Source organism: Atractosteus spatula, chromosome 12 (assembly GCF_055471065.1).
Source record: "Atractosteus spatula isolate fAtrSpa1 chromosome 12, fAtrSpa1.hap1, whole genome shotgun sequence".
Taxonomy (NCBI): domain Eukaryota; kingdom Metazoa; phylum Chordata; class Actinopteri; order Semionotiformes; family Lepisosteidae; genus Atractosteus; species Atractosteus spatula.
Window position 1 is genome coordinate 23,127,049 of NC_142717.1, and position 144,179 is coordinate 23,271,227.

General features: G+C 41.6%; 4 protein-coding genes and 5 non-coding genes across 14 annotated transcripts; 6 read left to right on the top strand and 3 right to left on the bottom strand.

Moving 5' to 3' along the window:
• Positions 1–1,128: 1,128 nt before the first annotated feature.
• ino80c (INO80 complex subunit C) lies at positions 1,129–24,379 on the top strand. Of its 5 annotated transcripts, none has more exons than XR_016093864.1 (6): positions 1,130–1,453; positions 4,527–4,637; positions 10,414–10,525; positions 13,164–13,231; positions 14,485–15,301; positions 15,529–15,583. XR_016093864.1 is itself a non-coding variant. In XM_088929550.1 (6 exons), exons 1-5 carry the CDS (start codon positions 1,217–1,219, stop codon positions 21,511–21,513), a joined length of 669 nt encoding a protein of 222 aa, XP_088785676.1. In that variant the 5' UTR covers positions 1,130–1,216; the 3' UTR covers positions 21,514–21,547; positions 23,607–23,689. The 5 variants fall into 5 exon arrangements, 4 of the variants coding, with proteins under 4 accessions (XP_088785677.1, XP_088785676.1, XP_088785678.1 ...); XM_088929550.1 differs by lacking the exons at positions 14,485–15,301; positions 15,529–15,583 and adding exons at positions 21,373–21,547; positions 23,607–23,689; XM_088929551.1 differs by having other exon boundaries at positions 1,129–1,453; positions 14,485–16,327.
• Positions 24,380–27,022: 2,643 nt separating this feature from the next.
• Positions 27,023–27,095, top strand: trnat-ugu (transfer RNA threonine (anticodon UGU)). The gene has a single exon. It is a non-coding gene; the product is annotated as a tRNA-Thr (tRNA).
• A 656-nt stretch (positions 27,096–27,751) lies between these two features.
• On the top strand, positions 27,752–27,824 carry trnat-ugu (transfer RNA threonine (anticodon UGU)). The gene has a single exon. It is a non-coding gene; the product is annotated as a tRNA-Thr (tRNA).
• Positions 27,825–30,847: 3,023 nt separating this feature from the next.
• trnat-ugu (transfer RNA threonine (anticodon UGU)) lies at positions 30,848–30,920 on the top strand. The gene has a single exon. It is a non-coding gene; the product is annotated as a tRNA-Thr (tRNA).
• Positions 30,921–36,471: 5,551 nt separating this feature from the next.
• Positions 36,472–52,930, top strand: glipr2l (GLI pathogenesis-related 2, like). Its single transcript, XM_088928843.1, has 5 exons — positions 36,472–36,761; positions 43,937–44,045; positions 44,931–45,034; positions 45,864–45,941; positions 51,313–52,930. The coding sequence occupies exons 1-5, from the start codon at positions 36,749–36,751 to the stop codon at positions 51,471–51,473; spliced, it is 465 nt and encodes a 154-aa protein (XP_088784969.1). The 5' UTR covers positions 36,472–36,748; the 3' UTR covers positions 51,474–52,930.
• A 27,338-nt stretch (positions 52,931–80,268) lies between these two features.
• alg2 (ALG2 alpha-1,3/1,6-mannosyltransferase) lies at positions 80,269–84,489 on the bottom strand. 2 transcript variants are annotated; one of them, XM_088929210.1, is made up of 3 exons: positions 84,351–84,489; positions 82,612–82,886; positions 80,269–81,591 (listed from the first exon to the last, which is right to left on the bottom strand). In XM_088929210.1, the coding sequence occupies exons 2-3, from the start codon at positions 82,678–82,680 to the stop codon at positions 80,692–80,694; spliced, it is 969 nt and encodes a 322-aa protein (XP_088785336.1). In that variant the 5' UTR covers positions 82,681–82,886; positions 84,351–84,489; the 3' UTR covers positions 80,269–80,691. The 2 variants fall into 2 exon arrangements, with proteins under 2 accessions (XP_088785336.1, XP_088785335.1); XM_088929209.1 differs by having other exon boundaries at positions 82,612–82,915.
• Positions 84,490–84,893: 404 nt separating this feature from the next.
• On the top strand, positions 84,894–90,803 carry sec61b (SEC61 translocon subunit beta). The gene is made up of 4 exons (XM_088928844.1): positions 84,894–85,028; positions 86,123–86,220; positions 86,924–87,028; positions 90,411–90,803. Exons 1-4 carry the CDS (start codon positions 85,026–85,028, stop codon positions 90,496–90,498), a joined length of 294 nt encoding a protein of 97 aa, XP_088784970.1. The 5' UTR covers positions 84,894–85,025; the 3' UTR covers positions 90,499–90,803.
• A 4,742-nt stretch (positions 90,804–95,545) lies between these two features.
• trnat-ugu (transfer RNA threonine (anticodon UGU)) lies at positions 95,546–95,618 on the bottom strand. Its single transcript has one exon. It is a non-coding gene; the product is annotated as a tRNA-Thr (tRNA).
• A 784-nt stretch (positions 95,619–96,402) lies between these two features.
• Positions 96,403–96,475, bottom strand: trnat-ugu (transfer RNA threonine (anticodon UGU)). The gene has a single exon. It is a non-coding gene; the product is annotated as a tRNA-Thr (tRNA).
• Between the last annotated feature and the right edge of the window lie 47,704 nt (positions 96,476–144,179).

Below are 144,179 nucleotides of genomic sequence, written 5' to 3' on the forward strand. Positions count from 1 at the left end.
AAAAAGCATAATGTAGTCTTGCAAGGTATATAAGCACCTTCTTATGGATATGGTATTCATTAAGCAGGTGAACACCTATAAATCCTGTTTTTACACTGAATAAAAAGACATGACTATTTTCTGTTATTTTCTAAGTAATATTTAACCAGCATACAAACAAGTTTTTTTTGAGGACTGTGGATCAAGATGTCCTTTTAAATTTCCCTAGGAGGTCAGTATTGTTCCAGCCTTGAGGATCAGGGCTGTTTTGATTGGAGTTTCAGTACACACCACAAAGTGCCCCTCTTGTGAGAACTAATAGCCTTGGTAAAAGAATATATTATTCAACTTTTGACTCTCTGACAATCGTAAATTTTGCATGTTCTAATGCACCATCATGAATAATTAATTTCTTTTCAAAAATATCAAGAAGCAGATTGTCTGTTTCCTGAGTGCTTTGCAAAAGTTAATTGCCTCTAAAGTTATTCTACGGCATCAGCTAATTGTTCACTTTTGTCAAGCATAATGGAAAACGTGATTTTAAAAATTTATCTTTGTTCAGTCCAGGCTAGCCTTTTCTCCATGTGAATGCATGGGATGAGCTAAAGCAGCAAAAAATCAATCATCAAAACAGAATAAAAGGGATTCATCGGAAGATTAAATAGAAGTGGCCATATTCATGGAAAGAAATTAATATAAATTTACATAGCAGATGCAAGTCCCAAACGAGAAGCCATAAAAGCATAAGCACTATGAAGTTGGTGAGGGTCAGGAATAATTTATTAGCCTATATCTTCACACCAGAGCAGAAAGGTGTATTAAATTGAAAAAAGTAAGTGAAATATTTTATACAAAGTTTAGACATAAAAACGTTTTCTGTTTGATGCTTAAGGTACGCAATAAAAATATATTATGGCGTACACTTTAACGCTTCTCTTAATAATAACTGTGTGCAACTTCCAAAATTGTTCATGACAATTTGTTTTCCAATGAAAACAAAAGAACTTGCGTAAAAAAAAACAACCGCGTCGGAAAATGTAATAAGGGAAAAAACTATTTCCACGCTTTGCAACGGCTTCGCTCAGGAGGACGTCTCTCTCATATGACGTTTCCTTGTTGTTGGTTTTTTTTCTCAGCATTTCCGCTTCCGGGTTAGTTTAAAAAAATTCTCTGTAGCGGGTATGGATTAGTAGGTTAGAATTCTGTAGGTTAATTGTGAATAATATTTTATTAGCTAATGGATGAAATGTCTTCCCCGGTCCCAGCTGTAGTCTCTCTGTTACCGACAGAGGTAGCTGCTTCTACCTCTCCGAGTCCCAGCGCCACAAAAGGCCAAGCGCCCACTCCTGCGTCCCAGGCCCGGTGTAAGAAGCGGCCGCTCAGTCCTGCTACTAGTCTCGGCCCGACCTCGGCCAGCAACAGCAAGAAGAAGAAACTGTCGTTCACCTCTCCCGCCGCGCAGTCTCAGCCACAGGTACCCTATTTCGGAAGGCTAATAAAGGCGAACTCCAGTACTCTAATGTTGTAGTTATTTTAATTTTATCCTGTTCTGATGTCTGTCTTGCTTTTCCTGGGATGGGCTGCTGTAACGCCTCAATCAATAAAGTCTTATCAAAACCTAAAGCGTCTGTTTCTGTAGCGGTATGAACTGGTGCGACTAATAACTAAAACCGTACGTGTTCAGTTATTCTGCCAGCAGAGCAGACTGAAGAGGCTGTGATGTAAAATATAGAGCAGTAGTGACTAATTGGGCACACATCCGCTAATAACCTGTCATTAGTGAAACGTTTTTTTTCCAGACTTTTACTTTTAAATCTTTACAGCAGGGAAAGCAGTTGGTCTTCGTCACCACCAGCGTCGCTAAACTAAATTGTTAGCGCTTTTACCTGTTATTCACACAATCAGAAGAAACAGGCGTCATGACTAGTGAATTGCTCATAGATTGTATGCAGTTGACTAGTTGCGACTTATGTTTAGAAATTGCTTAATTTATTTATCCGTATATCTATTTTCTGACTACTTCATCCTTGATGTATTTGTAAGTTAGTCGATTGTTGTGACATTTGTGATTTGAAATAGAGAATGATACTTTTCCCTATCGATTGGTATAGGCTAACCTACCCTGTAATTTTATTTAAGACGGATTTATTCTTTGTTGGGTATGTTTTTGAAAAGGCAAGGTAGCCAATTATAGTTTGGTTCTAGTTGGATGCTTGTTGGATTTTCAGAAAGAGGGACAAGTAAAGGTTTATTCCATGCTGCAGAGAAACGACAACCTTTTGGCTATAGAGCCTTCTTCGGGTGTCTCTTTTCTTTTCGGCATGGAATAAACCTTTACTTGTTCCGTTGCATGCTGACGCAGCTACCTGCGTGAACTTTTTCAGAAAGAGTTCTTTGATGTTCTTAAAGAATTCGCTGATCAGTTTTGGCCAGGCTTCAGAACCTCAGTAGTGATCCTTGCCAAGTAAGTGAAGTAGCAACGCAGCTCATAATGATGTCTGCTGTAGCTACTGCCGTCTGTGACATCCTTAGCACAGTTGGGCCGCCACAACGCAAGAAGTTCCATACTGCAAGCTCCGGACATCTACATCAAGCATCGGTAGTCAAGTAGAGATATAAGGTTGGGTTTTTTTATGTCGCAGGCCACTTCATTGTCTACTACACACTCAAAGGGATCATACTGGCTACATACAATGCTTGTCAGATGGCTAATTGAGTTTCAGGTATAGTGGCTGAAAATGCCACCAGCACATTGAAGGCAGTCAGCATATTCTCAAATTTGAACTCCAAGATGGCCAGAAAAACTAAGACAAGACTCTTGGTATTGAAGTACTGAGTCCATGGAAGAAATTGGATTATTTTCCTCCCAGTTGTAGCCTCCATTTCACTCTCAGTCTTCAGCTGGTTGTTCACGATGCCCTGGAGCCCCCTGGCACTTCAAGATGAGGTGTCCAGAATAGTATCTGATTGCCATAACTCCAATGCCACACGGCGGGGTAGCCAGCTGACAGTGCTGATATCTGTTCTGAACCTTTCTGTAGACATTGTATCTGAGCTTCATGCCCCTTGATTCTGAGTTTCAATCAGATTTGAAAACCATTGGAAGGCTCTGAGGGAAAACCTGGAGCCCTCTGAGGGAGTCACTGAGAATGTGCATGGACTCAACACAGTTTTGGCAATAATGCCCACTTGTGTCTAAGGTTTGTCCTGCTGTAGCACACATCAGTAAAACCAAAACAAGATGGTGGCAACTGTTCGGTCATCCTTGGAGGAAACACCTAATAGAGTTTGATGGAGCTGCAAGTTTGGATCCTTCTTTCAGATTTGAGTGGTGCAATGATGCGCAGCATGAAGAAAGGACTGTGTTCTCTTGTTTAGCCCATCTAGCCATCTGTACCCGTAGAAAGAAATTGTGGCAGTCAAAGTTCTCAGGCCTGAGTGGTGCAACCTAGGTAATCCAAAATGTGAAGCGTTAAGGATAATTAGGTGATCAGAATCAATGAATGATGACAATCTTTATAGCTGTGTGCAATACATGCTACAGTACAGCCTTGTCCGTGGTTTCTTTTCTTTTGGAATTCTTGGATTTGTACATGTGGCACTTGAATTGAATATATTGGTCTTAAAGAACTAGAATCGCAGTTAAAGGAAAGGTATGGAATTGCTCATTTGATCTGAATGGAAGAGATTAGAAGGAATTGAACTGGGGTTTAATTCACTCCAAATCTAAAATTGATTGTAAATGATTGTCACGATCACTTACATATACGGTCATGTCTTGACATCTGTGAATCTGTGACATTTGTGAATTTGCTTATCGCTTATCGCGATTTGGTCTGGCCAATGGATGAAGAGTGGAGTGGACTGAACTGAGCTGAAGGTCTTTAAGGGCAACTTTCAAATTAGCGGTTCAACAGACAAGGATCACAAGATGAATCTAGCTCGTGAGTGAGCCTCTCCCTGCCTCCCGCCCGAATACCCTCTACCCAGCATCTGCATCTCTATGTGGTCTTGTATTATAAAAAACACTACTGCTTGTGTTGGTGGTGTGGGGGAATGACAGGCTGGAGACGGCTTTACAGGCTCTCTGACAGTTTTATTGCCTGTTTCATTACAGTGGGCGTGCTAATCACAGAGGCAGAAAGTGAAAGTGCTGGCTGCATACAGAGGAACGATTCATGTATATTTAAGCTGATTACTATAAGTTTGTGAGCACTCATGTTTCTTTTAGTTGATCAGTGTTATTTAACTTAAAGCCGAAGCATCAGTACTTTAATGATCATATAGTAGGGAAAGGTTAAGTCTTTTAACCACACGTTCTACACTGTATACTGTAGTGCAAATCTGGCTAGTCATTATGGTTTTCTGCACTGATCCCTTATGAATGTCGAGACCCTACTGTGTACTACAAGGCATTAATTTTATAGTGAAACTGAAAGGCTCTTTTTGTCAATATGTCAGTTCTAGAGTATAGACCTGTGTAGTGTAAAGGACTTTGATCAGTATCATTTCAATGATTCTGAAGGTATTGCTTGTTTGCGTTGTAGGTAGTGACAGCAGATTCATCTGGAGAGAATAAATCTATGACCTCTGACTCAAGCACAGTGGCAGTGGAGTCCACAGTCAAGCCAGTGCCATTCAAAGACCAGAGCTTTGTGGTAAGTATCATCTGCCACTCATGGAAGACAGCCACAGCCACAGCCTCTTCATCCTACTGTCATTTTGTGACTACATTAGGATAACAATTCATTCTTTTCAACAATTAATTTTAAACCTTCATTTGCACATTGTAGCGCGTGACCTCCAAGTAGAAAACTGCCCAGTCTAAAAAATAATTTCAAATGAAAACCTAGAAATGTTTCTTGTAATATGCTCAGTTACAGCAGATCAAATGTTTTATGTTATATCATAATTTGACAGAGCAGAATGGAGAATCTGATTTCTGCATCTGTTATATCCATTGTATTTCAGCTTGTGTAAAACAGAAAGTGTCACTGAAACCTTAGCAGTTGTTGTCTGCTTTATTTATACACTAGTGGAAAGAGTATAATTTCCCTGAGAGTAGCTGGTATGCTGAGACATGTGCTCTGTAGTTAGGGGAACTGATTCTCCCGTGGGCTCTGTGCTGAGCTCTACTGACCTGTGAGAAACGAGATATCGGCAGTGGATATTGCAGAATCCTGTAACATGATAAATTTATCTTGAGCGCTTGCATGCTGTTCTGAATACATTTAATTACTATGCAAGGATTTGAGTAACCTGACTAAATGGATCAATTAGTAGAATTAATGACTAAAAGCCCCTTTGGAGACTGTCATAAAAGCCTCTTTTCCTCTGCTGGGGTATTATTGTCAATATACAGCCTTTTCTGTGTTGCAATGATCAATACAGTCTGCACATAACTACAATAGGAGGTAAAGGTCTTATGCCTCTAATTCCTAATTTAAGAAGAGGGATCATGATAGTCATGCAGAGCACGATCATTGTTCACAAAAGTCACAAAAACTAGATGGTTTTCAAAAATGACAGCAGAGGTTTTACAATATTGCAATAAGAATCTTGACTAAAGGGCTAAAATAACTTTAAGATTTGTGGTATGAAGTTTTATTGAGAGAAAGTGTTGCAAGTGGTATTTATCGTATTAAGTCTGAGGGTAGTTTCCGTTTATGGGGATGCAGCAGTATCATGTTGCTGTAATGAGCTGATGTGCATAGGGCCAAATTCCAGACATCAGAATTGATGATTAATATTGACTTGCCTTCAATGGGGGTTTTCTCAGAACTAGTTTTCAGAATTGACCTGGTTAGTGACAATACAGAACACATAGTAATTTGGTTCATTGATTTGAGTGAGATACCTAGGGTGTCATGTTCCTTGCCCAGGCAGCGGTTGCAGAGTATAATGAGTGGTAGATAATGTGGACATTGATGCCCAGGATTGTTTAATGAGAGCTTTGTTGTTATTTCATAAAAATGGCTTGGAGGCTCAGATCTAATTGGAGGTGAGGCATGACCCTCACTGAAATCACTGCGAATCTGCCAGAACCTGGGAGGTTGCAGGAGTCGCTTTTTTCCCAGGAGCAGATGGAACCTTGCCGGATCAGTTCCAATCCTGCCCCTGATGATAGTGAGCCTGTTATAATAATAATAATTAATAATTGCTTACACTTATATAGCGCTTTTCTGGACACTCCACTCAAAGCACTTTACAGGTAATGGGGACTCTCCTCCACCACCACCAATGTGCAGCATCCACCTGGATGATGCGACGGCAGCCATAGTGCACCAGTACACTCACCACACACCAGCTATCAGTGGGGAGGAGAGCAGAGTAATGAAGTCAGTTCATAGCGGGGGATTATTAGGAGGCCATGATTGGTAAGGGCCAATGGGAAATTTGGCCAGTTACACCCCTACTCTTTCCGAGAAACGCCCTGGGATTTTTAATGACCACAGAGAGTCAGGACCTCAGTTTTACGTCTCATCCAAAGGACAGCGCCTGTTTACAGTATAGTGTCCCCGTCCCTATACTGGGACATTAGGACCCACACAGACCGCAGGGTGAGCGCCCCCTGCTGGACTCACTAACACCTCTTCCAGCAGCAACCTTAGTTTTTCCCAGGAGGTCTCCCATCCAGGTACTGACCAGGCTCCCACCTGCTGAGCTTCAGTGGGCTGCCAGTTGTGAGTTGCAGGGTGATATGGCTGCTGGCTGTAGCGCACTACCTCTTGAGAAATCCCTTTGATAGTCATAGAGTGACATAACCCAAGCTCAGACACTCAATACCTGAATCCTAGAGTTCAGCCTGCACTCGGAACAAGTTCCTTCATTGGCTGAAACACTTGACACCAACTTCCGAACTGCCATGGCTAAAATATCTGGAAAGGGACTTCTCAGCTGGAGGGCATCGTTGGGTTTGCAGTGCGAAATGCACATACGTGATCATGCAATGATCTGTGCCTGCACGTTGTAGAGCTAGAAGAGTCTGCCAACATGCACAGATCATGTATATCTGTAACCCCTCTAAGCCAATGCAACATGCAGTATATCGTTGTTTTTGTTAATAAACCTAATAAAATCCATGTTTGAGCGGTGTATCATTAAAGTTGAGTTCTTTAATTACACACCCTTCAGATGTTTGCAGTCCAAAACCAATAGGAAGTTCCAGGCTTTGTACATACTGTACAGCTGGAAGCCTTCATCCTTTCAAAGTTTACAATGTCTGAATTGTATTAATACCAATGCTTTTTCAGTGATAAAGATAATTAAAATGAGTTAGGTCTTTATACTTGTTATAATAGGCCAGTCTGGATTAAAATGATCTTTCTGCCCTTTTTTCTATCTACTGTACAACGATTTAACTGCTGCAAGGCAGCAAGTTTCCGTCTTATTTCAAGTCCAGAGTAATCAAGGTGAAGGAGACGCCACCACATTCATTTCTTATCAAGTTAGAAATTAGAAGTTTATTTAATTGTCATACCTGTCATTGTCCGTTTTGTTCTTGGTATTCTGTTATGGGTTACACTTTTTCTCTCTTTGACTGTTCACGTTATTGTAGAGTATTAAATCTACCAGCTATGACCTTCAGCTGCTCTGAATAAATGGCAAACTAAGGTTGAGTCATTAAAAGTTATAAGGCTCAACCCTTTTCACCTGAATAGGATGTTTTACTGTGTTATACTGTTTGTGTGTTTTTCTATACCTGATTTGATCATATAAAGTGCACATTCATGTGTACTGTTTCAACTTTTTAGTTGAGAAGTCTCAACCTAAGCTCACTTTACAAATACAATAGATAGAAATATCTATTTTCTGTAATTGGTACTTGTCATCTATAATGTCCTCATGTGATTTATATTCAGTACCCTGCCTCCCCGAATGAGGCACATCGAACCTTTATTAAAGCTGATTAATTGCGTTGGATTATTCAAATGGGCTTGGTCACTTATGGCAGTTAAACTGACGACTGACTCTTGTGGACTGTGCAGTTACTCTTCATTATGCCTCTTAACGATTTCCCTAAAAAGATCAGATTTATTCTCGGTGACACCAGGACTTCTTGGAGAGCTATCTATTTATATGTCAACCTACTGAGGGGAGTGCAGTGACACTTTAATAAACCTCTTAGGGTATTGATTCAGATTACTGTGTGAAATGATGCGTTAAGTCACGTGGCAGTGATAATAGCAGTGCCTGGTGAGAGCATATTAATGGAAGTGGGCACAGCAGCACGCTCTGCTGCCGGTCTCTGAGCGGGCAGGTATGCATCAAAGGCAGGGGCATGCGTAACATACTGTAACTTCACGGGTCAGTGAGCATTTTCTGCTTGGTCTCTTAGCCATGTGCACTGCAAAGAAGGAAGTTTTAAAGATGAGCTCTTTCGAAAACTAAGATTTTGACATACGGCCACTGGTTAGTTTAAGCTCTGCCCCCCTCTGCAGACAGTACAGTGAGAGCTGAGAGAGAGAATGTGCTGTCAAGCAGCCATTTAGGATACATGACCAGACTCTGGAAGATAGCTGCTCCTCTCTTGTACAATGCATCTGCAAGTTATTTTATTAAAAGTAATTGCAAATTTTCTGGTATTTGCTTTTCAGGTGTTGATTATTTTTAATTAGGCCTTCTGTCACATTCCCCCGAGAGGAAATGTTGTTGTTTTTTTCATTGTCATCTCCCGTCGCTTCTCCCCGTACCAGTTTATTCCTCCATATCTTGTAATTGTAACTCCTCGGATATGACAGAACGCTAATAGACTTGCTGTGTTTTCTGAGGGAAGCTAATTAAACTTTCCTCCAATTGGTTCTTCTTTTTAATTGCATTACATGGCACAAACTGAAACAATATCTGTGCTTTACTGTGACATGACACTTCATGGGTGAAAAAACAAATAGTGTTGCACACCTCTGAGGATGTGGAGTCACTGGGGTGGTGAAACTGTTTTTAGAAAATTGCCCTGATTAAATACTAGTTGTAAAACAAATGAAAATCTGGTTGATAAATGGAAAATATTGGGGGACATTGCACACCGCAAAATACCAATTTTGTCCATGAACATCTAATTATACGAGTCATGGGAGATGTAATGTCCTCCCTGAAATTACTTTTTCAGATGTATTTTGGTGCCTTAAATATATATTGGCTCTGCACATATAGACAGTGCCAGTTCAGCCAGATGAACTTTTCAGTTTATTTGGTTATATCCAAAGTGAGCTACGCTGCAGTAGTAGGGTCCTGACATCGGCCAATTTAACATTCATGAATAACGTACTGTACAACAGCAACGCCCCACCCAGAATTTGAACCCACGATATTTCCATTGCGAGTCGATAGACCCGACCACAGCACCACACTGACACGATAATGTGTGGAAGGCAACGGAAAAAAAAGAGCATGCTAAAGGTTATGTCTAGACTGAGAAGGTGGAAACTATTATGAGAACAATTTATATCTTCCTTGCGAAACTCTTAGAACATCTCCAATTTCACATGATGGGTGTCGTCTGTCTTGAAATCACTGTGCAGCTGTTTTCTGTTCTTGTATCAGTGCTCATAAGATTAATTTGTGAAGCGCAGGGTAGAATTTGCCACTTTGACTGCAGCCCTAACATTTTTTGTCCTCTTTGGTTCCAGTAGCATTCCCACGCTACTATTAATCCCAGGGTGATTGGACACGGTGAACTAATTTGCTGTTCTGGTTGAAGTGATTGAAGAGCTCAGGCATATGAAGTTCTGCTTATTACGGCTGCCTGCAGGGTCCCTCGGAAAAAAAAGGTTTAGCTTTTCCTCATACGTGTCAGATTTCTTTGCAGCAAGCCAAAAAAAAACATTTTGGGAGAAAGGACATCACGTTCCTGTTTTGGACTTAATGGCCACTAAATATTCGGGGACTCAGTTAATACTGAAAAGGGGGAAAACGTTAGTGGTTTTGAAGAATTCCATGGGCCTGGTGTACATGCTAGGTTCAATCAAGCTGCAACAAAAGGGGCTTCAGAATCAATCAACTTAATGAACTGGGAAGACTGATTGAAAAATTTTCAGTTACTTCGTCTCCCCATAGTCGTACGTTTATGTGGCAGGAGGACTTGTTGTTCAGAACATAAAGCATAATGACTGCTTAACACATAGTTTGTACCTTATTGGTTTAGAAAATTAATTCCTAGTGTGAGTGGGCAATGCAATCCCTTTATATTTCCCTTATATTTACCATTTTTCAACCAGTTTATCCAGTACATGGAGCCTGTCCTGGCCTGTCCTGGTAAGCAATGGGTACAAGGCAGGATACAAGCCTGGATGGGACGCCAGTCCATCGCAGAGCACAATGTCACAACACACACACACACACACACACACACACACACACACACACACTCAGCCTTCCCAGCTCTGTGCTTCAGATTACATTACATTGCCAGCCTCACTCTCTCACTCTCTGCAGCACTCGGGTATCGGAGGCGCAGCGGCCGGAAAGAAGAACAGGACATGGAAGAACCTGAAGCAGATCCTGGCTGCCGAGAGGGCGTTGCCGTGGCAACTGAATGATCCAAACTGTGAGCCTTTTTTTCCTTGTTTTTGGAGCCTTCCTTTGACAAAGGTGACTGCAAACATCCGTAGGTGTTCAGATGAGCCACCGATATTCACGCCTTGTTCTTGATTTCATTTCGCCCTGGAGTCTAAAGACTTCGTTGGACTCAGTTGTCCACTTAGTCTTTATTATCACTGTTTCCAAAGTCTTCACTAATTAAGAATTGTTCAATAAGAACTGGTGGGCTGTAGCCCTCTAGGACCAAGAATGAATATCAATTTAAGTGAATAATGTGACAGTCTACTCCCTTTCATTTTCATTTTTTGTCACAGGCACAGAGTACAAAATGATCACAATACAAAAAATCAAATTTTTAAAAAAGCTCAGTTATGGGGCTTTTAGATTATGTGCCAATAAATCCAGCTGCGTCACACTGCCAGTAGTCTGTCACTTGGCTTGCTTTGGGTCTGCTCAGTAACTTGCAAGAAACTTGAACAGGAAATTTCTGAAAAAGCTTTTGCTTATACAGTGCAGTCTGTAAGTATTTGGACAGTGACACAATTTTTGTTGTTTTGGCTCTGTACTCCAGCACATTGGATTTGAAATGAAACAATGACTATGAGGGTAAAGTGCTGAATGTCAGCTTTAATTCGAGGGTATTTACGTCTGTATTGGGTGAACCATATAGGACTCACAGCCCTTTTTATACATAGTCCTCCCATTTTAGGGGACCAGAAGTAATTGGCTGCTCAGTTGTTTAATGGCCAGCTGTGTGTCGTTGCATTGTTAGTCATGCACAAGAGGGCTAACAAAAGGTCTAGAGTAATCTTGTGTGGCATATGCATCTGGAGTCTGTTACTGTTGTCTCTCAACATGAGGACCAAAGAAGTGGCAATGCCAGTAAAGCAGGCCATCATGAGGCTGAAAAATCAGAATAAATCAATCAGAGACATAGCAAAAACATTAGGTGTGTCAAAATCAACTGTTTGGTACCTTAAGAAGCAAGAACACACTGGTGAGCATAGCGATAGCAAACGACCTGGTAGACCACGGAAGACCACAGTAGTGGATGACCGGAGAATACTTTCAATTGCGAAGAAAAAACCCTTTTCGATCGTTGAAGAGATCAGGAACACTCTCCAGGATGTAGGCATAGATGTCTCAAAGACTACCATAAAGAGAAGAATGCCCCAGCGTAATCTCAGAGGGTTCACCACACCATGCAAACCACTGGTAAGCCTCAAAAACAGAAAGGCCAGGTTACCATTTGCTAAAAGTACATAAAAAAGCCTGTAGAGTTTTGGGACAAAGTCTTATGGACAGATGAGACTAAGATTAACCTGTACCAGAGTGATGTAAAAAAATAAAACTGCTCAAGATCCAAAGCATACCACCTCATCTGTGAAACTGGCTCAGTTGTCTTTATTGATGATGTTACTGCTGTCAGCAGCAGCAGGATGAATTCTGAAGTGTACAGAACCACCTTGTCTGCTCAGATCCAACCAATTGCCTCAAAACTCATTGGGCGGCGCTTCACCTTGCAGCAGGACAGTGACCCCAAACATACTGCTGAAACATCTATGGAGTTTTTCAGGGCCAAATAGTGGAATGTTCTTGACTGGCCAAGTCAATCACCCGGCCTGAATCCCACTGAGCATGCATTTCACTTACTCAAGACGAGACTGAAGGCAAAAAGCCCTCGAAACAAGCAGGAACTGAAAATGGCTGCATTACAGGCCTGGCAGAGCATCACCAGGGAAGATGCCCAACGTCTGGTGATGTCTATGGGTCGCAGACTTCAGGCAGTCATCGACTGCAAAGGATTTGCAACCAAGTACTAAACATGACAATTTTATTTAAGATTATGTTAATGTGTCCAATTACTTTTGGTCCCTTGAAATGGGGGGACTATGTATTAAAGGGGCTGTGATTCTTATATGGTTCACCCAATATAGACATAAATACCCTCGAATTAAGCTCTCTTGTGCATGACTAACGATGCAACGACACACAGCTGGCCCAGAAACAACTGAGCAGCCAATTACTTCTGGTCCCCTAAAATGGGAGGACTATGCATAAAAAGGGCTGTGAGTCCTATATGGTTCACCCAATACAGACGTAAACACCCTCGAATTAAAGCTGACATTCAGCACTTTAACCTCATAGTCATTGTTTCATTTCAAATCCAATGTGCTGGAGTACAGAGCCAAAACAACAAAAATTGTGTCACTGTCCAAATACTCACGGACTGCACTGTATATGCCAACCTGTGCAAACGTTGATTGTGTTCTGATTGCCAGTGCGGATGTTTCGTTTGCAGCTTGCAAATGTCTACAGCATTGAGCTGTTGTAAAATAAAAAAAATGTTTTTTTTAATTCATAAAGAAATCTGAAACATGTTTCTCTTTTACCTGAATTATTTCCCGAGGCAGTGCTCGTGTTTTTCCTAAATCTAATTAAGATTTTTCATACTAGAGATTATATCTGGAAAGATGGTTGGGTTCTGCCTAATGCCAGAGCTCATCCTCGAGATGCGTTTTTCAGCACTTTGGAAACAACATTCTTGTTGAGGAAATTGGTTTTTAAAATTTGCAAAGTTGTGACAGAACATTAAGTTTAGGTTTGACTTTGTCCTTTAAAAACTTGTTCTGCTTTCTTTCCAGACTGTAATATAGATGCCCCTCCTTCCTTCAAGCCAGCTAGGAAGTACTCTGATATTTCTGGACTCCCGGTGAGTCTCCATGCAGCCTTCGCGAGGAAAATAGAAGAAAGACTTTTGAGTGCAGAGCAGGGTTCTACCATGGCACTTCCTAGGAGTAGAATCATTTCAGTCAGACCCTACGAATCTGAGTTTGAGTTCTGCCTTTAATAGTAATAGTGCTAGTCATAAACCTCCTATGTGCTCAAGGCCTCATTATGGTAAGAAGTGGCAGAGAATTCTTAGCAGCGATCCATCTGGCTTTTTCTAATTTAACTTTAAGAAAAATCTGCAGAAGATGCACCAAAGCTCTCCATGAAGCCATATGCCAGCGCCTGCTAATTTGCAGCGACGTCAAATGATCAAGAAAATAATTATAATTTAAGCTAATGCCATTTGAAAAATGGAATCTCCAAAAATAGGTTTATTATATATTTTGTTGCAGGAATATTCATTGTACACAAAACATTTTTATGGTAATCTGTAAGCAACTCAAGGAAGGAACACATTTCAGTAGTACACAGTAAAAAAGACAGATTTCACTTCACTGTCCCAATTCTTATGCTTTTTACTGTAGGTGATATAGCAGGCTCAGTGTAAGTCTATGATCCTGGAATTCACTGTGGACCTACAGTGCAGTCCGAAAGTATTTGAAACAGGGGGACTATGAATAAAAAGAGCTGTGATTCCTATATGGTTCACCCAATATAGACATAAATACCCTTGAATTAAAACTGACATTCTGCACTTTAACCTCATAGTCATTGAATTATTTCAAATCCAATGTGCTGGAGTACAGAGCCTAAACAGCCAAAATTGTATCACTGTCCAAAAACTTATGGACTGTACTGTATATACAGGTGACAGTCTTTCAACCCAAAGAACTATAGGAAAGTATTTTTTCTAAGCAAACTCCAGTGAAGGGGGCCTCTCTGAGTGCAAATTGAGTCCTGTGACAGCCCGGGGAGCTGTAGCTGCAGTAGGAGGTTTTTACCAATTATAGACTCCAAATGTATGGAAACAAAATGACCAATTCACAACCTGTTCAATGTTAGTGCGGTGCTCTGTAAGATGTGCTTGTTTTCTTCTGTTACCTTTCTCCTCGATACTGAAACAGTGCCGCAGGGAATGAACGTAATATTTGCCAAGACGATTAAAATGGTGAACTATGATGAATGCATGTTCAAATTATTTAATATTAATTTTCTTGTAGATTAATTGTAGAGCTTGCCTCTAAATTAATTGACAGCCTTGTTAATAACTCCTTTGCTGCTTTGGCTTTGCAGGCAAATTACACTGACCCACAGACCAAGCTGAGGTTCAGCTCCACAGAGGAGTTCTCCTACCTTCGCATGTTGCCTACAGATGTAGTGACAGGGTACCTGGCCCTGCGCAAAGCCACCTGCATCGTGCCCTGAGTGGACAGGAGAGGGCCAGCATGTGGCAAGGAAGACCTCAGTACTGCTGTATGAGAGCTATGCAGCACACAATAAAGGATTACTGTTGGCATATGCCTGAAAGTGAAAAGAAGCTCAGTGCACACGCTGATTGTTGATTAAAGAATAATTTTGATTCGGTTTGAGCTGAAACAAGGAAGGCCTGCATGCATAAAGTATGCATGGATTTTGCCTCTCTGATCATGCTCGCATTCAAGCCCAGCACTTGAGTGAAATGAAGAGGCTTGTCCACTCAAAGCAGGCATAGGAGTACTGATATCTTCTGCAGCTTTAGTAGTGTGCTGACTGCATACCAGCACAGCACTCAACACACAGGGAGTGTGTGCACGCTGCAAGGCCTGATTTACTTTGGGCTTTTAGAGTTGTCTTATAGGCCCTCTATATCACTCATCCCCCAAAGTATTGCCCAGTTATGTAGAAGCGGAAATTGTAGGCATTTCCCTCCTTCAATCTCAAACCCGAGCACCCTGTTGAGACCGGTGCAGTTCTTATACCCCAAAATGTTTTGTTTTGCCTGTGTTGCTATACCGCTGCTTCCCTTGCTTTCTTCTTACCTGAGGGCTTTTGACGCTGGCCTGTTTGAAGTGGAAATATCAAGCCAGTGAGAATGTTGGGCAGCGTGCTGTGCTTGTCATCTACCAAATCGGTATGAATTTATCGTTATTACCTGTACACAACATATTCTCAAACACACACGGCACTTGCTTAAAAAAAGTATGACAGAATAGCCTGAAGTTTAGAATTCAGTTTTGATTGTTTTTTTATTCTGTGAATTTGAAGTCTTAACCGCAACTGCGGTGTGAAAGATGTTAATATGCAGTGATGCTTGAATGAAAGGTGCTTATTTATTATAAAGTGTTTCCTTGGTTTTAGGCAAGAAACTTGCAGAGCAAAACAGCTTATCTGGGGATGGCAGCTGGACTGGGAGACATGTAGAGCTTTGTGTGACCTTGGTGCTCACAGACTGGCTGACATTTCGGGGTGTACCTGCTGGATACCTGAAGCGAGAGATGCAAATTAGCATGCCATATGAAAAGGACAGATCTCTCTGTAACCTTATAATTTGTTTTGTATAGAGCAATGCCCCCAAATGTTTTAACTGGTAATTGGAAGCTGTTAGTACTCTCTACGTCTGTAAATTAATTATACATCGATTTCAACCCTGAATCATAAAGTTTAAAAAGGCAAGAAGAAACTGTGTGGGTGGAAAGTTTTCTGCCTTTGGAGAAAATGAAGTGTCTAAACCTGTTTCTTCAGATGCACTTTTCATGTACTGTGTGGGTGAAAATGTTTATTTTCTGGGTCACTTCAGACTGTGGTGTTGTCTAATTTTAACTGATGCTAATTTCACTTTAATAAGTAAAATCTTAAAAAAAGACCTGGAAGCCAAAGCACAATAAAAATGTTTGGAGCAGCAATCTGACATTACTGATGTGTGCATTAGACTTTAATTGTGCAGTTTCTTCTGTTTATCCAGGAAAAGGTAAACATTCTTTTACTGATGATTAAATCATTCCTCTAACAGAATGCCTTTTTTTAAGGTGTTTTTTTTTTCCATGGTGTACTGTTTCAAGCAGGATTGCGTAACATTAGAGGAGTGTTAATTTGATTGCCTCTTTTTTTGGAATGATCTCATTTATGCTAATTAAAGTCCTTCTTGTCACTTTCTTCCTGGAGACATTCTTTAATGTGAGTTATTTCTGCAAGGAAGATGTCTCGTTTTGCTTTGTTGTTTTAGGTTAATTGTAGTTTAAAGGTGCACTAATGTGACAGGGCAGGCTAACAGTCAGGCATAAAAGCTGGTGTTAAAATTGTTTTTAGCTCAAATGAATGAGCCTTGTAAAAATCTCTGCTTTAAGAAGTTTAGATTTGAATCCCAGGGTGAAACTGGAATACTGGCAGCACCATGGCACTCATTAATCTTGCACTTGGCAGGCTTAAGATAAGGAGGCTGGGTCCGTTTCTCCTGAGTGGAGTTACTGAGGGAAGAGCAGTGTGTGGGTGGTCTGGGTCTCAATTTAATAATCCAGCCAAGGCCGTTTCAGTTGAAGAAGCAGGGCTTTGACTAAAACAGTACCACTGTTGTACTGGGAAATGCAAAGCTACTGCATAATCCCACACTTCCCTTTTCACCCTCTTTATTTGTGTTAGATCCCATTATGCTTTAATCCTTGTAGAACAATCCCCACAACACAGTAAATGTAATGGGCTTTCCCTCATCTCGTTGCATTTTTTTCACGCAGTATCTTCCTACAGTCCTCACATAGTGCTGAATTAAAGTATTTTGTCTGCACCTCCCTTGCATATATACGTCTCGGCAGCACACCATGATCGTGTTGTGGTCAATACTTTCCGTTGTTGCTGCAACAACCCTGGTTCGAATCTAGGTTGCGGCAGGCGATGACAAGAGAGTCCAGCAGCTATATCTTCCTGCAACTCACAACCTGGATGGGAGACCTCCTGGGAAAGCTGAGGTTGCTGCTGGAAGAGGTATTAGTGGAACCAGTAGGGGGCGCTCACCCTGCGGTCTGTGTATGTCTTAATACCCCAGTATAGTGACAGAGACACTATATTGTAAAAAGGCGCTGTCCTTCAGATGTGACATAAAATTGAGGTCCTGACTCTGTGGTCATTAAAAATCCCAGGGCATTTCTTGAAAAGAGTTGGGTTGTGACCCCGGCATCCTGGCCAAATTTGCAATTGGCCCTTACCAATCATGGCCTCCTAATAATCTATGTACTGGCTTCATCACTCTGTTCTCCTCTCCACTGATAGCTGGTGTGTGGTGAATGTACTTGAGCACTATGGCTGCCGTCGCATCATCCAGGTGGAGCTGCACATTGGTGGTGGTAGTGGGATTCCCCATTACTTGTAAAGTGCTTTGAGTGTAGTGTCCAGAAAAGTGCTATATAAGTGTAAGGAATTCTTCTTATCATTATTATTAATAAAAATTGTTATAGACTTTTTTATTTCCTGTGAAGCATAGCACTGTAGTTGTGTCCCTAAAGTCCTTTGGAAATAATGGGGAGTGGCTTGATTTCTTAGTCTCATCATTTAAATGATTACTTGCTTCATCAGTCAAAATCAACAGCTTTTCCCTTATCTTTTCTCTGATGAGCTGGACCATAATTTCTGTGTTGCTGTTGATAATTTGTGTGAGTCGGAATAATGTCTGACGCAGGTAAGGATAGTTTTTACTAATTATTTTAAGCCATGTAGATGTTACTCCCTACAAAGGTGTGATATATCAGACCGCAAGCTTTTCTACAACAGAACTCTATTGGATAAGATGTTTATTTTAGTGATTGCACCATGTCAAAAACATGATTTGCATATACTCCTATAGTCTATAGAGTGAGCCACTTGAGACTTGAAAACTAAAACCCTGACACTGAAAGATAGCAAGGTTTATGTATTACCATCTTCTTCTAACCCTTGTTTCAGGTAAGTTATATAGTAGGCATCTTTGCATCCTTCAACTTTGGTCAAATATTTCTGAGAAGGAGCTGCAGAAGCTGTGTGTCTTGTTGAACAAACTGCATTAGCTACACTTGGTGATGCTGTACTTTGTTAATATTTCTCAGCAATGTCAGTCTTCACTTCTGACCTCCTGATCAGACCAGCTCCGACTCAAACACATGGAGCTGTAAGTTATCATGCAATTAGTCTCCAGTTGATGATGTTTGTCTGGGGCTCACTGCTCGAAGAGGCAGGTATCCTATAAGTTCAAATTGGGAATCAATATGAAATAGGCTGTTGTAGCGTGAGCTTCCAGAGGTGTCAGAGGAACTCTGTGAGGAATCAATACACCTCATCACTGAGGGGAAGAGAACTCCTTATTTTGTTGTTGCAGCAAAAGGGCTGTGATATAACCCACACCAGATAAGTTTCCTGCGATTATTTTTTATAGATCCTTTTTAACATTTTTATGGGAGTCCTACTGGATGTGAAGCAGCCCCCAAAACACTTTTGATGAAGAATGTTCATAGTAGTGTTTCCATTTTCCACACATGCTTGCTTTTCTGATTAATTTCATTCGAATTGAATATCCTGCATATTGGTCTTCATGCAACAATTTATAGAATTTCTCTGGAGTTGCCAGTTATTTTCACACTACCCTGTAACCTACATCCTACATGATTCACAGCGGGGGTCCTGTACAGCACCAAGCCATGAGGGAAGGACATAACACACGCGTGTTCTTGGATGTGCATCAAAATGGATTCTAGTAATACTCACGGTTGCTGTGCTCGTGTTTATATAACTACCCATTCTGACGCATTATAAAATGTTTAAACAGGAAAAAGAGTCCTCCCTTGAGCAGGACTGACATGTAGTCCCCCCAAACAGCAAATGTGGTGGAGAGGTCAGAAACTACTTATCTAATTACGCTCCACAGGACAGCTAAGACCAGCACCCAAAGTGTAATATAGCCTGGACACTCAGGTATCTCTCCTCCTGTTTTTAATAGTGCCAGGGAATATTTAATGATTGTATCAGCATCGTGCCTAATCATCCTTATGGTGCAAGAATCCTGTATTATAATCCCTTAGATAACCCCACTAGATTAGAGATTTTGGGAATTTCTGGGCCTTGAAGGGAATGTGCCTCTTAATGATCTTCCATGTATGGAATATGGTCCAGCACTAGCCGGCTCCAGCCTTGGTGTTTCTGAGATATGCCCAACTCAAGCTTCATGGGTGTGTGGCCACTGTGGTTGTCTTTTTTTCCCCTAATGCAATGGAAACTGCAGAGGGTTGTTTCCTAGAGTAAGTTACTAGTAATGCCCAACTGTGCAGGAGCCTATTTCACGCCAGTTTACTCAACCCTCTCTTACTCTGACCCTGGGGTGGCAAAGGCCTTGGCCCTAATCTGCAGGCTGTGGAAGAAGATCACTCCAGAATCCTCTTCCTCCAGGCTTTGTCCTAAGTGTTTTAAAATTGCATTTTTAACATTGAATGGTTATTTACTGTATGTGCACTGTAACTCTGCTCCCCAATAGAACATTAAGCATGCCAAAACTTGCTCTGCATCTCCAGATTATAGCAGGTAATGCTGTGTTCCTGTTAGATACAAAACATCTTTATCCGCATGAATTGGGCAGTTCTTCAAAACCAACAGGGACTGACAGCCAGCCAAACTGAGTAAATGTCAGCTCTAGCCCAGCTACTGCTGGGAATTGGAATTTGGCTTCGCTTTTCAATGAAACAAAAGTGATAGAAACGACAGCATTCTGGGTTATTAAGCTGGATCAATTGGGAGCAGTCAAACCTTTTTGCAGACTGTGTTGCAGCTCTTTGTTATATCCTGCTCAGCTTCACATTTTGTGCTGAAAGCTGTAATTACTTCCCAATAGTGTTTTCCTAGGAGGTGCGCATACAGCTTTAATTGCAGTAACACTGCCAAAAACTGGCATTGCTTTTCATAAAATATTAATTTCTTTAAAAATGCCTTCTTTAAAAAAAAAGAAGACTGCAGTTGGTTTAAAATTGTAAAAAAGTACCTTTCTAAACTCGCAATAAGATATTTAGTCAAGCTTAAGGAGTTCAAATGAACTGAACAGGTCCAAATAGCTGATATGTATTATTTAGTAGGAAGCAGCTGTCAGCCAGAGAAAAAAAGCGGTGAAGATCAAACACCAACTTACAGCTGCCGAATGTTCCTAACTGTGCAAAATATAGACTCGGGTCTGTGTTTACTTCAGGTGTGTAGAAAAACAGTGAACTGCAGTTACAGTACATACCTCGGTGTACTTTTTCTTCATCTGTCACAAGCCATTAATGGGAAATAAAACAATTGGTTTTCTTCCAGGAGTAAGCCTGTCACCTGAAAATAGTAATTATATCCCTAAATGAAGTACTCAAGTAATTAACAAACTCCTTAGTTGAAACGTAATCATGTTGTCTGATGATTGTCTTAATGGCTAATTTTCCTGTCCCAATTTTCATTCGTGCTATACATCTTTAAAAAGCCTTCCTATACTGCTGCTTATAATGTCAGCCACAACATATACCAGTTTGTCTCAAAGAGGTTTTTGTCTCATTTTGGTGTTTATAGCATTAAATAAATATTACACATTTCTTAATTAATAAAAGAACGATACCCCATTAGCAAATGATATTTAATAGAAATGGTCTTCACTGGAAAGAAAATTATCTTCACTGCCACTCACTAAAGAAAATAATTTGTTGCCTTTACAAACAAATAAGAAGTGGATTTATTCAGTGCCAGATTTCCCATTCCGATTAGGGCCTATGAAATTTTTAGGGCCTACAAAGGAGGGAAATACTAGTGACTAACGAAAAACGAGCTGAAACAACATGCTTGTGATCGACTCTAGGTGCTCCAAATCAATAATCATACGCTATCTAGCGGCTGTTCTTGACACTAGAAGTATCGAAGTGATGGTCGCTCGACTCACTCCAGCAATCAAGGGGTTTAGCATTAGAGTAGTTTAAAGTGCATCATGTCAATTGACGTAATTCAATTGGTGTTTACCCCTCTTTTTGCACATTTCGGAGTGAAAGTGCCTAGGACCTATGAACACCAAAATCCAGCCCTGGATTTACTCACCAAAATGTTAGGACTGTCCCCCAGATTTGTCATCTGGTTTAGTTTATATTGTGTTCATCTGATATTTATGTAATTCTGCTTTGTGCAGCTTTTCTGTCTGCCAGATAGCTTATTTGCTGACCTAGTGTCTGAACACAATTGCAGAAGCAGGACTACTGCGCACCAGGACAGATAGCCCACCACGAAGATTGTGAAACAGTGCCACCTGCTGGACATGAGAGGTCTTCCAATGTCTTCCACATTGTCTCACAATATTCCATACAATGCCAACTCCGCTGTCTTTAACACTCATATCTCTACGTGTCCCTTCAGAGAAGAAGTAAGTCTTCAATTCCTGTCTTTCCAATTCAGCATAAGGTAAAATAAATCCATGTGAATAAGATACATAATAATGATATTAAGAATCTGCAGATCAATCACCCATATTTAGCTGTTAATTCGGATAAAAAAGGCACTGATAAACATGTCCATCACAGAGTACAAACTCGTTTCTAAAAATATCATTATTGAACTGCTTTGATTTCTTCCAACATGTTAATGTCCCTTCAGGTGAAAAAGGCTGTGGTCTTTGTGATTTGTAATGGTAAGTTAATTGAAGACCTGCAGATTTGGGAGTGGATGATCTCTGACCAGCATGTTTTGCTTTTTGGAATTACTACGGAAATACGTAAACTGCCAGAAATTAATGACAATTCACATCCTGTTTTGTCTTCTGCACTGTGTAATTCTGATCTCTGTAATACTTACAAATGAACTCTCTGGAACATGTTACAGGCCTTGATTCTGATAAAAAAAGAGAAGTTGCGGTTTCTTGTTCTCTCTGGTTCAATGAGTGATGCACTCTGTCTTCTTTTATTTTGGAAAACATATAAAAGAAATCGTGACCAGTCCTAACTGACTTGTTTCTGCAGTTCATTGTCTACTAAATTGAACTGGTAGTGTGAAATTGGAAGAGCTGTTGTTAGCAGTAATGAAATGCCTGAGTAGTTTACCATGAAAATCAAATATAGCTGATCTCAGCTTACACTAGTAAGTAGCAGTTTTAACTAGTGTTAAAACTGCTGGTCCCTCACTGACATTGCAGAATTTGTTAGAACGTCTCTGTCATAGTTCACTGAGCTTTCTCCAATTGAAACTGCTAGAGGTATCTCAGAAATTGCTTTTTAGACTCCATTCCACTCCCATTCCATCCCTCAGTTACTCATTATGTGAATGGGTCACTTTGTTCTGGTTTATTGCCTATAACATTTACTTACTCTATCATTAATTCTGTGTTAAGAAAGCATAACTTGGAGCCATGCCTGTTGTGAAATTATAGGTCTATTTCTCATTTACCATATCTATTCAAGGTAGTGCAGAGCACTGTCATTTACAGCCGCAAGGTCACTTTACTAACCCACCCAATCATCCATTTTCTAATTTTCTTATCCAGTGCAGGGTCACAGGGGGAGCTCAAGCCTAACCCAGCAAGCAACAGACACAAGGAGGGATGGGATGCAAGTCCATTGGAGGGCACACACAGACATAGACATATACACACATATAGTTAGCCTACCAGTGTGTCTTTGGCCTGTGGGAGGAAACTGCAGCACCCAGAAGAAACCCGTGCAATCACAGGGAGAACATACAAACTCCAGGTAGACAGACAGCACCTCAGGAATTGAACCCAGAGCACCAGAGCTGCAAGGCAGCCATGCTGCCTAATTCTTATACTTTCTCTTGTTTATTCTCACTCGAGTTGATTACTGCAGTGCCTTGCTTGCAGGTCTTTCACAATCTGTCCTTAACAAATAGCAGCGTGTCCAGAACCCAGATGTCTGAATTCTGACCAAAAATAAATGTTATGATCCCATGTCTTTAGTCTTATTGTCTCTACAGTACGTTGACTCTCAGTGGTGTCTGCGAAAAAGTGAAATTTCAGAGCTTACTCCTTATAAGACATACTCACTTGAAAAGCATAGAATCAGCTATGCCAAATCAGGAAGACATAACATAGGATGTTATATAATGTAGGGGTGTTACCCCGGCATCCTGGCCAAATCTCCCATTGGCCTTAACCAATCATGGCCTCCTAATAATGCCGATCTATGTACTCTGTTCCCCTCTCCACTGATAGCTGGTGTGTGGTGAGTGTACTGGTGTTTTGTATCGCGAAATGCTTTGATATACTCTGTATCACAGGTACTGTCTAAAAGAAAGATTATTATATTTCTTACTAAAATAGTGTAATGAAAGCATCCTCATTTACCACTCCTCCTGATTTAATATTGGCATGTTTTTTCACATGTGAACTGACGCTGAGCCCATCGCTCACCTACATCCACAGACCTGTGTCAACTAACAATGCTCTTCTTACTCCGTCCTTTGCTTCTTTGCAGCTCAGCCACAGAACACATCGTCCAGCAGCGACATCCAGTGGTCAGCCCAGAAGACTGGGGTTCAAGTGCCCACTTCAGACAGGGGGACTTCTCTTCTTCAACTTGTGAACTAAATCGTTAGGGAGGTGTGTTTTGTAGTCCTGACATCTGTGTGCAGTTTTAGGAGATGGGAATGCTTAAGAAGAGGCATGATGAATGAATATTACATAGAAAAGACAGCAGTCTTTCTTATTCAATGTTTTTAAGGTACTGCACATGAGAGAATCGTACTAAGTTGAAACATTCTGTGAAAACTGAGGTCTAATATCTGCAACTACTGGAGATGCATGTAACATATGAAGCATGTAGCACATCTATATTTAAGAACGTTTAAGAAAGGTACGAAATGAGAAGAGGCCATTGGGACCATTGAGAGCATTTGGTAGTACTTTACCAATCCAAGAATCTCATCCAGCCATTTCTTGAAAGGTTTCAGAGTATCAGCTTCCACAACATACGGGTAGCAGGGTATCTTGTTCCACACTCCCACAACCCTTTGTCGTCTTGTCTCTGGAACATGGGCTAGGATTCCTCTAGACTCCTCTCCATAGTCAGGTCCTTAGCTGGCACGCCTGGGTACTGACAGGAGGTGTGTCGTGAACGCTGATCCATTGCTCGTCTGTCTCTCAACACAAGCTCCCAGTTTTGACACCTTGGACCGAAATGAGGGCATATCAAAACAACACACCGTGGCTCAAACCAAGCCATTTCTGAGTTTCAAAACAGCCCTCCTTCAACTTCATTGCCTGACATAGGAAATGTAAATAATAAAAGTAACTGGACCTCCGCGGAAGTAAATACACTGGCTCACTGTGGGTGTGTTTGATACTGTATCTGTTCATCATAAATTAATAAATAAGGTAATAAGAACTGTTTATTCAGAAATTGCAGGACAGCATGTGTACAGTTAAGTATGCTGATGTTATTGGTTTCATTTGATTAATCTGTACTCACTGAAGAAGAAAAAGTCATACAAGTCTTAGCCAGAAAGCAGTTCAAATAGATGTACAGGTGTTTGCATGTATTTAAACATGTGTCTGAGTGTGCATTTTTGTGTGCATGTGTATTGTAACGCAACGGGGGCTCAGGCGGGCGCCCTTGCCGCATCAGGTCAGCCCCATCCCGACTGAGGCTCGAACCCGGGACTTCCACGTCTCTCTGCAGCGACCTAGCCCCGTGAGCTAAAGAGAGATCTCTCCACAGCCCAGTAGCTGTAGTCCTGCTATCACAGGGAAGGGCGGTGACGTCACCTGCTCTGGTACGCCGGCTCTTACACAGTGCTTGTCGGCCGTAAGCGTTACACTCTCCCCCGCTTAAATCGCCGTCCCAGGCGAAGGGCTATCCCACCCCGCTTCTGACACCAATGTAACGCAACGGGGGCTCAGGCGGGCGCCCTTGCCGCATCAGGTCGGCCCCATCCTGACTGAGCCCCCGTTGCGTTACATTGGTGTCAGAAGCGGGGTGGGATAGCCCTTCGCCTGGGACGGCGATTTAAGCGGGGGAGAGTGTAACGCTTACGGCCGACAAGCACTGTGTAAGAGCCGGCGTACCAGAGCAGGTGACGTCACCGCCCTTCCCTGTGATAGCAGGACTACACAGGGCACTAGATTTACTAGGACATTATTTATACAGGTAGGGTCAGCCGCTGGTCATCGTGCTGACCCTCAGACTCTCCCCGGCTACCACTCCCAGCATGCCCGGCGGTACTACGAGCGCCTAGGGGCGCTTCCTCCTCACCACCAGGCGAGGGCGTTACAGTATATATATGTGTGTGTGTGTGTGAGAGTGCTGGGTGCAAGTATACAGGTGTGTGTTCACGTGTGTGTGTGGGTGTGCACATCTGCTTGTCAATGCGGGGACAAAATACGAGAAATTTTCGCAACAAATTTAACTCCTGACAATCATCAATAACTTTTTTTTAGAAATTAGGTGTCATCCTCTTTAATTTCGAAGAACCATACCTGTAACTAAAAAGTCTAGCTTCAGCCCACAAGCAGTTGGATTTTTACATAATCAAAAATAATGACAAAATGAGCATTAATGAACACAAATCGCCTCGTGTTTTTTTGAGTAACAGAGAGGGCAGCGTCACTGGGCAAATTAAAGTAAAAGTGCAATAGTCCTACCAGGGCTGTAGAGTCTCTTCTTAACCTGTACAGCTAGGAATGAAGCAACAACTACAACATTTATTTCACTAGAAACCATTTAATGTGAAGTCATCAAGAAATCATTATAAGCCTATTGCAAGAAGTGATTAGATAATTATATTCTTGCTATAGTACCACTGGGACAGCCTGTTTTTACTTAAGCAGATACACATAATACCTGGCAAGCTAAAGTAATGTGCTGAGCATTGGAGAAATCCATTTCTTTAGTACCATTTTTATTCAGAAATAGAAAAACATTTTGGGAGGTTTTGACTTAACACTTGTACCTGTAAAATAATCCAAACTATTTGATTCAGCATTAACCCAAATGCACTTCATGAGTCGACTGATTTAACACCTCGTGGGTTCTGTCTCTGGCATTTCAATTCTGCTACACTGATCATGCCCCTCACTGTCCAAAAACACAGTCAGTGTTTTGCAAGCAATCCTGTTTGTCTCGAAAGTGAGAGCTTATGGGGGAAGTTGGAAATGGGGAACAATTTTAATACAAGCTGAGCAAGAGTCCCAAACATCCAAGAACATGCAGTGTATGAGAAGCAGCTGGAGTCATGGAGTTTTGACTGTTTTATTTCATGTGGTTGTTGGCATTTGGGCAGTGCATAGAAGTGAATGGAAAGCCCAGAGAGGATACAGTGAAGTGGGACTGTGCTGTAATTAGACCATGTCTACATCAAGGACAAGGGCTGAGGGAAAGCATCTAGGAAGATCAGCACTAGTTCAGCTGGTGATCATCTGAAAGGAGACTTCAACAAGGACTTCCAAATACTGGAAGGACTGATCAGATGAACTCAACGCTGTGGACTGAATGGAAACAGTCAATGTGCAGCTGGAAAGTGTGTTTAGCATTAATCATTACTTGTTACAGTTTGTTAAGCCAGTATGCCACAGAGTTTCAAGAACTGGGTAAATTTGGTATCAGAACTAATCTTTTTCTAGTCCAGAGCTCCCCAAGTCTGGTCCTGTTAGACTGTCCCATTAGATTTCATAAGAGTGGAAATAAAGAGCTACATTCTACTCAACACTTACAGTGGTATAGAAATGAATCATCATTGTTAAAATAGACCATAACAGACATAAGATCTCTGACAGTCACAGAGTCTCGTTGACAATGACAGGAGTGCTGAGTGGAGTTCAAAGCTGCCTGGCTGACACACCTTTACCTGGGGTGTGTACCTCATACTTCCTGACAGGGACACAGCAGGTAGGAGTGGCTCCATAGCTCAGTGGTTAGAGCACTGGTCTTGTAAACCAGGGGTCGTGAGTTCAATCCTCACTGGGGCCTGATGGTATTCTCTTTCTTGGCATTCTCCCTTGTAATTTAATAGCAATAAAAATGTAAAACAGAAATATTGCTTTGTCATATTAATACAATTGAGGAACTGAAAGGTTGCGTGATTTGGAAAGCGAAAATACAGAATATTGTGGTTCAGGCTTATTATTTATTATCTTGTTTCCACATACTGCTCTGCACCAGACTCTTACAATGATGGATAGTGAGCACTGTCTTTTGCTTAACAGGAGGCTACAGACAGTGTAGTAAAGGAGCAGAGTTTGAGGAGCTCTGCTTAGCTGCCTGCGGTCTCAGAGAATGTGGTGGTGCCATATGGACCCATTGACCCCCTCAGCAATCGGTAGATCCCCTTAAGATATCAGGAGATGTGAATGTCCTTCTTATCTCACTGTGACAGATACAGGAGTGACACACATCTGGCTTGACCCACACAGACACAGCTCTCCAAGCTGCTGTTCCAGGATGAGTGATATTTGCATTCACCAGTGACAAGAGAACTTCCTCAATGACGTGTGTTTCAGCTATACAGTGTCACACTGACAACAAAGGCAGTGACATGTGACACTTAAATATACTGTACCTGAGTGGCACACCCTCACAGGGGTGTGTTCTTCATATTGTCTGAGTGAGACCCATTCAGCAGGTGGGGCTCCATAGCTCAGTGGTTAGAGCACTGGTCTTGTAAACCAGGGGTCGTGAGTTCGAACCTCACTGGGGCCTGGTTGTTTTCAAACTTTTGTCTACGTTTTAAAAATCCAGACGCTTGGGAATCCTGGTCCTGCAACTGCTGCTTTTTGTTCCAACTGGGCCCTTAATCACCAGTACTAATTACTGGTGGGAACTGATCTGATTGGCTTCAAAAATATCAAATTACAGTGACACACACATCCTGGTCCGGCGTAATCTCTTTGTCTTTTGTTATTTTTTGCTTCAGGTCAGTTCTAAATCACAAGCTATTTTATCTCAATTTCAATTCAAAGTCCGATTATAAAATTTACATCCAACTTTAAAAAAGCTGAATGAGATTTGTAATTGGCATGAACTTGGTGCTCATGCAGGACCTCCTTCAATCAGCAATGCTAACTTAAATAGGACCAACTGGACTGAAAATATAAGAGGTGGACTACATAACAGAGCATCAGGCCAGAACTCACCCTGGCTTCTAGGCATGAAGCAGAGAGCACCTAACTCCTCTCCCTGATGGGATACCAGTTCATCTGAAGACTCACCCCCAGCACTGCCGGTCTTTCATACAGCTCAGCAGACTGGGGCAACCAGGGTAAAGTACTGTACCTCCCTTAAGGTACAACAGCAGTATCACATTTGAACCCACAACCCACCAACTATGAGTCCACTTACCCATTAACCCACTACACCTCCCCCATGTCCTCCAGCCAAAAGGAACCTAAACAGGGTGGTTTCACTTTCTGTAGACAGGAAACATCATAAGCTCCTTGGCAACAATCTTAAAAAAAACAGCAAACCATTATCAGTCCAGATAGGACTATAGGAGGGGAGAGGTGCAGTCCCATGCTCTGTGAAAATGCTTCAGCTGTTTTTATGGCACCAAGGCGGGGCGAGTCAGTTGGCACTCCCTGTTTGAATATAAAAATATAATAGAAAGGTTACAAACAAGAGGAGAGCATCCAGCCCATTTCTGGCATTTGGTAGTTAGTATAGAATCCTTGCACTGGCTTCCTGTCAAAATCTGTGTGGACTTCAAAATCCTCATGCTCACCTATAAGGCTCTGCATGGCTTGGCTCCTCAGTATCTGTCTGAACTATTGTCGCCCTACTCCCCACCTCGCAACCTTCGCTCTTCTAATTCTGCTCTCCTTACTGTCCCCCAAGCCCGTCTACACACTAGGGGTGACAGGGCCTTCTCCTGTTATGCCCCAAAACTCTGGAACTCTCTGCCCAAGGATATCAGAGAGTCACCTTCTCTAAACTCCTTCAAATCCAGACTCAAAATCTTCTTCTTTAGAAGAGCCTTTACTTAACTGGTTCCATTCTTCACCCCTCTGGTCCTACTATACTTAGTACCACCATCCACGGTCTCTTCTGTGTGTTGTAATTGTGTTTTATCTAGGGTATTCTTTTTATTTATTTTATCGTCATTCTATGAAGCGCTTTGTGAAGCCACCTTTAAAGGCGCTATATAAAATAAAGTTTATTATTATTATAGTTAGTAGTTATTTGATCCAAAGATTTCATCCAGCTATTTATTGAATGAAAGAAGGATGAGCAGCTTGTTTCTGGTTCCTGCAACCCAAATCGTAAAGAACAGTTCCAACTGTTCTTTCGAAACCTAACTGCAGTTTCCCGCTTGATTTTTTTACCAGAAGCATCTCTTAAGTTCATAAGAAGGTTGCAGAAGAGAGAAAGGCATTCTGCCCATCTGGCCCGTTTGGTAGTTAGTAACTCATCGATCCACAGATTTCATCTGGTTGTTTCTTGAAGCAAGCCAGGGTATTAACTTTCACAGTGCTTAGGAGGTTATTTCATACTCCCACAATCTTTGGGGTGAAGAAGTGCCCCTTGTGTCGACTTTAAATGAACGTCTACAGTACTTTGTTTTTGCTGTTCATTCTGAAGAAATCTGCAGGGCTATTTTTATCAATGCCTTATGTGGTCATTCCTGTGCTCATCGCCCTGCCAGACAGGGTTGCTGTCAGTCAATCCAGGCATAATCTTTCTACACCACAAATTCCATGTAGGATATAAGATCTTGTCTTGTCGTTTTAAAGACCTCCATGGTTACAGTGGTTAGTACAGATCAGGAAGAATGCGAGGAGCCTTGCTCAGAATATTGTATGTTACAGGAGACCAATGCGATCAGACAAGGGAAAGACTCTGCATCTGTTTTTGATGCAGATCTTGCAGTCTTGCAATTCCTTTGAAAACCATGGCTTCTCATTGCCCTGTATTTTAGCTGTTTTTGTAGGGACGCAGACCTCTTTGCAGAAGCTAATGTAAGATGTAGCAGAATAAGTATATTCATCCAAGATCCAAAGAGGTGCAAGTAGAGCTTAATACTGTATGTCCCCATCTATACAGTCGAAAACCGTCTCAGGCTCTCTATGGCATCTGAGTACCACATCTTGACTAGTTTTAATTTTTAAATTGATATTTTTTAGATATTTTTCTGTAAAAACTCATAATCAACAGAATGCTCAAGTGCAAAATCTGCACAAATCTTTTTTTTAGAACATAAAAAAATGAATTGTGCTATTGTTCATGTGTTATGGTGATACAGGGTGTGGTTCATTTACTACGAGCATGCACTTTGGGTAAATTCAGTTACATTCTGAAAGATTGTTTGTGGCCTGAATAAAACCTTTAAATAAAATGTTATAGTCTATACATTTATAGATGTTATATTTCTTCCACAACGCCGTTCTGTTGCTCTTACCATCAATCTTCACGAGAAAATGAACAATCCCCCTAATTCACACAGTCACATTATAATATGGAACTATTTATTTTCATGCTTTCTCATTGGGAGCCAACTGGTTTTATTTTGTGATTTCGATACTTTCTGTTGTCTGCAAAATATCAAAATTCGTGTTCTGTTTTTAGATGCAATATGCTACAAGCGATTTTTTTCTGTACCTCCCTATGTGGTTTTCTGCACTGAGATGAATCATCAGGTCTCTAAGTAAACATTTGCAATGTAAATAGTTCACCTGAGTCACTTGCATTTACTTCTTTTGTTGCTGTGTTGGGGCTGTGCTACTGTGGGTGGCTCCATAGCTCAGCGGTTAGAGCACTGGTCTTGTAAACCAGGGGTCGTGAGTTCAAGTCTCGCTGGGGCCTGCTGTGCTTTTCTTTCTAAATGGTCATGAGGGAGTTTGCTGCCTTTTAGGCTTATATCTTAAGTCACTTAAATAACAACAATTTACATGTTGTGATTTAAGTTCCATAAAATTCCATAAATTGACTCTGAATTAATTTGGAAGGAGATAAATGGAATCATATGCGATTGTGTTTAAAGATATAAACTAGTCTTGTGATGTATTTCTCTCATTTATTTTGAATTTGACTGCCACAATGTATCTGTAATGAGACTCTGACCCCCAGATATGTCAGATTCCATATTGTGAGACAGTAGAAAACCAATTTGAGTGTTTTTTTGTACTTGTAAATTGTTACTTTTTTCAAGTTTTTGTCAATTCTTGAGAATCCCTGTCTTTACCATTTTCCAGTCACGATAATTATTTCTCTGCTAAATTAAATGAATTGTGATTCACAAACTACATGTATAATCTCCTTTATAGCTTAGATAGGATGTGAAGTTCAAACAATCACCTGTGAATATTATAAACATTTTTATTTGGCTACAAGGGTCAAGCATTAAGAACATAATTGTTAATGAGAGGATGCCATCTGGCCCAAGTAGTTCATTTTTATTTAGTACGTATTGATCCAATGTTTTCAACCAGCTATTCTGTAAAAGATGTCAGGGTAACAGCTTCTAGAACATGGCTGGGTAGCGTGTCCCACACTCCCATAACCTTTTGTGTAAAGAAATGCCTCTTGTCCTTCTTGGAGACCCTCATCCAGCTGTTTCTTAAAAGAAAAAAGGGCAGCCTCTGCAACAGCATGACAGGATAACTTACTCCCATAACCCTCGATGTGAAGAAGTGCTTCTTGTTCTGATTAGAGGATCTCATCCAGACAGTTCTTGAAAGAATCCAGGGTATCATCTTAACTGAAAATGGCTGGTTAGCTTGTTCGACACGCTTACAACAGTTTAGGTGAAGAAGTCCCTCCTGTTTTCAGTATCTTAAATACTTGCCCCATAGTTTCTTTTGGATATTTATTGCATGTGACATATACTAATGGAAAAAAGAAACACAACATTTTTTGGAATGAGAATATTATATTTATAGCTTATGTACTTTCACAAAAAGTTGTCAATTAGTTTTAAGCCCTCTGACCAGCTGTACAGCTTGTGCAGTGAGGCATTGCAACTTGCCAATTACACGAAAGCTCGTTAGGTGCACTTTTACCCAACAAGGTCCAGGTGGGACAATGCCTGATCAGGTCACCTTTAAAAAGGCCTTAATTCAAAGCTTAGTCAGTTTTCTGTGCATTCCATAATGCCTCAAATGTCACCAGAAGCAAAGGAGAGAGCCTTCGGCTTGCTGCAGGCAGGCATGTCATGTGCCAGCGTTCCCAGACACTATGGAGTAAGCCGCTCCACTGTGTCCCAACTGCATAGAAGGTTTCAGCAGACCGGCAGGACAGATGAGTGTCCAAGATCCAGTCGCCCTCGAGTGACCACACCAGAGCAGGACCAACACATCAGACAGGTTCATCTGAGAGATCGTTTCGGATCTGCCACCCGTACTGCTGCTGAAACTGCCGGCAGACACAATGCCCGCATCAGTGACAGGACAGTGAGGCTCCATGCTGCTGGCCTTAGAGCAAGTCAACCTGTCAGAGGCCCTCTGCTCACACCTCCTAGACGTCATACCCGACTGACTTGGGCCAGACAGAGGCTGCGATGGACTCGTCAGCAGTGGCATCAGGTCCTCTTCACGGATGGGTCACTCTTCAGCCTGTTCCATGCAGACGGAGGGCGAGAGTCTGGAGGAGGCGGTGTTGCGTTTCTTTTTTCCCATCAGTATACAGTACATTCCCTCCTTTGTATTGTGCCGAGTTACTCTCTTAACACCAAACACATGAAGGCATTTCTGATCACAGAAAAACACAAAGATACAGTAATACCCATGACCTGGCAAAGAAGATATTGATACAGTTTTGTTCAAAATCAGTTATTTCACAGTTTGTTTCATATTTATATAATTCCCATACTTGCGAAATAGCTGAAAGAGTTTCTTTATGTCCTTCTTTTTAAGGGAAATTAAGAATGGAGAGGGGAAATGTATTGGGGAAAATTGGTCTGGCCAGTTAGTGTTGCCTTTGTTTTTTTATTCTTGAATAATATTTTGCGAGTAGACTAGATTTATTTGCAGGTGGAAACACAAACATTGGAAATAATGTAGTGGTTTTTCCGAATATGCACATCTAAAAATGTAGCCTCATTCTCAATTCACATCTACTGTATATTCATGGTCATTTCTAAAACAACATTTTTAAAAAAAAGTGTGTTTTTCTTACTTGGAATAAAAAGGAAGTCAAGCAACATTTCCTTTAACTCTAGAACAAGGGTACTCATGCCTAACTTCTTCAGAGGCTGTTTCATTCTGAGCACTTGCTTAAACAAATCCAATATTTACTGTGCCCATTGTGAGAAACTGTGTGCTCTGACAAAGGAAGAGGAGTGTTATTGATTACTAGGCAGAGAATAGGTACATGGACACAAGAAGGGAGCCCTGAACTGAGACAGGTTAAACTAATCAACATACTGTAAGTGGAAGCACATAATTACACTGCATCTTTTGTGAGACTATCTGCTGTGGATGTTTGGGCCTCTAGCAGACGGGTCAGTTTGTCCAGGCTCAATTACATTGTAATGGGCTCTTTTCAACATGTTCAGATGATGCTTTAATTTCTGGAATGTAACACTGAATTGAACTTGCAATCGAAGTATGCAAGTCTGTAGAAATGATAACAGATGGAAGTAATTTTGGTGACAGTGTAAGGACTCTCTTGTGTTTTTTTTAAATGTGGTTCCAATCTTTATGCTACGTTGGTTGTAAAAGACACCATTTAAACGATACTCAGTCCTATACCTGATGAGAATTATAAATGCAGTAACTGCTCACAATGTAACGACATTATAAGAACTATTTCTTGTCTTCCATTAACTGGTCGGAAGTATTATACTAGAGGGATAATTCTCCATTAGGCAAAATGGTGGTGTGATGGCTAGCATTCGTGCCTCATAGCTCTCAGATTCTATGTTAAAAATTGTTCATATAGGACAGCATGGTGGTGCATGCAGCAGGTTAGCAGTGTGTTGGTCCTGGGTTCAATTCTGGACCTGGGGTGCTATCTGTGTGGAGTTTGTATGTTCTCCCTGTGCTTCTGTGGGTTTCCTCAGAGTACTCTGGTTTCCTCCCACAGTCCAAAGACATACGGGCAGATTAATAGGCCCCTGGCGTGAGGATGTGCATGTGTGAGTCTGTTGACTGGTGTCCCATCCAGCACATATCCAACCTTGTGTCTGTTGGTTGCTTGGTTGCTGGGATAGGCTCCTGCTCCCCTGCGACCCTGAATTGGGTAAAGTGGTTAGTAACTCAACTGTTTTAATTGGCTTTGTATGGCTTAACCATAAGTGGTACTTCAGTGTGATGGGTTGGAGTCAGATTAATTAGTGTTTCTCCAGAATGGTTTTGCAATGTGGACATGATTTGAGTGTTGTTTGAAATTATTATTTTTTGCCTGCATTTTTTATCACTAAAGGATGAAGTGTTTCTGTGGATGTTTTCCTAAGAACTGTATTATTATTATTGTTATTCAGCCACAACAGATAAGATTTAAAAAGAAGATGTCTTTTTGAGGGGTTTAGCTTGGGTGTGAGTATAACATGCAACGGAAAATGTTTGAGACATTGCTTTATGGGTCATGACTGGTGTTGCTGCAACACAGCTCTCGATTCTAGCCCTTCTGTGTGGAGTTTGCATGATCTCCCCACATCCACAAGGGTTTCTCTTTATATGTGCGTGTTCCGATTTTCTCCCTCCCTTCAAAGACATTCTGGCCAGCTTTACACTCCACAATTTATAAGCACTTTAAATGCTCAGTAAGGAAGCAATGAACCTTTTTCATCAACCCAGTGAGCATCTCTTGGCACCCAGGAAGCCTCTTCAGTCCCCAGACCAGTCACACAAATACAGTACCTGCTTCCAACCTGCAGACTTTTGATAAAATGGGTCATAAGGTTATTTTACTGCCCCCTGCTGGGATAGTTTGTTAATGAAATTTAAAGTAATTTCATTCTAGATTCTGATCCGTCTGACCTAATTTATAGTAGGTCTTAACAACAAGCACAACAGGACTTTGAGCTCTAGGCATCTCTGTTAGCATTAGTTTAGTGCATACTTCCATTATTCTTCTTAAAACCTTCAATATTTCACAGAATCATCGGAAAGCTTCTCATTGCTGGTGAGGATTACAGCAGATGAGAGCCTGTGCTAGAGGCACAGCCTTACCTCAGAAGGACTACAACCTGCACATGAGACTAGCCCATCATCAGACACACCTTTATATGTCAGAGAATCCAGTTACCCTGGGATCATCTGACGACTTTCCCAAATAAATCCAAGTGGATCTCATCATTTTGCTAATAGTTCTATTTCCTGAACATATTCAAAAGCATGCACTCTTTCTTTTTCTCCTCCTTGTTTTCTTCTCAGTTTTTTAATGTTTAATGTTTAATGTCCCAGCAGCCTTTGCACCAGAGGGAGGGGTGGGGTTCATTTGTCCTTATTAGTGCGCTGGCTGATTGAGCTAAATCAGAAGCTGTCCAGAGAAGCTGCTTGCTTTTGATTGAAGTGTTTATCTTGACTGAAGTCAAAAGTGAAACAATGCAGACATCAAGAAAACAACAGTTTCTTCTTTTGATTCAGGTCAAAGTGTGACCCAGCTTAAAAAAAATCTTTCACTTTGCACTTGTTTCACTTTCCTTCTGAATTTAAAAAGAGGAATATGATCTTTTAACTCATTATACAGAAGCAGTGTCAGTCCTAGAACATTAAATGCAATTAATGTCCATTTGGACTAATTCTTTCTAGGTTTTGTTCTGGAATAATAGGATAATGCAACTGGCAGAGGTTTTAATGTTCCTAAAATGGCTACAGGTGAAGGTGTCTGTTCCCATGTATCTTTTAATTATGGTCAATTAAAATAAGCTGCACTTGTATTAGTTGTCCTCCCATAAATATTGTGCCATGAATACAGTTTATCTTTCATCAGATGTTAGCCTTTAGGGCATTTTGTTTTTGTTTTATTTATTTCTTTGTGCAGAAAAGGATGTTGTGGTGGAACACATTGCAAATGGTGAGAAATCTCTGTCAAACTGTACTGAAACAAACACTTAACAAGGAAACTCCGGGTGCAGTCTGATCCGTGTCAGCTTTTACCTGATGCAGGCTGTTCCAAAAACAGACCCAGGTGCAGGGAATTTCAGGCTTGTACCTTCTGGAGATAAAATAATTGCTCTTCTCTTTTTGGTTTTTGCATTAAGGAGAAGTGTCAGCAGTTAATAAAATGTGAAATGGACTAACACGATTAGCCACAAATGTTTAGACAACTGAAATAAATAGAATTCTAATAAATGCATAGTGAGTTATCTGTTTCCCTGATAAGCCACCATGTGGCTATTTATTTTTAAAATGAGCCATGTTAATTGGTCTTTACAGCTTTAAGGCCACAGTTTCACCTTACTGGCACTTTTACCCTGGGAACAATAGTCAGACTCTGCTACAGCTCACAGTTTCCAGGGAAATAATGCCTTATAAGGCCGAGTGGTTCTGGGCAGTGATGTAATGAAGTGCATGCTGTGAGTTTCCCATTCCAGCTGTCTGCATGTCTGGACTGTATTTCACTCTAGGGTAGAGTGCAAAGGAGAAAACAGAAAGAAAGTGACTGTGGGTGTGAGGGATAACATCAGATCTGGACGGAGCAAACCGAATCTCAGCACACAGACTGAAGCAACTAAATATTGCAGCATTATGGGCCAGTCAGGCAAGTGTACCTTTGATATTATTGGCTCTGTTGGCATGTAAACCTGTTTTTGTGGCCTAACACTTTAGTACATATGGCCTACTTGGTTATATTGAATTTGCATATCTAATGTTTAAATCTAATACTCATAGTGGAGATGTCTGGCATAGATGTAGGACGCTGACAGACTAACATCCAGCTGCTAAAACTGCTATTTCATATCTTATTTTAGACCTGGATCTTAGTTTCTGTCTCTTTGCATATAGACTATAGGGCCTGTTCACAGAGCTGTGACTGTGCATCTTTTAAAGCCCAGTTGACTGGTGTTGCTGAAATACTAAAGAATATAACTGGAGCAGCCAGCTTGAGAATCCAAATGGTTTAAGGGAATTTGGACACATTTTCAAGTCTTGGGTTTATGGAAATGGGATAATCCTTTCCTGGCTTTGTATAGACAGCTGTTCCAGCCCTTACTTTAACCTTGAGTCTTGTGTGTGTTGTATGAAAGCTTTTAGTGTAAGATATTTTGTGGCGAGCTGTGCAGTCTCTGTAATGTGGGTTTTTTACTAGCCTTCTCAGTTGTATTTCCAAGGCCACATTCTTAAATGTGGATTTAAAGAGAGGCTGGAATTGTTCATAGAACTTGGTTCATCTTTGATATACTCCTTAATGATTGTTTTGTGCCGATCACTTCAAGTGAAGCTGCCAATTTCATGCTCCAGAATGCGTGGAAAGCAAGCAAGCATCAGTCTCCTAAATCAGCCATTTTCTGTGTATATTCATGTTAACTGTTATTGATGCCGTGTCAAGTTTTTGCTAAAAGCAACTGTGCACTTTTAACTTAAATGTGAAGATTAAATGGTTCGCATTAAGACTTAGTGGTAAAAGCAGTACTTTGTTTGATATGAAACCTTTAATAACTGTTTTCCAGTTACCTGTGTTCGCAATGACTTAGATCATTTCCTTTAATAAAGTGAAAAAGGAGTACAGGATTTTCATGACCAACGGTAACTCCAAAGGTTTGTTCTTCTCAACAAACGTCTGATTTATTCAATGCCTTGTGTTCACTTGATTTATCCTGTGACGTTTTTCTGTACTGGTCTACAGTTTCCACTCTGTCCCCTGTTTCCCTCTCTCTGCCTGTTCTCATCACAGCCCTTTGGGAAATACAGATGCCAAACCAGGCATACAGGCTGCCTGAACTCCCTTCTTAGTTTTCAATGAGTCCAAAGGGAGTAAAAGAATTCATTTACACCCCTCACCTAGAAAGTCTGAAACCATAAAAACTGCTTTGCTATTTGGAGTAGTGTACAGTAGTGTAGAAGTGGAGTGTCAGCAGCTTCTACTTTATAGTGATGGCACAGATGCCTGCTCCATCCACTCAAATGAACAGGCGAACACCTCTAATGGAGAGTAATAGATACATCTTGATGACTGTATGTGGTACACTTGTCCCTGCCCCCTTTTTATTCCTAGAACAGGATAGCTCTCCTAGTATACCTCTTTCTGCAGTGCTCTCCCTCCATCTTAAACTCAGCCTCTCAAAGCCTACTCTGTTCTCTACGTCTTCAACCTCATTGTCTGTGGACCTCTCTGATTGTCTTGACTCACTACCCTCTCTCTCTCCTCCTCCTCCTCTGTCAAAATCTTCAGGAGCCTGGCTCCTGTCCTTGTCTCTCCTGTTCCCAATACTGTCGCCTGTTCTTGAGCAACATTTCCAGAATATGCCCCTTCCCTACCAACCATATCATTCAATTGCTAGTCCAAGCCCTGGAAACCGTTCTGCTAGGTCTACAATTCCCCTGTCTAACCACTCCTGCTCCTTCAGAATTTCTACTGCTTACTTTGATTTTTCTCACTACTGATGCTAATGCTTTACTCCTGTTTGTACACTGGCTTGCTCTTGTCAGAGGTCCACTCAAAACCCTCATTGTCTTCTACTGCTGTCTCAACCACTCTGCTCCGGCTTGTGGACGGTCCTGCACCTCTCTTTCTCCACTCATCCTCTTTCTCCTCTACTCCCTCTCCTCTTCCAGAGCCCAGTCAACCTCCTCCCTTGCCCTTCAGTGGTGGAATAAGCTTCCCTAGAATCTGAACTCTGACCACCTCTGGGTTCTCAAGACTCTCAGCTCTCAAACTGGCACAGCGATTTCTCCTTGACATTAGTCACTGTAAACATACTTACAATTACCATTAGAATAGAATACTTACCATTAGACCACTTCCACTGCAGCTGGATATCCACACTATCTGTATATTGTTTTAAACCTTGGTGTATTGCACTTCCAGCTTGTATGATCTTAATTTTTGTCTTATTAACTCACCATAAGTATATGCTATGGAACAAGTAATAGGTTTATTTCATGCTGAAAAGAAAAGAGAGAAAACGCACTGTTTCGGCTGTGAAGCCTTCTTCAGGTGTGAGAAAGACGACAGGGCAGACAGCAAAGATTAAATAGCACAGAAGAACAAAAGCTGGGAGAGGGGAGGGGCAGAGAGGCCACTCAGGAAGTGCAAAGGTTGAAGAAAGATGTGAAGTCAAAACCTGCATGAGAATAGAGAAGATGACACGAAAACAAGTTGGTCATTGAGAGAAGGGGGATTGTGTGGACCTAGTTTCAGGATGAGTTTCGTTTCTGTTATTTCTCTGCTATGGGAGTTGAGAAACCCTTCTTTGAGAACAGAGAGAGAGATCAGTGTGATCATGGCCATCTGATGTGAAATGAGAAACAATGGGCTTGGACAAATCTTTCATCTTCACAGCCCAAACATGTTCTCTGAAGCGGTCTCCTAGTAACCTTCCGGTTTCCCCAACGTACATACAGTAGCTGGGCATTGTTTGCAGGAGATACAGGATATCGTCTGGGTGATTCGGAATTGACCTGAGGGGCCCTGAAAGAGCGTGTTGTTAGATAAGTACTGTATTTGCAGGTGATAAAGCGAGTTCTGTTGCAGGGGAAGGTGCCTGTTGGGGAGGATTGTCAAGTGCGGTCAAGGGAGCTGTGAACGAGAAGTTTACGTAGATTGGGTGGTCGGCGGTGTGAGATGATTGGGCGGTTACAAAAAAGGGTACTGATGGAGGGATCGCCCTGTAAAATGGAGTAGTTGTTAATGGGAATAGAAACTGTGATAGGGTGGTAGGGAAGCACCAAGGGAAGGGTAGGGAATGCAGTTGTGAAACCGGGAGTTCCTGATTGAGTTGATGATCTGAGGGCTGTTTGTAGCCCAGGTGAGGGCCCTATCGATAACATCGGTGGGGTATCTTCTGTTGATGGGGGAAAAACAATGCATTTTGATGGCTTGGTTCTGGAAATCCATGTTGTCACTGCAGAGTCAACGTAGCCTGAGGGACTGTGGAGGGAGTTTTTGGTGTAAGTGGGATGAAAAGAGCTGTACAGGAGATAGCTGTGTGAATCTGTGGGCTTGTAATAGGCAGAGGATGAGAGTCATGGATGGTTAACGGATAAATTTGTGTCTAGAAACGGAAGAGTTAAGTATATGCTTGTTACTTAAGTGTATAAATGGAGTTGCTCAGGAGGTCAGGTTGTAATCTTGCAATTCTGCTCTCATATGTCTAGATGTAGACAGTAGTCATTGACTTTGACGGGGGTTTACATCCTTTATGTCCAAGGCTTTCATTTCATCAGACAGGCTGATTAATGCCAATCTCTAGAATATTAAGTATGCTATCCCTTTATATTTGTTGTCTCATCTCTTCATAATTAGAAATTGACCAAATCACTGAGATGCATTGACGTTGGCTCGGATATTTGCTTAGCAGGAAACAATAATGGGCTGATTACAAACTAGTGGGGAATCTCCTCTCTGGTAGCCTCTTTACAGAGGGTCCTTGGATCAGTTTCTGATTAATCTGTTACACTCTCAAACTGCCGTGACCCTTTCAATGCTTCTGCACTAGTAATTACACACCAGTGTAATTGCAGACAAATCCTGCATAAAAATGAGTCTGGTTTTGCCAAGTTTAATGGTATTATTTTTGCCCTGAAGGTACATGAGATGTGGAGCTTCACCACAGTACTGTTCAGGAATACCTGTAAGACTGCAGTGACTGAGACAATGTATTGCTCCAGGTTTTTAGCTTTAATAAGTCCCAGCAGGCAGCTTTTCGTAAAGTTTGTGAGATTCTGGCACAAGGTACCCAGCTATATTGTCAAAACAGACAGCTTAATTAGGCATTAAAACGTTAAAAACAGCTGGCTAAGGTCCTTGGATCACTCTGCTACTGGACATGCTAGATGGACCAAACGATCTCTTCTTGCTTGTCACCGTTCTTGTGTGTTTCAGGAAACACATCATTTTCTGTGGTGGTGCGGCAGGATCCACCGTGCATCTCTTCTTTATTACTTTGTTCTTTGAAGTGAAACTGACAATTTCATGCTTCGGAATGTCTTTGTGATAAAATGGAAATTCCGGCGCTCATTCTGACCAAGTAATGGTGCTATCGGAAGACATTTCTCGGCATGCAGGCGAGCTAATTATTTGGTCAATTTCACCTTGCTGTAGAATGCTGGGAAAGCGACTGGCTCTGAGCTGTTTTTCATTTTCAAATAATTTATTGTGACATAAACGGATTTAGAGGCCTAATCCAAAGAGGCAGCTGTGATGGATAATGATGTCAAAGTGGTTTACACTGGTCTGTGGCTCATCCTGCCAGGACCAACGTCTGTAACGCAGGCTCGTGCAGGGCCTTGCCTCTCCATACTCTGAACACTCTTTGTGTCCATACAGCACTGGTTCTTAAAAGTGCAAAGCAGTTCTACAGAATGCAAAGCCTAAATGTTTTGAAAACTTACGGCCCTTTGATTTTTTTAACTTCTTGAAGCCACTGTAATTTTTGGTTCTGAAAATGCAACCTGGTATTGAACGGGAACAACTGTCACCCCAGTACCTGCTGTATTGTCTGCTGCTCTGTTTCAGCCCAGCATAAGTGAAGAGACAATTTGTTTAATCAAATGTCATTTTCAGTTGTGACAAAGAGTTTCAGCTTTTAGGTAACTCTTGCAATTGAGTACTTGCAATATTGCACCTAAATGCAAGGAGTATTTGAGACATAATAGATGAGCTAGATGTTGCTGCATTTGCAGGCGATTATGTAATTGTAATCACAGTGACCTGGAAGCTGATGGAGAGGAACAGGACATTAGTGAATCCACACTTTTTCAGAGAGACCGGAAAATCAGAAGAGGGGGAGGTAGTGCAACATATCAAAAAGCGTATTTAGGCTCTGATTATTTTTATGTTAGGAGAATGCTATAGAACACCAAATACAGATGTTGATTGTAATTCACTTTACGATCTGTAGAATATGAGGAATAATGAGTTTGGCAGACACTGGGGTCAGTAAGAGGGAAATTACTGCAGGAGAATTTTGGAGAGACTGTTGTGCAGTTTTAAAGGCTATGCACAGCTGCAGTGTCTGGGGTTTCCATTCCAACCCTGCACCTTAATTCTGCTAATCTTTAGTTTTAATGAAGATTTACTAACTTTGCAAAGGTCTTTTTTTAAAGAGCCACAGAAAACCCACTGGACACTGGACTTATGCTCCTGTGCTATAATTCCTGTTGAAAACCCAATGCGTACCCCACCTCAGCCTTTGAAGTGGACAAAAATGTTCTGAAAAGTGGACCAAGTGCCTAGCCCAGTGAAAGGAATCATTACTGCTGTGCTAAAAGACCTAACCCATTCAGAGGTATCCAGTCAGTTTTGGAAAGGCGTGCATAATCCGTTTGTGATCCACCTGATTAAAAACATTGTTGTAGGTTCCGATCTAATTAAAATGCAGTAGGAAAAATCCTTTGTAATTTCTCTGTATCATGTGTCTCTAAACCTGCTCCTGGAAGATGTGATTCACATTCCAGCTGACCTTCTAGGAAATTTAACTGATTATTGCCTTTATTTGGTGGTTAGTGTTTAGTGTTGCTGCCTCACAGCCCCGGGGCCAGGATTCAATTCTGGGGGTGGGGTGACAGCTGTGTAGTGTAGGTATGCTCTTCCCTTGTTTGTGTGGGTTTCCTTCAGGTGCTCTGGTTTGCTCCTACAGTTCAAAAACATGCAGGTAGGCTTATTGGCTTCAGGGAAAATCGGCCCTGGATTGATTGAGTGAGTGAGTGTGTGTGTACGCGTGCGCCCATGTCCCATCTTGTGCTCCTGTGTTGCATAAATCAGTTAATCAAGTGTAACATGATCTGCTACTGATGGAAGAGCCTTGTAGCTCCTGAAGTATTGGTGTTCTCCAAGGCCAGTGGCGAAGTCTATTGGGACAGTTTATCACCTTCTCTTTGAGCCTGTTACATTCACACTCCCTTGAAAAAGATCCTTCCTTAGTCCAGGACACATCTCCGAATCTGCTGGCTGCTGTACAAAGGAATAGCTATCAAAGGTTGCATTTACTCTAGCATCGCCTGTCTTCACTCTAAAGCAGGAGGTCCCTGTTCCGGTCATTGAAGGGTTTCGTTTGTCCAGTTAAAAAAATAGTTTGACTAGACAATTAAGGAATCATCTGGGGGGGAAAAAAAAGCAGAATCTTTTTGGCCCTCCCACATGGAGTCCCCCCCTCTCCCCCAAAGTTAAAGACACAGGAAGAAAAGAAGGAAAAACCTGCAGGAAGCAGATGCAGAAAATGGCCATAAAAATACGTGCTTTTTTTAAACTTTGTGACTAAGGAGTACAAATGTTTCATTTCATTTTGGCGCATTTACATTTCAGAATGTTGTGGTTTTAAAAGAAGCAATGCTGAGGGATCAGAAGAAGTTGGTAAAGTCTGCTTCTCCTGAACAGATTAGTCCTTCTAACACTGGTTCCAGGAAAAAGAAGTCAATATTTGATTGAAAAGACCAAAGCAGCTTTGATTGTAATACAGCTACTATAAAGAGTCTGCTAAAAATTTGAATGGCTGCTGAGAGTTTTTTTATTAGACCCTAGCAACCACATTAACCTTGAGAGTCAAATTTTCTTAGAACTGGACATGCCAGGGTGAGTTATATCAAGGGCAAAGTTCTGTCAAATGTCTCGTTATCGCCGATAATTTGTGACCTTTCCTGACGAGGTAGTGTTTCTTATTTTGCACACCTGGGTTCATGGTTCTGGTAGATGGAGGGTCACGGACCGCTTCTTTGGCTGTACTGTGAGCTTCTGCACAATAAATAATCAAGTCTTCTGTCCTTTCACCTCTTCAGCTTCCAAGCAGTTTGCCAAAGAGGTTTTGAAAAGCCACAACGAATACAGGAAGCAGCATCGGGTTCCACCCCTAAAACTCAGCAACAAGCTCAGCAAAGAAGCCAAACGGTGAGTGACCAGCTCTTTCCAAAACTGAATAAGAAGCTGTGGGCAGCAATGTGGAGCAGTGCTCAGGGGCTTGAAGGTGGTGGGTTCGAATCCCAGCTGAACCATTGCTTTTTGTGCCCTTGAGCTACTGTAGATACTTTTCCTGAATTCCAACCATTTTCTAATGACATCATCCAATTCAGGGTCAGACTTAGAGGAACCTATTCAAGCAAGCAACACAGGGTTTACCCTGGACGAGATGCCAGTCTATCGCAGTATTTCTTCTGAATTGTTCCAGTAAAATATTGGGTGGTATAAATGCGTTCAAATGAAAGTCGTTTTGGATAAAAAAAAAAAACATCAGTTAAATATAAACTTTTTCTTTGTTTAAACCCATGGTTTCAAGCTGATCTAAAGAATATTTCAGAACACAGGGTATGAAATACAGTAAAATCAAATGCTTAATAAGCAGTATTTCGTAATATACTTTTGAGCACAAAGAGAAACAGCGCTCTAGAACAATCACCGTTCTTTCTGAAACAAGATGTCTGATGTCTAGTGTAAGAGTAATGAGCACTTTTTTTAAATAATATTGACGGAGGACATTTGTGTCTCCTAGCTCTGACATTCATTAATTGTTCATTCCAAAGTGCTTTTGAAAGAGATGTATTATATCCAGGTACCCTCTGGAACTACTTGAAAAGTACATTCTCCTGTTCAGCACTATAAGACCGGTATAGTGTTGATAGCTGGAAAAGGAAACGTTTGACTCGATGAATAATTCTTTTCTTTACAGACTGTGATCTGCTGCTCACTCTGGTCATTTCTTTGTGTTGTAGGTGGGCTGGGTAATCCGGTATTGCAGTAATGTAGTTTGTTATTTGGATGTGCGCTACTGTGTTACAGGTACGCAGACAGTCTGGCCAGCACACGAGTTCTGAAGCACAGCCCTGAGTCAAGCCGGGGTAGCTGTGGCGAAAATCTGGCCTGGGCTTCTTACGACCAGCCAGGTGGGTGTACCTATCAAGCCCGGTCTCTCTTTTTCAATTTGCTTTCCGATGCATATTCTGGAGGCAAAATCAGCTTTGACAGTTATTGACCAAGTGTCAACAGTGCTAAAAAAAATAAAAATAAATAAAAATAAGAGTTTGAATAAGGTGGCTAGTAGGTCTCCAGTGTCCAGCAATAAGAACATCAAGGGTCTTCTACCATCCTCCTTCAGGAGCCTTCCAAACTGTGAGAAGAAAGAAAAAATAACTATTTAAAATCCAAAATGTTATGGACAAAGTTAGCCCAGCAGTGCTCTTTAGAAATAAACAAGGAAACGCAAAACCATGGACATAAAAGGACACTTTGTGGAACTGCTTGTCAAACAGGAGAACAGGAGGCACCTCTTAATGCAAAAGGTAATGGGACTGTGGAAGCAGCTGTCCAGCCCTGTTGTTGATGTCAATACACTGGTTTCTTCCCAGAAACAATCAAGATCCTTGGATCGATTAGCTACAACTTCCAAACGAGTTGAATGAGGCGATTGACCTCCTCTCATTTGTAACCTTTATGTCCACTGGGGGGGAAAGCTAAACTCCACTGTTTGTTCTCCCGAAAACCATGTGGAAAGAGACAAAAAGCCTAGATAGTGGATGCGGTTTTGCAGCAAAGTCTGCAAATCGGCCGACTATTCAGGAACAAGGCCATTTAAAAAATGGATAATGGCTGTCACGTCTAATTGGAAGGCAATGGTCATGTTTTAATATGGAAGCAAAACAACTGAGAGACCGTGAGCCTAGTCAGGCCGAAAGACTGGAAGACTGACCTGTCTTTCTTTCCACATCTTCTTAGGAAAGGAGGTAGCTGACCGGTGGTACAGTGAAATAAAAAATTACAACTACAACTGTCCTGGATTTTCTTCGGGTACCGGTGAGTTTAGCCTACTCCCCTCCTGCCCCATCTCTGCTGTTCCCTGCTTTTCTGTGCCCTCGTTTCTAATGTGAGGTACTGTAGCTTCTGGACTGCTACTCACTGAGCAGTTTGTACATTACATATTACACAACAACATTACACGTTGTACATTACACAACAACACGTTGTTGTACCTCATAAGACCAGTTGACATGTTGGGAAGATTCTTTCCCCTGTCTGTTTTGTGAAACTGTTGCCACGGAAACCTCTGTAGTGGGATGGGATGTTAGTGAAGAAGTCGCACCTGGGCTGTAACTTGACAGCGGTGACAGAGTTGTCAAATGTAATTATCTAGCTTGATTCATTGTCTGCCTGGGAATTTTTTTTCCCCCTTCCTTGCAAACAAATGGAAGTTATTTTTAGTATCCAGACATATTTAGAGTTCTCTATAAATGTAGGGAGCGAATATAATCTCTACCTCCATAAATCTCAATGGGAGACGCTGCTCTAAAAATTGCACTCTGGTGTCCCTTACATTGAGACCCCAGTCCTCAATTACTCTCGCTAAAGGGCTTGTTTCATGCAGTGCTTCTTGCTCTGTGGGGACTGTGTTCAATAAATCTGTAAGGGATAGTTTACAGAGTTACAAATTCCTTTTTAAGGCCAGCATCTGTAATGTTTATCAACAGTCCCCAATGGGTTTTTGAGTGATTCTAGTGTTAAGCGCAGAGCAAATTCCACAGTGTCTGACTCACTAACATTTGGTCATAAGTCCAGACTAACGGCAACTGCTGAATCCTGTTACTGGAGTTCACAGAAGCAAATGACTGAATGCCATTTCTGTTGGAGATGAGATGCTGCATTCATAAAGTGAAGATTTTGTTTGCCAACACTAGGCAGCTTAGGCCTTTTAAAGTGGAGCAAATGCAGTGCCTTGTAGAAAGTTTAATTTGCCAATCTCAACCTAATCAAGATGTTAAATTCCTGCTGGTACTGACGGTTTCTTATCTCTTGCACTCTTGATCAAGGCTGGTGTGATTGCCCCCAGTACCCAAAGATTCACTCTAAGAAAACACTTTTTTGATCGCGCGATCGGACAATGTCCAACTACATTAAGAACAGACTCTGGTAAAGACATTTTTGTACAATATTTGTGGCATTGGGGCATATTGTATCGGCGCATCTGCTAATGCATACCTCAAACATTTTATTTCATTCCTCTGTCTTCTCATGCCATTGTCCGTACATTAACATGTGCAGGAAATAATTGCGAGTGTGAATGAAATTGCGTCTGCCCAGCAAGTTTCTTTTCTCTTGGCTCAGTAATGAATCTGTCGTTGACTGATTGAGTGATGGAAAGGTCTAATTCACCCAACTGAAGAGCTGCCTCCCCCCTTTCACCACAGGTCTTAGTGTGGATAAGACTTTTTCAAATGGGAATGCTGCTGCAAGCGCACTTCTAAATATTTACTTCACATTATTTAGTCAGTCATTTGAGCGATGCAGTATGGTTTACATCTGTGAGGCAAGCCACCCGGAGATTTCCAAAGGCCAGGCTTAGAACAGAAAAGGCAGCAGCAACGGTTCACTGCTTGTGACTCATAGCTCAGGAATTTTTTTTACCCTTAGAAATGCTGGGATGAATCTGTAGTGGCCATTTGTACATATTTGTAGCCAGATCAAGTCCAGGTCAATTTATAGAGCAATGTAAAATATTTACACGATTGTAAAAATACAATTTAAATTAAGTAGTCTTTTAAAATTGTTGAAAGCACAAGCAAAACTATCGCCAGTCTTGGTAATGTAAGGAAATGGTGTTGCACTGAGAGGAAGATTAAGAAGTTGTTTTAAATAAGTCTGTATTAATCCAATGCTGAGAGCTCTTCATCCTCATAATTTTTTTCTTTCTTTTTAATGACTTCAAACAACAACAAGTGAGAAGAGCTATGGAATTCTGAAAGGGTCTGCCTGGAAATTTTATTTTGAATAAATATTGTTTTAATTTTTCTTTTGAAAGACAAATGAAATGTTTCAGACTCTTGGCAGAGAAAACATGTAGCTGCCCTGAATGTAGTGTAACAGTCTGAGCTGTGGGTATATGGCTATCAGACAATGGAAAGAGACAAGATGTGCACAGAGCTGCGAGAATGAAAGATTTCGACTGGATTTCTATGAATCTACAGGAGAAGGTATCGGACTAGCCGTGACGGGAACGCTCTCGGGACCCGGGAAGAGAACATTTCTCATATGGTTGAATGGAGAAAGCCGGTTAATTCTCCCATATGATTAAGAGATTGAAGGGAAGAAGCAGGGTTCATTGTCCCATATAGTTTAGACTAAAGGGAAATCTGGGATATACAATACAGGTTATGGACCAAGTTATGTTGGTATTTATTGTTTTAGATATGATCCAATATATTTTAAAACCTGTTTATTGTAAGTAGGGTGCAAGGACTAGAGTGCTTAGTGTGTAGATTCCTGAGAGTAATATTGGTTGTGGTCACTTTTTCTCCGCCAAAACACCCAACAACAAATGCAGGACTCGCATTCAAACACAATACTCCCACCCCTGGTTCAGGCCCAGCTAATTACAGGATCTTTAAGCACACAATGCTGCTCCTGCTAGTTCAGGCCCAGCCATTTGCAAATTTAAATACTGGTTGCTATTTTAATCTGAACGGAGGTGAGGGCTGTGGCACACACAACACATAGGATATGCTCTTGCTTACTCGCTCCTAATCCCAATATTACAGCTCTGAAAAAACATAACAATTACAGTACATCTTTTAGGATGGATGGGGAATTTGTGTTCCTGTAATGAACATGTTGGTTGTTATTTTCATGCTGGTAATTGGGGAGGCTGTGGTTTGGGTTCTTGTAACAACAAATCCCAGATACTGCTATTGTACTCTTACGCAAGGTACATGTAATTTGCCAGAACTGTCCTGGTAAAATCTTCTTGAATCGCAGTCATGACTAGCTTTAATTAAGTACTGGGATTGTGACTCATGGCTGAACCTTTATTTCCAGTTTACTTGATCAATCCAGTCAAACGTTTTAATGGGTTTACCACTTTCTATAGCATGGTCTTACCAAGGACTTGGTCCTGTGTTAGGACTGCAGAAATGATGCTATTGTTTATGGGCTACTATACAATCTACTGGTCCTCTAGTGTTCCCTTGTTCATCACAGAACATGGGGAGTCTTTCCCCCAATCTTCCATCACAGTGCAACACTGACTGCTCTGCAGAACCCATAGATCAGGGCACAGCTAGGTTCACTGTGATCTTTCTTACAGCAGTGAAGTTTCTGTAAAAGCAGAAGCATTTTGCTCCTTTTTGATATCACCATATTATAGAATCCGGTAATTGTTTAGACTTTTTCTCAAACCATTTTTCCTGCTGCCCTGCCAGGGACGCATTTTTTTTCCTCATTTTTGCAAAGTCTTTCAAAAGCCTCTCCATTGTAAGGTTTCGAAATCTGTACGACAATTACAATTGAACCCTCAGTGCACTCATTTGCAAGACAATGGCTTTCATTGGAGCTGGCGATTAGAGGATTAGTGTGTAATAGCCAAGGCACTAGTGTCTGGCTTAGTTCTTAATAGACTATTTCCCAGCAAAAGCATGAAATGTAAATGGAATGAGGATGTAATTTGCTGTGAAGACATTGAGTAATACCTGCAATTTCCTTCATAATCAGTTTTATATCTACCATGAATATGCTTTGCATGGCTTTGGGGGCTTGAAAGCAAAAATAAGACTGCATTGAAGGAGTGAAGAGATGGATGGAATGCTGTACACACTCCCATTATAGGGAATTGAGAGTACTGTCCCCCCAAACTATCAATAGTTCACAAAAACAGTAGTCTTATTATGGACCTTTTGTTATTCAAAAATTACATCCAAACCCTAGGAATGTGTCCTTACATGCACAAGGGCTTATAGTGTAATTTGGTATCTGCTCTCTTTTGAAGATTTTGAATCACAGTTTGCATTAATGTTGGTGTGTGTATGATTGCTGGCACAGTGGTCAGCATTGCTGCCTCCCAGCTCTGGAGTCCTGGGTTCAACTGGGGTGCTGCCTGCATGAAATTTGTATGCTCTCTGCATGTTTGTTTGGACTCCCACAGTCCAAAGATATATGAGTATTTTAATTTGCTTCTGTAAAACTTTTACCCTGCTGTGTGAGTGTTTGTGTCTGTGTGCGATGGGATGGGGTCCCATCATGGGTGTACCCTGATTTGCGCCTGTTGCTTGCCGGGATAGGCTCCGGCTTCCCAACATAGTATTCAATAAGCTAGGTAGAAAATGGAAGTACGAGTAATATTGTACACTCGAAAACGGACATTTAAATATAACTAACCACAGGACTAACTTACAAGTACACATTTTCCAGATCCCTGGGTATGACTAGTGATTCACACTAGGGTTACCCCCATTTTCTAAAACTTCACCTTGTTTGGCAAACTGACTTTCTCCTCGTTTCACTGGTTGTCCTTAGTGCCATTTATTTATATTGTGCTGTGCCCTTTAAACTCTTAAGCACAGGGGGGTGGGGAGGGGCTGGGCACAAGTGTGGACTGCTTTGGGTGTCTGCTACAGATCAGGAGACACCCAAGTGGTGGCTGAAGTATGAAACAGCCCACGCAGTTATACATTATTGAAACCAATAATGAAGCGACTGGATGAGCGAGAGATGCTTGTAGCAATTGATTGGCCGCATGGCTTCCTCTCATTTGTAGCCTCTCCTATGTCCTTTTAATTCCAGAGTCCATTTTTGTTTTAGTACTGAGTGCTCTAAAATCCTTGAGGTGAAAAGTACTCTATAAAAATGACCCGCTATCATCCATTGAAAAGCCATATTGATTCGTGTGACAATGCTCTAGCTGGCGCTGTGGATATCTGTGGGTATGAATGCCCATTGTTGGTTTTTACTGCACACTTTCTCTTCACTGGAAACCAAAATGAGTGAGTCAGTCGGAAAGATTGCAAAAGCTGTGCTCTTTAGTTCCAGTTAAACCTCTTATGACCGAACCTTTCATCAGGGTGGGTTACTCATCCTCCCTCTGTCCGGAACCTCTGAGAATGACTTCAGCAGAAAACCCTTGACAGAGGGCACCAGCAACGCACTTTTCATGCCAGACATCCTGTGTGTGGGGTCCCACACAGGAAAGTTAGTTATACTGGATGAAGGAGAGATGTGTCCCTTTCTGTATCATCCTTTTATTTACCACACTTTGTGCTGCTCCTTCTTTTAACCTCTGTTTTTGCTCTGCCTTGTCGTCTCTCTCGCTGACGCCTTTCTTACAGGATCTCTGTTTATCCTCTCGCCATCCTCTCCCGTCTCCCGGCCTGCTGCCTCACTCCCTTCCCCTCTCCCCACACAGGGCACTTCACCGCCATGGTGTGGAAGAGCAGCAGGGAGCTGGGTGTGGGCAAGGCCACGGCCACCGACGGCTCCACTTTCGTGGTCGCCCGCTACTTCCCCGCGGGCAACATCGTCAACCAAGGCCAGTTCGAGGAGAACGTGCTGCCGCCACGGAAATGACCTGCATTTCAGGGAGGGGTGGGGGTGGGGGAGGAGAATTGATGGACCACTGGGTTAACGGAAATGACACCCACGAGCTTTGGAATGTGAAGTTTGTAATGAGCCCCCTCAGCAGTCTGGGCCATCGTGCAGGACACTTGACTAATAGATTCGGGCATTTTGGGGTTAAAGAAGTCAAGGGCAAGGGCACACCTGCCAGCTTATAGTGTTTAAAACATCCAGTCCTAGTGGTACCTTCAGTGGCACTCTACGGTAGTCAGTTTATAGGCATGTACAAATACATTTACCCAAGTGGAGGGTTGATTACAAGTTTAATTGTTTTTTTAATGTGTTCTATGTGAATGAAAGGGAATAATGAGTAAGTAGTCTAATGGTACAATGAAGAAACCATCTGATGGACAAAACAAACATTTTTTTAAAATAATTGATCCTTAATAGCCTCGCATGGCAAAGTGAATTGTGAAGGAAGCATAGGTATCAAACAATATGAAGCTGCACTCATTAATACCGTATGCAAGTGGAAAGATGGCATACCCTAAATATTCTTTCACTTTGCCCCTGTAAAACTCCACTGACTTGATGATGGGATCATGAAGGGGAATGGTATTTAAAACTGTTTTTAAGTTTGTGTTAAAGCAGTTTTGCTTGCAGAAAAAAAGTTTCCTCAGTTATTATAGTCCTATAGTTTGGGATGGAGAGCAGTGTTTCCTGGGTAGTTAGAATAAAATTCACTGGGCCCATTTCCGTGTGTGTGAACAGCACACAGGAGCAAGATCAGCTGAAGAGCAAAGCCTCAGATCCTGACATCAAGGCAGGCTGTGCTGATACCTGGGCATAGTCTGGGCTGGTTGCCAGTGTATCATGTTTCTGCTGAAGATGATGGAATGGCAATGCTAGCTGACTCCTGTTTACTGGTGGTAAAGCTGCACATGAAATTGCATTATTTTCAAGTCAAGATATGAGAGTTGCAGTACCTGTGGCGTTTTGCTAATGATGTTTGATGTTGCATCATTTCTTATGTATGTTATATTGGGAAAACTGAGATCATTTCTCTGTCAGTGGTCAAAGCTTTTGAAGTGAAATCTGTAATTTGACAATCCTTTGGAAGCAGTATGGGTAACTACTCTGCCTGGTACTGCCTGCTATTCACTGTTCAATAAGTGTATCCATGTGTAAATGTTTACCCATCATCACCTAAATGGAACAGCTGTATTTCAAATAAGTTGTTCATGTACTATACTTCCTGGTTTGGGATATGATGTGTGCCTTTTTCAGCATAGGGAAAAAATGAAGTAAATGGCTTCCTATAAAAACATTTTACTGAGCTATTGATGGCATCTGAGCTTTTTACAAAACACTTGAGTCATTCTGAGAGACAAATTGCTTTTTTATTACCTTTTTTTTACTCTTCTTTTTGTATAAAGTACACTTGTGAAATAAACCGAACATTGTTTACAGCTTGTGTTGTTCACGTCTTCTGCTCTTGTCATGTTGGCTGAGGTCCTTACTTCACTGAAATGCAGTACAACTGTCTTTGTAACAGCACTACACTGTCACACTATGATGCTTATCCAGGAGAATGACTTATCCAAACCAAGAGGCCAGGCAGGACTGCATTTGTCGGCCTACTGATAATCTTGTCTTTGTAAGGCTCGTCTGACTGTGTATTCAGCTTCTGAGAAACTGTGTTGTCAGACCACTGAACTGTGTTTTCCCAGACTCTTAATAGACTTATTCCTGCACTCAAGAGCAAGGGGGAACTTTAAATGATAAAACCGTAATTTCCTGTGACAGTCCCATTTCAATGTAAAACATGCAAAAGAAAAAGTGAAAATCAGATTTATTCTTTAGATTGTAACGGCATTTCAGAGGCTCCAGCCAGACCTGAGGCTATTTTTGCTGCAGTAATGCCGGTGAGACGAATCACAGCAGACAGCCGTTCTCCTACTTTCTGAGGGGAGGGTGAGTGCGCGGGTTGGGGGGGGGGACAAAGAGAACACCTGTCAGGAAGTACTCTATGCGCAGCCCCCCGGAAGAGAGAGGGGAGGGCCAGCCTGTCAGTCTGGTCGAAGCGAAGAGCCCGGAGAGACTCTTCTTTTCGGTTGAGTAAAATAAAAGCGTTGCGGTTCAATTCATATTTTTTTGTTTCTTGAAAGTAATCACCTACTCTAGATGCAAGAGCTGTTTAATGGGTCTTGAGAAAACTGGAATAACAGCATAAGTAATAAACATACAGTACTGTATACGTTTTTGCCAAAGCTGTCTGAGTACATCTTCAGTTTAATGCTCCTCTCTTTGTTAATATGAATTAAACTGTAGGAGAAGAAAGTGTCTAAAGAGGTAATTAGAATATGCAGTGATTGTGCTGGTTACAGCCCCTTTACTTCACAGCTGTTGGGCCTGTGTGTGATTCCAGACTAGGGTGCTTTCTGTGTGGAGTGTGCAAGTTACTTCTTTGTTCACTTGGTTTTCTCCCTGAAGCTCTTTTTAATTTTTTTAAGGACGCCTTTCTATTATCAGTCCTCTGATTTGTGGTGTTGGAGCGAAGTTCCTTCTTGGGCACTGTAAAATGCTTACCAACGAACTGAAAATATGAATAGATCTTTTTTTTTTCTCTGTTTAAATTTAAAACTCCATTGAATTGACTAGGTAAGATGGGCATCATTTGCTTATACTAAAGGAATGTGTCTTCAACAAAGTCCACAAGAGGCATGGGCTAGAGACTGTGGCCACGAAGTCGCTTATAAATTTACATTGCATATGCAACTGCTAAGGTACCCCTTGTGTGAAGGTAATTCTCAAGAAAAATCATTAACAACTTTACAGAATATTCCATCCTATTTTTCCAACCCCTCCATCCAGTACAAGGTTGTGGGAAAGGAACTGGTATTCAGGTACTAGTTATAAAACAAATCGGTAGAACATGTAATATTGAAATTTCGCACAGTGTCAGTGGTGACGGTCTCAGAAGCTGCAATTGCTCAGTGGAGCTTTTCGGGGGGGGTAGGCCCTGCCTGTGGTTTGTCTTTGTATGTCAAATGTCCTCCTTCATGGTATCTGTTACACAGTAGGTGCATATGTATATGTGCTGTCTACATGTTCATATTGAATGTAGAGAATGGTGATTTTTGTTTGTGCATGTTTTTCAAAACATTTATACATGCTTCTGTGGGATTACATTTATCCTTCCTGGTGCTACAATGTTGAGATTAGCTGCTGCAGCTTCCTGTATGTATGTCTTTAATTGATGTATACTGTATAGTCAATATTAATTTTGAACATTTCACAGACTTAAATGGGGAAAGGGACATTATTCAAACGTGTTGGTGGGATGAGACTGAAAGGTGGTGGCTTAAAAAAGCAGTAGAGCAAACTATTTTGTGGGTGCAATACCAAGGAAATTGGTACTGTAGGTGCAACTGCTGCAGCTCCTGTATCATTCGCAGAACAGGTGTGAGGGAAGCCAAAGTCGGACTCCAGTGCCCCTTGGTGGCTAAAAGTAGAATTGCACATGATCAGTTCTTGATTTTCTGTATGTTCTTTATGCCTGCCAAGCCAGGTTCAAGTTCAAATTTCACGTTTATTTGATATTTCAGCCATAAACAAGTATACAGTGGAACGAAATATAGTTCCTCCTGGTCCACAGTGGAAATACAGACAGGAGACTGACATAATACATAATACAATAATACAATAAGGCAATACATAATACAATATATATAACACACTGGGGGGATTTAAACCCTGATCTGGAATTGGGGCAGGTGCGAGTAGATTCCAGGGTGTTGAGGAGCCTGACGGCCTGTGGGAAGAAGCTGTTACAGAGTCTGGTGGAGCTAGCCCGTACACTGCGATATCTTTTCCCAGATGGTAGGAGGGCAAAGAGTTTATGGGGAGGGGTGGGAGGGGTCATCTACTATACTGGAGGCCCTGTGTAAGCAGCGTTTGTGATAGGTGACAGAAATGGAAGGGAGGGAGGCTCCAATGATCTTTTCAGCTGTTTCCACAATTCGTTGCAGGGTCTTGCGGTCTGAAGCGTTGCAGTTCCCAAACCACACAGTGATACAGCTGGTCAAGGCGCTCTCAATGGTGCTTCTGTAGAAAGTGGTAAGAATGGAGGGGGGAAGGTTTGCCCTCCTCAGTGGCCACAGGAAATAGAGACGCTGCTGTGCTTTCTTGGCTAGGGAGGTGGTATTGAGGGACCAAGTGAGGTCATCTGTAATGTGTACACCAAGAAACTTGGTGCTTTTCACTGTCTCCACAGGGGAGCCGTTGATGTACAGTGGGGTGATCAGTGTGGGCCCTCCTGAAATCAATGATGATCTCTTTTGTTTTGTTTACATTAAGAGATAGGTTGTTGTTTGTGCACCGGTCCACTAGTTGCTCCACCTCCTCTCTGTATGGTGCCTCATTATTGTTACTAATGAGGCCCACCACTGTCATGTTGAGCCGGACATGTTATTACTGTACCGATCCGGACTGTCTGAGGTCTCTCAGTCAGAAAGTCCAGAATCCAGTTACAGAGGGAGGTGTTGAGGTTCAGTAAGCTCAATTTTTCTGTCAGCTTCTGGGGGATGATTGTATTAAATGCTGAACTGAAGTCAATGAACAACAGTCTTACATAAGAGTCGTTCTTATCCAGGTGGGACAGGGATAGGTGAAGGGCAAGAGATACGGCATCATCAGTAGACCGGTTGGGGCGGTATGCAAACTGAAGGGGGTCCAGAGGGGTAGGGAGTCAGGACTTGATGTGGCTCATGACTGGTCTCTAGAAGCACTTCATGATAATTGGTGTGAGTGCCACGGGGCGATAGTCATTGAAGCAGGACACGACTGACGTCTTCGACACTGGTATAATAGTGGTGGATTTGAAGCATACGGGGATGACCGCCTGGCACAAGGAGATATTAAAAATATCTGTGAGGACGTCAGCTAGCTGGTCTGCCTGTGTCCACTTTATATGTCCAGGCTGTGGTCACTGAACCAGTCCTCTCTGGGCAGCCAGGTCTGCTGGTGTCACACAGTTTCTATGGATAGGTTGTGGTCACTAAGCCTGTCCTCTCTGGGCAGCCAGGTCTGCCTGCGTCACTCAGTTTCAATGTCCAGGCTGTGGGCATTAAGCCTGTACTGTGCCAGGGTCTTTGTCTCCTTGTTGTCTCTCCCCCTAGCCAGATACAAGCATTTGCAGTCTTTTTAGGGTCTAGTAACATTCTCTTTTCTGTTATACTGTATGTCTCAGTAGGTGAGGTAGTATTGTCTGGCTTCTGCTGTGACTAGATTGACTCTGAATTGCGTTTTAACAGTGCTATCCTGAGGCTGGCTGCTGTTGGTACAACACTCATTTTCTGCTGTTTTACATGGTAAAGCTCACTTTATAGCTTCTGCGACATGGAGCAGAAATGAATAAAGGTAGAGACATCATAGAAGGACTGATGTGTGGTTTTATTCTCAGGAGAGGCCACGTTCTGGACTTGTTTAACTGACATATAAATCACTGATCCCTCCACCAGCATCAGCTTTGAAATTGTTAAGAAATATTCATAGCTGGTTGTTCAAGCACCAATACTGTAAGAAGCATTTATATCAGTGCTGTTCATTTCTCCACAAGAATGAGTATATTATTGCTTCTGGTCTTGTCTTACGTTTTTACTGCCCAATCTATATATCACCTTTTTATTTAAATCTGCTTTGGAGAGAGGGTGCCAGACCATCAGCACATATCCTGTCATCTTTGAAAAACAGTGACAGTGCTCAGCACAAATGATCTTTGGTCCAGACACTAGTGCTATAGAGAGATTGTTTTTCTAGCACATATACTGTACAGAACCACGTTTCAGAAATGCCATCTGATCCGTTATATTCTATCTTTGAAAAGATAACATGGAGTAAACCTTTTTATCAAGAAGAGGCCATTTGGCTCATCTTGCTCATCTGGAAGTTAATTAATCAGAGAATCTCATCTTGCCGTTTCTAGAAATGGACCAAGGTGGCAGATTCAGCATTGTGGCTTGTTCCAGACTTCCACAGTCCCTTGTGTAACGAAGTGCCACCTGTTCTCAGTGTTACAAGCAGTTCCACATGTAACCTGTGTCCTCTGGTTCACATTTCACTGCTAATTCTGAAGAAGTCCACAGGGCTTTTTTGCAGTTTGGCCCCAGTTCTAAAGAAAAGGCAAGGGTGTGTAGGGTTCCTGTCCTGGATGGCCAGTATGTCTGTAGGCTTTCTAGCTCTCTTTTAAGGAACAGAAACTGTAGATCTGGGATAATTTTTTTAATTGGTCCAATTAAGCCATAAATGAGCTGATTTACATTGTTTAAAAAAGCCGAGCTGGAATGAAACCCTTCAGATACGATTCCAGGAACAGGACTGGACGTAAAATAACCCTCTTCACTTCAGCCACTAGGTGGCAATGTTGGTTTTTAGATTCCCGAAAACTTCCAATACTCGGGTCCCCAGAACAACAACTTCAGCAACGTGACTACAAGAACATTAACAACAGCAGAGTCAGAGACAACACAAGCAGTAGAATTTTTCTTTCCGTTTTGAAGTTCTGCCTTGTGTTCTGAGCTGAGTCAAAGTGCACACTGTATGATGCAGGAGGAAGGGTGTGAGTGATTCTGGGGACCCCAGGCGCATGTTCAGTTTGTATAGTAGCTATTGATCCCTGCTAACCTAACACACCAGGACATTAGAGGCCAATGAGTTTTCAAAAACAGCACTTTTCTGATCAGAAGAATTATTTTCATTGGAGTGCTCTGGTAGCCTTTGGATGAAAATTGCTATGAAAATTGCCAAGAATCAGGATTAAAGTAGTTATTTAAATATGGACTTTAGAATGTGTTTGAAATGTAGATGTATTTGCCACTTCATACTTTTTTAAAGTGATTATTCTAATCAACACCTGAATGCTCAAACTAAACCCTTTTGGGAGTGAACAGAGTTAAATGTCAGTAAAAGAAAAGCTGCAAAGAAGAACAAAAAATTAAAACCTAAATTAGTTCATGTGCACTAAATTACTTAGAATTTGCAAATTTAAACGGTGTATACATGATTTGTAATTCAATAAAATGGGACATCATTGGAAGGACAGGCACTGTATATTATTATTCTGTTCTAGTTGAAAGACAGTGTTGAAAGATACTGTGCATCTGGTCCTTTCAAATCTGTGTTTCTCTAAAACTCCTACTTCACTTGACCCGTAGTGCGAGACAGTGTTCTGGGGTCAAGAGGGTATCTTTCAATCAGCTGTAACTGCAAACTGAACTTAATACTGCTGCTGGACCTCTGACCAGGCGGAAGGACAGAGTGGTGGAGAAAGAGAGATTAATTTCTGGACATTTTTGTCTGTCATATTAGCATATGAATGCTAGATTTATACAACGGTGAGGCAGAAAAAAACGGGGTCTTTTCTGGTGTGCATTCTTTTTATATAAAGTAAAAACACACAAAATTGTTTTTTGCAAAGAGAAGGCCTCCAACCAACTTTGAAGCATTTGCTGCATGCTAAATAAATTGGGTTAATTAAATTACTCAATAAATGAAAAAAAAGGTTATATGAACCGGTAAAACCTTCCCAATTAAAACTTGTGCTTCGGGGGTACCTGAAGTCCTTCCCAGTTTCTGAAATTATCTCAGTGAAGGAATGTTTGACTGCCTCAGGTCTTAAATATACAGTACCTGTCCATTAACATAGCCCGACCACTGTTTGTGCTTAGAAATGTTCTGTTTAGTGACTTCCGAATAAAACTACTCACATTGTTTTTAATTTAAAAACCTACAGGGCTTCAATTTATTTATTTTTTGGTTCCTTCTCACTTGAGCATTGCTGCTGGTGTCAATATTCAGAAAATAATGCTCTTCCCTCCACAGTCTTATTGCCATTGGTAGCCGACTGCTCTGTGAAATAAGCCTCTCCCTTTCTCTCTGTGGAGAGAGAGAGAGAGAGAGTGGATACATTCAAACTAAACCCATTTCAGTTTTTAACACTCAGCAGCCACAAAACGGATGCCCACCAAAACAACATATACTGTATAGACTCACTTCATATTTAAAGTATGTCCTTTAAGAGAAATCCAATAAAAAAACTCAGTCTCATGACTGTTTACCCATGTGGTACAGTGTAATACAGCGTAATTAACAGTCCACTAAAAACAGCAAGCGCTAATACAGGCACGGTGAAGCACTGCACTACTGCATTTAGCTAGTAAAATACACTATCTTTGCATCATTAAGAGGGGGCAGGTTAGACACTGTAACAGCTGACCTTTCCTGCCTTTCAGCTGATTTCTTAAGCCTCCTCGGAGGCCGTTAATCAACACAATCAATCCCTAACACTTGTTCCAGCTCCTGCAAATTAGCTTACATTTGCCAGGGATATTATTTGCTCCTTACTTAGGCTGTTCTAATCGCCTTTACCAATTACTCCAAGCAGGCACGCTGCAGAACCCAGCCTGCTGTAATTGCACCGCTGTGTAATGAAGGACCCTGGGCGTACCTGCCTTAACTTAATCACCTCAAAGGGGACCATTAATTAACAGGGAGAGGATATTGTGGCAAAACCTTCCTCAAATTGTTAAATGTCAACTGTTTTTTTTCCCTGAGTCTCCTGCGTGATGGTGTGACACCCTGACATTGCATGTGGGGCTGGTTGAAAAATACTGCGGCTTGTTTGTCGCCATCTTGACTACGGATTTTCTCAAACACGGGGTCGTAGATCCACGTTCCCTGTTCTAGTTAGCACAGTCTTTCGGCTTATTTTTATGGCTGGTACTATTGCTTAACTATGAAAGCCCTCTCTGTCTGTACATTAGTACTGTACCTCAGTTGATCCAGAAGAAACTCAGCTCCCAAATTCATATGACCAATTCTATCACTCCGGTAACAGGAACATCACAATCTTACTACATTTGCTTTTAAAATGGTGAAAATCAATACAATCCTCCTTTGATGCATTCCAGCTGGTAAGAACATACATCGTCCTGGGGATTTTGCACATTTGCAGACAACAATGTTATCATGGTTCAGACACAATGTAAGATCCATACTCCAACCCTCACTTGCTGGCAATAGCTGGCTGTAAAAGTTTGTTGCTGTCTGCCCTAGCAGAGCAAGAAGCTGTGGCTACCAAACCAATTTTTAGCTTGTACTGTAGAGTCAAACAGTACCCAAAATCTCTGGAAGCTGTATGGAAACATCATTTCAAACCGGTAAAAGCCAAGTGATGAGCCGTCCATACCAATTCCTGTTCACGTGTGCTTCTCAGTTCAGTTGTGTCTTTGTGAGCAGACAGCTGTGGCTCCCAGGTAGACTTACAACTGTTCAATTGAGCATCACGGCCATGAACAGGTGGCTCATGACGACTTTACAGTTTATTGCTAAAACTGTCATTAAATACAACAATATAGGGTGGTTCTAAGTACTGCCTAGGCAGGATGTGAAAGATATGGGTGTCTGTATTTGGGCTCTGGATTTGTACTTCATATCTACTCATAGTTATTTGAATTTACTAACCCTCCAGAGACTAATACTGATACTAATAGTATTATACCTGTTGAGCAAGACCTAAAGTGTTGCAAAAGAGTTGTCTTTCTGCACAGAACACCAACAGCAGTAATTACCTGCAGACAGTGTTATTGAAAGTGTTGACAGACAATGGTGATAAGGCTGAGGTACCATGTACCCCCTAGGGACCACAGAGCCACTGGTGAGGAAGATACTTTCACTCTTATTGTTGTAGTTCTGTACTGCAGACTACAAGACAGATCACTGAGAACAGTGAAAAAGCAGGTTGACAGATGGTCTTTAAACCAGGCCTTTTCTGAATTGTGTCTGAACAGTGTCTGAAGACACTGCATTTCCAACAGGCATAGAGTTCAGGCCAGGCCAGTTAACATCAGAGCTCAGCAAAATACATCTTAGCACAAAAATCTGGGAAGCAAATCGCCTTGAATTAGGAGAAGGACCAGTTTAGGAGGCACAGATATTAGATACCTTTACTCCAGAATTCAGCACAGTGGATGAGAAGAGCCTTTAAAACTGAATAATTACTCCCGGCTACTTCAGGAAAATGTAAAATACTAATGATAATAACAATTATTATTTACAGAAATGGCAGAATGTACACAGAAAATAAAGAGTGGAACATTGACAAAGACCCAAACTGTCGAATCAAGAATTTATCCTTTATTTACAGGGAACAGAGCACAAGACTCTTGGAGTTGTAGGGGCTGAAAAACTTCAGTATTGGGACAGTGGAATTTTGCCAGAACTAAGACTACACTGTTTTTTTTTTTACAATTAGAGCAATATGGAATACCTAAGCAATTCGAAACTACTGTTAGCCATTTGTCCCAATACATATTATCACTTGAAAAGTGGGGATTGAATGTGATTGTGTTGCGTGTTACAGAATTAATCAAATGCTTGCGGTCAGCAATTGAAAGTTTCCCTTTTTTTTTCTTGACGTGAGCGCTGTACTTACCTGGAGCTTTTTGCTTGTCCAGACAGGGCCATTGCACTGCTACTTCATTACTGCATAAATGTGATGCAGTGTTGGTCAGCATCCTGCAAAATTAAGCCGGTTTTTGCGCTATTGATTTTCATTGGTATTTAGACCAGAGGACACAGAGGTATAGAAAAATGGCTTGGTAGTTTCTTTGTTGCCTCACGTGATTTAGGGAAAAAAATCAATTGCAAAACTAGAGGGTTCACTCAAGACATGGTTAAATCTTTGGGGAAAATCTCTTGGATTTTATTCCTTGTATGTCCATTAGTCTGAGCGATATTGGAAAGTGTTACACACAATCCATTAATCTAGGGAAGAAGTATCCTTTTCTTAATTCTGTGAGGGGGGTCTTTCATTGTAGCAGAGGGGGCTAACTCTGTCAGAGAGTAAGGCCTTAATCTGAGTTTCAGACTCAGATAAAGAGCAGTGTTTCCCAGTCCCTGTGGAGACGGGGGTGCTGTGACTCTTCACTCTAACCCAGCTGTAAGGAGGTTTGATCTTTCACTATGACTTTGAGTCACTCATTGAGAATCTAATCACTGCACACATCCTTCTGGCCACTGCGGGCAGATTGAATTCTGATCCAGTTATTTGGGGGTTTTAAGACATGTCCTCTACAAGATTTATAGTATTTCCCGGATTTAGTGTCTCCCCCGTGATTTTCTGCTGCATAGGATTTCTCCTGGAAAGTTCTGGTTGCATTCCTTGTCTGTATTATGTCCTACAGTATGTGAATGATGTACACATGGTTAGAGTATTTCAACCATATGTAGCAATAATATGGTTCTTCTTACTGACATATGAACAATGTATATACGTATAGAATATTTACATATGTTGGATGCAGATATGAGAGTTAGACTGCCTCACCATTCTTGAACAGTTTCCTAAACAGTGAAACACGAACCACAAACCATGGAGATGAAGCGGAAGAACACTTAAAACCAGGAGAACAGAGAACAGAGGGCACTTCTTTGCCCCAAGAGTTCTGGGAGTTTGGAACACGTTACCCAGCCATGTTGTTGAAGTCAATACCCACTATGAACTCCTCAGATCAATTAGCAAGTATCCACCAATCAGGATAGATGGGCAAAATGGCCTCCTTTCATTCATACACATCTTTATATTCTTGTGTTCCTTTTTGCTAATTAATAAAATAATAATAAAAACACAGACCCAGACTGTGTTCTTTGAACATAGACACAAGGCCAAGCCGCAGTAAGGTGTTAACCAGTACTAACAAGAGTTCACAAGGAACGTATGGGAGGTTGGACAACAGGAAGTTCAGTTCTCTCCCTCTATCCTAAATTGTAATCATTCCTGATGTACAAAACTCTAACTATGATATGTAAACCTGGTTTAGTCCTCAGTCTATGGGGGGTCACAGCCTCCTCGTCCTATGCCCAGGAAGTTGGCCTTCAAGCAAACAGGTTAAGCCAAATTTCCTATGACTACAATACACAATAATCTTTTTTCAAAACACGAAATTCTTAGGTGTTGTTATTCCTTGTGAACTTTAGACACCCTGAAAATGCAAAGCTTTATGTGAAATTCATCGTGGGCGCACACTTCCAGACTCCTTCTGCCCGGATGGTCATCGTGTGATAGAACTATCAGCTGTCATACCGGTGGTGAAGAGCAATTAAAGCTAAGGCCCTTCCACTCTGAGCTCTCTCCCCCACTCCTCAACATGCACCTTTAATTGATGAGACCCCCCCCCCTCCTCACTCATGAGGCACAGCTGAAGTAAACCCTGGGCCAGATGGAATGTTTACTAATGGCAGGCACTGATGAAATGTTTGCTGAGGAGATTAGCCTGTCAATGAAGAGGTGGATGGGTATCGATCGCTGGTTTCTAACACGTCTGAGACATGCCCCACAGCTCTGGCAATCTCACAGCCCTCTCCCCTCCGGTGCTCAATTTAAATGGCCACAATTTAAATGCAATGACCCCTCTAAGCAGAGAGAAGAGGGTGACACACTCAAGTTTTCGAGCTTGCAGCAGGGTAACTTAGGAAAAGGTAGACCCACACATTCTCCTTCTTCACCTTCCTCTTGTTCCTCCTTTCTTCTCTTAATTGTCATTGTTATATACTTCACATCCTGGGAGCAAGGTTCTCCACCACAGCCCTTTTAACCTCCAGGAGTGTGCAGCTGTGCCAGACACCTCTTTAGGTCTTGCAGCTCTGTGCCAGAAGAAGGGACCTACCTGTGCTTCTTGGCCCGTCATGGATATATGAATGCTACCTCATGGATGAAGTGTTTTTACTGAACTTGCAAATAAAAGGCACAACTGGGATTAGAACTATAACTGGGATTTTTAGTATTAGAGTTTACTAACTCAGGGATTCCCTATCCCTGTGGCCCTAGAGGACCACACACGTGTTGGATTTTCAAACAAGTTCAATCACCTGTTTTGAAGCCTTAGTAGAACTGGACGGGGGCGAAAACTAACAGGCCTGTGGGCCTGTGGAGCCAGCATTGAGAATCCCTTTACCAGCACACAATCTTTTGTGATCTGATTCGGCCTCAGGGTAGGCAGGGCAGGATCAGATGAAATTTACGGACGTCTGAGGAAAACAAGTTAGAAAATCATTAATTTACAATATCACTCTATTTCTTTGCATTCGAATCATCCACAAAGATCCAGCATACAAATGACATGCTCCTGGAATTCATTCATTCATTCATTTATTCGTTCACTGCATGTGAATCAGTGTCAGAGTTCTGTAACGTGGCTCTATTTCTTGTGTACTGGTGGGCGTGGGAGTGGGGTTGGCGCTGTCCTGAGAGGGGACAGACTAGGTAAAGCTGATGGCTTTGCTGAAGGGCCCTGGCTACTTCAGCCAACTGGACAAGTTCTCAGACTTGCTCCAGCACATCAATGTTCAGGCCTTACACACGGGTTTCACACCAACCACAGAGAGCGGCACCACACAAAGCACATATCTGATATCTGATTTTCAGTCATGCAGCTTCCTGATGGAGTGAATAGCTCTCCAGCAACATGCGTTGTCCTAGACATATGATTTCCCAAGTGCTGTGTCCTTTCCTGTGACACTCTGTGATTGGAATTCTTTTCATAAGCAGAGACTGGAAGCATATTGAATTAATACTAAGACTGGAATGGAGGCCAGGAATACATTAAAAAACCGCATAGGCCTTTTCAAATTAATTTACATTGCTGAGCTTTTTGAAATCGGCATCTGACTTTGGAAATGTATTAAAAAATCTGTTCTGTTGTTCAAAATGCAAAATGTGTGCTTTAAGCCCTTTTTGTGGTTATGGTTGTTTTCCCATTTACAAGCAAAGATAAATTTCCTACTTGTTCTTTATGGAAGAAGGGTAACATACTGTAGGGTACAGGTATGGTGGCTATCAAAAGTATTCATCCTCCTTGGACTTTGTCACATTTTCTTATTTTACAAAGTTTTCATTTTGACATTATAGAGTGTTTTGTGTTGATCAATGGCAATAAAAATCCTAATTAAATACATTATGATTCCATATTGTGGCACAATAGAATTAAGGCCACAGTAGAAAAAGTCCAAGGGAGGAAGAATAATTTTGATATTTCATTTTTTTGGCCACTGTGAATTACTGTATATAAACATAATTTGGATGAAGCACGTTTGATAACATTTTTCCAATTTAGTATTTTCTTCATCTTACTCATTAGTCACAAATATCCATTTTCTAACCACTTCTTGCAATTGCAAGTTGCAGGAGAGATGAAGCCTATCCCAGCAAGCAAAGGGAGCAAGGCAGAATCATAAATCTCATAAATACACTAAATACGAATCTTAAAATAGACCTTATTTAACATGTATTGTCAGAATTTTCAATTAAAATTGTTGACTGTTGTGGACTTAGATCATTCATGTTTATTTAAAATGAATACTGGCTTCATTTCCAATTTAAATTAAAATAATACAAATTTTAGATTATTACTAATTGCAGACTGAATTAAACCCATTGTATCCTAGCTATAAGGTACTGTTTATTTAATAAGCTACTATCCTAATAAAACAACAAACTCACACATCTCACAAGGGACTTCTTCCTAAATATTTAGCTGCTGCAAATCACATTTTCTATCCTTAGAATTATTTTTAAAGCTTAATAATAATTCCTTACACTTTTATAGTGCTTTTCTGGACACTCCACTCAAAGCGCTTTACAGGTAATGGGGACTCCCCTCCACCACCACCTGGATGATACGACGGCAGCCATAGTGCACCAGTACACTCACCACACACCAGCTATCAGTGGGGAGGAGAACAGAGTGATGAAGCCAATTCATAGAGGGGAATTATTAGGAGGCCATGATTGGTAAAGGCCAATGGGAAATTTGGCCAGGACACCAGGGTTACATCCCTAGTGTTTTCGAGAAATGCCCTGGGATTTTTAATGACCACAGAGGGTCAGAACCTCAGTTTTACATCTCATCCAAAGGATGGCGTTTTTTTACAGTAAAGTGTCCCCGTCACTATACTGGGGCATTAGGACCCACATAGACCGCAGGGTGAGCGCCCCCTGCTGGCCCCACTAACACCGCTTCCAGCATCAACCTTAGTTTTTCCCAGGAGGTCTCCCATCCAAGTAGTGACCAGGCTCATACCTGCTGAGCTTCACTGTGCTTCTGGTTGTGACTTACAGGGTTATATGGCTGCATGGCTTAGTGCAAAAAATACGAAGCAGACAGATGAAAAACACTTTCAGTACAGTGAATCTCGATCAGAGGCAAACTGTAAGTTTCTTATACAAAATATTCAGACAGTATCTACAATCATAACTTTCTTTATAACATTCTATGCGGTGCAGCATAATGACACTACAGGTTAAGGGAACATATGCCTTTATTCAAAGACTGAGGTGCTATTTCTACTTGAGAAAAGACATATCCAAACTTAGCAAAAGGGATCAATAACATAAAAATGTGAAAATTTACAAACTTTGCTTTTTCCAAAAGCAAAAGTGAAAGGGTGAAGTGGAGGCAAATCTGGATTCTTCTTTTTATTGATTTTCACACATTGTACAAAAATCCACATGCAGGAGGACACAGCACTGTGTAACAGTATAACATCCTGATTGCTAGAATGATTGTGTTCCCAATAGAAAGTGCAATGTGCAGAGCCTGGAAACATGTAACACTCAATTACAGTCTTTTCAGGTCTTTTGGCAAGTCTGGGTGGTCATTTAAATAATTTTCTGCAAAAATGTACTGCATGTCAGAGCTACTTTCTGAATATCTGGCAGGTTGCATATTTTTTGACTGTGGGACTAATAGAACTGCCTCCCTCTCGTTTGTGACCTTTGGCTGATACCTTGGTCTGTTGTGAATCTAGTCAGAAAATCCAATGAAGCAGCTATCATGAATTCAGCTTTCATGACGTCATGAATTGCGTACTTTGGTAGATATTGAGATGGGGAAAAAGAAATCGAGATCATATATGAAATACTGAAATGAGTGGACTGATCGCTAATTGAAGCTCCCAGCATTGTACATATCATACAGTATTGCAGGAGTCACTACTCCAGCACCCCCAGGAAACCGATTGTGGCCAGTACCACTGGTCACCAGAAGAGGGAGTTGCTCACAGCATGCTGGCTGCTCATTGTCAGATCCAGTGACAAGCCCATAAGCTCTGATTGTCTGTGCAGACAGTCATGGGACCACTCACAGCGATCTAACTCCCTGCCTGCCAATAATTAGTCACAGTTAATTACAGCCAAGCTGCAGGTTAAGCTACTGAAATTGCCCCCAAGCCTGTGCGCAGACCTCTGGAGATTGCCTTTATGAGCTCTATGTCCAAACGTTGGTCCTAAAGCAGCAGGCTGTGCTGTCTCCCCTCCCCAGCTCTGCAACCCACTTAACCAGGGTCAATAATCAAAATTACAGCACGCAGCTTAAGCTTCAGCCAGCAGCAAGTCAATCAAGCTCCTCGCTGTCAGTCACGTTGCCTGCATATTGATGAGGGATTTCGGCACACACAAGAGAGCACAGGGTGAGGGACTCTGGGATCGGGAAAGGAGCTGGAATTGCTTCAGGTCCTGGGAGTCAAAAGGGGCTGATTTAATGGGATTTTAAGTCTTTCACCTCAAGCGAAAATGTATGAAAAAGGTAGTCGCCATGACAGGAGAACAGAACACAGCTCACTGGTCTCAAGGCAGCCCTCAATGGGCATTATTCTATTTTGGAAGCCCTGCTTTAATAAAAATAAATCAGCAGGTGCTGATGAGGTTAGAACTGATTGCTCTGGCATCATATTACACGCAGTTTAAGTTGTAGACACTTAAAGGGTTTCTACAAAAAAAGGGTTTTTCAACTCCATTACAAAGCACGTTGTACTGTACATAGTTAGAACCGGTATTTATCATAACACTAATGTTGCTACCAAGGTACAGCAAGGGCTCAGGTGAACCAAAACATCAGTACTGAAATATCCCTGCAAATCAAGACCTAAATCAAGTTGAGGAGGTTCTTATAAACAAAGATGATTTCATTGTCAGTGATGAGGTTTGCTGTCTTATGGCAAATTTGAGCACAATTGAATTTTACCTAATTGAAAGGTTGGATCATAAGCAAGGCAGCATCTTTGAATCTGCAGGCATTAGAAGGGGTTTGGTCATCATACATTGGCCTTTATACATATCGTACAGTATTTCACACAGCCAACCTACACCTCAGGAGGAACACAGGTATGTAACGGGAAAACAGGTGTGTTGGACACCTTGATATCTGCCTGCAGCCGTTAGTAGTTTTTATTTCTAACCTCATGTCTATGATCACTTAAGGTTCAGGTGAGCTTAGCTGCTTTTCCAACGGACATTACACTTCACTTGCATATTTTTTCCCAATGTTTTATGTATCATATTTTGCTGCTCCCATGCTTCTCATTCAAACGTTGAATGAAAGATGAAGTTGTGGCATGACGGCGATTGTTTATAGATGATGGGGCGATTTTATATTTATAGTGTATTCACAAACACATATTGATCTCAGGACAGTGGACATTCATAAAGTGAGGTCTTGCATTTCATCTGGGCTGAAGATATTTAATGGGATTAACGTAATGCAGGTAAATTTAGAGCTTAGACAACCATGCAATTAGCGCCATTCACAGTTTGCAGCACAGTAACCCAATTTGTGGTTATAACACTGCCTGCTATTTTAAAAGAAATCATTTCCTCCTATTTGTTCTACCTGGTTAAATAACAAGCTTGCAGGGCAGGGAAAATAACATTAGGCCCAATATGAATTAGCAGCTTACAGCCTTCTTTTTTACAAGATTATCTAATTAGTGTCAGTGTCTTCAATTGAGTGCTGACTACTAGTGCAGACTTCTGTGAATGCTGAGCTCTGGGTCTGGCTGAAATCATGCAGTCTCTCAGGACAAGGTATTGGATTTCCTCTGCTTCACGCCACATCATTCTGGAGATCCTAACTTACCATTCGTTCGTCACCATTAATAATAATAATTCCTTACACTTATATAGTGCTTTTCTGGACACTCCACTCAAAATGCTTTACAGGTAATGGGGACTCCCCTCCACCATCACCAATATGCAGCTCCACCTGGATGATGCGATGGCAGCCATAGTGTACCAGTACTCTCACCACACATCAGCTATTAGTGGGGAGGAGAACAGAGTGATGAAGCCATCATTAGGAGGGCATTATTTGTGAAGGCCAATGGGAAATTTGGCCAGGACACCAGGATTACACCCCTACTCTTTTCAAGAAACATCCTGGGAGTATTTAATGACCACAGATTCAAGACCTCCGTTTTATATCCCATCTGAAGGGCAGCACCTTTTTACAGTATAGTGTCCCCATTACTATACTGGGGCATTAGGACCCACACAGACTGCAGGGTGAGCACCCCCTGCTGGCCCCACTAACACCTCTTCCAGCAGCAACATCAGTTTATCCCAGGAGGTCTCCCATCCAGGTACTGGCTAGGCTCACACCTGCTGAGCTTCAGGGGGCTGCCAGTTGTGAGTTGCAGGGTGATATGGCTGCTGGCTGGTGATTAGTCCTGCTATAAAAAAAAAAAAACACTCACCTGGCAGGTCCCTGTAAGCTCTTTAAATGCAATTTGGTGAAGTGTAATTAAGAACTTGCAAATGCTGGAGGCAGACAATTATGAATGATTTTTGGGCATTATGACAGTATAAAGCAAGTAGTGAAAAAAGGAATTTTAGAGTTGTAGCTACAACATAAGATGGGTTGAAAATGTAAGAGATACACCAATAATTAAATGATCTAAATTGTTATAATGCAAAAAAACAGCAACTGTCAAGTAAAAGCTAAGCCAAGAGAGCCTCTTGTAATTTTGGTACCTGTTGCTTCTTGACATATGGATGTCGATACTATAGTGCATGCATTCCTTTGTTTGCAAGTTCTTATTATGAGGTCAAAATATAAGAGTATGTGATGGTACAAAGGTGTGTTAGTGGGGCCAGCAGAGGGTGCTCACCCTGTGGTCCAGATGGGTCCTAATGCCCCAGTATAGTGACGGGGACACTATACTGTAAATAAGCGCTGTCCTTCGGATGAGACGTAAAACCGAGGTCCTGACTCTCTGTGGTCATTAAAAATCCCAGGGTGTTTCTCGAAAAGAGTAGGGGTGTAACCCCGGCGTCCTGGCCAAATTTCCCATGCTTCCTAATAATCCCCCTCTATGAATTGGCTACATTACTTTGTTCTCCTCCCCCCCCCCCCACTCCGACGGCAGGCGGAGCGACACGCCAATTGGAGTATTTCTCGGTCGCAGTTAATGGCAACGTCAGCTCAAAGATTTGGTTCAAACCACCAAATGGAGACTGGTGTGCCGACAAGCGGACCCTGCTGATGCAGGATTAACGCTAGGAAAGAGAGTGTGATGGTACAAAGGTACAAATCCTCTACTTTTGCCACATTTTTCATCAAAATGACCTGTGGGGTTTAAGGATTTTGTCTTACTTGTATTTAGCCTGCACCAGCCCTTTTAGTAAAGTGCATCAGCTCTGAAATTAGTAAGGTGGCCTCACAGAAAGCAAAGGCAGATGGGTGTTTTATTATCCATAAGACGATAAGAAGAACATTAGAAAAGTTACTATCTGAAAGAGAGGAGGCCATTGTCAACTCGCCTCATTGAGAGTTAGTAGATAGGTGATCCAAAGATCTCATCCAGCTGTTTCTTGAAAGAAGCCAGGGTATCATCAGATTGTAACAGCATGGCTGGGCAACTTGGTCCATACTCCCACCAGCCTTTGGGTAAAGAGGTGCCTCCTGTTCTCAAGTTTAAAAGTAGCTTCCACTTGTGTCTTCCAGTTCCTGTTTTACTGTTGATTCTGGAGATGTCCACTGCTTTGACTTTGTCACTTTAAGGATTTTGACTACTTGTATCAGGTCCCCTCGTAATCTCCCCTGTTCAAGACTAGAAAGGGTGTGAGGGTTGTCACAGTGAGCAGGACTGATTGGGAAACTGGGAATGTCCATTAACAAAAGGTACACAATGTGGCCAAACAAGACCAAAAGAGTACTTCTATTCCCTGAGACACACAACAGTATTTTACTCTGAACCTGTTTATCTAACAGTCCACAAGACAGTTTTCTGTCTTCCTTTCAAGGAGAAATATAGTCATCACCCACAAGAATTATTATCTTATCACAGTCCTGTTGTCAAGGCCACTTCCAAAAGCAGAGCAGTGGGACCCTGCCACACTGTTGCATACTTCTGCTCTAAAAGATTTCCTTACAGTCTTTGTCATGTTTAGTCAACCAAACAACTTTCTTGCTGAGCTTGCTGTGTTTGGATGACCAATGATTCTGAAATCACACAGCTGTCATACAGAGTTACACTGTTCTCCTGTTTGGAATTTGCCTTGGTCTTCATTTTCTTCATCTGTGTGGACGTCCCACCTCCAGCCGTGAAATTTGGTGGCCCAACAGAGTCATATGTGTTTCCAAACCTGATTCAAATGGTTCAATACTGACGGGTGCATCTACTGTACCAATGGAAACCTCTGTAATGAATTACAGCCATGAATTAGCAGCAAGCCGAGTCTTACCACCAGTCTTCATACCAAATTAGAAAGAGCCAAAAGACATGCTTCTAGACTTAAGAGCAAGAGTTGTTCAAGTAGTTTAGATCCTATGTAGTATTCAGCTGAAAATAAAAACTGTTCAGAACTCTGTTGATATGATATGCAAGGCCACTTTTCCAGACAGCTGTATTCCATTCATTTACTTATGGCTAGTGTGGCATCTACAAACAATCCTCACAGGCTTGCTTGAGGTATGTGTTTTGATCCCTAAGAGGATCCACCAGCAAGAATAGTTTTTCTCACGTCTTTATTTGCATAAGGTTTAAATGCATAGCCATGTGGCCAAACTGCACGTTTCCACCAAATGCTTGTGAACCATCACCTGCTCTGCAACGTTCACTCCAACTCGGTGGAGTGACAGTACCTCCCAAGTAACTTTAAAACTATCAGCCTGCTCATTGTAAATATTAGAAAACATCCATTCAGGTCTCTTTTAACTCATCCCTGGCTCTCTTGCCCTCTCTCTCTCACTGAGTCTGCCACCAAACAATAGCCACCATTTAAGTTCTTTGAACCTGTTGGTTCTTAATTAAATCCTCTTCATGAACAGTTTTTTTTTTTCAGGACCTATCTCTTTTTCCCTTGAAAGGCAGAATCAAAGCAAACACAAAAACACAAACGCTCCCCAAACAATCAGAAGTGGGAAGTGTAACACCGCGGGGAAGGCGTGTTGTGATTTATTTCACCATCTATCTTGGGGGACCCGGGATAATCCGTCACCTCTTCGCCCCTCGTCTTTACAACACCCTTTTAATTTCTCCTCACAATTATGCTCTATATTGATAATGGCCATTAGCATATTTATGATCATTGCTTTACAGTTATTGTTTGCGCAGCCCATTAATCTTCATCTGCTGCGTGCCACTGACAGCTCAATCTATTTTGCAATCTCTGGGTAGCATTCATATCAAGGAAAGTCATTGTTTCCCCTGTAAATAAATGGTGTTCACGACTGGGGAACAATGGCGCTCCGCGCGGTGATTGACGTGATCCGTGCCTGCTAATCAGGTGAGGGCTCCTTCTCCAGCTGAGGCGGGAGAGCGGCGCCGGCTTTGTTCCCGCACTGTCGGGGCACGCGTTCTCTCTCCGGCACGACCGCCAGTCACCTTCCCGCCTACGAGCTGATTGTTCTGCAAGATTAGACCCGGTTACCTTATTATACTCCTGCACACAACAGAGTCCTCTCCCCCTCTACTTTAAAAAAGCCCGTGCAGGGGCTGCCTTCTTGTGCTTGGGGGGGTGGGGGGGGGTGCGGGTAAGGGGGATTTGAATTGCTAATGTCTAATCGGGGCGCCGCAGATGCGTGATGAATATTCTTGCAGCGCTGAACATGTCACTTGATGCGCTGACTGACAAGCCTCTGATTGCGGGATGATGGAACATTGGACCCTCTCCAGGTTCATGGGGAGGCCTTCCCCCTGCTGCGGAGAGCTATCTGATCGGTCTCGGAGGGCCGGAGAGCCCCAGGGGCCCAGCATCGTCGTGACAGCTCAGGAAATTGAGCTACCTGGATTTACAGCACAGCACAGCAGCGATCTCGGAGCCAGGGACATCACCACCACTGCTCCGAGAGGAAATCTGTACGCGTGCTTCTCCGCAAAGCTGGTCTGTCTCAGCCAGAGCTCTGTTTGACTCCCCAGGAACACGGTCTGGCAGCTTATAAGAGATTAATACAGTATGTCTTACAAGTGAAAATTCGGAAGTGTACAGTATATTGATCACGTCTTGCTGGGAAAAGGTAAAGAAGTTTTCCATCTAGCTTTGCTAGGCAGGATTTCCTAAACAAGGCGGCACCTTGGCGCAGTAGTCAGCATTGCTGCCTCGGAGCGATGGGGCCCTGGGTTCATTGTCAGACCTGGGCTACTGTCTGCATTAAGTTTGGATGTTCTCCACATGTCCATGTGGGTTTCCTCCCCTAGTCCAAAGACATATTGGTGGGTTAATTGGCTTCTGGGAAAATCGGCCCTGGCGTGAGTGTGAGTTTGTGTCCGTTAGCCCCGAGTCCCATCCGGGGTGAATCTGGCTTGTGCCTGTTGATTGCTGGCATAAGCTCTGCATCCCCCTTGACCATGAATTGAAAGAAGTGGCTAGAAATTGGATGGATTTGCTAAACAAAAATAAATAAGCCTTGTAAATTACATTTAAAATCTAGTCCCAACGTATTAGCTCAGTACGTATTAAAGGCATTATATAACTCTGAAAAAAAGAAAACAAACCCCTTGCACTAAACTATTATTGTACAAGTCTAAGATCCCAAGGTGCCCTGGTATAACATGGTCAAGGGGACTAGACATACAAATTAGCTTACACCTCATTCCACTGATGTCCTGCAGCCTCAGACCAGGAGTCACCATAATCACAAGTATCACATTTCTCATGTAAAAAATGTGCAAAAAGACTTTTCAGTCAAGAGGTAGCAATGGAACTGGCTAAACACAGTGGTTTATTTTAATGCTGTTCATAAGAAGAATGACAATGCAAAATATTGCTTGCTTTCACTTCTTACTCATATTTGTTAATTTCCATTATTATATTACAAGTTTGTTCTTATTTATTACAAGTGAAAGTTTTACACTTCACCTTAATAGCATTTGCAGTGGGGCTGGGGGACTGTAGAGCTGGTGTGCAGAAATATGAAGTCCCTATTGTCAGGCGACCAGTCAATGGGGAGACAGGTAAGCAAGTGACCTTTATGCTTTTGCTCTTCACACCAATTACCTTAATTATTGTTCTTAGTAAACAGGGGTGAAGGAACTGCAAGACTCTCCAGTGATCATGCAGTGCATGTGCGTGGTGTTTTCATTCGTGTTCCTGTTTTTTAGGGAACAGGTCAATGAGGAATTAGAAAGGTCACTTCAGATTGCTATTCCCTCAGGAATGCATTTGTTTGGAACAGTAAATCAAGGCACATAGGAGATAGTTGATTTAATCCAGTATATTGTGATAGAGAGGACTATGGGAGGGGTGAAGATGGGTGAGAAGCTGGTGGAGGGTATTTTCCAACATTTAGGATACGGGTGAATGCTAAGACATAGACAGTCTATGCATTTGCACAAAAATAACAATTACAGTTTAAAACGGCGCTGTACTGTACCAAAAAATGAAAATGAATATCAAGTTGACTGCTGATTGTCAAAACTGCTGTTTTGATATCTAGTGCAATAATCGGACTGCCCCAAACATGAATCTGGAATCCTACAATCCCAACACCTGCAGATGGTTCTTAATATGATTAATTTGATAATATGCGATTGTCTGATTTCTCAGAAATGTGTCTTGCACCCCAGCAGCTGTTATACACATACAGAAACTTATGAAAAACACACAAACAGTTCAACATCACATTAAAAAAAATTATACCATTACATAGCAGAATCAACCCATAACAGACAGCAGAATGACAGCACAAATGGGAACATACACTCTCAAATTCCCACTTAAGCTTTCAGCATTGGATTGACTACAATTTTTTAAAACAGCTGAGGTATTTGCAGCACTCTAGTTGGTTAAAACGTAGCAGACTGTCATGCAAATTTGTCAGTGATACTCTGACAGAAATTATTTGGTGAGCAATACAAATCCATATATACAATACAAATCCATATATACACAGTATACAAAATACTGAACAAGATATGAGCGGAACACAGCTCTAAAAAAGAATATGAATTAAGATTGGATTCATCTTCTCTGCGTTGGCATTCCAAACTTCCTCCTGCTTTGTACTGCAACATCAATTTTACAGAACGCATCAAACAATGTTTCTTTTCTCCTCCTAGCAATAAATACATAATATTTTATTGAAGACATCAATCTGGTAATAACACACTTCTATGTGATATTATTGATTGCTTTATTAAAAAATCCCACAGAGATTGTTTTATGGCCCTGGTGTAAATCATCTCAGTTTTTTTCCCTTCTGTGAATACACAGCTTTGTTAAGTGTTACGAGATATATGCTAATACATTTGAATATTTTATAGAAGCAGTAAAATCTGAAATCCATAATTTGTTAACGTATTCCGTGTAACAAACCACTAAAAGCCAAGCTATGAATACAAATGCAGATTTGCTTTGTTTAAAGGTAATCTGTCAGACTGAATCAACATAAAACTTTCTTTAAAAACCTTTAACTCTTTGACTACATCAGCAGAAGACCTCTTGGGTACCCAATCTGTACTCATCAAGTGAACATGATATAATATTACTTTCCATATAGCGCTTTGTTTTATCAAGTGATGTAAAAATCTAAAATTGCTTGACTTTTGCAGCCGAGTGCATTGTTATTTCATGTTTTGTGTCCTGTTAAGCGAGATTTTGCAATAAAATAACTAATCTATAACGAAAGCACCTAGAAAGAACGGAGACTAGTTGCATTGAGGAACTCAATGTCCTACATACAGTTTCTTGGTCAATTTCTTACAGTTTTTCCTTACATCGCACCAATAAATGGTCTGCTGTATAATTGGGATTCCATTGTAAAAGGAAATGAAATAAACGAATTCAACTGCCAGTGATCGACAAAACTGGAAGGAAATTCTTACGCTGAAACTCGGAGACCCTGTGCACTGAAACGGGAATTATTATAGAAGAATTCTGATAGACAAGTACCGGGTAGTGGCTAAAAACAAATGATACACAGTAAGGGAAATAAGAGTAGAATTCTAACGATAAGAGATAACCCTCTAACAACCGAATGCATAAGGTAGGAGCAAGTCAAATATTTAATGAAAACATATTTAATTCATTTTCTGAAAGAACTGCTACTTTTCAACTCCAATTCACAGTTTTAGGAAACCTCTGTAAACTCCTTTAAAAAGGAACCCAGGCATTATTGCACAAAATTTGCTCGGACTGGGCGATTGCATTTGTAGAAGTCCCACTTCAAATCTCAGGTACACAACGCAGTTTCGTGCAGAAAGGTCCCACAAAATGCAAGGACCGCTCTTTCACTCACTGTTCTTCAGCTTCTCACACAGACTCCTAAACGCCATCAGCGCAGCTCATGTACGGCTGACTCACTAAAAACAATTTATCGTTATTAAAATCCTGTGTTTACTCCCATGGGTAAAGGTTGCAGCATAAGAGGAGACACAAACAAGATGCCGTTCTCTCCTTGATCGTTTAGCAGCTTGCTAATTAACGAACATTCTCAAGATAATTAACGCCTTCAAAAATGATGAGAACTTACCAGCTGTGCGCCAATCAGTCAATGGGTGAAAAATACCGATAAGGCCCGAATCGATATTTGTATCATGCAGCTTTTAAATGAAAATCAAAGGCAGGCACAATGCAGACCTCCTGCGAAAAGAAAGATTGCACATCTTTTTTTTTTCTGATTGTGCAAGAGACCATGCTCACCTAATGCAAAAATAATGCTGAATAAATAATCAGTTTAATATATTTAGAGGTGCTCAATAGCAATTAACTGATATAATAGAAGGGCCATTCTGAAAAACTGTAATAGCTTAATGGCTACTATTTACACTTTAACAATCATTACCAGGACATGATTTTAAGTAGTACTATATGTCAGTATTAGGCTAATATTCATCTCACTTGTAATCAATAGCAATTTATTGGAGCTGGAGATAATTGCAGGCGGGAGAGCTAAGAGGAAGCAGCCCAGTTTTCCTGCCTATAAACAGATTGGACCAGGGATGTATTATCCACACAAGTCACAAATTATTTCCAGTTTTATGAGCTGCTATCCACCCTCTGGGAAACCAGCTCCAATGTGAATGCACCACAGGCTCCTGGAGGGACTGTCCTGTGCGAGGAGGCACTTTATTATCCTCGCTCAGCCAAGCCCTTTAAATCACCCATGGCAAGGGAACTGGAGCACTGATAAAGACTCCAATATTTGTCTATTAATTTCCTTGTTAACCATACCCTGAGAAACACTGCTCAGCGTCTGCCACACAATATACACAGCTTTGCCTTTCCAGTAGGTGAGCACGATTTTCATCGCACTTTAACTGTAATCTTAGTGATCACAACACAAGAACACGTTGCTATTACTCTTTTTTTTTGCCTGTAGATTTTTAACTCCCCATAAAGATTGCCCAAATCTTGAGTGTTTTAAAGGGGTGTAACCCTGGCGTTCTGGCCAAATTTCCCATTGGCCCTTACTATTAGGAGATGGCCTCCTAATCACGCCCATCTATGAACTGGCTTCATCGCTCTGTTCTCCTCCCCACTGATAGCTGGTGTGTGTTGAGTGTACTGGTGCATCATCCAGGTGGGTCTGTAAAGCGCTTTGAGTGGAGTGTCCAGAAAAGCTCTATATAAATGTAAGCAATTATTAGCATTATATTAATTATCATTAAATTAATCCCCCAAAAGTTTACTGAGTTTTCTTAAAGGATGCTGTTTCAGACTATGGTAGGTGACTAGCGTCTCTAAGTATCTAGACAAAGTGGGTAACACCTGGCACTGTAAACATCTCCAGCTTCAAAGCAAAGGGGAGGTTTGCTGTGATGTAGGGGGGGGGGTCCAGATTCAGTGACCTTAAAGTTGATCTTGGTTTACCTTAATTTGAATTCTTGGTAAATGATTAAGATAGATAAGACTTTATTAATCCCGTAGGGAAATTTATGTGTTACACCAGTCCAGCCCAAGACAAGCAAAAACAGACATTAGAATAGTTATAAAACAAAAGACAACAAAATAAATAAATAAAAAATAAATACATAGGTGTGTGCAAAATGTGATGATCATAGTCACTGTAAAAACAATGAAATATATGCAAAATGTGCATAGGTTTATACGGACTGATTGTCCAAAAAGTACAATGGAGCAAACATGCTGTCCATAGACGAGCAAACGAAGGGCTAAGAGTCCTAGCCTAGGGCAGCGTTATACACCCTGACAGCCGCCGGGAGGAAAGACCTGCGGAAACGTTCCCTTGAACACTGTAGCTGGAGCAGTCTGTTGCTAAAAGTGCTCCGCTGCCCAGTAACAGTCCCATGAAGCAGATGAGAGGCGTTGTTCATGATGGCTGTGAGCTTGGCTGTGAGCAATCAGCAGTCAATACAAACATCATATAAGAATGTAGGACAAGACAGGGGGAAAAGAGGCCAGACAAGACCACAAGAGAGATATCCAAGGTAAGAATGCCTTGTTCCAGATCACCCAGGAAGGCAAGATTGAAGCAAAGTATTTGAATCATAATAAGAGAGCTTGCTACTGTATTTTGTCGTTTTTAGGGAACTCTGATTTCCTGTGAACAGAATCCTCAGTTAAAAATGGCCTTTCCTGGCTAATGAGTGCATTTTTATAATAGGGTTCCCATTCATCTGGTGGCATCCGAGTTTACAGAGAGAGAGGTGTAACCTCAGGTTGAATTCTGTTTTGTTTAGAAGGTAGCTTATCTCTTATCTTTGGCCTTTGCAAGCATAAGAGTCTGAATACCTGGTAACAGGTATTGGGTTTTTTTCTGGGTGGTTGGGATTTTAGGCTTCTGGAACACTTTATTGTAAATGTGTATATAGAGTTACTGCATGTGTTTATGTTGTGTGTAGTGTACTGTGTATATTCATCGTTAGTAAATATTTAAGTGTGCCTGAATTATTACTCTTTTCACCAAAGCTGTGCCAGAGAACAAAGAATTAACGTGCCTCCAGCTATACCACCTTCTCAGGTATATTCTCTGGATAAAAATCATTTACAAACAGGGGTTATGATAATTTATTTTTAGTTATTGATTAATCAGATGTTACAATAGAGTATTCATTTATACTACAATTTCAAGGTAGGGGCTATTTCCTTGGTCTGCTTGCAGTGCAGTGGTATGCTATTATTTTAACAGGGCTTAGCCTGCTTCATAAACATGATCAGCAGTTGACTTTTGATTTGTGCTGCACTACAAGCATGAAGAAGGTTAAATGATGCAGATCATGGCATTTAGAAGAAACTGTACGTGTATATTCATACAGTACTTTCCTCCAAGAAAACGGGAATGCATATGTGAAATATTCTGTTTACCACACAGATTTGAAGTAGTAAATCCTCACCAAGCAGAAACAGCAGTAACTCACTGCGTCAGTGACAAGACGCACTGAAGGGAAACTGAGAGCTGAGGCCGCTTTTAGCATGAAAGTTTAAAGCACTGTCTCAATGGACTGCTTACTCTCCTGAACGCTGGAAAATGATGAAGTAAGAGCAATGAACAACTTGACAACAACATGTGAAAATCTGCTTCAAAATTTATTGTGGGATTTACAAAAGAAGCATCAGTGGCCCTTCTGTGAAAAAGAGAGGGTCAGCTCTTCTTGGACATGCACATGTTCTTCCATGCACATGTTCTGGGGGAAATATACTCCATATCATGAGGAAATACAATAAAAATATCGATTTTTACCTTTTGATAACAGATGTGAAATTTCTAAAACATCCACAACAGTGTTACACAGTGCATTGCTCTTAGCGCAGTACAGATCCTACCCAGTGGTCATGATTGCTTCATTATCTCTTCAACCTGTGCAAAGATTTAACAGTAAAATTCATGTCCGCAGACAACTGGTGCCTATGATCCTGCCACACCAGGACCTCTGGAATTCTGCGTTCTGTAGAACACCTTGATAGCTAAACCAGGGGGACTGCTTGCTAGTGGTGACCTCATTCCACAAGTCTCAGTATGTATGTATGAAGCTGATCTGCAAAGGCCTCCAAAGAAAACTGCTTTAAGACACGCTGTCTCCCAGCCTCACCCAGTTCCTGCCGGAGTCTCGGATCCCTAACGAACTTCTCCATAGCATCAGCGAAGCTCTGCGCTTGTGGCTCACACAGGAAGCCTGTTTCCCCATGCGCGATGGACTCCAGCGGCCCCCCTGAGTTCACAGCAATGACAGGGCAGCGCATATACATGGCCTCTACAGGCACGATGCCGAAGTGTTCGTTGCTAGGCGTGTACAGCACGCACGTGCTGTGGTGGAGCAGCGAGATCTTCTGCTGGTCGGAGAAGGAGCGCAGGAAGGTGACGCATCCTGAAAGCTCCAAGCGAGAGGAGAGGGCCTTCAGCTCCTCGTAGTGTTCCACGTTCTCCTGTACCCTCTCATCATAGCCCCCAGCCATCACCAGGTGGACCCGCCTCCCCTGCTCTGAGGTCAGCCTGCCCTGCAGCTCCTTCAGAGCTTCCAGAGCCAGGGGGAGGTTCTTCTTGCGTTCATAACGGTTGATGGACAGGAACACCCAGGTCTTGCTGTCCGGGACCAGGTGTCCCAGCTCCTCGGGCTCTGCGTCAAAGAGGACCGAGTTCAGAGAAGGGTAGAGGATGTCAGGGCGCACCTCAGATAAGCTCCTGAAGGTGCGTCTGAAGACCCCCGCGGTGAAGCGGCTGTTGACCAGCACGCAGTCGGCCATGCCTGTGGTGACCTCCTCCAGACGGTCGATGGGGGCGCGGTACAGCCACTTCAGCGCGGAGCGGCGTTGCGTCAGGAGCTGGTCGGGGAAGTGGCAGTAGAACAGCACCTTTTTCCGCCGCCTTGCCAGTCGCAGCACAGGGATGCAAGCCGATACCTAGCAGGGAAACAATCATAAAGCAGGCACACAGGCCATTGACATTGCTGTGTGCAGCTAGTAAGGTCTGAGGTACTTCTCAATCAACTCTGCTTCTAATAGTAAATGTTAACTACATATAGAAATAACAATTAACAATACTGATACAACATGAATAACCTGTAAACGCACAATATCATCTACCGTCTTCTCCAGGGTAGAAAACAAAGATTCTTACTCTAATCCTTACTTAGTGAAACAATAACACACATTACTTTGATCTATGTGCAAGAAGTAGCATCTCAGAAAAAGGCTACAGCATGTTACTGATTTTATCACAACCATCTAGTAATTAGGAGACTTTAATCATGCCAGATGGAAGGTATGGCATAATTGCTGCCACACATGAATTTTAGATTTTGTTAGGTCTATTTTGATAGACCTGATAAACAATAAGATTTAGTCCTATGTGGATCGAAATCTATTGTTTTACTTTCTTTTTTGAAGGCGTTTATAATGGACAGTAGTTTGGTACTTTGTCACAGAACACTGCAGGATAAGCACTATTTCTTTTTAATATGGTACAGTGATCTTCACTGAATTTCCAGTTTGTAGACTGAAACAACTGCTATTTTGTCACTAGGTTTCGAGTCTAGAATTGATAAAGCTCTGGAATTGTCATCCCCTGACTTAGATTAAGGCCTAACGAGACCTTACAAAAAAATAACACTAGTGGATCAACTGGAACTTTTGCACATGCCACATTTACCGTTTTATTTTTTTTTCAATCTGTAACATTCAGCAAATAAATAGTAACTGTGCATGAAAACTGGCAGAAATACAGTATGTCAAGTTTAAGTTTGTTCGCTGCAGAGGTTGTGTTAACTTCTTTTCACTTAGAAAATCAACGAAATATATAATTTGGCCAGGGGTGCCCGAACTTTTGCATGTAACTGTATACCTTAAAGAATATGCACACATTTTATTGAAAGGAGTAGGTAGTAAGGCAGTAAGGTAAGAAAGGGAAGGTGAAAGAGTCACCTGGTCACAGAACACCACATCAAACTCCACCCCACTGAGGAAGACGAGGTACAGTGCCACGTAGATCATGCGGATGTAGGCACAGAGGGCGTGGAAGTACCCACAGACGCTGGTGGGCAGCCAGTCCCCCACACAGACCACGGGCAGATCCCTGGTCTCAGAGAAGCAGTGCTGGGGGTCGTAGTGGGCGGTCCACAGCTGCACCCCACATCCCCTGGAGCGCAGGGCAAGGGCAGCGTCCACCACCAGCCGCTCCGCACCCCCGATCCCCAGGTCTGGGTGGAGAAACACCACGTTCACCATCCTGCAGGCGCAAAGCAACATTCCACAACATTCCAGTGAAAACACGAAGCCCCCGAGACGCTCGCACACGACACTCTCCTGTCAAAACAGCGGACAGATGAAAGAGAGTAATCCTTTCTCCCAGGGGGGTCACATCTTATTGCTTTACTTTCTATTCTAAACGTGTTTATAGTGGACAGCGGTTTATTCAATACAATCACACTGCACTGTCACACAACACCGCAGGATAAGAACCGTTGGATTTTAACTCATTCGTACTGTAAGACGTCTGTCGAGCAGCAACGAATGGAGCTCAGGCATCAGGACAAAAGTAAATGCAGAATGTAGTACCTCTGTGTGATTATTCAAGCACCGTTTTGCAGAGTTTAAACATCTGCCAAGGGGCGCAAGAGAATGTGGGAGGTTTTCATACAGTGAGCGTATACAGGCAGCTGGCCTGTTAAAAACTGCACAAGGAAGAAAAGCAATTTTATCCACGTGCAAATGGGGACGAAGATGGTCTTACAAACATGAGAGGCTGAGGATGAGAGAAGTCTGTTCAACCCACCAAGCTTGTTGGTAACCAAAAGTGGGGTTAAACACAACCCATAAAAATATAAGAAAAGGTCTTAGCCTTTTGGTTGGAACCTTTTATTCAAAAGGTTACAAATGAGAGGACAATCATTTGATTGTCAGGAAGACGATGATACAAGGGTCTTATCCAGCTGATTCTTGAGAAACAGCAGGGGCTTCAGCTTCAACAACATGGTTGGACAGTGTGTTCCACACATCTCTTCGTACAAAGAGTTATTTATGGAGAAATTCACTTACAAATGTGCTCCCTCTTAGTTTCTATTTGGGTCTAAAAGTCTTGGACCTAGTTTCCAAGCTGGGACTAATACATTTTGAAAGCCAGTGGAGGCCAGTGTATTTAAGCATCACATCAAAGAACGTTTACATTCTAGATCATTAGGTAATCAGGTTAGCAGTGGAATTTCAATGGTGAACATTTCAAACCATTTAATATTATACTAATTCCTATTGGAACCAACTGAAATATCATGACTCAATGGCACATTTTTCACAGTACAATTATTTGCAACGATAAACATAAAATAATTTAATTGGAACACAGTAACTTTTATTTAGATCATTTATTGCTGTGACTTAACTTTATAAACATAGGTACGCTGTACTATACAGTACACGTTTTAAAGTTCATTGTCTTTCTAAACAATTATTCAATAAATATTGGAAAATCAATCCAAGTATCTGATACGTGAAAAACAAAACAATAAAGGACGGGTAACTGTCACTCACTACACCCTGAAATTGCACTTCATAGTCACAATTATCCCAAACTAATCTGATGCATTTAAAAATTCTCCGTTAATAACAGAAATAAAAAATAAATGCATATCCTTTTGTATTTTGTTAAATAATTTAAGGAATCTTACCTTTTATTTCACAGTTTAATCCCTATGAATTAAATTGAAACAAACGAGATTTACTTTTAAAAAGGCATCAAATCCCACTTAACCATCCTCGTACAACTACTAGTCTTCACTGGAAATAGCAATAGGACACTATGCATGTTAAGACACCATTCTGGCTCAAGTATTCTGTAGACATAATATAAAGGATACGTTATAGTCAGAGCCAAAACGGCTCCAGTTTCACTTATCACGGTTAGTGTCTTTCCTGTGGATGGAGTTGCTATTTCAGAGGGACACATCATCTTATTCCGGGTAACGATCTTAGCTGTTGCCTGATGGACTAGAAAACTATAAAGTCATCTGAAAACTATGTAGCATTAAAGAAAAAAAGGGGTACTATGTTTTTTTAAAAAAAATGATTATAGAACAGATCTAGAGTTTGTACATTTCCTACTAAAATGTAAACAGTAAGTGGTATCTTTTTCAAAAACTCAGGCGGCGCCCAAGACAGCAAAGAGGGCCTTGGCGGTGCAGTCGTGGCCTGTTGAGCGGTGCGTCATCTTTATGAGATTTCCTCTTCATCTGCTGCTCTGAAGTAGGAGAGGCGAGCGAGTGTTGCGACTTCTGGATCCAAACATCTTTCGTGACAAGGATAATACAGTTTACATTAAATAAATCTTCAGGGAATACTTAAACATGGTGAGTATGATGCTTTGGTTTGTTTAGCTCTTTTTTTTTCTTTTGATGCAAGGAAAGTAAGACGGGGTTAATGGAGTCACAGTTCTTTACTTGGTACGTTGGAACTCCTGTTGATATAGTTTATATAGTGATCTGGCTGTTTGCATAGAGAAAAGAATCCAGTGTTAACTTGTTAACCGGCAGTTGTGTTGTTTTAGGACGAAATGCTCCTGGCAGTAATGAGGCTAGGCTCGTACAGAATATCGTTCGCTTGAATGTGCAGACGTGGCTTTTTCATGTGCGGAGCGTTGGTTGGAGTTAAACCAATGTGGGCTAAATAGGTTTGCTATAATCGGGGTTGGTCCCAAATCTTATTTTTTGCCCTGAATGTAAAAAAAGAATTGCAACTGGGGAATTGATTTGAAAGTGGAAATTACCCCGCCCAGAACAGAAAAACAACGAGCAAGTAACGTTTGCATGATGTGGGTGTAGAGTGTTTTGAAGACGGATTGTGTCTATGTTAGCTAAAATTGCTAACATAGACACGAAATTACTTTTGGCGCACTGGCGTGTTTGTTCGTTAGCTTTCCTGTCCCTTTTCTTTTTAAGGCCACTGTGATATATTCTGTGAGTGCGGTTCACGGAGAATTCCACATTTAGAAATATCAGTCTAGATGGGATACAGGTTAAGAGACTCTGCAGATTTCGAAATGCCAATGAATGCTGCACTTCAGTGGGGGGGGAAAACAGGTCTCCACCAGTTTATGCAAAGCGCAGTTACGTTTTGTTCCTGGTGTTTTCTCAGACCTTCCCTCATAAATCGTATTTAAAAACATCTATTGATTTGGATAACTATAAATGCACACTTTCTGGCAGGAATCCCAGTAGCAGTTGTCATGGAGATCAGTTATCTACCACTGATAAGTGCGCTTAGGTACAAAATGGGCTGTATTTACTCCTCTTTCATCTCATTAGTATTTGTTTTTATCCTCTGGCGTTTCAGATTAAAGATAAAATTAACAATCAGTATATTGCAACAGGTCCGAGATGGGTTGCTCTTGTACTTTGTCCTAACAGAGAAGTGTTAAAGGTATTTTCGTGCTTCTGTTTTCCAGCCTGGTCCTGCTGCAAGTGCTACTAGTGTCGGCGGCTCTGGCCGCTCTCCCAGCAAAGCAGTTGCCCCGAGAGCTGCAGGCTCCACAGTCAGACAGAGGTAACGCCACAAACGGTTATTGAGCCCTTCTTTTCCTTTTGTGCGTTAAAAGTGACAACAGTGCTGTTGTAGAGCTGAATAAACTGTACTGTATATGTAGTCAGCAGCCATATCACCCTGCAGTGCACAACTGGCAGCCTGCTGAAGCTCTGCAAGGTGTGAGCCTGGTCAGTACCTGGATGGGAGACTTCCTGGGAAAGCTAAGGTTGCTGCTGAAAGAGGTGTTAGTGTGGACTAGTAGGGAGTCTGCAGTCTGTGTGGGTCCTAATGCCCCAGTATAGTGATGGGGTCGCTATACTGTAAGAAAAGGCGCTGTCCTATGGATGAGATGTAAAACCAAGGTCCAGACTTTCCATGGTCATTAAAAATCTCAAAAAGAGTAGTGGAGTTATACCCTGATTTCCTGGCCGAATTTCCCCTGACCTTCACCAATCAATGGCCTCCAAATAATCCCGCTCTCTCAATTACTATGTTCTCCTCCCCACTGATAGCCGATGTGTACTGGCACACTTTGGCTGCAGTTGCAACATCCAGGTGAGGGTTACACATTACTTTGTAAAGTGCTTTGAGTGGACTATATGAAGTACTATGTAAGGCACATCTTCTTAGGGAAGTCGCCGTTTCAGTTGTGTGAGTGTACTGGCTCAGCGGTGCTCCAGATCCACAGCCTGTTCTTCTGACGCTGAAATGTGTTCTTGTGCAGGAAAGCCACCAGCAGTGGCACGAGGAGCGCGGGCCGCGGGGCTACTTCCGCTGGCACCGGGGGCATGTGGCGCTTCTACACGGAGGACTCGCCCGGGCTGAAAGTGTGAGTGTTTGCTGACTACACGGGGACGCAAGAAAGCACACAGGCACAGGACGGCCAGGTGGCTTACCTGGCCCGCTATAGGGGGGTAGCTAATTGATCTGAGGATCTTGTTCAGCTGTTTATTGAAAGGGACACAGGTGCTCGCTTTGACAGCAGGACGGAGTGGCTTGTTCCAGACTCCCACGAGGACTGGAACCAGGGGTGAGCCAGTATTGCTGTGTTTCCTTCTTTAGAAGCTTTCAAGCCCTTGTCATGGTGCTTTTGGTCATTCTCCCACAGTCCTGGGAATATTTATAGTTCACAGGTTCCCACAGTGGTTCATGAAGTACGCTTTCTGAAACGCCTCATGTGTTTTATTTGGGTTGGGGGGGGGGGTTGCAGAAAAAGTACTTAAAGGTCATGAAGTTTCCGGAAGTAATTGTACGAGGCTGTCGTAATGTGGATGGAGAACACAACCCAAGGAAACTGGGTCTAAAGTAATTGCTTACATGGTTTAAATTCTGAGCAAAATCGCTGACCCAGCCTTTCAAAATGATTGAGTTACCTATTAGCTAAGAAAATAAGAACAGCAGCTGCAAGGGGTTCAGTTTTGATTGATGTCAGAGTTTTTTGTGCTTGCAGTCCATTGTCGTGTGGGTTTGTCTGCTGTAGGCACCTCAAAAAAAAAAAATCTGTTCAATCTGTTAGGATACCCTGGCCCCACCCAGCTGTGAGCAGTGCAACAGTGACCTGCCACGTTTAAGAAGTACCCCCTCTTTTTTTTTTGCTATTTTTTGTGATTTTAGAAAACTTCTAAAATGAACGATTTAAACTGCCCCAGCGACACAGATGTTTAGCACCCACTGATTTACTGTTAATTGATGCCTTAAACACTGTAATGAGCTCTCGTACTTTACTAGAGAACTGCTGCCAGAAAGCTTAATTAGAGAATAAAGGTCACATCAATTAAAGTCTAGAGGAAGATCCTGGTAATCATAAGGTTGTAATAGTGTACTTAGTGACCAGGACTGCCGCTTGTGACACCGGGGACCACAAGTTATTCCATTTATAAATTAGCTAATTAGCTGGGCACTCTTTATCATGCTTCAGATGATAATACAATTTTCTTTCTTTATTAGTCTGTTATTTTCCTATTATTTACTTATATTTAAAGATTACTGCATCGCTGATACAGTTGAAGAAAACTGAATGTGCTCAGTTTAGCTTTTGTATTTTCACTGTGCTGCAGGCTTCTACCTAAAGAATATGATTTAAAGGGCAAATGCAAGAAAATTAACCTGAAATTTTAGCCTAAGCCAGAAACTAGCAACTCCAATCTACAGGAACTAGAATACTGCAGGATTTACAGGTACTTTTCAATTAATAAGTTAAGGGAAAATGTGATGCTCAAATAATGAATTAAATAAAGTGAAATGAAAACTATCGTGTTGCTCATCCCTCATTTAAGCCATTCAATATCCAAACTATACAATTTGACATGGTTTGTTGACTGTTCCAAAATCACTGTTGTGATTTGCTGTTCCTTTTAATGTTAGTACGATTGTAGGGTTCATTTTTTTAAAAAACAGCATTTCAGATTTTGTTCTCTGCAGTAGTTTTGTTTTTATATAGACCTTGCTTTTTCCACTTGAAGAAAGTATTGGCGATGAAAGATGTTGGGAGTGTTGAGAATATTGAATATGTGTGGTACCACTCCACACAAAGGAACAGCTGGAACTGTTCATAGAGTCAGAAACACAAGGTCCTAGCTCATGAAATAGCAATATAGGTTTCCCACTACACATTTGTTGGTTTCTTATTCTTAGCAATTGGAAATCAAAAGCCTTTTGGAGAAACTGAGATCTTAATGACCAGGTCAAAGAATTAAAAAACTTTAAAAATGTATACAATCATGGAAATATAGCTATGCTAGCACATTTAGAACTACAAGTGAATATGGCTCATGACTGAAAATTTGAATTTATAAAGGTGAGTTGTTTTGTTTGCCCCAAGGCTATAGAAATGTCCCTGCTTTTTTTCTTATTCTATATAATAGTGTGGCATATTTCTAATTGGGTTGAACAGGTCATTTTGTACAAAACATAACACACTGTAGGCTGCCACTACTGGCAAGCCTATTCATAATTAAACTGCAGTTCTAAACCTATTAGGTCATAGCATAACATCGGTAGCTCAAGAACACTTCTGTAATGTCATACTTCTAATATAAAACTACTACTGTTGGCCCTCATTAGACTGCGAAGTTGCCTTCTTCTAGTGTAATAGGAAGAGGTACTTATACTGATCTGTTCTTGGACATCAGGTTCTTTGTAATGTCCATGGAGAAAGCTTTGAGCAGAGAAAACTGAAAAATGCTGCATTTTATCACTATTAGAAGTCAGTTCTGTTTTAAAAGAGATAACTGAAATGGTATAAGTGTAGTCTGAGTTTCCCTGCATGGGTTAGCCCATGCTCACTTTTCACACAGCGATCTTGTCTTTTTTTTATATCTTTACCCACTTGACACATGATTGTGCTGGCAATAGGTAGTTCATCTTCATTGGTAAATCTGGTTCGTCTTACCTGCCACTCACCTGTAGGGTGTCTGATGGCACTTGAAGAACAAAGTGTTGATGTCGAAGGTTTTTCTGTTCGGCTTATTGGAGATGGGACCTCAGTGTGAGAGGCCACTCATGCATTCGGACAGCAGTCGTCATGACCAACCTAAAATGACCTGCATACTTTTTCACTGGTGAAAGGTAACAGAATATTGTAAAATATTTTCTGTTAAACTTCTGGTTTCCTCTTCCATCAGTTTCTTCATTTCAGCTGAAATGAAAGACAGAATTGTAAGGGTGCCAGTACTGTATTTGTTAGTCTCTGCAGAGCTGATGTATTGATCTCGGTTCTGTTTTCTCCTCTTTTATGAGGGCTGTACAGGTTAAGCTTTTTAATTACCACTAGGTGTCTCTGTGCATCAGTATTTGTTAGTTCAGTTCAGGTTAACTAGGTCAATTATATGTAATGTGATCAGGGTGTCCAGAATCTATAGTGCTGTGTGGAATGCTGTCTAATTAGAGTTTTTGTTTATTCTTTTTCTGAGTTGGTAAAGCAGTTATTTTGCTGATGCCTGTACTTCTTGTCCACGTCAATAGTTTCAATGATGCCATGCAGTCTGAGCATTCATCCCTGGTCCAGGGAAACATGATGTTTTATTAATACGATGATAATTGTCTTAATAGTTTGCCTGCATCTCTACATTATGTATTTCTGGTAATTATTGTTGAACATATTGGATTATTCGTCTGGGTTTAAGAGTTCACTTGCATTGTGTTGGTGAACAGGTGAGGTGACCACAGCTGTTCTGAAATGCCCACTGAACTGTATGTCTTCTGTCTTGCAGGGGCCCTGTTCCAGTGCTAGTCATGAGTCTCCTCTTCATTGCATCAGTTTTCATGCTGCACATCTGGGGGAAATACACTCGCTCATAAACGAACACCCTCTCCACCTGGCTTCTTAACTCACCGGACCCGGACCAAAACCTTTCTGTAGTCCTAACTCGCCGACTGGAAAAAAGTGTCACTCTCTTTCGCAAGTGAGCTTTAAGTGGAGTAATGAACACTACCACCATGAACACTTCATGCATGCGAGAAGGTTTAATGAAATGATTTGTTTTTATTTAAAGGCTTCCCTACCATATTAATTTAGTTTCTCTCACTTTTTGTCCACAAAAATTCAATATTTGTGAACATCATTTGTACAAACTGTGTATTTCTGTACAATAAACATTTCTTCCTAATTTGGTACTTTTCATTGAAAACAGTTACAGACATTTAAACAATTTTAGTAGCAGAAAGAAGTAGATCTTATGTAGATTTCTATAAATCCCTGTTTTAAAGAAATGGTTACCTGCCGCATGCTTACACGGACCATACATTATGAATTAACGCAGAGGAAATATCGAGAATGTCACTGAGCTCTTCCTTCAGTTCTTGAGATTCATCCATCCCACCTTCTTGCGTTTTAATTTTATCAAGAGGACTTCTTTTGAGTAGTTTGTTGCGCTGTCTGATACGTACCCTAATCGGCAAGGTCTTTCACCATAGCAAACCTCTTAATCTACTCATTTGAATTATTTGCTTTTCTTATCCCCCAGTTTACCGAGTTAGCGTAACTATGAAACCTGCAGGAATAGAGGTGGGCTATGTAGTATAGAAAACATGTAAAAAACCTTCTCAACTGTCATTAAAACAAACACTTCTCATAAATGTAAGTGACTTCCTTCAAGAAAAGTCTGTTTTTAGGTTTTTAATTCCAAAAAAGTTTAAGCTTGTAAGTAAGGTAGCAGTGATTGTATTTCACTTGCCATAAATTGTATGCTTTGATTTAGGGGTTTTACTTTGATAAATCATACACACTACAGGAGGACATGCTCTCTGTTCATCATGCTGTATGCTTTGTTTAGGTCGGTAATTTAACTGACTGATGCTTTTATCTAAAGCAATTTATATTTATAAAGATCTGTATTGTATGGCTGCAAACTGCACAAATGCTGCCTAAGAGCTCCAAAAGCAATCTCTCAAACTGGAACTAGTAGCCTTCTTCAAGTCCAGAGCCTTAGCCCCTAATGTGCATTTCTGCTGAAATATTTCACAATGAACCCATGATGAATACAGTAATCCAGTTCATCTTGTCCCTGATCTGCACATAATGAGTCCAATCAAAACTAAACTACCACCTATGCCATGACAACATTGAATATATACAGACCTCTTTGAGGTTTGATCTGCTAATGCTTGATTTATAGGGCCATTTTTGTAGTGCTCCTTAGTGCCACTCTGTTTCAGAAAATATTCAGAAAACACCTCAGTGATGTGCCAGCTGTTCCATTCCTCGATGGACAGGGCAGTAAGGTTGCCACTTGTCTGAGTGGTGATACACAGGGAAGGAGATCAGCATGCTTGAAATGCCAACCCCCTCCAACAAAAGAATTGTTTGTGGTAACACAGGACATGTGGGGCTCCGGGTGTATTTCCAGCTGAACTGTGTTCATAATATGCTCTGATATTCAAAAATTGATCCAGAATTGATTACTGGGAACAAATGACAGGTGACACAACATCATTTTTTTCACATTGCTCACAGGGCAACGCTTGAAAGTTAGACGTACAAGCTTGTAGTTATATCATCCTGCAACTCACAACTGGCCATCCCCTGAAGCTCAGCAGGTGTAAACCTGACCAGTACCTGGATGGGAGACCTCCTGGGAAAAGCTAAGGTTGCTGGTGGCAGAGGTGTTAGTTGGGCCAGCAGGGGGAGCTCACCCTGTGGTCTGTGTTGGTCCTAATGCCACAGTATAGTGACAGGGACACTATACTGTAAAAGGTGATGTCCTTCAGATGAGATGTAAAACCAAGGTCCAGACTTTGCATGGTCATTAAAAATCTCAAAAAGAGAAGAGGTGTTATAACTCCAATGTCCTGGCCAAATATCCCCCTTACCTTTACCAATCATAATAATTCCCATCTATCAATTAGCTTTATCACTCTTCTCCTCCCCACCGATATCTGATGTGTAGTATTGCATACTGGGATTATTATTAGCGTAAGGAATTGTATTCTTATTATTTATTCTTGTTATAATTATACCTGTCTAAGAAGAACAAATTGGACCAGCATGGCTTCTGGGCAAGTTTAATGCATTATGGTGGTGTCCTTAATCTAATAACTGTTTAATTGTTTGTGTGTTCTGTAGTATACTGACAAAAAAGTGATCACTTGTTAAAAAAAGCTGTGTAATCGTTTGATTGCAAAGTGTTATTTTCACCTTTTATTGTTTATGAGGTGTTCTTTAATGGGAAGATGCTCATCTCATAGGAAGGAAAGCTGGCTGTTTACAGTATATTGTTCCAACAGACATAATGACCAAATGATACAGTACCTCAGAAGGTGTCTTGAAAAAAAGGCATAAGAGTAATGAGCTCATTTTTGTGAGTCTTTTATACAAAATGTTCAGTCTGTGCTTGGGCAATGTGCAACATCCAGAAAGATCCTACAGAGCCTAACCAAGCGTGATCATTTTCACAGCTTCCAGTCAATCAGGGCTATCCAGTCCTGGTTCTGGAGGGCTGGTGTGTCTGCACTTTTTCACTTCGACATGGCTGTTAAAGAGCAGAATCACCTGGTTACTGACTTAACTGGACTGATTTTACAGTTTCTCCCAGGTCTCCAAGTGTTGCTGCTTAAAGAGATGTGGAAAACCCTGCAGACACTGGCCCTCCAAGATCGGGATTGGACATTCCTAAAGTAAATGCTAAGATGAATAGCTGCATTTCTCAAGACACTGAAGTAGTTCTACTAGTTAGTAAATCTTGCATTCATTTACAATATATTGTAGTATATTAAAAAGGATACAAATGATAGGAGGTCATTTAGCCCATCAGCCCCAAATATCTCATCCACCTGTTTCTTGAAAGAATACAGGATTATGGATTCCTCAATATTGCAGGGTAGCCTGTACCACACTCCAACACAGACGAAGATTTTTCTCGGATTTAATGATGATTCTAGGTATTTGTTACCCGTGTACTCCAATTTCACTGGATTCTAAAGAAGTCCAATTGGTTAACTTTGGCAATGTCTTTGAGGACTTTGAACACTTGGGTTAGGTTCTCTTCTCTGCTCAGGGCTAAAAAGGGTCAGTTCCTTTAGCCTGACGATGTCAATGTGAGGTATGTGTATACCTCGGGCTGGCAAAGCAGCAACAAGAAATAACACAATGCAATTTTCAAGGCAGGTGACACCACAGGTTTCACACAGGTTTATGCTACATGAAGTCGACAAGTAGCAGCATCTCAGAATCGGTGAGAGGAGGGATGAAAACAATGTCCTGAAAAATAAGGGAGTATAGTGTGCTGCCTGGACCTTGACTTTATGACACGATTTGCTTCCAGGAAGCAGTTGACATCCTAACAGTGGGTGGGGTCCTAGCCATAGGATGTGAACATACAACATTTATTCTTCACATTGAGACAATCACCACAGGGAACAGAAGTAACCAGAAGAAATGCGGAGATCTTGGAATGAAGTTTTGCCGGTATTTGTACAATTAGCAACTGATAATTCTGTGCCAATAGTACTATTGAATATTGTTGTTGTATGAGTGGCTCACAAATCAGAGTTAATGAAATGGAAAAGATGGAAATTCATTGTTGAATTTAATATTGACTGGACTCAGCATGTGTCAGAAACATATATAACAGTGGTGCCCGAGCAATGGAGCAAACTAAGGAACATTCTAACTGTCCTCACCACTTATCTCCAGTATGAGTATTGTTGAGTTTTTCCTTTTGTTTTTGCAGAGTTAAAAAGGCAGACAAAGCTCTCCACACACAGGGACAACAATGATCAACCATCATGCCCTGGTGAAAAACGTCCAAAAATGTCTTGCTGGAAACAAAAGAAATCCCACTGAGCCATTAATCATTTAGTTTTATTTTCATCATTGGAAACAATTATCTTTGAGAAGGTGGCTTGGTAGCACTTAGATTGGCTGTTATCATTTCAGGCTCCCATTGACCATTGAAAAAGTAATAAATTGGAAAAACAAAAGAAGACTTGATAGCATGCTGTGCATAAATATCAGCTGTGATGAGGTTTCACTTCCTAATCACTAGAGATAGTTAAAGTAACAGAAAGGTTTTTTGACAGTCTTGTGCAATCATTTTTTTAAAACAAAATAAACTTTATTCCACAATAATCATAGTAATATTCACCCCTTACACTTAAATAGCACTTCTTTGCATATCTGCTCAAAGCACCCACCTGGATGATGCCATAGTGTGCCAGTACACATCAGCTATCAGTGGGGAGGAGAACAGAGTGATGAAGCCAGTTCATAGAGGGGGGCCAAGATAAGTGAAAGCCAGGACACAGAGTTAATACTACTGAACTTTTCAAGAAACACCCTGGGATTTTTAATCACTACTGAAAATCAGGACCTTGGTTTTACATCTCATACAAAGGATGGCATGTTTTTACAGTATAGTAACCCTCTATATATACTGGGGCATTAGGGCCCACCCAGACTTCTTTTGGCTCCACTAACACCTCTTCCAGCAGCAGCAGCATTCACTTTCCAAGGAGGTCTCCCATCTAGGTACTGACCAGACTCACACCTGCTTAGTTTCAGTGGGCTACCTGTTGTGACTTGCAGGGTGATATGGCTTCTGGCTATTTGAAAGTTACAGTTTACCAATCTTACAATAAGTATGACTCTAACATTACATCTCTATCAAAGAACATCTTTAAAGGGTGATTGTCCGTTCTCAATCAATTCATTCTGCAAGTGGTTGGTGGGGCTAAATTTGCACAATAAGAGTCCTTCCAAGCCTACCAATTCTTGCATTCCATGTCTCTTTATCCTGTCCTGGCTCTGAAACTGTGGTTTTCCAGTCCTCCTCAAGGGAACAGGTTTTCTTCCTTGGTCCTTGTACAGGGCCTACAGTCCTTACTGTATTGTAAAAAATGACATAATGCAAGGCCCCAGTGAGATTTGAACTCACGACCCCTGGTTTACAAGACCAGTGCTCTAACCACTGAGCTATGGAGCCTCACCTGCTTCTAGGACTTCAGTCAGACAATATGAAGAACACACCCCACATACCCACAGGTATATTTACACATCACGTCACTGCCTTTGTTGTCAGTGTGACACTGTATAGCTGAAACACACGTCATTGAGGAAGTTCTCTTGTCACTGGTGAATGCGAATATCACTCATCCTGGAACAGCAGCTTGGAGAGCTGTGTCTGTGTGGGTCAAGCCAGATGTGTGTCACTCCTGTATGTGTCACAGTGAGATGGGAAGGACACTGACATCTCCGAGTATCTTGAGGGGATCTACTGATTGTTGAGGGGGTCAAAGTGTCCATATGGCACCACCATATTCTTTGATATGGCAGGCAGCTGAGCAGAGCTCCTCAAACTCTGCTCCTTTACCACACTGCTTGTAGCCTCCTGTTGAGCAAAAGCCAGTGCTCACTGTCCATCATTGTAAGAGTCTGGTGCAGAGCAGTATGTGAAAACAAAATAATAAATAATGAATGTGAACCAGAATATTCTGTATTTTCGCTTTCCAAATCACACAACCTTTCAGTTCCTCAGTTGCATTAATATGGCAAAGGAACAAGTAATAGGTTTATTCCATTCCAAACCATATTCCATATTCCATATTCCATTCCAAACCTATTACTTGCTCCTTTGCAGCCTACGCATGCTGACGCAGCTACCCACCTGAATTAATATGGCAAAGCAATGTTGCTCAGTTTTAAATATTTATTGGAAACTCTTATGCTATTGAATTACAAGGGAGAATGCAAAGAAAAAGTATATCAGCAGGCCCCAGCGAGGTTTGAACTCACGACCCCTGGTTTACAAGACCAGTGCTCTAACCACTGAGCTATGGAGCCAATCCTACCTGCTGCTTCCCTGTCAGGAAGTATGAGGTACACACCCCAGGTGAAGGTGTGTCAGCCAGGGTGAGTTCCACATCACCACTTTCATTGTCACTGAGACACTGTGAGTAGTGTCAGGATACAGACTGCACACGTTTTGTTATGATTCTTTTGTACCAGATAAATAATTATTTCAAGTCACAAATAAAGGTCAACAAAGATATTTATTATTTAGTGATTTAGAATAAACACAGCAATGCTCTTTGTATCATCCAAGAAATTGCTGATGAATGCAACGAGTGCTGCTAAAGCAGTCATTAGATGAGCATTTTAGTAAATCGCCATCCAGAGAGTCTTTTTCATTCAGGAAATGCCACCATTCAGCACAGAGCTTTACCAAAGCATGCTTTAGTCCATTTGCAGAAGCTGCTGCAAACATATGTTGCACAATTTTGTTCATGTTTAAACGTAAGAAAACACAAATGAGAAGACATTTGGCACATTGGTTGCATGAGTCTTAAAGAACATGTGGTTTTAATTTTGAATACACTGTACAGAAACTACTGGTTTTCAACCATCTGTTCTTGTCCTTCTATAATGAGGTGCCCTTCATGCTGAAGCATTCCAGATCCCAGGAGTATGATATGATCCAACTATAAGCCAGTGAAAGCCGATTTAAAACAATATGTTCTCTTTCGACAGAATGCAACCCAGTGTTTTGCCCCTCCCAATATAAATCAGGATGAATTTCTATAAAGCACAATTACTAATGTCTGTAGTCTGCCCAGATTGAAGGTGGTGACTAAGAGTTTTACAGTTTCTGATCTGAAAACACCACAGTGAACATCTCAGAAGTATGGGATAAGTAGATTTGGATGGACAATTGAGTGCCAGGAAAACAGCATCAACAACCTTAAGAGCCTAAAGGACTACTCCAATTCTGAGTGAGGTGTTAAGAATGAAACAGCTGGTTCTGGCACAATTATACAACTACGTAAAGCAGTAAACAACAAAGGGTCGGCATAAAACTTAAAGGAATTGCTTCAGATCTCTTCAGCCCAAAAGTATTTACCTTTTATTTAATGCCAGGGGAGAATGTAGTTAAAAATTGGACTGCATGAATGGATGTACTAATAAGTTCATTTTTATTCATATTGTCTTGAGGTCTTGTATATAGTTATTTACCTCTCATTTTGTTAACATGGAAGATTTCACATAAGATTTTGCTAGTCATTTCTAGATAGAAAAGGCCCTGAGATTGTGGCGGTTTCCATGCTGTTAAGCTATTTTGGATAAGTTTGAGTAGGTAGTCAGGCTGCAAAGGTGCAGGTAAAAATGTATTCTGTGCTAAAAGGAAAAGAAAAGAGACACAACCTTTCAGCTGTGGAGACTTCTTCAGGTGTGTGGATATCCTGGATGCTACATCTATACCCCTGACTTGACGGAGGCACATAAAAGCAGAAACAGAAAAGGCATCTTGTTCTAGTGTATAAGAAAAGTAGCGATAATTAAGCCCTTTTGTCTATAGACCTAACCAGAATACCACTCTGTCATGCATGTTGGTCCCATTATTTATACTGTACCTTTAAATTTTTCTTCACTAGGCCCATTCATAAGTATCATTATGTCATTACATTTGTCCTGAGTGCTAATGTAGAAACAGAGTCTGTTATTATAATTATTCTTTCTTTAAAATTCACTACATGTTGAAACATGTATTCATAGCATTGGGGTTGTAATCTCAGGACTTAGAATATAATATATAATAAATCATATTTAATATTATGTTATTAAATATAATAAACTTTACATGTTATGTAGCATTTGTCATTCCAAAGGAGCTCAAAGAATTTTTCCATGTAGGATTGGGCTCACGTCTGACATCACTAATTAAGTTTGAGTGAAGCATACTGATTTAAAAGATAAAACAAGGCAAGAGTGCAAATACATTTTTGTCAATTTAATTGTAATATTTAACATCCTGTCTACAAACAATGTACCACAAGAACATCAAGACCAGTAAACAAAGCATGGAACTTCAGTGTCTAGTCTCCCAGGAACGAATGAACACTCTGCTCTCCAGTCTTGTTGAAAATCAAATATCTTGTTAAAAAAAATCCTTGTGCCACCTTTGTCTGGTAGTGAAGGAGCTCACCTGTCATAAACAGTATGTTTCTCTTCAGTGCTGCCAGTTGTGATGGTTGTAACATGACCTCTCTCACTTCCCAGATAATGTGTTTCCTTAGGTCTGCTCAACTTCTCTTAAAGAAGTTAATAATTCTTCATTTTTTCATGGTTGCACTTTCCTTGATCTTACTGCCTTGTCTTCTGGACCACACTGCTGATGCCAGTTAGATTCTGTCTTCCTAAATGTCTATCACACAACTGAGACCATTCAATTGCCATTTTGCTCATTTCTTCATTTGCTTTTAAATTATGCAAATAAACAAAACCCACCCCCTTCACTATCAAATATGTCCGCCCTCTGGATATCTGAACAGATACAGGGCTTTGTCTTTTCTGGAAATTGTCAAAAATTCCTAATGATATCTCTGGCCTCCTCAGAATGTACAGTATCTTCACAGAAGAAAGGAAGAATTAAGAAAATGTGTCTGAAGTTGCGGTGTAGGTGTGCAAAGAGATGTCGCTGACAAGGGACAACACCACTTGTGTTTGAAATTTCCCAAAAGGGGACTTCCCTTTTCTCGGGAAATTTTCAACATCCATTAAGAGAGTTATTATTCATTTTATATCACCAAGACAACTCACGGTTTGTTGCAGAGTGCAAAGTTCTCAGCATCAGTAACCCAGCAGGGCAGACACTGTAATTCTAGTGGCATAACATTGCGTTTTCAATTAACCACATTTAGAAACTCACTGCATTTATAATAATAATAATAATAATAAAAATAATAATTTATTCACAAATTCATTGCATATTTTTTTTTAAAGGCCGGACTAAATATACTGTATTGAGGTACAGTAAAACCAAAATTTGTGCTGAATACAAAAAGACAAACCACAAAGGTGAATTTTCATGATGTTTCCTGTAGGAGGCGTTCCAGACTGCTGATAAAACATTGCAGGGCTGTTGGAACAAGCCTCTTCATTTAGATGGAGAAAATCTTGAATTTGTACTTGTGGATAATGTTCCACTCACTGAGTGGAACTCTCTTGCTGTTTATAATTCAGCGAGGATGAACTTCAAAGTTCCAGTCTAACAACAGAGGTTTCTAACACATCGTGATGAGCGAATGACCAGCTGGTCTCAGGTGAGAGAGAATGTGAAACCCGTGCTTCACGTGTTGGTGATGTTTGGGATCATATACTATTACAATGCTAATATCTGACAGTGCTGATTCAAGGCATTTTAGGAGTTGGAAAGAGTGGATCTCTGCTGTGTGGGTTAGGCTAGAGTTTTATTTACATTCTGCTGTGTTGCACCCTCATCTCTGCATTTCAAACTCCAGAAAATTGATGCACATTCTGTTTTAGCACATCTTTAAATGATTTTGTTCATCACTGCTGTAGAGTGAAGCTGCATTCTCGTCTTTTATTTTTCCACTAGAGGGTATTGCCTCGATGTCTCGGAAGTCTAGCACCAGTACAGGGACCATTTTGCCTCCTTTTTAAAGTGTGGAGTCTTTCTTTCTGGCTCTAACAGCACACCTTGGCAGAGTAGTATACAAAGGAGCATGTTTAATTGGCCATGTCACTGGTGTCCATTATTCATTTCCCAGAGTCTTCACTTTCCCAGGGCTGGCCTGATGAATCTCCATTCCACAAGCTTCTCAACGCCGGAATAATTCAGGGCCCACAATTAAAAATGTATCACACTTGTCGGTGTGCTTCAGAAGGCTGAATTGCTTATATGGTTTAAGCTGGGAATTGCGACTGCTGTAAGTGAACCAGCAGAGAATCTGTGGCGTGCCAGAAGTGGAATGTCCTTAAGACATGCAGGTCCACATGGACTTTGGAACCGTGAATGGACAAAGCCCTTTTTATTTTAGGTAAATGAAGGCCTCGCCAGTTTGCTTTGAAGTATGACCTGCATGCTGGGGATCTCTCTGTCGATTGAATCGCAGTTGCCAGTTGTGTTTAACACTCTGGAGATCCTTTGCTGAAATGTTGTGTAACAGGAAGGTTACCAACAGGAGGAGGTCTTTCTGCCCATCTACTGTAGCTTTTTTGGGTTTGAATTAAGTCATCGAACCCAGGACCTTTCTTGAAAGACCCTTGAAATATATAATCAATAGAAGTCTTTGCTGTCTTTTAAAGTTCATGATTCAATATTGTAGCTACATTTTCTTCCTTAAAAGGATTTATTTAGGTCTGTGGATATACAGTATAATTAGCGGTACACATTTGAGAAATCCTAAGTCATATCACACAGCATAGCATACATACATTATCATGCATTTTTTCAGCAATAAATTCTAACATTTACAGTATGTGCTAAAGGATGTTATTAGAAAAGATGCAGCATGAAAATTCCTTCCTAGTCAGTCTTTAGTTCTTACTTTTTAATGTTCTTTTTATTTGCTTCTAAAAGTAACAATAACAGTAAGTAGTTCATACACAGCATACCCATCATTCAAAATAAAATAACATTATCATCCTGTAGTACAGAGGGAAATAAATAACATAATAATGTGTTATGGAATATAGGGACAGAACTGCACAGCCCTACAGTATCAGAATAGTAACAGAAAGAAAGCAAAAAATTAACTGAATTAGAAAAGAAGATTTTCCAGTCCAAAGGAGTGACCAGATACTCCTTCTATTTTAATATCTTGTGGTCAGTATTTTAGGATGTATTGTGTATAGTCCACCTGGACAGGGTTGAGTAAGAATCACTTTTTTTAGTCGAGCTTGAGTAGACTGATGTAGGCATGTCAGAACCTGAAAGCTTAATGAACTGATTTCCAAATATTTGAACCCGCCCTATCGATTTATCTCATGATGAAGGCAATCCTGTAAAACAAGGCAGGCTGTCAGAGAACTGTGACCTCTGCATTACCCCTAAATTTGTCTCAGTGCCATTGGGAATGGCAAAACGGAGCCATTGCAGGCACACACTGCAGGTTTGTGCCGGCTCCCACCCACAGACCCAACCTGGCGAGCAGGGTGAACGTGGACAATATTTTTGCCTGATAGAGTTTTTTTTTTTAAACAGAAGATCGGGAGGAGGTCTAATTCTAATCTTGTCCACTCCTGCTCTCCACCTCTCTCTAGACACCTCCTCTCCTGAGCTTCTCTTTGCACATTTCTCTTGTATCCCTCCTACCAGCTCATCTTCACACTTGCAGCAGCTCCCTGGCTCATTCCTCATGAAAGTGAGGGGGGTTTGAGGACACCTTATCCCTACAGACAGCATGTTGTTCCCTTAGCCAAAGACATGCAAAATAAACTTTCGATACTTCCATCTGCATATCATATTAATAAGGATTCGACCAAACTGCTGAATTATCATTATATGGAAACATGCCTGGTAGACTTGCATAATTCTGTCTTTCTGGGGCAACATAGGTTCAAATATAAAGAAAACGAGTGTTGTCTTTTTTATCTATTGGGTCTCTTACTTTTGCTATTGACTCCTTCAAATAAGAGAACCTAAGAAACACATTGAGTGGGGGATATTTTATTGCTTAAAAGAGATATAAGCGTTGGAACTTTTCAGACTGGACCCTGTGCTGGTCTTTCCACCTTATTCTCAGGTTGTGCTAGTTTCCCCTGTTCTCCTCAAGTAAACAGCATCGGCTCGCTGGATCGGTGACGAAAGTTGGGCAAATGGTGAATAATTTCATTGTGTCCTGATAACACTTTCTTTCAACAGTTGAAGTTATTTCTGTAAAAAGAGCACAACTGCACTGTGTGAAAACCAAAGAGGCCCAGTGAAATGCAGTCAGTGTAAACCTGAGGAATATTTCCTTTTTCTCTGACATGCAGGAGACACGACAAGGCTCATTAGCTGAAGGTAGATGTCGGCAGGAAATGGATATTTGTTTGCTTGCTTTGCTGTCTGAGCTCAGAAAAGGGATGTATTCTGTAGAAAGTTTATTTCTAATCCAGTTTGGATGATGGAGTGCAAACTCCGGCCCCTCGTAGAGTTAGTGAAAATTTCAGCTGCTGTACAGGGTGGTTCTATGATAACTATAGCATGTGCTGGCTGTGTCTTTAGCAAACGGTTTTTCTTACCCTCAAAAGGAGCTGTTACAATGACAACCTGTGACTTTTCAGCGAACTATCTTCACTGGGATCACTGTGGAGTGCCACCCACATTGATACTGTCTGTAATTTTGTTTTTTAAAACAACATAGGTCATGTTTTTGCTTGAACTGTACACAGACCAGACAGTAATTGCCTCATCAATGCAGTTATTTCAGATCATGTATTTATTAGCTGTAATATTAGATGTGTTCTGCAGTTCAGATTCAGACACAAATACCTAACGTGACTGTGCAGGGGGAGAGCTTTCTGAATCAGACTGGCAATCCGACTTTACCAGTCAAATGAGTTGTGTTTGTTATTAAGATTTTACACTGTTGTGACATGATCCCAGATGGAAAAATGAAGCAGCATGTCTGTATTTACTCATCATGAGCCAGCCATTTCAGCAACTGAGCTTTGCTTGGATTTGAAACTTCACACATACTTGTGCCCCAGATGAGGCAGAATAGTGAGGGAGCAAGAGAGTATCTTAGCTGTCCTACAGTGATGTTCAAAGGGCTGAAAGGCTGAGCTCATGTTAGAGAATGCTGAAGGATTCGGATGCAAGAGCTGACATTGTTTTGGTATTGCAATGTCTTTTGGGAACGGAGCACACAACCCTGCAACAATTAACTCTCTTTAAGCCAGCGAATTACCCCTGGAGTTCTCTCTGTCCTCTCAACGTATCGCCTTGACATCTATTCATTGAGCAGACAATGGGCCCATAATGCTTTTCACTGCTTAAGATTCATTTCTTTCCTGGCAAAGCAATCTCAGTCAGACTGCATCTTAAACCTTCCATAAGGCCCTAAACGTCAAGAAGATGCATCCTTGTCATGCTATACAGTAGGAGTAGCAGCCAAATTTGGTTGCTGCATACAGTAACTGTGTCTTAACGCTTGAAGATTAAGCACAGCTGGTTTGGTTGAATGAAGATTTTCCCTTTGAGTCAATGGGAGTTGAATGCTGCAGAACAGAACTGCACTTTAAATTTGGCTGCTATAGAAAGAAAGGTGCATTGTTTTAAGGCATTCAGGTGAGATGTGTGGCTGCACAAATGACTCCTCTCAGCATAAGAACCCCAGCGGCTCCCTGCAGTACTGTGCAGTCGCTCTTTTCTCATCTTCTTTCTTTTTCTTAACCATTTCCTGTGCAGAAACCACTGAGTTACAGGGGAAAGCCCCAGGGACTAGAGGCCTGTGAACAGACACCTGACTGCACATTACACAGAGCAGCAGCCGGTCCTAACAAGGGCTGTGCAGAAGACAAACGTGCACTTGAAGTTTTAAATAGGTCAGATGCAACAAGCCTGCTTTTGTTTCCAGATTCGCTGCTGCGCCACAATAGCTCCTTTCTGCCTTTACCTCTAACGGAATCTACCTTTAGAATTGTCTCTACTTCTATGACAAAGGCCCTCACGCAGCACAGCGAGATATTTAACAAGGCAGTGAGCTGGGAGGCAGTTAACCTCTGATGTTGACATCTGACAGACAGTAGTTTATTTCTCAGAAACTGTCAAACATATAAAAGGTAGTCACGGCTCTCCAATCTGTTTTGCTTCCCATTTGGTGGCAATCCCACTGTATTAAACATTTTGATAACGCAAATCTTTGAATAAGAAAAGGATGGATGGAGCAAATATAAAATGCAGACTTCTTATTTTGCCTTTTTTTTGCCATTTTGTTTTTATACAATTGATTACTATTAAGAAGATATAGTTCGCAGGATGGTTAGAATTGCTGCCTCGCAGTGTTGGGGCTCTGGGTTCAATAAGGGACCTGGGGTGCTATCCGTGTGGAGTTTGTATGTTCTCTCCATGTTTGTGTGGGTTCGTCCATCTGGTCTGATTTCCTACCACAGTCCAAAAAGATACTGGAAGGTTAATTAGCTTCTGGGAAAATGGGCCCTTTGTGTGTTTGTGTGTGTGTCTGTCTGCCCTGACTGGCGTCCTGGCCAGGATGTATCCTACCTTGTGCCTGTTGCTTGCTTGGATAGGCTCCAGCTCCCTCACATTCCTGAATTGGAAGAAATGGAAAATAGAGGGATGGACAGATCTTTTTCAGAATTTATCATTAAAACACAATGTACATCAAATATTTTCCTTATTTAATTTAAAAAATATTATTTAATTTTGCCAACAAGCAATACCATGCATGTTTCTTTTGTTCTTCAGTGTCAAATTAACTGTAACTGGGACTTTTTGCTATATTGCAGATTTTTTACACTATGAAATAAAAACAAAATGGCTCTAATCTTATACACATGAAGTTTCACCGGCCCGCAGAAAAATGTCAGAAAGATTTATAATTGAAAGCTGCTCTTTTCTAGTGAAAAAAAGTATTTTTCAATTGTTCTGCGGACTCACTTAAAAGGAACCATTGTGACAGTGAAAGGTTGTTTGGTTTGATTTGGTTTCCAGATGATATATAAAATCAACCTTTTTTTACTGTGAACTTTGTAATATTTACTAAGAAAAGCTAAGTTCATCAGTCAGGATCATCTGCTTTCAATAACATGATGTGCAGAAACAGTCTGATCTTCAAGGAAGATACCTATATTTTTCAGTCAATTACTTCATAAATTCTTGATGAATAGACATGCAAAGGATGCTTGTGTCGTTACTGTAAAATCTGCATTAAAATAAAAATAAAATACATGTATTGGAATTTAAAGTAGCAGTTTGGAGATTATGGGGTTTTCGGTGCAAAAGTTTTGAAAAATCCATAGTTATTAGGAATCATGATGAGAAATATTAAATTAATATTTAAAGTTGATGAAAATATGGATTAGTGTAATTTCAGTAAGTACATTGGTGAAATTGTATCATCTTAGTAAAAAAAATATTTAGAATGTTGTACTTTTGAATGGTTGCTCTCTTCAGGAAAGTTTTGCCCACTGTCAGAAATCATTATTAATTTTACAAACAGGTTTTCAGGAATATATTTAAACACATCTTAGAAAATTAGTGCTAGCGAACTGTAGATGTTATGTCTACATCTGGATGTGTGATGTGCACTTCTGCATGGATATCAATCTAATGAAAACAGGTAGGATGGGCCGTCAGAGCTCAGAGAGGCTTCCCCCTATCTGACTGAGTCTTGAAGGAATCCTGTGTAGAAGATTCAGCCCCATCCATTCTCAATCAGCTCCAAGCTGAAAGTCAGCCGATTGCTCTAGCTGTCCTGCCTTCTTACTCACCTCTCTCCTGACTGGCCCAAGCAGGACACCGTACCGTCCCTTGACCTGGTCCTCTCTGCAGAGGGACTGTGTGTGTGTAGGCCCGTGTGTGTGTGAGAGGGTGAGCGAGTGTGCAGGCAGCAGGGAAACTGAGTCACAGTGGAAAGAGGGTGAGCAGTGGCGGGTCCTGCAAGGCGATGGGAGCGGGGTGGGAGCGCTGAGGAGGGGAGGAGGAAATCCGATGTCGAGGAGACTGTCGTGGAAACCCCAAGGTGGCAGGGGAAGGATGTGGTCTGGGAGAGAGCTGCGGTTTCTGTGCAGTGTCCCTGGCACCATGAACCCACTAGTCGCAGACGGTTGCCTGCCACCCCCCCCGCCAGCTCATTCCATTGGTCACACCATTTCTTTCCACCGGAATTAGCATCTTTCCCCCTCTCCGGGCGCCAGCGGAAGGGGAGGGCTCTGTATGATCTCACCGCCTGAGAGCAGTGAAACCACAAGCAGCAATGGAGACCGGGTGACAGAGGGCGCAGCTTGTTATGACTCAAGTGCAGGAGCCAAGCCAAACTCCCCCCCCCCCACCACCACCGCCACCGCCAAAGCACGCTGCCGTGGCAAAATACGGGCTTTCTTTTTCATTTCCAAGGTTGTCGATCGACACAGCCCAAGATCACCTGTTGTTTTCTGGAGAGGTTCCAGAAGACTGTTTTCAAACAGGAGACCATTTGGCCCAGAGCCTGAAAAAGAGCTGGTTTGGTAATGAGTTTGCTCAATGGACACTTTTTAAAATGGAGGGGATCTTTTCTGTATTGAATTGTACGCTGGTGGCACCAGAAAGCATAATTCTTGGATCAATGGACACCTGTACTGGGGGGGGGGGGGTTGTTGAACCAGCCCTGTTCCAACCGGCTGCAGCTACAGTACCTGAGGAATCCCTGGAATGTGTCAGAATAAGAGCTCTAAGGTTTCCCAGTGGCCCTGAGGGCACAGTTCTGTCCTGGGCATACTATGTGATGGAGTGTTTGGAGTGACAGGTCCTTTCACCACTGTGCTCTGTGAAACCTGTAGTCAGAGCAGCTCTAGGTTAGCAGCAGAAGCAGAAGCCAAGGTGTATCATTTAGAAGGACAAAGAGATAAAAATGCTGCCTGTGCAACCAAAATAATATACAAAGACAATGTTTATTCTATCCTCAATGTGAAATAAATATTAGTACAACTTAATAATCTGAACTTTGTGAACTGGAAAAAGTGCAGTTCCAGCAAACTGTGTACTTGATACTGAATATATTACTTTTTCCCCCTGGAAAACAAAATACAAAATTTGCAGTGCGCCTGCCTAGAATTGTGAATTTCCAAAGCTGGGTACATGGAAGAAATGTATGAAAGCAAGGAATTTTCTGCAGGTGGCCCCTTTCTATGTTGTAAACGAAGGAAAGCTTTCTGGGGTAGTGGCGAAGACCTGCTGTATTTATTGGATTTTGATTAGATGACTGAGCCGTAGTTTCTGCTGTGCTCTCACAAACCCATCCAAGAGCAGATATCAGATCTCCAGCTGATACCATATTGAGTAAAAAAGGGCAGGTCGTGAAGTTGTCTCTACCCGGCGCTCTCTGAAACATGTTGCATACTGTGTTATTGAGAAAGAAATTTGTCACTGCTCTTCTTTCAACACGGCCTTCTTTCAGCGAGGCTGGCTCTGGGATTAGAGGCAACTTTTTGATTGTAACAACTTGGCAATAAGGAAGAGGGGGGGGTGGCATTGTTGTCCTTCCTGTCATCTAAAGAATTTTTCAAAGAAAAAACAACCGTGTAATTACTTCAAAGAAACATTCAAATGAATGTCATTCTTCATATCAGGAAGGAGAGAGATAGAAGTTAAATACGTCAGTGATGAACATCTTGAGGGCACCTTCTCACACACCAATAGACTGCCAGTATGAGAGGTCACCCATAAGCATTGTAATCAGCTGCAGCAATTACAAGCACAAAGGTTCAAGTCTCCCTATGTCCAGGAATAATAATATCACTTTACTAACCCTATACAATTTCTTGCATTAGAAACTCGTCTTTTCACATACCCCAGCTTACTCTCCATGAGACACACAGACAGGGAAAGAGCCTGGGGTCAGAGCACAGGGTCAGCCATTGTACAGCACCCCTGGTCTGCCCTATAAGCACTCCTGTCTTTAATTCCAGGACAGACCTGACCTGGCCTGATCATCAACAACTTCCAATGCTCAGAGATCATCTTAATAAACAATGAATTCTGATCCCAAAAGATAAAAAACACATTTCATCGAAGAACTCCTTTGAGAACACAGTCTAAGAGCATCTATAAATGAACACAAAAGAAGAACTTCTAAAAATATTTCTTAAATAATATTAATATCATTTAGTGAAATCGAAGTAATGATTATTTGTTGCTATGTAATGAAATTAACTTAAGAAAAAACGATGAAGAGGAACAGCACGGTAGAGACAGTAATGCTGTCTCACAGCATTCGGGTCTGGGGTCTGATTCCAGACTTAGGCACCTGTCCATGTGGAGTGTGCGTGTTCTCCCAAGGTCCACATATGAATTTGTGTGGGTCTTTTGGTTCCCTTCCTGAAGACATGCTGGATAGGTTAATTGGTGCCTCTAAATTCTCCCATGGTGCTTGTGTGTGTGTGTTTTTGTGTACCTTGTAATCGATTAGCATCGCGTCCAGGGTGTTCTTCCAGGGTGGGCTCTGGATCGCAGAGATCCTCAACAGGAGAGAGCAGCCTTCTGATAATGGGCAGGTGACTAGTGAACATGAAGAACAGTTGTGCTAAGTAAAGGGAAGTCTCTCTTCTTTATGATGTTATCATGTGAACACTTGCATCACAAGAATATTGTCTGTAACGTCTATTCGTAGGTGCTTCTGTGGAATATGCGTACAGTACTACAGTATGTCATATTTCTTCTAGGTGATTCTAGGCTTTAGATTCTAGGTTCCACATATGTGAGAAATAAGATTTCTAAATTCAAGAAAAGGATTCCCACCTGTAAGATACAGACACTGAAAAGTATTAAGTCCAAGATGACATGAATGTTGAATGGCACAATAAAACCATGTTATTACGGATGATTTATTGGGAATGAGAAACTAACATCTTACTGTATGTTTCTTTTTAAACTGCAGACTATTAATAACTGGTATTCTGCATTGGATATCTTTGTCAATTTGGATTAAAATGGCCTGCTGTGTGTTTTTAGTTTCATGTTAAAATATCCCCTCACAGCATTCACAGAGGAGCAGCATTCGCCATTCAATTACACAGATGGAATGAAATTCAGAGATATTGCTTGAGCAACAATGGTGGAGACAGTCTTGAGTGTTGCTACAGTATATTGAGAATGTCCACTAGAGCAGAAGAGACGCCCTTTGATCTGGTGAAGTACAGCGAGGAGGATCTATTGTATGTGCCATGAAATGAAATAGTTAATCAAAATACTCCATCTGAAAGTAAACTTTAAAAGGGAAACTATTATTTCTGACAACATCTGTTTTTGAAATGTGTTTACAGGTTTCGGACGAAAATATTTTAAAGCAATATGTCTCATGGTGGGGGCATCACAGTGACACAGTGGTTAGCATTGCTGCCTTGTAGCACTGGGGCCCAGGGCTCAGGTCCTGGGGTGTTGTCTGTGTGGAGTTTGCATGTTTTCCTTCGTTCACGTGGGTTTCCTCCAGACGCTCCAGTTTCCTCCCATAGTCCAAAGACATACTGGTAGGTTAATTGACTTGTGTAAACCCGACCCTGGTGAGATTGTGTATGTGTGTGTGTCCTGCGAAGCTCCATCCAGTGTTTATCCAACCCTGTATTGGATAACGTGGTTATTAAAAGTGTGTGAGTATCTCGTGGTGCATTCGAATGTTGTCTCCCACACAAAAAATTAATAACTGATACTATTAGTTTGAGCACTGGCATGCTGACAACTCAACACTGGCTGCTGCTGAAAGACCGTGAGGATTTTTCCCAATTCAATCTGTAAAGCAAGTGCATGATGTTGACCCAGATTCAACCAGAAAGTCTTGAGTGACCCTTGTCGTGTGGGAATGAGCAGTGTCAAATGATTAAGGCATCACATTGGTGTTTGCACTGTCGCAACAACATTTGGTGACAGCTTCATTTTGCAGCTTCATTTTGTGTATAGACGTTAGCACTAACAGCAAGCCCACTGGTTAAATTGTCATTGGTCTAACAGCAAAATCAAAATTAAAACTGTTCTTTCATACAGTCTTGTATCACCAAAAGAGACATAGACAGGATTGATCAGAAAGTATTGCAATTTGAAAAACAATCTAGGCAATGCTGATCTATGACACTATCCACGATGAGCTGCTGTAGGTGTTACAGTATAGAACTCTCCCCTCATGTAATCCATCCATTATCTAATTGCTTTACCCAATACAGTGCCAGAGGAAGCCCACATGAACACAGGAAAAACACACAAACCCCACACAGATGGCACTCCAGGAAATGATAGCAGTGCTAACCATTGCACCATCAGGCTACCCTTTTGTAACCCAACTAACCTAAAATAACACAGCTTTAACACAGTCACTGTTAAACAGGGTGGATGAATGGACCATAAATTCCAAAGCCACATTTACACCAACAACATTCCCAGAGGACTTCTCTTTCACTGTGCAGTGACGTAATTGCAGTGTAGTGAAACCTGGCAAACCTGTATGACTTTCATACTGACAAACATCAGTTCCGAACATGTCAAGTCACATTTCTTGAAATGCATGTGTGGCCACATTTGTTTGTCATTGGGAGGATTGTAACATGGTGACAGGTGCTTTAACATTTTGTGTAGATGTATCACAACTTATCTCAAGCATTATCATTGACTGTCCCTAATGGTTAAGCTTGATTGTCTTGCATGCACCCATGGTGAGCTCTCATTTTCTTGTGAAGTGTTTCTTCTGGCTTCTTCTGTTGTAGTTGGCTTGATTAGTCTGGGAAAGAGAACTTTCTTTGAGAGCCTTAGGTCTGACATCTAGACAACATGACCAACACAGCAGAGTGAATGGAGGATGATTGTAACTTCTATCCTTTTACCATCAGCTTGAGAGAGAAAATTGATTTTGATGCATCTTTTCTCCCACTAATGTAAATAGGTTAATTGGAAACATTAGTAGTTATATTAATAACAATGAATAATTCCTTACACTTATATATCTGGACACTCCATTCAAAGCACTTTCCAGGTGATGGGGACTCCCCTCCACCACCACTAATGTGCAGCCCCACCTGGATGATGTGACAGCAGCCATAGTGCACCAGTACACTCACCACATACCAGCAATCAGTGGGGAGGAGAGCAGAGTGATGAAGCCAATTCAGAGATGGGGATTATCAGGAGGCCATGATTGGTAAAGGTCAGTGGGAAATTTGGCCAGGATGCCAGGGTAACACTTCTACTCTTTTCGAGAAACAACCTGGGATTTTTATTAACCACCGAGAGTCAGGACCTCAATTTTATGTTTCATCTAAAGGACAGAGCCCTTTTACAATATAGTGTCTCTGTCATTATACTGGAGCATTAGGACCCACACAGACCACAGGATGAGCGCCCCCTGTATTGGTCCCACTAACACCTCTTCCAGCAGCAACCTTAGCTTTCCCAGGAGGTCTCTAATCCAGGTACAGGCCAGGCTCACACCTGCTGAGCTTCAGTGGGCTGCACTTGTGAGTTCCGGGGTGATATAGCTGCTGGTAGTTATGTCCATACTCCTTTTAAATGTACAGTATGCTGTATGTTTTCTATGTTTCATCAGTGTGTGGTGAAGTAGAAATGATGACCGGTTGGTAGACCATCCATTTGTTTTCAGTTGTGATGTGTCTATCGAATCTTCATCAAATCAAATAAATGCTGGAATTCTTGGGCAATGTCATTCTGTGAATGACAGCTGCTATATTATGGGAAGCTCTCTCCATTCCTCAGACACTCATTGTTTCTCAAGTATCCTGGACTGAGGCAAGTGCACGTCAAACTTTTAAAAAGTTTTTTATGTCAAGTTTCAGTAACTATATTCTTAATTGTCCGGAGATTGTCTGTCAAGGCACACACTGCAGATTCATCACCATATTGGTCCGATGTTTTAGATTAAGACTATTTTATTAGCTATTTGGTCAATTGGGAGCCTGTTTATTATCAAACGGAGCATAATTCTCAGAAATATTGAAAACAAAATGGGGGGCAATGATACCCTTATTTGACTGTCTGGACTTCAAAGTGCTCTGTAATGGATCCATTAGAGAGGAGCACTGCACACAAATCATCAGGAAGCCGGTGAAGGATACTGTCAAGTTTTTTGGAGAAGACGCACCCTTCAGGAGGATCTTTCAGAGTGCCTCACGATTCACAAAATCAAATGCGTTCATGTCTGCAAGAGGTTGAAATTCTTTTATCCTGTATGGTGAAGGCAATAAAGTAAAATAGCCCGGCCTTGGTGTCACTTTCTGTAAATTGAATAGGCACCACATCAACTAGCTACCTTGCACCAAAAACTGAGTTCCAGGCCAAGTCACTGAAACCCTGCCAAGTACAGTAGGTTACCTCACCCATGCTCCTGAAAGGGTTGTGACAGGTGATTAATAATGGCCGTCTCCCACACAGATTGCATTGAAAGCTAAAATGCCTGTTTGGGTGAACCCACTCCTTTCGCTGCTCCCCTGTTCACCAGGCAGGAGAAACCTGTCTACCGATGAGGTGAGCAAGGGCACTGACTGAGCCCGGCGCCCCCACAGGGGCTGGAGCCCCTTCTGCCAGTCACTACACCTGTTCTGGGAAAGTGGTTCCCTGCAGCACAACCCGCACCCTCCTCAGAATGTTAGAGGGCGGCGCGAGGTCTCTTTGAAAAGTATGTGCCGGTCCCTGAAAGAAATGCAATCTGGCATGTCCCTGCCATAGACAACCTGCGTACAGCAAAGGCGTATTATTACACTTTAATAGCCATTTTAAAAGGAGTTTTCCAGTGTAAAAAAATGACAGGATTAACATTTGGCGTGATGTCAATGTTTTAGTATGCCTGTGCATACAAACTCTCTTCAGACAAAGCAAAACATTAAGAAGAAGAAAGTAATAAAGTGTTCAGGTAGGGAGCTGCGTCAGCAGCCTTGGGCTGCAGAGGAACAAGTAAAGGTTTATCCCATGCTGAAAAGAAAAGAAAAGAAACACAACGTTTTGGATGTGGAGCCTTCTTCAAGTGTCACACTGAGAACACACACCTGAAGAACACCTGACACCTCCACAGCCAAAACTTTGTGTTTCTTTTCTTCTCTTTTCAGCATGGAATAAACCTTTACTTGTTCCTTCGCAGTAATAAAGGATTTTGTGTTAGAGCCCACTGTGCGATCCCAATTGGTTATTCCACATGCAGGCAACAATATTTACACAGACGTGGAGAGGAGGCTCAAACCAGCAGCTGAGGTGAAAAAGCTGCCCCACTACCTGCAACTGTGAGAGTTTACAAAATAATAAAATGAGCAGCAGTGAGGGGTCCTAGGCTCAAGACCTGACCTGGGGGTAAATGATTTCAATCTCAGGTGGGACACTGCTGTTGTAACCTAGAGTATGGTGAGTTACCTAGATTGCTACATCATTAAAATTATGAAAGGGTGCCAGGTTATATGTGTGATATATATATGGTAGGTATTTGTACTCTCTGTAAATTGCCGTGGATAAAAGTGTCAGACAAATAATAATACAGTATAATTTCAGAAAGAGATTTTGAATATCAGTAACTAGTGCCCCCTTAATTAACCTTCTGTACCTGAGTCTCTCCACAACCCCTCTGAATAGCAGGCATCATACATGCACACAAGACACCCCACACCCTGAATCAGTACAGACTCACAGTCAGTAACTGTGTGGTCAGTGCTCACATCCAGGTATATAGAAGTGATATGAGACTGATACGATGAAAGAGTATAAAGTATATCTGTTTGTGTGCTGGGGCGTATAGGGTCAGTTTAAGTGGACCCAAGACAGCAGTTAATGAAGGTTTCCCTCCATCTGTTAGGGGAGGGATGACACCAGTGTTCAACTCATTCTCACCCCTATAGCACACGTGCTGCACTGTTGCTGGGCTGTACTCCATTGGCACACCAATCCAGCACTCCTCTGTCATTTCTTTTGCTTTAGTACCCCGAAAAGCCCTGCTTCTGCTGACCCAAACCTGAATGTGTGTGTGTGTTTTTTTTCCTCCCTTGCCCAACCTCCCTTTCACTCTGTTTTCAGTGGGGAATTGGAGGGCGATGATATCAGGAGCATTAGGCAGAAGAGGACGTTTCCCTGGATCACACGGTTGGCAAAGCGTGGAATACAGGGAGGCGGCACACAATCGATTCTGCGCTCTGTGGCTATGACTCTGCTCCTGTGGGAGCTCAGTCAGGCCTGCTCTGCTCAGGTCATGGCATGCTGTATGAGCTAGGGTCCCTGCAGTAGGTGCCATGGAGACCAAAGACAACAATCTCTTCCTGCGCTCATGACACAGCTAGTACAGATGGACTGGATCCCGACAGACAATTGGGAATTCACCCATTCATTCATTCATCCATCCATTTTCTTTCAACTTCATCCAATTCAGGCTTGTAGGGGAGCCAGAGCCTATCCTGGCAAGCAATGGGCACAAAGCAGGATACACCCTGGACAAGACAGCAGACTATCGCAGGGCACACGCAGACACAGACACACTGACACCACAGTCAATTTTCCCAGAAGCCAATTAACTTACAGTACCAGCATGTCTTTGGGCTGTGGGAGAAACTGGAACATCTGGAGGAAAACCATGCAGACACAGGGAGAAAGAAGTCCAACAAACTCAAAGTGGATAGCACCCACCCCAGGTCCGGAAAATAACCCAGTGCTACAAGGCAGCAATGCTAACCGCAGTGCCACCCCTAAGGAAATCCTTAGGACAGAATTAAATTTCCAGTAGGAGACCATTTATTCCAGTCAATATGATTTCAGATCTTTGATGTAACAATACTTTAACTAGTTACCCGTCATTAATAATGCAATCTACTGCTTATTTGTGGATGGAATTGGACCTGTTGCTTATACACTAAAAGAAAAGGAACACATTTTAGTGAATTAGTACTTGTATCCCTTCATGGTCAAGGGTAAATGAGCTTTAATCCACTTACTCAATCCTCAAGATAGAGCACACTCATCAGGAGAAATCCAGTTAAAACAATAACTTGCAGCATCGTCAAATTTTTCCTTTCATTCCAGCTCTGTTCTGTTATGGACATTTTGGAGATTCTTTAGAAGTATCTCTGCTTAGGTTGTTCAATGATGCAAAAACGTGGGGCTCAATCAAAGAAAAGTATGAAGAATGGAGTTGGTAACTGTAACAGCAACAGCAGTTACCCTCCACAGCTACACTCCTGAGACCTATTTCTGCAGGCTGTTGCTGCTGGAGTAGTCAGCCAATATTGTGAACAACAGGCAGAGACAAAGGCAGACAGAATACAGAAACATCAATGGCACAGCTGGAAAAAGTGTGGAAAAGGTTGTAAAGTCCCCTTTTCAATCTGTGACATCTTCCTCTGAGCAGCTGGGTGGCGCTCAGGGACCAGACAGCAGACTCTTGGAAAGAACCTCATTGCCGTCAGTGAGCCTCGCTCTCCAATCACTTCACAGGCTAGCGTGGGCAGCGCACGCTGCCACTCGCAAAGAACTCGGAAATAAGCCTCATATATTAACTCCTGTTTCAAAACTGACTCCCCGAACGGTTGCTTTGAAAGGAACGTTAACACTTACATGTCTTTTCCACAGGCGGCATTTTAAATGCGAGTCCCAAACTCTTCATAATAATTCATTGCTTATAGTAATATAGTGCTTTTCTGGACACTCCACTTAAAGTGCTTTACAGGTAATGGGGACTCCCCTCCCCCACCACCATTTTATTTTATCAATAAAATCTATGGACTTCTAAAATCAACTCGTCCTCACGAAGGCTTCAATATTTAAGTTTCTTCATTTGTTTATTATTCATTTTTTTCTGGTATGAACAGTTTAGGAGGACCAAATCTGTAAACATGCCTCAGACTTGCTGTCCCTCATGAGTTGACAGATTCATTTGCATTTCATTCTCAACAGGTTTGTCTACTATTAATGAACACGCCTGTTTGAATAGCAAGATTTGAAATAATATTAACAATGTAACAATGTTGTGAAATCTGCACTGGGATCTGCATCATCAATGGCTGTCCATTTCACTGATTTTCCCTGCAGTGTTATACCTGGTGATGTATTCATTTCAGTTCAAATGCTTTTTGCAGCTAAGCTCTAAAGAAGTTTTAGGTCACAATAGTTCATTGTTTTAGGTTGCATATGCATGTGTCAATTGGGTGGTCTGTTGAGGAAACTCTGCTTTTTATTTTTCCAGCTCAAGTGAAGAGTAGAGAGGATTTATTTTATTTAGCCAATGCAAAGTCCCTGACCCAAGTGAAAGCTTCTGGTCCAGTTGTGTCAAGGGGGTGTAGTCCTCCACTGAGTCTGTGGAAGGGGCAGGTCTCTAGGCTGGGCTGCTCAGTTTTGCTCCATCCCACAAGATTAAAGATGGTCTGCACTGATTCCTCATCTACAGAGGTTGGCAAGACATGGACCATGATCAGACCTACAGCAGTGTAGAGTGAACCACTCTTCTCTTGGAAGGTGAAAGATGAGAGGTTGTTGGACAGGGCTGGTGACGAGGTGCTTGTTTGTTAAATGCAGTGTGAGTGAGTTGAGTCCAGATGGAGTCTGCCTTGAAGTCTTGCAGGGAAGGGTTTTTCTAGATTGACTTTCTTGAAGGCAGATGTATTTTTGGTGAAGTTAATATGTCCTTGTGTAGTGGCAGGTGAGGAGCTTTTTGGAACCTTTTGAGCATCTTGTGTGTTATTACAAGTCGCTGGGAGCCAGGGGAGTTGGTTGGATCTGTAGTTTTCCAGGGATGATACTTCTGACAGGTGTGTCCTTTGACAGGCACAGTGATCTTAAAAGCTGTTAACCCAGCAAAATAAAGTTTAAGTATACTGTAGTGTCAAATAAAGGGTTGCCTTTTGTTCAAGTAGGTTACATAGTAAAAGGCATAATAAAGTTAGTTTGTATTTTTCATTGCGCTTGTAAAAAAAAACTTGTAAAATGATGCGCAAAACAGAAAATAAAGGAATAAATCTCTAGTTTCTGAAATATAATTGAAAGACATATGAAGTCCAAACATCCATAAACGCCTTGCAGACTCTATATCACGGAGGGGCAGTCCTGCTCTTGGAGACCAGTGTGTCAGCAAGTTTTCTAAGACTCTTTAAAGCAGCAGCACTTGAAAAGTTCAAAGAAATGGGTCTCATTAAGCCAATAATGAACTGAATTAGGTCATTAAGATGTGTTCATACGACTAAAGAAATCAAAGAAAATGACTGTCCATCCTGTCTCTATACAGAACTCAATTTTTCCATATTACATAGTACAGTTAAGAGAGAAGTTTTAACCAGAGTTTGGTTATGCTCCATTTTAATGTTGGTGCAGAACATTCAGCAACCCTTCACAACCACGACACAAAGTGTTATAGTCATGTGCACAAATGACGGTATGTGTGCTTCAGGTCATGGCGTTTGATTCAGCATGGTATGATATCAAGCGCTATACATGATGCTCAACCATGACATGACCTGTAGCAGACATTCATGTGTGCATGTACCTATAAAGCATTATGGACGTGACTATAACATTATGAAGGGTTATGAAGGGATTATGCAGGAACATTAGAATAAAATGTTACTTAAAGTTTAAAACGCTTTTTTTTCAGCAGAATCTTTTCACATTTAAGTGTGTTAACGTTCAGTTTAATATAGCTTTTTTTGTTGTGATTTTCTGTGTCCAGCGATATTGAAAATAAAGGTCAAGTGACACCATGAAATAAAAACAAATAATGCTCGCAAACTGTGTGAGGATTCCCGTTTCATGCTGGAAATGTTGTTTTTCTATGGCTGTCTCTATCACAGGCTACAACAGTTAAGGATGAAGCATGAAACATGGTTTTCACTTGACCAGAGAACACATTAGCTGCATTAAATGCATATAGTGGTGTAGCCTGCAATCAATTTATCCCTCGGCTCTTGACTTGAATAAACAGGATGCTTCTGCAATTTTAAGTCATATAGCAAGCCATGAGTGGAGTAATATATATCCTGGAGGATATTAATATTAATTTAATTTAGAACAGTTTATTCAAGAGTGATGGCTGCTTTGTTAATGGTGTTTTCCATTGCACTCATCCAGTGATCTCAGTTAATTGTTTCTCATGCTGGGTTTTACTAATGCGCATTTAAAGCCTTATTCTAGCTTGCTTTCTAGTTACTGCTCTAATCAATGTGCTATGCTAGCTCAGGCAGACAGAAAGATAATTATGCCCCTGTCCATTAAATATTCTGGCCTAACAGCGCTCAGTGCGTGCCTGCAAGGGTATGAATGGGGCTTAAGCAAATGAAATCATCTGCACTTTTACACAACGGCACACTGACACAGGGCATAAGCTTTCTGTTCTGCATTTCTGCGCACAGCTGTTTTAATGATAATTTGTCATCCACACCCATGTGACTGCAGAGGGCACGTATGTTGCAAAAGGAGAATATTAAATGCAGAGATGAGGGTTGCTGAAATCCACACAGCCTACTGAGACCTCTCCTGCAGAGGAGTGGGATGTTGGTCATTTGAGCACTCTGGTTTATGTGGATAGCTAGCATTTAATTGCTGGGGATAATGTGAGTTTTTTGTTGAAAACCAAGCTTTTGAAGTGTTTTTATTTTTTTATGTTAAAAGGTAGGCCTTCAGTTTATACCGGTATTCAAGATGAGACCAGAGTGAGAATTTAGGTTAGTTTAGGAGCTACAATACGCATTGGGTAAGGCTAAGTGCAGTAATTATTTGTATTTTGGATAGTTTTTATAGGATTTTGGATAGTTAAGTCTATGATAAGGACTGAGTTAAGGTTTGGGGTAAAGTTCAGGGAAAGGTTAGGGTTAGGGTTGAAACTGGATATATTTAGGATTATAGTGTTGGGCTTTGGATTCAAGTAGGAGGTAGTGTTAGTCAGTTAATGTCCCTGCAAAAAAACCACACTGTTCAATTAATTGACAAAATGATAAAAATGTATTGCTTGATCTTATAAATGGAACAAGTTAAAAACTATGATCCAGACAAATGATGATAGCAGACTTGTATGTGTATCTGTATGTATTAGATGAAATACAGCACTCAGATATCTTGGCTTCCTGTCCAGGCAGGGAGAATTCTACTACATATGGTGATGTTTTGCAGAGCACCTTTTTGTGCTCTGTGCTCCAGTAAGACTAAAAAAAAGTGCTGGGCCAGCACACACCTCGGGACAGCCCGGTGAACTCCACGTGTGCTCTGCAAGGGAATCACATGGGGACTGAGTGCATGGCAGAGTGTCAGGGCAGTCAGGGAACCTCACGGCCCGAGACAGCGTGTACAGTGTGTGATGACGTGAGGCAGAATGTGGGCCTGGCGCGCAGTCACCCGAGCCACGTGGCTGCGAGAATGAGCACAGGGCAGCTGGCCGGGTGCTGCGGACACTCTAGAAACGACGGGGGGGATTACACAAGGCCGGGGCCTCATAGTCATCAGTTTTCAGCCTTGTGTCCTCTCACGTTAAAGCACAAACACACACACAGGGTAAAAGGCGGGGTGTTGCTGAGACGGGGGTATTTTTAGATGTTATTTTTTCCACTCCTTGTGAAGCAGCCGTTGTCAGGAGGTCCAGCTTGTGTATATTTAGTCCTTGGCACTGCGGTCAGGAGAGGGGCTCGTCTTCATCAGGCAGCCAATTATCACACAGTGTACAGGAGGGAAAAAGCACAGCACTGTCTACAGGACTATCTGTAAATAGCTGTGCGTTACATAACACAGCGTTGGAACAAACCTGAGAGAACCGGAATGCTGACTTGTCAGGAGAGAACAGAGCTGGGAATTGGGAGAGGGAGAACAGAGGAATAACCCAAACGTTAGCGCCATCCGATGAGCCGACGAGTTTGCAATCGGTCAGTATGGCAGCCTCCCCTTTCATCATCTCAGAACGCGCTTCAGCAGGTTAGGCAGAATTCGCTTTCACGGGAGCGGAATTCGTTTCTCCATCCCTTCACGAAGGAATTCCTTCATTTATCCCCCCCCACTCCCAATGCGGAAGAGAAAAAGGCACAGGAAAAATAAAGAATCATTCAAGACTTCAAAATACATGTGGAGGGAATTACATTCAGGCAGACTGCAGTTTTTGACAAACTGGGAAAGTCAAAGGCTGTCACATGGGGGCTGGCTCCTCAGACACATGCCTTTGGATGTACAGTACTAGTTTTTCCACCCTAGCAGACTTGTTTTGAAGAGAACGAGAGGAGGCCCCCAGCCTGTAGAGCGCAGGGCTTTCGGAGGACAGGGGGTGAGGCATCACACTCCTCTTCTTTTCCATCTCAGTGACGTCAATGGGCTGCTCTACCCAGGCCATGGGGGGGTCCCTGAGACACACTTCACAGTCCCGTTTTACTGTTTGCTTTCCTCCCTCCCTCTCTTTCACTATCTGTCTCGCTTTCATCACCTCTTTCTCTCATTGCGCACTCTCCTCCCCCCCCCCCATCTTACTGTCGGACTCTCTCCAGGGAGTGAGGAACGGGTGTTACAAAGACACACTCAGGAAACAGCATCTCTTCGGGCCTGCTAAAGGACCTTGGTCATGCATTCTTAGAAAGCAGGGGAAAAAAGTTAATCAAGCAGTGTCGTGGCATAGAAATAGTGCACCCAGCCCGACGCCAGGAAAACAAATACGCTTTAGAAATAATATGTAGAAAACATTTTTGTACGGTGTGCAAAGGTCCGTGCTTGAAGCAGGAGTCACGCTGCAGAAACTTAGACACTGGGAGCCCTGGAGACTCACCTGGGCCCTGTGTTCAAATTCAGTAAGACTGACTGCTCATATGCAGCCTTTGTCACCCTTTTGACTGGACTTGTCATTCTGCACTCTCAGGCACTCTCCTTTCTCTCTCAGTGACTTCTCTATCAGTTCTGAATTTGTCTTTGAATTCAGTATACAATGACAATGAGCATCTTTTAATCTACGGGGTGTGCTGTAAGCGATGCGAACAAAGATGCACATTCAAAGCACAACTGTCAGATTTCTTTTTCCTGAGTTGTATGACTTTTCCTTTCTATTCGTCTCTTTCCTTCTCCCCTCTTCCTCGTTCACTCCTTCACTTTCTCGCTCTTCTCCCTTCTGCTCTCTGGCTCTCTCCCTGCCCCCTTTCTCACTCCCTTCCACATTTTTATCTCCCTCTCCCTCTCTCTCTCTCTTGCCTTAATTATCCCCAGGGTGCTGCGCTGAGCTGATCTGATTTCTGCAGTGTGCTGATGGCAAAGTGTCCTGCAGCACAGGGTCCTAATGGATACAAACATCCCACAGGCGTCCATACCGAGGCAGTGACAGCAGCCCCCCATCCCCTGAGACCGCAGGAAACATATGAGATGCCAAATGAAATAAAACGTCGGCCTCGTTATTCTACTTACTGACATGGAACAGGCCCATCATTGATTGGCTGCCAGAGAGAGGGACTTTCACTGCTAACAAGATGACCAGTGACAGCCCGGCAGAAACAAAGGCTTTAGGCAGTACTTTCCTTGACCGCTTGTCTTGGAGGAAAAGATTATCACAAATATCTATTTAAAAAAAACTGATGAAAAGAAGCCGGTGGACACAAATACCAGAGAAAAACAAATGCGTTGTTTTAAGAGTGTTGAAATGAATGTTTTCCGTGTGTCACGTGTGAATTATGGGTTTTTTAAGTGTTTGTCTTCCCCAAAGGATTGCCAATCAAGTCTTATTTTTTAATCGGGCTATAGCCCGCTTTTACTGAGCAGGAAAAGAAAATGAACTCTTAAAATCTTTGCAGTCGCACTCTGTAAGGAGCTGGGGTCATTGCTTTCTCTTCAGAGCTGTGACAGTTCAATTATGTATCATTGGTTAATATGAGAAAAGGACTTGTCGTGATTGATCGCCTGGGATTATAGCATTGTTTGCATCTCCTGAAAGGAACTTTATTGCCTTCATCCTTTGCAAGGATATGTGGTGAATTGAGATCCCATCTAAAATGCAAAATATCACAATAAATCCACCTTCCTGGTGCACTGTACTCTGCAAAACGTCACTGATACACTGTAGTGATTTAAGATGGACTGTTTTAAACTAAAGTTTTCAACTTTAACATTAAGTGCTGGATAATAGTTTAGGCTATAGAATACTGATATGCACTTTGAATTTTTTATGGTTTCTACAGACATAGGTTGTAACTTTATTGCATTCATCCTTTCTGAAGATATGTAGTGAATTGAAACTAGTGAGCTCGCAACCACTCATTTTTAAACATTTGTAAAAACAGGAATGCCAAGAAGTCACTGTTGGCCATTTATTGATGCTAGTGGAGACTGTGAAAATCTATTTTTTTACCGGGCTGGCCCACAGAAAATAGTGATGGAGGATGAGTAGGGGCTGCCATGGATAATAGTGTTGAAATGAAGGCATTTCCCTTCCATCGAGTCCATCTCATTACATCAGTCTCAAAGAGTTGAGCTTGTCTGGTTCACATGAATGTCTGATCCAATTAAAATAGCTGCGCTATAACAACTTGGTGCCAGCACTAGGTGTGATGATGTGGTAAAGGTTGACTGTAATAGATTTTTGATTGTTATTCCTGAAATGAAAAAAAGAAGCGAGACTTGTTACTCCATTCTCTCTCAAGTCTATTGAGCTCCTCTAACTTCAGACTTTTGTTAGGTCTAGAATAGGCTGGTAGAAAACAATAGGAGTCTGGCTTAATTTAGACAGCAGGAAGACGATAGGGATGCTGTCACCTCAGCCTCGCCATTTTTTTTTTTCACGTAGCTCAGGTCAAAAGAAACTGCCAGAGTTCATCCATCAAGCGTACAGTTTTAAACAGCTGGATTTCTTACAGAATGTGAAAAAAACATTTCCAAATGCAAAACAAAACAACATGAGACCCTGAGGATGGTTTAAAACTGACAACTAGCCACTCCTTAGTTTAACTTGGTGTTTCAATGATTGAGGGAATTACAAGATCCCAGCATATTTTTTAGCAAGCTCATGTGTCACCATGCAAGCATTACATGTAAGCATGCTGAATTTCAGAGAGTAAATATTCCAAACCATTCTTCGCTACATGACACAAAAAGCAGAAAGAATCGGATCTAATGTTGCTGACAACTACTGTATTCATTCTCCTGTTGTACTCGTACACAAACATTGATGCAACATGTATTTTGTGTACTTTAAGGCTACTCCAAACAGAATTGCTTTAGCTTGTCACAAATTATAAAAGACCTCAAACAATTTATTACCTGGCTTGAGAGGTTCACAGCAATGTTGATGAACGAGTAAATGATTGTGTTCATCCAAGTGTTCTTCAGTTAATGCAAGTTTCATGAACTTGTGCTCAGGAGCTTACTGTGTGAGCCAAAGACTGACAATGTTTAACTATTAACAATCTTTCAGGAATTCTTTAAATGGGTAGATGATTCATGACCTAGTCTTTGAGAACACTTCCTACCTTGCAGACAGTATAAAGACAGTATCAGCCAACAAATACTGTAGCTGTATATTTAGCCACTGAGCTCATTAATGCCACTGTTAAGCGCTCAGAGTTCTCTGATGGAAAGACTGCTGCAGGTGGTTGCTTCGGGGATTGAACTATATTCTCAGGCCGCATTGGTACTGGCGCTCAGTGCAGTTCTACAAAGAGGTCTAAATTCAAATGTTTTTGAAAGCGTAGATTCTGTATTATTCCTCCTTCCGAGCAGATGAAATTAATTTGTGATACAGACAGCCAGCGGCCAGCAGCTATGTTACCCTGCAGCTCTCAACTGGCTACCCACTGAAGCTGAGCAGTTGAGCGGTTGAGCCTGGTCAGTACCTGGTTGGGAGACCTCCTGGGAAGCTATGGTTGCTGCTGGAAGTGGTGTTAGTGAGACCAGCAGGGGGGCGCCCACCCTGCGGTCTGTGTGGATCCTAATGCCCTGGTATAGTGGCGGGGACACTATACTGTAGTGGGCGCCGTTTTTCGGATGAGACATTTAACCGAGGTCCTGACTCTCAGTGGTCATTAAAGATCCCCGGACAAAGAGTAGGGAGTTATCGTGGTGTCCAGGCCAAATTTCCCCCCTCGGCCTTTACCAGGGCCTCCAAATTGTCCTTATGTATGATTGGCTTGCCCTTGCCCTGCGATGGACCGGCACCTTGTCCAGGGTGTACCCAGCCTTGTGCTTCCCGCATTATTAATTACTGTATCTCTGGAATTACTCCTAACTCAACACAAGACATTTTTCAAACTCCAAAAACAACATCTTTACCTCCAATTTAATGAAATGTCTCTTAGGAAAAAGTAAACTCGAATGATGTCTAGGGGTGCAGTGCATTTTGGGGATGCATGCATTTTTTGGAAACTGTTACCTAACATCGTGAGCTTTAAACAGCTCTTTGCAGGAGTGTGAGGTGAGGTGAAGGAAATGCATCCTGCCCGCGTTGCGGTAGGTAGTGCATGAAAGATACATGGAGAAAAACTGCAGACTTGCAGATTTCTATCTATCATTGAGATTTGTCCGCCTGAATGATTTAGAAACAGCATGCAGGCGCAGACTGGCGCTGATGTGATTTTATGTTCAATGAGCAGCCTCCTCATTTATTATTTAACTTTTGTTGTTAAGTGTAAGCAGTGGAGAAGATCTGTGCAGCATCCACCTTATTGCATATTAATAAAGGAGCTTCTTCAGTCCTGTGCTCTTACACTGTGAGACTAGTCCACAATGGCATGTTCACATTTCAGCTTGGTTAGTGTTTGGCGTGAACTTCACATCGCAGGGCAGAGAGAATACAGTTCCATTTTTCGTGAAAACGTCTCCCTTCGCCACTATGCCAAAGCCTCGCGCAAGTTATTTTCCCCTACATAATGTACTTGCTTCAGTTCCATAATGGGCATTTCCAAATACAGAAGCAGTCAATAATTAAATCAACACACATTTCTAACTTGCCTGTAGTGTCTGCTGAGGAAAAGGGAGACCGTGCAGTGTCCACTCATGCTATCTTTGAGAAGCCCTCAGTAAGGACATGGAGATCTGGCCGGTGGCGCAGTGACCAGTATTCGGGTGTCCCAGCCAGAGCCGTGCCTGTGCTCCCAAGGAGACAAGATGTCAAGACGCTCCGGATGCAGGTTCTGCATGAATTGCACATCCAGAGCAAATCATGTCGGATTGCGGACAGCCTGGAAATTATTCCACAGGCCATCTATAACGGTGAGGAGAGGGGGAAGGAGGAGAGGGATCAGACTTTCTTCTCTTTTTTAACTTACGAATGATATTGGACTAGATGTAGAACACACACTACATGCTGGACTGTTTATCCTACGGTATATTTATATACTGTATGTGAATGTATATTTTTGTGTAATGGTAGTGTTTTAAAATATTTCCCATCAATTCTGTTTGGGTGTGCTTCTAACAATTTAACATTTTAACATTTACTCGACGAAACAAGCTTAAAGTTTGAAGTAAACAAGCTAATTCCTGAAAAGGAGACTAATTTCTTATTAATTTACATACATCTTTAAAAAAATCGTTTATAGATTCTGCGAAGGAGCAGAAGGCACTGGCGCCCGGGCAGGTGTGTGTGATAGCAAAATGTCCCACAACTGTGACGGGCGATGTAATGTTTTTGGAGCGCGGTCAGAGCTCCGGCACGTGCCCGGCCTGTTGAAAACGCACGTCTCCTCCGAGGAGCTCGAGCTGCCAAGTCATCGTCTCTCAGGCGTCCCCCTAGGTTTGCAGAAACGTGTCCGTGGAAAACAAATCAAATTTACCGGGAAAGGAAAGAACTGCTTTTTTTATTTTTGTTTTTTGAGCAAAACAGAAATGTGTAAATAGGAAGCAGCCTCTTGACGTGATTAAAAACATATTTTTTCGGCAGACCAAATCACAAGGCTGTGAAATCTAGGAGTAAGAGGCCAACATGCCTTTTTTATAGGAACACAAAACAAAAAACAAACAAACACCTGTTTTCCCTACTCAGAAACATACCAGACAGGACACAGGATGGACACGAGCTTTATACAAAACTACCATACGTGATACGTGATACCAAAAAAACTTGCTGGTAACAATGCTTCCACCAACTGTAGACTCAGTAGTGGTGGTGGTGGGGGGGATACTTATGGAATTATCTAATTATCTATTAGTTTGGAGTTTTTCTTTTTGCTAACGTATAATATCCCTCACCCATGAAAGCTTTCGATTCAAGCATTCTAGTTTCTTAATCCATGATTAAAGATATTCCCTTCAGAAAATGTGCATACCTCACTTGTACATGATGAATCATCTTTGGATGTCATCATCAATAAAATTGGAAGGGAGTGAGAACTTTGAGGACCTTTGAAAGGAAGGCACTATAAATATAGATTTTGGTGTCCGGTCGTTAATGACCAGTTGAGCACGATCTGTCCCTGAACTACAAGCAAGAAAGTGCATAAAATCAAAAGGCAGGCACATATGAAGTATTTAGTTTTTGCCTAGTACTTAAGAAAATACAGCAAAACTAACAAATTGTTACCAGAGATAAAGAATAGTTCTTTCTGTAACACAGAAAAGGCCAGTGGTCAGGATGACAAGAGGACACTGGTAGTTGGGGATGAACAGTGGCATTGTGGGATAGCTGTGGACCCAAAAGGGAATCTATTTATCTCAGCCATTTGACAAACGGCGTCGGTTACAGTTTACTTTCTTGTGAAAATTATTTTTATTGTTAAAAATGGTAAATGGTACAGTGAAATGTTGTAATACCTTTTATAATAAAAGCTACACTATGGGTTTTTTTGGAGGGGAACTTATCCTCCTTGACATTTATTGAAAAGTTAGAGGTTAAACGTTTAAGGCCTTATCAGCTTTCTTATGTCTTGATTACTCAAAAGGAAAATTAAAAGCCTGAACTTTTAACACTGGCTGGTCAGTAAGTAGCAGTATTATTATAATACTCTTGTTTAATCAAAATTAATTGACATCGTGCACCAGCAGTCATTTGTTAAGTAGTGAGAAATGGTACATATTCTTTTTTATTTGACAGGTTGAAAATCTTGTGATTTTTATTATTAGTATTGTTAGTAGTAATAGTAGTAGTAGTAGCTACCACTACGTCTTATAATCAATGGTGCTTTCCCAGATAATTTTAACCTTTGGCTGCCACTGTAGAAATTATAAACAGTATACAGCTTACCTACATATATGTAGAGTATATACTTGTCCTTTTGAGGATCACAGCAAGCATGAGCCCGACCTGGAAACACTGGACACAAAGCTGAATTAATCAATTATAAAAGATTGTCTTGTTAGTTCCTTCTCCATTGCTTTCACTCAGCCCCTGCTTAGCACACCTGTTTAAGTACATCCGAAGAAGGCTCCACAGCCGTAATGTCGTGTCTCCTTTCTTTCCAGCAAGGAATAAACCTTCCCCTGTTATTTTGCAGCCTGCGCCTGCCGACGCAGCTACCTGCTTGAACAGTGCTAAGTACCCCCACAAGGGAGGATCCCCAGTGAGGAGTTGAGCTGTGCTTTAGTCCAGGGTGCAGGCAGAGCTGGTCATCTTGGGGAGGTCACCTGAAAGAGCACCAGAGAGCCGGGCTGAGAGGAGCGCTCGCTCGGCCTGGTCTCAGGAGGACCAAGAAGGTGCGCCCTGGTCCGGGCCGAACTGGCAGAGTGCCCACTACAGACCGGAGCCGGTGCAGAGTCCCCAGCCACAGTGCCACACTACCAAGCGGGATCGGTCCTCAAAAACACAGCAACAGACAGTGTTCCAAGGTGGAGTTGGGCGTGTCGGGGAAACAGGAACAGGAAGGACTCAGGTGGGAAGCGCCCGGTGGTGAATTGGGAGTGAAGTAATGCTGGATCACTAAGGGGAAACAGAACAGGGTTTAAATACCCTGGAGCACCTGCTGCTGTGTGACGTCGCACTACAAGCAGGTGCTCTGCGCATCCTGTCTCCTTGAGGATTAGGGAAGAGTGGAGGTGTGGCCCAGGGACACTATCGCTGCACACCTCCCACTGCTTCACAGTGGAGGGGACATAACAATGGGGCCACTAACAGTGTCTGTAATAGTGAATGAACTCAGTGCCTTCCTGTATGTTAAACCTTTCCAAAAGCAATATATAAATAGAATTAATTAATAAATTATTAAGCACACATAGCAACACAGCCGCAAGGCATAGCCTATCCTGCTTGGGGAGCGTGAGTGCAGTCCAGTTTTGAAATATCTCCACCCATTCATTTGTTTTCTAACCGCTTCTTCCAATTCAGAGTCGCGGGGGAGCTGGAGCCTATCCCAGCAAGCACCATGTGCAAGGCAGGGTACACTTGGACGGGACGCCAGTCCAATGCGGGGCACACACAGACACAGACACGCACACACTTACGCCTAGGGCTAGTTTTCCCAGAAGCCAATGAACCTAACAGTATGTCTTTGTACTGTGGAAGGAAACTGGTGCATCCGCAGGAAACCCATACAAAGATGGGGAGAACATACTGTACAAACTCCACGCAGATATCACCCCAGGTCCGGAATTGAACCCAGGGCCCCAGTTCTGTAAGACAGCAATACTAAAGGCTGTGCCACCATGTCGCCCTCTAAATATTTCATCCTCTTTAAATAATTCGTCAGATCTTGCAATACTAATTCAAGTGCTTCAATGTTCTCACTAACCAGGTGTTCCCCGAAAAGCAGAGAAGAGAATCAGAACTCTTGTCACTGTGAGCCGTTAGCCCAGATAGGTGGTGTTTAATCTGCTTGCACAGTCCATGTCTCTACTACAGCTAAGGTAGGCTGGGTAGGCAGTGGCACTTGTGGGAGCTTCATTAGGAGAAAATATTAGTTTTTGTGAAGGTCAAAGAGATGCAGGTTTTCTGAACAAAACTCAGAAAAATTGAAGGTTCTTCAATACTGACAAGACTGTGCCACTCCTGCTGCAGAATGTCTGGTCAGAAATGGCCTTGCAGGTTTTTGAAGGCCAATTATTGGATCGCGCGATCGGCCGATCGTTTTTCAGGACGGCGTGGATGTTTTCCACTGTGATTCAACCAGCTCCTCTGCTGCGATGTTTACACGGCTCACCAATCCTCCCAGAGAGCACCGTGAAACCGAGTCTCTCACACGGCAGGGGTTTTTAATGAATCAAAACACTTCCGCTGACAAGCAAAGATGAAAAAAGGAAAATCCCAGTGCCAGAAGTACAGTATGTGTGTAGTTGTTCTGACGTTTATATGGTGGTCATTTCACTTGCACGTACAAAAATAGCTTCGCAGATTCTTATTAACTTAGAAAACTCAGCTCCACAAACATCATCAGTAGGACAACCAGCCTTGGTTTGGGCTGTGAAGTTCTTTTGCATGTACTTAATACTGTATGTGAACTTATTCAGACACCACCCACTTCAGTGTGACTGAGACCCTTAAGCTTATAACGAGAGATAACAGAGAGATAACCTTTTACTCTTAAAGGTTAGTCTGCGGGAAACGATGATTGTAGGCATGGAGATCTCCCTTGCTCTTTGATTTTGCATGTTTTTTTCTATTTAAAACGTTTGAGAAATATACACTAAATATATATGTACAGTATGTGGGCAATAAAAATACCATCTTTAGTTCTTATTTGCAAAGTTTTTGTAAATGTCTAATAGAGACACATATAAGCAGTATCTCATCAGATGTGTACCTGGTCTCAAATTTTTGTTTTCACAAATTTACATTGTAGATGCATGAAATGGAGATCATGAGCACAGCCACTGTAGGCGCAGGCCATATGAAAAGATACACCTTATGAGAAGATAAGAGGCATCAGAGTGAAATAACGCCAGGCGTAGGTAACCCCGGCAAAAAGGCCTATGAAAGATTTAAGGATGTGCAGGGCAGTGAAGCAGAGAAAGGCTGTGGAAAGTCAGACATTTCAAATCATTTTGAAGAATCCTGTGAGTAGGAGAATGCTGAATTTGAAAAGACCCAGACATGAAACAAGTGCTCCTACCTGTACATAAAGAGTTTTGGGACCCTTTGGGATGGAATGCACTAAACAAATCAAAGACATTATCATTATTAGCATGCAAGTTAGATATGTCTCATAAGGGTGTTGTGACTTTAATAATTTCCTCCCTTCTTTTTCCACATTATGTATATGTTGACAGGTATTAAGCATATTCGGCACATGTAAATTTAGGCCTTCTAAATTATAGACCTGTGTTGGGCACACTTGTAAGGCTTTCACATGCTTCTAATTATGGTTTTGAATGCTCTGTTTCATTATAAACCCCTTATTTTGACACATTACAACATTTTGTGAATGAGGTCTGTGGGCTCTGATTCCACAATGGCAGGTTCAGTACACAGGTTCCTTTCCTGTCATATCTGACTAAGTGAAGTGAGGGCCTTCTGGAATACCTGCTTCTTAATTATTGGATTAATTGTACCTGTTTCTTAGACATTATCTGATTTTTGTTTTCTGCAAACTCTGATGCAGCTTTAATGATTCCAACCAGAGTAGTTGTTGTTGCTCGAGAAAGCTCCAATAATGAGCTGTTTTCTTTTTTTTTCGCCTTTGCACCTCAGGTCATTACATTTGCAGTATGTGCACATCCAGGAAGTGTTTGCTGATCTAAATCGTGTTAAAAAACATCAGGCAGACACCCAACTGGCAGCTGCTCGTTCCAAGCTGAAGACAGCAATATGGCTTTGTGCTGTAGACCTGTCTGCTTGGATTTGTCAGCTACAGGCATCCAGGCTATATGTAACAGAAAATGCTGGGATCTGTCTTTTCATGGATTTGCCACCTTTGAACTGAGGACCAGGGAAAATGGCCCCAGACAATTTCCTGCAGACTGGATCTCCCTTCCCCAGTGCCTCAAACCCAGAGAGCTTGTCAGAGATAGTGTCTATCACAGCTCACACCTAACCCCTCTGTGGAGTCTCCTCTCCCCACTCCAGCAGGATGCGTCTTTATGTTTTCCTCAGTGGAGCTTTACCCCAAAACCTTCCTTTACTTTTTACAAACTGGCATTGTAAAACCAGTTTTTTGGAAAACAAAGTAACACTGCTTAAATATTTCAACTTTTTAAAAATGCGTGCATTTAAGTGTTTAAATTTGGAGAGAGATTAGATGCAAATCTTTTACGATGGGCCACTTAATTACCTCCAACAAACGTTTTTTTTTATTTAAGTGTTCAGAAGGTATAGGTACAAGTACAATATCTGTACTTGAATTTTTTTGCAGGCTCAGTAAAAAAAGGGTAACATCATTATTGTTTCTGTAAATGTTATTTTGTTATTTGTTAAATGTTATTTTTAGTTCATGTACAAGGTTAATATCATCTGTACGTTTTCGTCTGCATCCCCTAGTCTGCAGTAAGTTGGGAACTTCTGGTGGCAGCTCGCTGTACCAACAGTTACCAGTTGTGAAGTTAAAGGGAGACTGCAAGGCTATTTTTATATGCCAGGGTTAGGAAGAATCAGCACTGATGAGTGCATTTCAAATCACAAAATAAGTCAAATGTACACAGTGACTGGTAAAACCTCCAATTTAGATCACAAAATAGATTAAATTTCCAAGTATGCACAGCCCTACGTTCTGCAATTCAGAACAAGGCAACAGCATAAAACCTGAAACGTGATGTGGCCCTATTACACTGTAAAAAAGCAGGCTTGTAAATACATCTCCTTCAATCCAATAGAAATATTGCTCTCGATTTTGAGATGGTTTTGCTGACAAATACTACTTAACTCTGCATGCAGATCACGTTGGAACATTTCTGTGGTAAAATGTCTGCTGTGCCATCTGTACTTATGGGCTCGTACATCACATTCCGTTAGTCATTATGGTGACTAGTGAGCAGGAAGGACCACATCACGTCACAATTTGTGGGAACTTTGTGACAGTAGTTTCACAAAGTTCACAAGTTTTTGCTTAATTTGGAATTTGTCATTTTTTTATAACTTCAATTAATTTATTTTGTTACTGAGATTTAATAACCAGTCTGAGAAATTGGGCCTGCAGGTCCCCTTTAAGGGTAAACCTTAACCCCACAGCTCTGGTGTACGTAATTAACCATGCACACCATCGTCTCACACATCTTATAGTAACTTGTTTGACAAACGGGCCTCTTGTATCTCACTTTCTCACTCCAGATCTAGATAGGCCTGACATTTCAGGATGCTCCTAAAAAACTGACCTGTACTGTTAGTCAGAGGCCTAAGAGACTGCTGAAGCCAGACCTGACTCCTTCTCTCTTACCAATTAATAAAGAGTAATAAAAGGAAACATAAATATTTTCAGTTTTGAGATAGATGTGCGCCATCATAATAAAGCTAAAGTAAAATGATAAATTAATATAAATGTGATTATTATAACTTGTTGTTCTGTAGCAACATGAAAGACACTGACACTCTCACATTGACACTGTGAAAGAAACAGTTGTTGACAGCATTAATCGGAATACTAAACCTCCAAAATGTTGCTTGTAAGCGTGCTTTGTTGTACAGCCGAGCCACCCTAAAAGCACAGCAAGAAGCAGTTTCGCAAGAGCACTTGAACACATGGCAATGAAGAGCAATTTCTTCAGAAAGCACTTTGGTTAACCACAACCAAAAGGCACAACACACTGGTGGTAGAGGTGACTGCACGTCTGAAACAAAGAGAGAGGTGTGTTGAAGTCAGTTAAGAGAATGTGTCTTCCAGAATTTAGGGAATTCTGATATAAGTGAGTTCAGGCACGTGTTCCCAGATGTGCTGAACATGAAAGGGTTGAAATAAATAAACGTGTCAGTGTTGTGGGGGCAGTTTTCTTTATGACAAAAGCTACAGTGTTATCTGCCACTGAGCAAGCCTCACAAGCCTCCCTTGCGCACACAAGCACTGTCTTGTTTGGTAACTATGAAGGTTTAACTGGGGTGAGCAAAAAAGAAAACAAACGCCGACTCCAGTTGACCACACATGATAAATAAAAATGTGTTTACTGACGTTGGCCTCTGGTGGGTAAACATCATCGGTGAGGAGCTACAGTAGCTGTCGGCGAGCCAAGAGGTCCATCAAAATAAACCAGCCCTGTGGGCAGAACAGCATCCGTCCTCATACCAACTCCCAGATTTATGTACTTTCACACTGCAGACCAGTATTGTGCCACTCAGTCAGAATGTCGTTGTCTCTGACTCAACTCAGTTTTGCCACATGGCGCTCAGAAATCACCCATCTTCACAATAAGACAGAAACAGGTCTCAGCGGTGACATACCACAGAGGTCTCAGAGGTCTGACTGCTTCTCACTCTTCTGCCTGCCTTCTGTGCGAATTGCAGACCAACAGGCCTGCAAGCTTTCTGAGTACCATGCTCTACTGCTCTGTAATGTGCCTGCATTCCATGAAGCTAACGGCTGCAGCTACAGCCTTTGCAATCCTGTGGCTCCACCTGTGTCAGAGTCTAGGGCTCCACCTCAAGCCCAGAAGCACAGCTGAAAATATGGAGGCTGAAAACAGAGGTCACCTGGTCAGGTACACTATTCCACCTCTTCCTCAATGTTGAATGTCTAAACCTTATTTTGTGTGCTTCTATGATTAGTCCAATGCATCAAAACACATCGTCTAAGGGAGGGTGGGATTAGCCTTTTTTATGATAAAGTAGACACATTCTTCTCATGATTGAACTTCTATAGTAAACCCTCTCTGGCATTTGACAGGGGACATCTGGAACATGTAGCAAGACAACGGCATCAAAACAATAGTTTTTTTTTATTCAAAGGAAGGCTTGGAAGAAGAAATAATTGTCATGGAATGGTGACCCCTAAATGCAGGAACTGGTTTTGCTAAGTTGCTGCCTGCAACACTAGCAATTCTAAGGGTGCTAGGACCATTTTTCCCCTTGCCACAGGTTCTTTTTATCTCCCAGAGCCACCAGTGCATCCAAAGATCTGACAAAATAGTTATCGTATACAATATTCCATTTTATAGAGTATTCTGAACTTCCCCTAACACAACCATTCCTATGACTGCTAACACGATGCACAGAATATCTGTTCCTCGAGCAGTCCAAGAACCCCACTTATCCCACAGAACCAAATGTCCCACACGAACAGTCCCACGCTGCTGTTCCCTGGAACCGGCTCTGATCAGTAACCTGGTGTGCCTCTTTACACAACAGCAAAGAGATCAAACAGTGAGGTTGCAGAGATCCTCCTCAGTCCCGGGTGTCCTGAACAATGTGTCCCTGGTGTTCCCCCGTCTGCTCTGTTTGTCTCCGTCGCCGAGTCCAGTTTAGAATAGAGGGGGTGGAAGATGATGCAGGGTCTTTCCTTTTCCTTCCCCTCAGTCCTTCATCTCTGAGCCAAGTCCTCTCCTGGTCCAACCACTGCAGTGTCTCTCTTCCTTCGTCCTCAGTTCTCTCCTGACTTGGGCTATTCGATGGTGTCTTGGGTGTGCTCCGAGGTAACTGCTCAGGGCTCATTGATCAACTGCTCTTATGCAGACGTCCAGGTGTAACGTGTATTCGAACCCTGTTCCAGAGCCCCCCGTCTTGTCAGTGGGAAGCTTAAGAACCTGAGGTAGGAAATACCCTTAAAGAGACATTTGCCATGCAAAGCTCACTTAAGATCCATCAGCCCCAGACACCTTTCGCCTCTGTGACATAATTGTCTTGCACAAAATCAGCAATAAAGAGGTAACACTGGGCTAGCTAAAAATTCAGTTGATTGTAATTGTATTATGATTTTGTTAGAGATCCAAGTCTATATAATCTTCTCCTTCTTGTGTTTTGATCGTCACTGTCTTACCTTATTTAAAGGTATGACAGGATAAGCAAAATTGAACTACCCTTACCTCTCATCCCCTAAGGTACCTTCATGGCAATTTATAGTCTGCATTTTAAAACCAGTTCTTTAAACAAGAACTGATTCTACTGCTCTTCATAAAACTGTAGCACTGGGACCTGGTTTGCCTCAGGGCACAGTCCTACTACCAAGAATGTGGTGCTCCTGTACTACTATGAAACAAGTAGGAGTGAGGACAACGGCTCAGCTTTTTTCTTCTTTCTGCTTTCAGCTTGGAATTAACTTTGCTCTGTTCCTTTGCTGCTCATGCACTGACACAGCTCTATGAATCAAGCCAGTGCTGCGCTAATACTAGATCATTTTATATTTCACTCTGCTACTTTCTTATTATTTAGAAATTATTTCTTTTTTCTAAAGCCTCAGAAAATATCAAAGGGAAAGTCCCGTTACTACCAAGTACTTACTGACAGTCCCTAAAAGTCCCTAAAAGTATGTCTTTTCTCTTCTAGATCTAAGTCCTTAGACTTACATCGCTTATCTGTGTTTTGTATGAAGTTAATTCCAAGTCCTAACTCTACTTTTTAAACATGTAGCAAGGCCACCTCCCTCCTGCCATGCATGGTGCTCTGCGGGGCTGTTATCTAGTTATCTTTACCCGAATAAAATCAACATTACCTCTGCCATCCAATGGCTGTTTAAATGGCATCAATTATGTTGGCAAAAGTAAACCATGCCTTTCCTTAACATAATGATATTTGGGTTCATTTATAAAATCCCAGCAGGGTAAGCCCTTGAAATTTATTTATCGGCCTGCTGTTTAAATCCTCTCATGTTTAAAGTACAGGGATTTACCTTGCAGAAGTATTGGTGTCCAATGTTTAAAGCTTCATATTGTATTCAAAGCCTAAATGCTCAGACCAAAGAAACCATATGCTTCAGTAAATGTCACCAAAACTATAGAGAAAAAAATAAATATGTTTTTTTTTTTGTAATTCTATTCCAACTTTTGCATGCTGACAAAGGGCAAATTTTGCCCATTCTTCCTGGCAAATTTCTTGAAGCTCTCTCAAGTTGCTTAAGGACAGCTGTTTTAAAGTCTTTCCACAGACTCTCAGAAGAATTCAGCTTTGTATCGGCCACTCAAGGACATTCACTTTTTTTATTCTTAAGCCGCTATAGTGTAGCTTTTTTAAATTGCTGTCCTTTTGAAAGATTAATTTTTGCCAGTACTTTGCTCCATTTACTGTATATTCCTGGAAGTCTTGACAAGCTTCCCAGTCCCTGCTTGATGAGAAGCAGAACTACAACATACTGCTTCCACCACCATGCTTGACAGTAGGGATGGTGTTGACTGAGGGCTGACTATGTTGGGTTTGTGTCAGATGTAATGCTTTGCATTTAGACTAAAAAGTTCCAGTTTTGTCTTTTCTGACCACAAATCGTTTGCCACATGTTTGAAGTACCACATACTGTAAATGCTTTGTTACAAACTCCACATGGGTTTTGAGATGGGTTTTCCATTCTGGTATTGGCCAGCTATGTGAAGTGACTGGGATATTGTTGACCCACAGAAATGTTCTTTCTTCTCAGCCATTAAACTCTATAATTCTTTCAAAGTCAGTGTTGTCCTGCCTTACGGTGACATCCCTTACCCATTTCCTTGTCCAGCTGCTCAGTTTGTAGGGAGAGCCCGATCTAATAATTGACTTCACCATGTTCAAAGAGCTATTAAGGGAATTTCAAAATGTGTTCATACCCTTCTCTTTATTTGTGCCTTTCCAGTTTCTGAAAGCTCTTTAGTCTCCATGGTTGAGTACTTGAAACTCACTACCTGACAGTGTGACCTTACAGAGACAGGTGTATTTATTTTGAAATCATGACATGCTATAAGTACACGTAAACACAGGACACTCAACCGTTATTATTGATTATGGTAATTCTGTGCACCTAAATGGTTTGAATACTTATGCAATTGTGATTTTTCAATTTTTCTTTCTCATTAATTGTCTGTTCTTTCTTTTTTACCGTGAATGTGTGAAGCAGGTCCTGTAAGTAACAAACATTCATGTAATATACAGTATGTAAATATTAATCAGCTCTTTCCAAGAGTCATGACTGCATGTTTTAAAGCAACAAAATATGAAAACTCTCCTTGGGTCTAAATACATTGTAGATTCCAATTGGTAAAAGGAAAGAAATCGAAATCTTCAAGAGTCTTTGACTTCTGGGAGAAGCAGTGTGGTTTATTTAGAGAATCATATAGCCGTTAGTTAGGAAAGTTAGTGGCATGTTCTGTTTAATTTGGTGACACTATTTTTACTTCAAACGCGTAGTATGTCCTTGTAGTGTTAAGTATATTTTGTGTAATTTCCTGTTCTGATGAGGCTAGAGAAAACGCCTAAAAAGGTATAAGAGCTACTAGCCTTGCTTTGCCGCTGTGTATTGGTTGTATGAATGTAAGCCCTCTCTTCTGTATAATATCCCCTCGTTCCCTGTTACAGTATATATCGGTCTCGTTGCCAGCATTGCATTGCAGACTTAGTAAATTTTTAGCTAAATTACTTTAGTATTGTGCTACGGAAGGCTTGTCTTTCAAGCAGTAAGTACGCACGTGGGAACTGGTATCCAAAATAAATTGCTACAAACTATTAATTTCAAAGAAAAGGGCTGCATGTGAGAATTCCCACTGTCCTGGAAGGTATGAAACATTGTAAAAACTGTCGGTAAAGAACAAGACCTAGAGGGGCAACAAGGCTCTTATGTTTCTATTGTGTTTCCTTCAAAGGCTGCAGGATAACCAACACTTTTCAATGACAACTCTAGTGCTGCAGACATAAAACTGTTTCAGAAAGCTTTTAAACCCCACTCTTTTAATATTTCACCCAGGAATCCCCAAATTCCCATTTTCAAAGATGGTGCCTGCGGTAGACATTTTCTCAGTGTTACCCAAAAGGAAGGAAAAACTGCAAAATAACACAGAACATTCTGCATGTCAATATCCAGTCAATAAAACCTGCTGGTTTATTTATTTTCTTGTCTGTACATTATTATTATGTTGACCATTAAGAAAAAGTAGGAGAAAGAGACTCAGGAATGCAAAGGACATTATATATGATGGTATTAAGAGTGACATTGTAGCAGGTTTCCATCTGCATTTATCGTTGGGAGAGTTTCCCTTTTAGTGAGTACTAAAGTCCAATGAAACTCAAAAGATTAATAACTGAACCGATGACTCATGACATACCAGTACCACTGCCTGTACATACTGTAGAAAACACGTGACAGCAGGACCTCAAAACGTGAGGAAAGCCCCACTTGGATCCAGACAATTTTGATCATGCTGTTTAATAACATAAAGAACATAAGAACGAAACAGTAACATAAAAACAAATGGCTACCATTCTGCCAGCTTTGCATTGCACATTGTGCACCGTGTTCTGAAAGGGCTCTTATTAGTCTGTAGTACAGGTCTAGCATAACATCCATTGATTTAAATGATGTGCTTTTAACTAAATATCATAACAATTTTTTTTTTTTGTTGCTTCCCCACTTTACCCTGGAAAATGCAAATGTTATGTCAATATAAATACCAAAGTCATTCTCATACTGTAAGTAGCCTCTCCAAATGTGTTATTCCCACTTCATATTTATAGATTATGTTTAGCTATCTGCTTGTAATACCCTGGACATGTCTACATTAAACACCATCTGCCAGGTGGAGATTAATTTGATTTTAAGCTTCTGGAGTCATTGCTAGTCCTCCTAGCTTGGTTTCAGTTGTAGAAGTGACTCGTTTTCTAGTTATGCCAGAATCTAGATCATTGACTTCATTTAGGAAAAGCTGTGATCCTGATACAGATCCCTGTGGTACTGTATTAGTTAAGCAAGAGCCAATCCTTTCTATATCAGTGTCGGCTATCATGTGGAATATTTCAATATTTTTGCCTTAGAGGTTATTATCTGCTGTAGTGAAGTTTAGTTCTAATTACTGTTTCCATTACTTTGTAAATTGTTTGACATTTGGATGAATAGATTTAGTGTAACTGTACACTTAGAACTTTTATAGTTCAAATGTAAAAAGAACATACAACAATGCTGACATGTCTTCTGTTGCATTTTAGGAAAAATAAAGTTCATACACTGCACAAAGTACAGCAATGCAGAACTTGTGTACACCCATGACTGAGACCTACTGCACAACACTGTAGAAAAAAAACATTGCTCTGTCCACTGCTAACAGACTAACATTTGTATTTGACATCTGAAAGATATTTTCAGGACCTTGAAAATGACATTTTTTTAAAAAAATATTGGTGTCAGGATTCAGGAGAACATAAGAAAACAACTTTCTCACTTTGCTAATCAGTTCCTCACCATGGCCACTAGGCCATACTGTTTCCTCCTTTAAGCACAGTTTGTAGAAAGAAGCTGTTTCATTAGTATGAGAGGATGTGTAATTTTGCCACTGTGAGAAAAATCTGTTATCATTGCAGTACTTTCTTAAGCACCTATTTCACACTATGTTACAAAGTGAATTTGGGAGTGCTTTGGGAATGTTTCGTGATGCCAAGGGGTACAAAACACACAGCTGGCAAGCCTAGCATTCAGCTTTGATTTAAAAAGAGTCTTAGCATGACTCACTCCAGAATATCCAGGATACAGAGTTCTAGAGGCAAAGAGCTGTGTTGCTGAAGCTGCACTCAGACAGCCAAAAGCCTTGCTTCTGACTATATGAAAGTGCCCTTTGACCCATGAGCAGGTCAGGAGGGCAGAGAAAGAACTAGGAACTGAGCTACTTAGGTACAGGGCCCTGACAGGTGAGAGACAGGACCTGCAGTCAGTGGAAAACCTAATAAGAAGTGACTCAAGACAGGATGGACAAGACAAATCCCATTAAAAGGCAGCTATATTTTTTGACAGCAGGAAAGGTCCCTAGTTCTAAAAAAAGCACTTTGCTGCTTTTCAACCCTTACATAAACATGCCTTTTCTAAAAATGGTTTTAATGATGGATCGTTGCACCATAGCTAGGTAAGTGGCTGGAGGTTAATCAGTTAACTGAGCACAGGCCCTGTTTACTCCTGTGATTGTTGTGTTTAAACTCCAGCAGCCTGCAGACCTAAACGAGAGTTTTACTGGATCGTTTGTAGCCCAAGATACCAAAATGGGATCAGGACAGCTCATGTTTGCTCACTTTGATTAGGTGCGTCATCCCAGTTCTATCAGGGCCTTAAGACTACATGTCCTACAATCCATTGTGCTCTAAGTCAGAACAATGCGACGCCCTGACATACAAATTTGGAGCCGTATCATAACTCTGATCAGACAATGTGCAGTTTGGGTGAATGAATGAATTAATCATGGGCTGATTAATGATGATCTGAGCTTGAGCTGCAGGTCAAAGGCTTTCTGCCTGAAGGATGGAAAGAACTCATAATACTTTATTTTACGTGAGAGTGGGGGAGTGAAGGTGAACTTTCTCTGAATTGGTTGCGCAAGGGATTGCTCTCTATATGCCTGCTGAGAAAGGAAAAGTTTAAGGCTGCGCTCATCTGTGATTATGCCCACGTAAGAAACTAAGTCTGGTTTCCATGTTAAAAAAAAAAGAAAAATCTGATGAAACATCTTTATATTTATATGATATCCGTTATGTGAGTTGGAATATATTCATCCTCTTAATGTCATTATATTAATGGGATCCCATAGTCAGAATGTTATTTAAATCTTACTAAAGTTCATTATTTTTCATTCATGGTTAATTGCCTCTGATAGATATTTTTCATTCTTACTAGTACATATCTTGAGGTGTGTATTTTAATGTTAATTCTGTTGTTTAAATCTATTCATAAACATCTGTGTAGTGTTATGACTGAGCTTGCACTTTGGACAGCTTGTATTTTGTAAAAGGCACCTCTTCTTCTCCATGTTGTGAAGAAATTGTTGTTTCTCATATAATATATGTCTGTTGTTGATGTACATCTTTTGAATGAAAGGGTAAAAAGCATTATCTACCAGTGAACATCAGGTAAGGTCACACTTTTAAAAGACTGTTTTAGCCAGTAAAACCAATGTATTCATACAGTACATATACTAAAATTTTACATTTGAGGAAAATATGTACTGTATGTAATCCACAACAGGGGTCTTTAGTCCTGGTCCTGGAGATCCTCTATCCAGCTAAGAGTCCATTAAATCTCTGATTTCTGAAGACTTGGGACAATTTCCGGTTGAGGAATTAGGTAGGTGACTTGTTAAATGGCTTTGCTTCATTTAGAGATCATTTGGAATAAATCTACATGCCCCTCGGTCCTAAAGAACCAGAGTCTCCTTAATTAAATAAAGTACTTGCTTTATTGATCAATAGCTCACAGGATTTCCCCAATCGGTAGAAATGGGTGGTTTTCGGGTAATATATATGGTTTGATTGAAGCTCTCCAGCAGGAAGGTTAGAGAATCCTGTTCTTTGTGGGTGTAGAGCGAATATTTTAATAGAGTGCAACAATCAACAACATTTAAATATTCTTAATGAACCTATTTCTGTACTTTCATGCCCTAGTAGTTACTATATAGCCATGGGGGGTGCAAAGGCTCATGTTTGGTCTTCGTTCAAGTGCTGGTTTGGAAACAGGCCATTTCACAGAGCTGCGCTCAGGGGCAATGGGCCCACACATCGCGGGCAGTGCTGTTGGCTGACTCGTTTGTGCTGCTTTCAGAGAAGCTGCTTGCTGTAACATCCCATCAGTTCAGCTCTCTGTGATCACAGGAACGGAGACTGGCTGATTACAGAGAGCTCTACCAGGGGGCTCCCCATTGGCCGAGATGGGGTGCAACTAGTCATTTCTCCTGGCTCCCTCTCTTAAAGTCTCCTGCCATTAGGCATGGAAAGAAGTGAGAGGGAGAAATAAAAATTAACAGCTGCCCTGAGGACTGGCTCTGCTTGCCTGCTCAAACACACAGAGACCCAGGAATCTCTGTGTCACCGAGCCCCTGTGGTAGCAGGGTGCTTGCCAACCCTAATGTCTGTGGACGAGCCCCCTTTTATAGGGTAGTGTGGCCAGGGGGCTTCCACATGAACCTTATCCTTCCATAACCAGTAAGCATCTCTCCCCAGATAGCAGTGGCAAATAACCTCTCTCGGTCGATTCCAGTTGGCCAGGTGAACTAATTTACAGTCTTCTTACTTACTGATGTCCCAACCCAGAAAAAGACTTAGCTGCCATCAGTGTTATCCCGCTATGCTCACTGCTTCGTAATCTTGAGGGCTCTGTGGAAAGACCATCTTGTCTGCCTCGGGAACCACTTATATAGGGAGCTGAAGTCACCAGGTGCAGCCAATTCGGTGATTTCCCTGTGAGAATCCAAAGAATGTGGCTCTCCTGATGAAAATGACTCCTCCCCTTGAGGACTCACCTGTGCTTCCAATTGCAGCATTACTACAATGTCCTAACCTCCCACCCCACTTCTTGGTCTGGTCCTTCATCCCATCAGAGTGTAGGGGGATTAGAGGAGAGCTTTAGGGGTCCCTAAGGGATGGTGGAGATGCCATAGACTCTTGCATGTAATTTCCCGTCATCACTGGGTGTATCAGGGAAGGGGTCTCTGCTCTGCATGGGACTATGGACTGGCAGCAGAGTCAGTTCAGCAGAGATCATGTTCACAGCAGGGGCAGCCTTTTCACTTTTATGTTAGCATGGTTTCCGTGAAGAGTCTTTTAAACCTAGGTTTCTCTTTTTGTTCTGCTTTTCTGGAAGGCTTTGGGCACTAAGCTTTTCACAATAGACTCACTAGCTCACAACATGCACATCTGCTTTCTTCATGACTTCGAGGACTCCTTCCCCTACTACTGCTGCTGAGCAACCGTGACACTAGTAAGCACAGCTGAGTCACCTGTAGATCTGGTTTCTAATTCCCAACCACGTTTCAACTCTTAATTTCTATGTAAATATATACAGTATTGAAGTGCAACTAAAATGTTTCAGAATGAAAATGCCCTACAGTTAATGAGTAACTCTGCTGTTCTGAAAAGAAAATTCCTAGCAATAAATGCGGTACGTTAAAAAAAAATATTCATATGTTTGTTAAATCATTACTTGGCTCTCTCAAATCCGGCAAACAATCGTTGTCATGGGGGTACTGTGAAACATTCTGAAAGTACCATTTTATTTGGGCTCCATTCCTGTGTAACTATAACCAAGCAAACAGAGCCTAAGGCAGTTACTAGGCAGCTCTAGTCAATAACTGAAGACAACCGGAGAAGCCATAAAAACGCCTCCAGCCCCTTTCCTGTCACATTAACACCATTGATGTAATTTTGTACATGTGAAGAGGAGAAACAAAAATGCTAAAAAAGTGAATGCAGCTTCGGAAGTCAGCTTTATACGGAGTAGGCCACAATGCAAACAAATTCAACAGGATATGGTTTTCCTTAGACAAACAATTCATTGAAGAAATGTACTGTAGTATAGTGCGCTCTGCACTGCCTTGTGTTTTCTGGTCTTCCTAGAAAATTCAAGGGAGGGCTGGCCTAGCATGTTCGGCCAGCCGAAGCTGCTCGTTCTGTGCCTGACTACTGGGCTCTGTTTGTTTGCATGTAACAGAGGCCTTGTCAGCTGCTCCTGCAAACTGGGTTACATTCTTTGCTGAGAGACCGAACCTGAAACCTGAGCTTGATCCTAACCCACCCTGCCGTCCAAGTTCTGGCACACTGTGCCCGACAAGCTAGCAAGCACGGGGAGAAACTCCACTTGGCTCAAAACCACTTCATAAAAATAAACTAGCATATGATGCCTTCGCCAAGTGGCAACGTGCTGTGACATAAGCACCAGCCCCCGCAAATAGAACGGCCGTTTAAAAATAGCCTTTGTCTAAATGTGGAAAGCTAATAAATATAGCAGGCACTGTCGCCTTACTTTGGGAGCACTTGCAGCCTCTTGTTTAACACAGACTCATTATTGCCGGTGTGCGTCACGGAGTTCTGGAAAAAAAAGAGAGCGAAAAATAAATAGAAGAAATAAAACGAAGGGAGCTGAGATTGGAGTGTAGTTACCACGGGGACCGATGAGTTGCACTCGGAAAGAAAGAGCGTTCGGCCTCCGACAAGATGCGTTAGGGAGGGGTGGCGGGAGGGAGAGGCGAGAGGGAGGCGGGTTAAGCAAACTATCGCCGAGTCTTTCCTTGCGGTGTCGCTCGGGGGCTGGGATCTGTCCAGGTAATTGGAGGCAAAACAAAAATCCCCAGTCACTGTCTTCTCCACTACCTCCAGCCTGCTCCGCTTACAAAAGAGTGAATACGTTCTCCGGGAGGGGCCGAGTACAGTCGGTGCTTTGTTTGACTGGGTTCCTGAAAACATGAGCCCTGAAACTGCGCCCTTCCAACTCACGCTGAGGAGGACATGAAAGC

Excerpts from the sequence above, each read along its gene's own strand:
- ino80c (XM_088929550.1), top strand. The coding sequence starts at position 1,217 with ATGGATGAAATGTCTTCCCCGGTCCCAGCTGTAGTCTCTCTGTTACCG. Across the intron at positions 1,454-4,526 it reads CCGCGCAGTCTCAGCCACAG|GTAGTGACAGCAGATTCATC; the intron begins GTACCCTATTTC and ends TTTGCGTTGTAG. Across the intron at positions 10,526-13,163 it reads GCAACTGAATGATCCAAACT|ACTGTAATATAGATGCCCCT; the intron begins GTGAGCCTTTTT and ends CTTTCTTTCCAG.
- glipr2l (XM_088928843.1), top strand. Across the intron at positions 45,035-45,863 it reads GGCTTCTTACGACCAGCCAG|GAAAGGAGGTAGCTGACCGG; the intron begins GTGGGTGTACCT and ends ACATCTTCTTAG. Across the intron at positions 45,942-51,312 it reads TGGATTTTCTTCGGGTACCG|GGCACTTCACCGCCATGGTG; the intron begins GTGAGTTTAGCC and ends CTCCCCACACAG.
- alg2 (XM_088929209.1), bottom strand. The coding sequence starts at position 82,914 with ATGGTGAACGTGGTGTTTCTCCACCCAGACCTGGGGATCGGGGGTGCG. Across the intron at positions 81,592-82,611 it reads ATGTGGTGTTCTGTGACCAG|GTATCGGCTTGCATCCCTGT; the intron begins GTGACTCTTTCA and ends TTTCCCTGCTAG.
- sec61b (XM_088928844.1), top strand. Across the intron at positions 86,221-86,923 it reads GGCTCCACAGTCAGACAGAG|GAAAGCCACCAGCAGTGGCA; the intron begins GTAACGCCACAA and ends GTTCTTGTGCAG. Across the intron at positions 87,029-90,410 it reads GACTCGCCCGGGCTGAAAGT|GGGCCCTGTTCCAGTGCTAG; the intron begins GTGAGTGTTTGC and ends TCTGTCTTGCAG.